The following is a 138,723-nucleotide window of genomic DNA, read 5'->3' on the forward strand; positions in this document are numbered from 1 at the left end:
AGGAGAATAGTCAAAATTGACCATAATTGGTAAAAATTAGTTTAATTTGTTGATCGCACTGTTTCCATTGTCATGTTTGTTCCCATGAAGTATTTTTTTCTATAAAATCTCAATAGTAAATAAATCAAAAATTGTAACTATTTATATAAATTATATTAAATTATAAAAATATAAAAAAATTCAGGATTATACACATAATTAGGTGGGATTATTATTTATTATTATTTCATGTGAGTAACAGAGTAACAATCAGATAAACAGATATAAGACATAAATAAATACAGTTGATTCCGTTTAATGTGGGCATGTTGGGACCAACCCTGTTTGCCCACATTAAGCGGTTGCCCATAAAAACCGAAATTGATTAAAAAAAAAAAAAAAAATTATAATATCAAAATCCCTTTCTGCATGAATTTTTATTTTTCCTGATAAAAATGTACTTATTGTAAAAAACACCAGGAGGATGGGAAAAATATTTAAAAAATATTCAAGTGAAACTACCCTTAAAAGTTGATTAAGGATTAATTTTTGGCATACAATTAGGTTATGATATATATTTGAATATTTCAATAAGTATTATACTTAAAATCTATACTTATTTTTAAAATATTCTGGACAAAAAGTACTACAAGATAGATTTTTTTTTACCAAAGATCGGTAGTATTAGTATGAAATTGTTATTGTTGAACCATAAAGTGGGTAGTTTTTCACTTTGTACAACAATAATATTTTCAGTCTTTTATTTTTCATCTGAAGTTCACAATTTTACTGCTAGGTAGATGTAACTGGCCGTATATGCAGTAATGTTGTAATTTTATTTTCAACAATAGAAACTACAAAAAACTAATTTGTACCATTTTTGGTACAATATGCAGAAAAGGGTTTTAAAATTTAAATTGTACCTTTTTATTACTTTCGGTAAACACAATCTCATAGATATGACGAAATCTGATTAAATTAGTCGTTTTTAAAATACATATGTGTATATTCTAACACTATGAAAAAATAAAAATTGCCCACATAAACCGAATCGAGTGCCCATATTACACTGCTTTTTTTAACCTTGTTAATATACATTTATATTGGGACCAAACCATTTTAACCATATTAAGCGGATGCCCATATTAACCGGTACCCACATTAAGCGGAATCCACTGTATATGAAAATAACTTGTTTTTTTTTATCTTAATTGCAATTCTATAGTTGTTCTTTTACTATGTTTGTTTTATGCTAGTAATAATGAATGAATGGTTCACTAAAATGAAAACAAAAATACAATAGAGGAAGAATTATTTGAAAATACTTTTGTAATTAATTAAAAATCATTTTTACTATACAAATTTTCAATAAAAAAAAAAAATAAAGTAAAAAATACTTAATTTTATGTTTTGTAATATGATTATTCAAGATTTAAGTTGATATGTCATTGTTATCATAAAATAACTAGATAAATTAACTAAAATTTTGATTGAAATAAATATTTTGTATTTTTAGTTGAACAAAATAATAAAAATTTTATACATAGAATTACATAATGAAACATCAATGGGACATTTAAGACATATAAAATTACAAGTTCTAATTTAAAAAATTGTTTCCAAATGTTTGTATTTATTGATAAGTTGTATGAAACATATCTTTCCTATAGTTTTGATAAATACATTGTTCCTGATTTTTTGTAAGACATGACACATGAACAATGAGTTTTACAATATTTATGCTTCAAAGGGTGCTAATGATGTTTTTCATCACTACTATTGAAAGTAATTCAATATTAATAATTAATTCAAAAGTTCTATTTATCTATTAGATAGCCTTTACATTCCAAAGCCTTGTACTTCATTTTTCAAACTATAATGTTAATTATAACTGATAGAAAAATCAAATGATAAGACAAAAATATATTTCATACAAAATAATTAAATAACAATTGGGCTATTACAGAACAGATTTTGACTCATAAATCTTTAAACATCTTACTTAACATTTTAATGACTTAGACTTGTTATAGTGATTTACTTTAGGATTCTCGCTTTTAAATTTGTTTAGAACTGTTATAAAATAAGTTATTATTATCATTATAATTTGAAAAATGAAGTACAAGGCTTTGGAATGTAAAGGCTTTCTAATAAATAGATAAATAGAACTTTTGAATTGATGCATATTATGTGGTTATATAGATTAGGGGTCGCAAACTTCTTTCAACAAGTGAGTTACATTCGTAACTTTAAAACACTAGTGGTTGACATATACCTATTTATTTATTTGCATTTTTTTTATACAAGAACATATAATATATAAGATTATGTATCTTGTATTGTTGTATACTATTTTTTAGATTGGCAATCCTTCTTAAGTCCCGATTTCAATTTGTAAAAGTTTTTTAATAATATTGGTTTAGTAGTCAATTGTATTTTTATAAAAAAAATTGGGGACAAATTTTGTTTTGATGATTTTTCGATTGAGCAATTGAGATTTGTGAAAAAGTAGGAATGGTTGCGGCGTTATTTTATAATAACATATTATTTAATATATTATATTATATAAACAAAATTATTAATTAACTAAACAAAATTCATTTTTTTGAAAAAAATCTTAATATTAAGACATTTTTTAGCATTCATATTATTTTTAAATGGTAGCTGAATGCCAAACTATAACTATAACCTGGTAGGTTAAACTTTATAGTAATTAGTTGTAACTTGCAAGTGTTAAGTCAACATTAATGTATCTTAATAAAAGTTAAGTTCATTCAAAGTTACTATAATTTATTATCAATAAAAATGTTATATCTCATCAAATATTGGAATAATGGTTTGTCTTTAAAAAAAAAAATTGTTATTAGGTCTATCATCTATGCCCTATGGTGTAAATCCTGGTTGTAGTTTTGTAGGCATAGACCTTCATCTAAAACCGTGGTGTAAACATTGGCAGTGTCACAAATGGCGGCCGTACTTCAGTGATAATGTCGAGTCAGCTAATTCAGCCATGTTCACTATCTTAGTAAGCTCTTGGTTCAGCTAGTTTTTTGTTTAAAAGACCATAGTCCATAGACAATATACATAGGTATTATTTAACAAATAAAAAAAATTTGGGAAGAAAAAATTTCGGGGAGGGTTGAAATCCTAGAACCTTACCCCTGCGTACGCCACCGTCAGTTTAGACGAGAATCTTAATGAGCCCTTAAAGTAGTATTACACTATTACCACCTATTGAAATCTAAAATTATTTTTTTTTTTCATAACATTCTACTATACAATTGTTGTCAGATAGATTGATGCAGTGGCGACGGCGCGATAATCAAAATCCAGGGGTTTTCCGTACTTGAGTGTTATAACCGAAAATATAACAATAAATCAACAATTACACAAAACATTTTAAACTCATTTTACGGTATTAATTTCAAATCAAATATTTTGGTAATATTCTTTTATTTTAAAACAAAAAATAGAAATTGTATTAATTTATAATAATAATTAATAATAACATCTATACACCGCGACCAGTTTGGGCTTCACCTTCTAAAAAGCGCCGCCGCCGCCATATCAATCTATCTAACAATAACTTTACAATTAGTGAATCTATATAATATATTTTCAGTATTTTCACATAAAACACGATATACTTTTTGGAGGGGGAGAGGCATTACAATATTTTGGGAGGGGTATAAATCCCCCAAGCTCCTTATTTCCGCCTATTATCGGATAAGTTAATATTCTATAGTCTACTTAGAAACATAGTAGGAATCAGTGTAAGGTCACAAGTTACAACTATTACTATACAGCATTTTAATATTATCCCTCAAAATCCTAAAAACATATTATTAAAAAACAGTAATTAAAAAATCAATAATATGGGAAAGTCGATCTCAAATTGACTTAATAAAAAATTCATATCTGTTTTCAGAATTCTTATTGCTTTATTATACCACGCCCAGTTACAATCTCTCGTTGGGCTGATTATAGAAGGGAAGTAATTGGGATAAGTACCCTGCTATATCCACCCTATCCACGTACAAATAATGGGCGGTAGACGGGGAATACTCCACCACAACAGCTATCGCAATAACAGAATATATGAACGAAGAAATAGCCACCATTGCCCAGGTTAGGTTGCCCAAGACTACCCGGAGGATAGAACCCTATTACTACTCCCGATTGTAGTTAGAAATACAACAGGTGTAATTTTCGGCCCACTTTATATAATATTTATCTTGTCTATAAGACTATAGCAAAATAAAATTAAATATATTACTATATATTGTTTGGTCACTGGCTGTCAGACTTAATGCCGGTAAACCACGGACTAAGATTATGAAAAAATAGATAATATTTACATCCATTTTGTTATGAGTAAACAGCTGAAGTTCCAAATTGATAATACTGTCAGAAATCACTATACCTGAAATACAACCATGTGGTTACAGTACAATAGAGAAATCGTACGCGCAATGCGCAGCCGTGAAAGTAATATCATATAGTGTCTATAGACTATAATTTATAGTAATCAATAGTATGTATTTGATTTCGTAATATTCTTTGGTGCGTTTGTTGTTGTTGACTTTTGACAAGGAGGATGGAAAAGTATTAACCATGTGGTGGGTGGTTACGGGAGGCCGGCTACGAAATATGCGTCCTTTTCTTTCGTTGCGAATCCAATCAAATTAGTAAACAGCAAAATTCATGTAACGCCATCTAGTTGGTAAAATATTACTATTTGTTTTTTATATTTTAAAATTAAAATTTAGGTAATTAAGGAAAACACTTTTAATTTATTTCATATCCTATAAAAATTGTAATTGTATATCGTAAATGTGTTTTATGAATATTTATTTGTACTTCCACAGGTAGCGCTAGATCTGTCTTCGATGCACGTAAATCGTCCCACCAACCCCTCCCCATGGCAATAGACACTCGACGCTGGGGCTGGGCTCGATTCGAGTAATAAATTACTCGTTTCAATGTTAATTCAAATCCACTTCATCTTAGTCTGTATTTTTGACTAATGGCTGCTTAATATTATTGTTGAACTTGTTTATTATTTGTTATCACTTGGTATTTATTTTATATTTAAATCGATTGTTGTCTATTGAGTATTTGAGTGTTGATATTCTCCGGTAACAGTGTACATGACGACGACGATAATAATATTGTTATATAATATTTTATTAATTGACACCTGTTAACATTTTAAATATTAGACAGACGCTGGCAGTAGTTTCTTTTCGTAGTTTGGTGGCCGCTGTCAACATGTCCGATCCTAATGATAACAGGTGAGTATTATTTTATTTATCTCTAGTCATAAGTCCAAGATTAATTTTTTCTGTCGTATTTGTGTTTAATGTTTGTGTGACAATTTTTGTCAACTTAGCACCATTAATGGTCTAAACTGTGGTCTTGTGTATTTTTCTCAGAGCGAGATTTACTCTTATATTGAAGTTTATTTTAGGGGCTATAGCGTTCAAAAGATTGCTTTTTCGTTTAATATTAAATAGTAAATATTTCACTTATGTTTCTGACTAAATAAAGAGTAAAAAAAATATCATCTTTTTTTTATCTCTTGTGAATCATGATGATAGAAATAATCGTAAATACTTGATCACTTAAAAAAATTTCCATAAATTTTTAAAAATTCTGTTCTTAACTCCATGTATCCACCTTATTAATTCAGCTGTTACAATTTACGTAAACAATAATTTTGTAATTTAAACTTTGGATTCTAAAAATTATAATTTTATTCCTTATAAAAAAAAATATGATTTTACATTTATTTATCTATTCATTTTAGCAACAATGGCTATAAGCTATCTGATTTTTTGTTATTTTTTTTTTTTTGTTATGGTAAGTACTTAGAACACATTTTCTCCTATGTAGGACCAGTGGCATATACAAGAGGGGTGTTTGGGGGATATGACACCCTCCTTGAGCCGTATCATGTATTACATATATATTACAATATTCAATATATAATATACATTATTATAATATTACATACATATTCAAAACACTAACAATAAAAATGGACCATAATATGCCGACATAATGTATACATATTAATTAATTAAAATAAAAGTTATAGTTTGTACGCAGGGTTGGGCAGTATCAAAGATACAATTGTGTCTTGTATCGAGATACATAATATTTAAGTATCATGTTTCGTGATACATTTTTTAGAAGTATCTTGTATCTTTTTTTGTCAAAAAATACAAGATACTATTGTAAAAATTTGTACTGAATAGTACCAAGAAATTTGAATTCTATGAAAACTATTTATAAAATATAATACAAATCTGTATTCATCTGCTTCTGTTGAGTGTTTATTTTCATTTGATAGTTTTGTGCACTCACTCAGTAGATCTAATCTATCAAACAAAATGTTTGATAAATAAATTTTTCTTAAAGGAAATCAAGATTTTATTTATAAAAATAACATTTAATTTAAAAACTAACCATAAGACTATAACCAATTAAATTTACATATTCATTTTTAACTATAAGTCCATAACCAATTAAACACATGTATATGATTACATATTAAGTAAAATTTAAGTTGTAATTTTTATGTAATTTATTAATTTTGGTCTATTTATATACATAATACATATAGTGATTTATTAGTCATATAATTTTATAATGTGTATTGACTTATGGTATTATTTAATATTTATACTTTATTGTATCTATATGCTATAGGCTATAATGCTAAACTACTATAGTGTATGGACAGTATAGTGTATTGTGTATATTGTATAGATCCTTTACATTTAATAGTTAATAAAATTAAATTGGAAATATAAAAGTATCATGTATCAAAACATAAAGATACATGTATTTTGTATCTAGATACAGTAAATGCACGTATCATGATACTTTTTTTTAGTGTCTTGCCCAACTCTGTTTGTACGTATTATATATAATATTTAATGTTTATAATTAACACCCCCCCCCTTAAGACAATCCTAGCTATGCCACTGTGTAGGACATAATATGGCTTCGTCAGTAAGAACTCATGGGTCAACCATCCGAGAGCTAGCAACGCTAAATGTTGTTTGACCACAGCATTATTCAGTTACTACTGACAATCACTATACCACATCATGATTATTAACATTTATTATTTAGGAATATTATCAAATCATTTACTGTTTGAATAGTTTTATTTAAATGTTGATACTGTTTTGTTGTATAATGAGATTATAGAATACACTGATTTTTATTATGAAATAAATAAAGGATAATTTTGACTCATTCCAATTCATTTTGATCCATCAATGAGATCTTAAACCTAAATTAGGGATTTGTTGAAGTTACATCAATTTAAAGTTTAATAAATCCATTATTATAAAATCAATGGTGGAACATTTAAGAACTGTAAGCATTGAGCATCTGCGGGTCTAGAACTGTTTTGAAATACTGGTCAAGTGTGATTGTCCAAGAAGTAACTCAAAAAAAGTTGTCCTTTCCTACGCCCCATAAAAAAAAATGTTTTTAAGTATGAGCCAAAATGTCAAACCGTAAACATATCTCTCTATGTTAATTGGTATCAATATTTATAAAAGCATAATTTGTTGACCTCATTATTAACATAATCTAATAAACTATAAGATTTTCAATCTCTGTTTTAATTAATGCTAAAAATATAATTTTGTTATAAAAACATTTTTTCAATTGCCTAACAAAAATTAATTGGTAATTGTATTGAATTTAATTCAAATCTTCATTCTAGAATAAACTTACAAGAAAATGAATTTCACCCAAGTCCTATTCCAGCTGTAGAAAATAGTGGTATTTGTAAGTATAAAATATATTTATTCTGATATTATTTTAACATACAATTATTTACTTTATGCATTTAATTTTTTTTTAAATATAAAATAATTCATATTTATAATTACATTTAGCCTCAGCACTTCAAAGTCCACAAGTACCATATCAGGTAATTTAACTTTCATTTTGTATGATTAAAAATAGTAAAAAAATTAAAAAATTATAAATTATAATGTTACAAGCTCAAAATGTTTCTAAAATTTATTAAACATCCAGCTTCTTTTAGAAATGCTTTATTATTATGATGAAAAGTAACTAATAGGTAAAAAAAATTATATTGGTATTTCTGTTTATTTAGCGGTAGTTTAATATTTTTAAATTATTACTATGCTCTTGTGCCGTTTTAAGATGATGATCAATCACGAAAAAAATAGTTTATCCAACGTGCCATTCTTCATAGTCAGCCAATTTAAGCTATATTGAAGTTGATGAGCTCTACTAAATCGTCTATCACTAAGTTATTTTCTTAAGACAGCACAAGTATATTCAAACAGACTGAAGTAAAAGCCAAAAGTAGTCAAAGTGAAAATGTTTATAATTTTATTTTGATACCTTAGTATAAAATTCTAATTTATTTTTTTATTTGCAATTTAGTCGATGTTATTCAAAAAATGTCGATGTGTAAATAAACAAAAATATGGAGTTTTACAAATTTTTTATTTTATTACAAAATTTTAAGTTTACACTTATCCACTTTTTGCGACACTTGATGTTTTGGTATTAAATTATCTAAACATATTCTAAAATCCTATATTCCGTGCCATTATTTTCTGTGATTTTACATGTGTTTCAAGTTTCAACCTCTCATAAATTAATCATTTATTATTTTTATCCTCTATATAATACTTCTTTCTATCACAAACTAACATATATTAGTTTATGCTTCTTATTAATAATATGGTTACTGTGTAAAATGTTAATGCCTTAATGGTTTTTATTTAACAGCATTCACAATATATGCTAAATAACTCCAATTATTGGTGTCATGTGCTTTATTTATTCAGTGTAATGTAACTTGATCTACACTATAATTAAATTAGAAGTGTTATGATTCTATAAGTTTAACTTCCTATGTACAAGTCATATTTCAATATTTAAATTATTCAGTTTCTAAGACTAGCAAGAAATTTTTTGGTAGAGCTACAAGTTTATATTTACTAGTATCATATATTGCGAACGTATTAATTTAAAAAATTACATTTGGCCTAACATGTTAATGTATTTTAATTAATTGAGCAGCCATATATTATGTTTAATCTAATAAATAATCAACATAATGACATTGTATAATACTATAATTTATTGTGTATTGTTTAGTATTTGGGAAATGAACTTCAAAATATTACTGGATGCATAAATTATAAATCAGGTGTTATTATTAATACAGTACCACTTCTTTTTATAAAATTAAATTTGATGCCTGGAGAAATTGCGCCAATTATTGCTAATTCCTTGGATATTAAATATATATTACATTATGTCGTGACTAGTAATCGTCCATTTGGAATTTGCCACAAAATGTAAACTATATCATATAATAAGTTATACTTATTAACTTATACATAATAATATAACAACAATATCTGTTTCAGTAACGAAAATATGTGTACATATGGTACACTAGTTGCCATTTGTGACCATTCTAAAGTCATGGAAGCTACTACACCAGAAACATATGAAATTAAAGTTAAGGGTTTACAGCTATTTCAACTTTTACATGTCAAATCATTTCCTGATAGGTAACTGATAATTGTTAATTATTTAAAAAATATTTAGTTGTGTAAGTTATATAGTATGTTTTTGGACCACAGTTGAAAGTACTACAAACTATTTATATGTAGAGATATGTATTTTAATGGAGATTTAAATACAGTAAAATCTCAATAAGACGGAATCACTTGGGACCATGCAATTATTCCGTGTTAACAGGGTTTCTGTTTTGACGGGTTCAAAAAAATAAAATTTGAAAAAAGCACCAAAGAAATTTTCTGTATTATCAGGGTTTCCGTTTCACCAAAGTTCCTTCTTATCGAGGTATTACTGTAGTATAAATGTATAATACGTAGATATCAAAATAAATATTATTTACTTAATTTATTTATTCAAATTATATTACCTTTTAATAGTAATCAATACAGTTACCCAAAAATTATTTTTTCTTTTAGTTAAAGAATATTGTTAGTGGATACATCTAAGTTGAAAATATTACATTTGAAAAACATTTAGACTGAAATTAATAAAAAAAAAAAAAAAAAAATAGCTTCTTGGGATTATTCTGTTTTAGTTATTTAATAATATATTAAAAAAATGAATTGATTTGTTTACTTTAATATATCTATACTTTGGTTCAAAGAAAAATAAATAAAGGGACAGGGACAAAAACTATAAACAAGTAAAACAACAACATAACATAACTATAAATCAATTGAGAAGTGCGAAGTAGCTTATTTTTATTTGGATTAGATATTAATTTAATTATTTAGTGTATTGAAATTTCAATTTTTTTTTTTTTTTAGTGATAATGAAACACTTGCTTTGGCTCGAATCAAATTTGTACAAAATATTACAATAAAACAACATCCGTACAATGAACTGTGTTTACGTCCAAGGAAATATAATTTAAGTCCTGCTGAAATGTAATAAATTTACACACTATTGAATAAAATATGAATTATGCCAAATTAACATATTAATATTTAGTATGCATTTGTATTTGTTAGGTTCCGTAAGAAAGGCATGTGGCAAAGTCAGTGGCCAGCTTGGGTTTATAAGCAATTTGATGTTGATGAATTAGTATCTCGCATTATCAAAAAAGTTAAATTATTGTGTAAGGCTAAATTATTGAATAATTTATTAATATGATAAAATCTATTTATACAGGGTGATTCTTTTATCATAAAACACTCATTATTTCAAAAAGTATTCATGTTTTTGAAAACATTTTTTACATAGTTTCAAGTTGTTAAAAAAATAACGTTTTTATTAACAAATTATATTTTTAAATATTTTTTATTCTTATATTTTTTTTAAGTTTTTACTTTTTTGAACGACAACATAGAGTTTTAATTTCATATACCAAAGCAGAAAAATTTTCTGAGTATTTTTTTACATCAAAATCAAATTTAGGCGAGTAGTTTATGAGTTATAACTTATAAGTATTTAAAGTTTAGATGTGCGGAATGGAGTGGTTACCCCGCAAAATGTTTGTCCACTACTCCGCTTGTCTAAACTTTAAATACGTATAACACAAAAATTACTCGCCCAAAATTCGATTTTTATGTATCTGGTACATATGTTATGTAACTGATATTTAAATTTTTTAATGTTTTATATTTTAAAGATAAAGGTATAACATTTTCAAATGTTCCAAGTATATTTTCATTCCAAGTGACAAAACTTGGTTTATTCACTCAAGAAGAAGTAAATGAATTGCTTGGTATTGAGTCAACAAACCTACGACTTCAATATGAACTACAGTATTTAAAAAAAAATGTAAGAAATGGTAGGTATTAAAGTAATTACAATGGCTTATTAATCTTTTTTATTCTAGCAATTTATGCAAAAATTTAAGTGCGCTAGATTTAGATGTGATTTTCCAATTTCCAATATGAGTCAATTGCTTTTAATATCTCTTAGTGGACTAGTGGATAGTTATTGTGACTCTTGGGGAGTAATTAATGGTCTAGTTACAGTTACTGACCTAGAAGATGGTTACAACGCAGTAATGGTTCAAAATATATCATCTGATATCTGGTTATTTGGGTATAATAAATGCATTATTTTTTTGTTATTAGTCATTACTCATTATTGTAATAATTGATTTTTATAGGTTTACAAGTTCTGCAATTTTTTGTCCAAACTGTGTAAATTATATAGGTTGGAAATTTGTGAATATTGATAAATCATCATTATTGCCAAAACTTTTTTATGGATTATCTGTACATGCCGTAACATCTATGGATACCTACATATTGCCTCTAGCTTCTCTAAATGATGAAATGTCACTCGAAGAAAACAGTGATAGAGAAATAATATTCGAGTCCGTCAGTGATGGAGGCATTTTAGTAAGATTTTAAGACATTTTTAAAATTTTCTTTACAAGTACCAAGTATGTAACCGAACCATAAAGATATATATTTGCTGCTATGCATACATATAAATACACAATTCAGCTATGCTTAGTATAGAAGAGTATAATTTAAATAGGTACATTTTTAAATAATCTGATCATTTATTAAATCTTAAATAGTTTTAAACTATTATTAAATTAACAAAATAGCACATTATATTATTATATATTAATAAAAAGAAAAATATGGGAAATTAATAAAATTACAGTTTTTTTTCTATGAATAACATTATTAATCTTTTAAACGTTTTTATTGCCTTAATCAATGTAATTTTTAACTACCTATTCTTGTATCAAAATATTTCTTTTAAAAATTAGTGAATTATACTTATAATTGATGAAATTATTCATATTTACCACAATTCATACTATACCAAAAAATATAAAATTTTAACATCAATTATGTTTTTACAATAACATATTAACATAATAAATGATGCTTAATTATATTAGTTTATTACACAATAAACAAACTATAACTAGATATTCTCGTATATTTAGAATATTGTATTTAACATATTTTATGTAAGTAACTAAATTATTATTGAGTTCATAATTATTATTTAAAATATCTGATTTAAGTACCTACATAATAATGATAATACATATAATACCGACAGACCATTGTCGTTGCTAGAATTTCGAAAAGAGGGCCATTAACAATAAAAAAACTCGTGTACAATTAAACGATGGTTAACGCTACAAATTAGTAATTACTTAATATACTACTTAAGCGTTTCTTAAAATTTTGTACAAACGTCTTAGATATAATAAAAATATTGCGAGCCCCTTTGAGGACGCTAAACCTGCACGTGTTGTCTCTGTCTTACAAATGTAAAACATAGCAAAAACTGTTTTGCGCGGGAAAGAACAGAAAAGGCTAGGTATATGTAGAAATAACTAAGAAACGAATTTTTCACCACGTAAAAAGGATAACTTTGACTGTGAAATATCGTTTTTATTTTTTAGATATTATAACTAAAAAAAAGTAAATAATAGATTTTGAAACAATAAGAATTTTTTAAGTCATAGCGCTCATAAGTGATATTAAAAAAAAATATATAAACGATATTTCACAGATAATGTTCTTAACTACATTATATATCAATTTGGATTCACTACAGCCCGAGTGGTTTTATCCCGCGCAAAACAGCTGTTGCTATATTTTACGTGTGTAAGACGGAGACAACACAAGCTTCCTTTTAATAAAAATGTTTTTATTGTTTCAATTTCATATCCAAATATTTATATTTTAATGATATGAAATAGAATAAATAAATAAAATGGGTTCAATGTGATGGATGGAGTTGTTTTTTCGATACTAAACTTATAGTACGAATTAATAAAAAATATAAATTAATTAATATATTAATTAGTTAGATTCTTAAACTGATTTTACTTGTAGGTAATCGATTTCTATATTTATTTTTAGCATAGATAATATGAGTAAAAAATCCAATTCATAGCAGTACGTTGAATATAATATATTATGAGGTAACGTTTAGTGATGACAGTATATCTTTTATGGGTATTGTTAATTTATTTATATATTATACTCATTATAGGTGCCGCACGCAAATATCTCGTGTCACCACCGCCATTCGCAACCTTAGAGTACCATCCGGAAACCACCACCTCTGTCCGCCAACACAATATAATGTAAATAATAATTATTATTACTAGCTATATTACTGGCCTTCTACACATTTTTCAATGGATGACAACCTGCAAGTACCTGCTCCACTCAGTTTTATCTTTCTCTTTTCTACCGCCCACGTGAAAACACTTTGGACTTCCACAGTTCCACCACATAAACTGACTTCAATTTCAATCATAATGAAGTAGCGCACCACCTAAAATCTTTCTTCTGGCAATGTCCAGTGGGAAGAATGATGATGCTCGGTGCTATTAAACACTGACGGGTGCCTGGTCCCTTAGTTCAGGCCCGGATTTATAGAATAATGGGCCCCATTAAGGCACCCAAAATGCAACTCAATAAATAACCTAAAATATTTTTAAATTGTTTAGAATCTAGCGGTTCCCAACCTTTTTAGTTTCGCGGACCACTAATTTTGTAAAAAAATATTTGAGGCCCACCCATAGCCTACATATACGTTTTCATAAAGTTATAATATATAATATATAGGTACATGTATATATAATATTATAATATATATTATATACATATATACATGTATATATAGTTATTAGGAATAAAACATTTTAAAAATTTAAAAAAAAAAACTTAATTCAACATTATCACAAGATAAACAATTTAATGTGATTTTTGACATTGCTTGTTCTTCACGAGAAAGTCAATATCTGGATTAAAACTTGTTAGTTTTAGTCTTAAATCAATTTCAACATTCAGTTTATTCCTATATTTATTTTTTAAATAAATTAAAGTAGAAAAAGCACGTTCACATAGATAAGTTGTCGAAAAGCCCATCAAGTTTCTCAGTGCAATTTTAGCGATTGCTGGATAGTCTTTCCGAACATTTAACCAGAATGGCAATAATTGTGTACTTTTAAAATACGATTTTAAAGTCTGATCACATGACATTTCAATCAATGAATCTTCTTCACTTGCAGATATTTTCAATTTTTTCAAGTAATCTTCTTCAAAGGGATTTCTGATCCATTGGATTTCCTCTTCAATTTTAGGGAAGTAGTTTCTAAAAACAGTGTAAAAATGATTTCAATTATGCCTATTAAAAAATATTAATTTGTAATTAAGAAAAATAAATAATTAAAAATAACCTGAGGTTGGAAGCTAAAGATTTGAGGTGATTTGTATAGTTGTAGCTGTTGCTTTATCAATTTTAACTTCGTTAGTTTCAAGAAAATCATGTAGGACTGGAAATGCATCGAAGGAATCTTGTTCTACTTTTAGAGCCCATCGTTGAAGCTTGATTATCATTGCATCAACTTTGTCTTGCACAAAAAACTTATGAATGTCTTTGCCTTGCAGAGTTAAATTAAGAACGTTGAGGGCACCAAAAATATCCGCCAAATACGCCAATCGTTTCAACCAGTTTTCATCGGTCACCAATTCTAAGTAGGAACTTGCAAGTTTTCGATCATAGTCCCCTTCCATAAGGAAAACCCTAAGTTCATCACGGAGCTCAAACAATCTTGATAACACTTTACCTCTTGACAGCCAACGAACTTCACAGTGAAGTAGAAGCTGTTTGTGTTCACTTCCCATTTCATCACACAAAACACCAAACAGTCTGGAGTTTTTAAGCCTTGCTTTAATAAAGTTAACGATTTTAACTGCACCATCAAGAGTTTTTTTGAGACACTCGTCCAAACCTTTAACTGCAAGAGCCTCTCTATGTATGCTACAATGTGCCCATTGAACTAAAGGAGCAACTGACCTAACTCTGGCAATTAATCCAGTATGAATTCCAGACATAGCACGTGCCCCATCAGTTGTCAAACCTACACACTTTGACCAATCTACTTCGTTTTCTTTTATAAATCTATCAACAGATTTAAAAATCTCTTCGCTAGTTGTTTTTGTCGACAAAGACTGACAAAACAGCATTTCTTCTTCAATATTACCATTAAACTCAAAACGAACAAAAGCTAATAAATTAGCTTCGCCAGCAACGTCTGTGCTTTCATCCAGTTGCAGCGAAAAATACTCACTTTGTTTTAAAACAGTAATCATAGCTATTTTCACATTTTCCGACATTTCATCAATTCTTCTTTTCACAGTCGTATTTGATAACGGAATTTCATTAATTTTTTTGGTACAATTTTCATCAAACAAAACATTACTTATTATTTTTGCTGCGGGAATAATAAGTTCTTCTCCCACGGTGTGAGCTGACCCCTTCTTTGCGATTAATAATGAAAGCTCATAAGAAACTTGGGTACTTGTTATGTTTTGTTTTGAAGATTTTTCTATGACTGATTTAGTCATAGAAAGATTTTTTTTCTTGATTTGAAAAAAATCGAGAGATTTTCCTACACATTCAGGATGTTTAGTTGATAGATGCCTTTCAAGTTTTGAAAATTTCATACATTCGTTGGATAGCGTTTCAAAACAAATCACACACTGCGGCATAGGCTCCTCCTCAGTACCAAAAAATACGAACCCGATTTTTAAAAAGTCAGGGTTATACTTACGAAAATATATTTTAGTTTTCTTTCTTATATTCAAACTTGACACATCAACAATCTCACTACTAGTTCCACTACTACTAGTTCCTTCATCAGTTGACAGCTTCGTCTTACGACAAGACCCAGTTCGAAACCAAGTATCCATATTTACGTGTAGCGTAATTAATAATATGTATTATGACACTATGTAATACGAGTACTATGTAGTAACTCAAAACAGACACAACGACGCATAAACACACAACCACTGTTACTGCCACAAATAACTAGTTTACCAATTTACGAAATCGAAAGACCTATTAAGTTTATCGCAACCCGCACGCCGTGTACGTTAAATACGATAAAAATGACAAATAACAAGAACCTATTAATAATCAACGAACTATATAAGATAAAACTAATTTCAAACATTCGATATCGTATCGTTAATTGTACATTTACTATACAGTATAGTAGTATACAGTATACACTATGACTATACACTATAGTTAAAATTGATTAAATATTATTATGATCAGAAATATAACAAAAAATATATAATAATATTATTTTAAATATATAAAATATTTATTATTATACCTATGGCTCACGGCCCAGTACCATGCTGCTCGCGGCCCACAAGTGGGCCGCGGCCCATGGGTTGGGAACCGCTACTTTAGATGTTATATAGATGAAAAACATTTAAAATCAATAGTTGTAATTATTACACATAATATAATATTTAAAACGACCATAAGTTTTCTTTTCTATATTCAACCAAAATAGTTATTAAATAATTTATACATTATGAATAATTCACATTATTATAAGTACTCTTATTTAAAACATTTTTTTCTTGATTTGTCACTAGCAAAAGTTAGCATAGTTTCTTGAAAATCAATTGATGGTAACAAATCATGTTCCGAAGATAAAATTATAAATGATTTTAAGGATTTTTGAGTCTGACTAGTTCTAAACTTATTTTTTATGCGTGCCAACTTTGAAAATGCCCGTTCAGCAGAACAATTTGCGACAGAAATTGTTAAGTATAATCGAATTGCAATTAAAATATTAGGAAATACATCTTTTATTTTTGTTTCTTAAAACCATTCTAATATTTTATGCACATTCGAAGCATCAAATGGTGGCTTACTGAGATCCCAATATTCTCTAAATTGAACCAACTCATTTTTTATAGAAGGTTCTACGTCATCTTTATACATAGAAATAAAATTGTCCAAGCTTAAGTTAATATCATTATTTGGCTGAATATTTAACTTAATGATAAATAAAAAATGCTGAGATACATAGTTATATGCGGTTATCCTTTTATCTAATTCTGTTACAAATTTATCTACAATCATTATATGTGTTTCTACTCTAAATTTGTCAATACCTTTTAACTGAGTTGAATTTTGAGATCCACTTGTACACTTTGTTTTAATTTGTCTTTCATTATCTTCATTTTTAAAATGCTTTTTTAATTTTAAACTTAGTTTTGTACTTTGATTTTCATAAGTGTCATACAAATCTCTTAGACTAGCCACATAATTTTTCAAAGATATAAGAAGGTTAACTGATTTTAATGGATCAATCATCTTGCTCTGAAGTTCAACAGATGTTTTATTGCACCGTTCTAATATATCATTCCATAAAATAGCCAAATATCCGGTTTTTTTTTTTTTTTAATATAGATTTTAATAAAATTTTTGCATCTCGTCTAGTATCACCATTTTCTTTTCAGTATTACTATCGCAAATTAATTCCAATATATTAATAATGGTATTATAATTTTTTATCAAAGCATTACAAGCATCTAAGTGACTAGACCATCGTGTATTACTTAACGACTTTAATACACTTAGTTGATTTTTACTATTTTTTTCTAATTTTTCTGTTAAAATTGTCCAACGATGTGTAGAGCCACTAAAAAAATTGTATAACATTTGAACAAATCCAAAAAAACTCACCGTTTCGATGCAACAATCTACACTATGCACACCAACTAAATTTAATGAGTGAGCAGTACGTGGAATATAGACGGCTAAATTATTTTTATTTTTCACATAACTTTGTAAACCTTGTTACTTGCCGCTCATATTAGCAGCATTGTCATAAGACTGGCCCCTACAATCTTCAATATTTAGTCCGACATTCTTTAAGTAATTTTCTAATATAAAATATAATGACTGACCTTTATGATTATCAAATGGACATAATTCAACTAGTCGTTCGTTGACACTAGTTGGTGTACAATATCTTAGAACTATGGCCATTTGATCAGTTTTGGATAAATCAGGTGTGGAGTCCATTATGATTGAAAAATACTTGGCTTCTTTTATTTGTGTTATAATAAGATTAGCAAGATCTGTATTCATTTGAGTAATTAGTTCATTGCAAATAGTTTTTGAAAGGTATGATGGATGTCCACTTCCTTTGTTACCATGCATTTCAATATGATTTCTTAAAAAAGGATCATATTCTGAAATAAGTTCTAAAATACCTAAATAATTACCATTATTATTGACATCGAAGACTTCTTTATCGCCTCTAAATGGTAAGCCTCTTGACGAAAGAAACTTGATTACAGAAATTACACGTTTCAATACTTCTTGCCAATATTCAGTTTCCACAGAGATTTGTCTACACATTTCTTTATTAATTGAAATAGTTGAGTTTACTCTTAATAACCATTTTGTAGTGGCATTTCTGTGATCTAAACTATTTTCGTGTTGAGTGATTCTTTCACTTTTTTCCACTTATCAAATCCACTGCAGACAAATGGATTATCTTTTGATCGACTACTTCCAAACAATTTGCACATGAAACAGAAAATACTTCCTTGACTGGGAGAATATAGCATCCATTGCCGATGACATTTTTCACCATTAGACAGTGTTCGTACAAACATTCCATTGGTTAGATGTCTTGTGTGATTTTTATCTGTAAATTAAATATGTTTTCTATTTAAACAGTATATTTTAATTAGGTGTTATTTGTATACTGAAGTTACATTATAATTTACCATCACAACGGGCAGATTGCTTAAAATTATTATTTTTATTTTGGAAGAATTCTGGTCTTTTATCTACACAAAATTGTAGGAATTTATTATGAACTTCACTTGGCCAGTAATATGGATCAATATATGAAGATGAATTTACATTATAATCATTTATATTCAATTCAACACTTTCAGGAGTAGTATCACATTTTTCAGACATTTGTAATTCTGCCTCATTTGCAACAGTTGAATCAATTTTATCATTATTAACTGAAAATGTTTAACCAATGAATAGTACACTTATATATATATATAGGTAAAACAAATGGACTAGAAAATCAACACTGTACTATATGTGATATTTCTATAATATTATACATAAAATATATATTATATAATATATAAATATAATACAATAGATATTGCTTAAAATTATAACTTACCAGAAGTAGAATCACATTTTTCAGAAATTTGTAATTCTGCCTCATTTGCAACAGCTGAATCAATTTTATCATTATTAACTGAAAATGTTTAACCAATGAATAGTACACTTATATATATATTAAATAGGTAAAAAAAATGGACTAGAAAATCAACACTGTACTATATTATACATATATAATTAGTATAATTAATATTATATTATATGTTGCTTAAAAATTTAAATTATAACTTACTTGGTAATAAATCGCAATTATTACTATTAAAATATCCAGTAATCTCTGGCAATGCAGCAGTCAATTCATTTTTTTTTTTTTTAGTTTCCTTTTTTGATATCCACTCATGTATTTTTTTTTCATTCATTGTGAAATAGGTAATACAAATTAAAAGAAATGAAATAAATAATTACTCGACGAGTACTATCGTTTGAAAGAACAGATAACAAATACACAACAAAAATACAACAGTCAACCTAACCAATAATCACGATTTAAAATAATAACACAATAAGTATTATTAGTTATCAATTTATCATGCATTATTCTGTCAGAGACAGAGTAATCACTATAGGGGCATTTACCATACACGCTATAAATAAGGCTCAACAGTCTATAAATAGATTATATACAATAATAACTCGTATTCATAATAAATTAATAACAAAACTATTGATATTTCTTATCAAACTCAACTATCGAAAATAGAAATACACACTATAATATCTGTAATTTCTTTATTCTGTAGTAATAGTGAAATGCTGTACATACCACAAAAACATACTTAATTATTTAATTTTATACGATATAATTTTTTTTAATAACTTAATTATTTGTGACAATGATATTTAGAATTCTTAATTTTTTCCTTGGGGCCCCATAACGTTGTGGGCCCTGGGGACGCGCCCCCTCTGCCCCCCCCTTAGTTCGGGCCTGCCTTAGTTAGTATATATATATATTTGTATCTGTCAACCATGTACATATTATTTTCATTATTGTTATTAAGACACTAAGTATCTGGCTGGTACAAAACAATTTGTTATATTATGAATATTATTATCATGTTTCCGGTTATTGTTCCAAGATGCTGTATGTGCATGTACATGTTATATTTATTATTTAATTATATAGAATAATGCTAGTATTATGTTTATAGTTTTTTAAGCCAACTGACATGAGACGATTTTTTGTCTCGTCGACAGTATTATTCTTTTAGATTCTGAACGGAGTGATGAATGTATTGATTTTACAATAATGTGTGTTTTTATTTATTAATTTTTAATTTAATTTTTATTTTTGTGTCTGTTATCAGTCATCAAGTTTTGGAGTAGTAATAGTGCTTTGATTTTTGACTTCAGCCCCTTTTTAAAAAGGAAAACGATGTAGTTGATACTTTGAAGGGGGGAGTCAAAAGTAAAAAAATTTCAAATTTTATGAGCGTATGAAATTTAATTTTTTAATGGAATCGCGTAAAATATAGATACATTACAAATTAAATATATAGGTAATAATATATTCTATACTAAATACTAAATAATAATTATCCTAGACTGACAAATCATCTCCGTTCAGAATTGTTTTTTGTATACAATGATACCTGTCATTGCATTCAAATTTAACACATCCATTATATAGTATAGAGGTACCCCTCTTGAAATAAACACTGGTCATTATTTAATACTTTTTTTTTATAAAAACAATACCAATCAACTATTTTGATTATTAGCATATGACATGGATTTCATTCCATCATATAAGTTGTGGTTTTGACTGTTTTGAGTCCATCCAAATTCCAAAACGTAATAAGGTAGGTAAGGTTTTACAATTTACGAAAATTCCACATTATAATACATTAAGAGGACGTTATACCCTCATGTGTTGTCTTTGTCTTACTAATGTAGATCATAGTACATTTTTATTCAGCAGAACACATTTTGTGATTTTAGCTTTAATAATTTAATATTAGAATAAATTTACCTATTATTAAATTTAAAGGTAAGAATATTATTATCTAGGGAATTTCATAGGTTTTTATTGATATCTTAATTTTTTCTAAGTGAGTTATGGTTATGTAAAATATTAAAACTTTGAAATGCTCGTAAAAATTAAAATACCAATAAAAACCTGAGATGCCCTAGATAACATTATTATCTTTAAGTTTGATAATAGGTAAATTGACTCTAATATTAAAGCTAACATCACAAAATGTGTTCTGCTGAATGAAAATTTGCTAGGATCTACATTTGTAAGACAGAGACATCACTACATGCGGGTATAACGTCTTCTTAATACTTATATTATGGAAATTAATTATTTCTACTTTAGTCAGAATTTTCCAAAAAAGTAATTTTAATTTTAAAGTTTTATTTTGTGTGATAAGGTTAATTATTGACCAACTACAAAAATAGTAGGTGTTTGTTACGAGAAAATATTTCATTAAACTCTTTCTATTTTTCGTGAATTAATTTTTATAATAATGTAAATAACAAGTTCTAACTTTCCAAAACTTCGAAAATTCTCATTTTAGACTTCGAATAAAGCGATGAATATATTGATTTTACGATGTTGGTATATTATAATAGATATTTAAAATTATGATTTACTTGACAAATGAATATAAAAAGGTTCCTTCTTTAAGTTGTTCATTTACCTATAAATTAAATAATCTCGAAATTATTGGTTACAATATTTTATTTATAATCGTTTATTCGTTTAAAATTCAAACTCTTACAAAATCATTACAATTTACAAAAGTAGTTTATAGTTAAACATTTATAAAATTTTTAAAATTCTACCTAAAATAACAAAAATGATAACATGATTTATTTTACGTTTATTCATAAAAATAATGAAAAAGCTTAGTGTCATTCTATAAATATTTTTTAAGTGAAGTTTTAAATTTGTATGAAATTGGATACATTTATTTTAGTAAATATTATATAAACGTAAAATAATGATGACTTATCATTTTATCAAATGATTTTAGTTTTTTTGTCGTTATTCAAAAAGTACCTATAAATCATAGCAACTTCAAACATTTTAATATTTTAAAATATTTGAACAATTTTTAAGCTATTTATAGACATTTTAAATTTTAAAATTTTTTAGTTTTTCATTTTAAAGTGTTATTGATAAACAAATTTATGCTCGGTTAAATCAACAGAAATTGTAATACAATATTCCACATAATATTTTCTTATTGTATTTTAAAAACATTAAAAACAGTTCGAGTTTACATACATGGTACCTATCTATGTATTAGATACCTAATACCTAAACTATTATTCAGTTATTATAATTTTAGGATATGCAAATTGCAAATGTGTAATTAATGCAATGTTTTTTGAAAAAATTAGTTCAACTTACCGTGTTATTATTAATAAAAAAAGGTCAACAAGCAATATAAATATAATATAAAATATTCTATACGCTAACAGGCTATCTAAGCTCAAAATTGTTTTTCGCATACCTATACAATGATATTAGCATATAATAATATAATATACCATTGATATAAAATTTTATAATATTTTACAGAAAGATAATATTAAATTTCGAGTTATATAAGTTGAAATAATATGGTATAAATATATACATAATAACTAAATACAATATTTTTGGAAAAAATATATCAACTTAATTATCTAACGTAATAGGCACAAAAAATGTAATAAATTACCTTAATATAATAGCTATACAAAAATAATATCATGAAGTATTATAGGTACTACTTGATGATAAGTTAGGCTAGGTTAGGTATAAGCTGACTGACCGCTACTGCTCAGAATTGTTTTTCGTATGTATACAATGATAATGATACTTATATCGTTGAATTTAAATTTTAAATTAACCCAGCTACCATAGGCACCCTACTTGCCCACTTGCCTACCTTTTTTAAAGTTGTATAAAATATAATGACATGATAAATGTTATCTTAATAAACTGATACCTAACTATAAAAAGTTGCTGGTAGAGAAAAACCTATAGGTATTAACCATAGTTATAACTTATAACTTATAAGCCTTATTATAGGCTTGATTCTTATGCCATATGCTCATACATAATATACTGAACCTCTACAACTCATTTTAAACTGAATGGGTCGTTCGTTTCCAATCGTAGACCTATAAAGAATACCTACTTTTTTCTTTTTTACATCGTAGAAATTTTGAGGTAGACTGTAGTCGCTGACTTCGTAATATAGAAATAAGTAGGTACTACAGTACTAAATAATAGGTATTACAGTTTACTCCCGATTATCCGTGGAATAGGGTGACAGGACATCCACGGATAAACGAATTCCGCGGATAATCCGCAAAATTAAATTTTATAATAAAAACTAAATTGGAAATTGAAATTGAAAATTATTATTACATATGTATTATTAAAAAAGATACACATGTATGTACAATGAATGTATGTATGTACATGTATAATGAAAAATTAATAAAAATTATAAATTATTTATGTGCAAAAAAATCAGTCACAAGTTGTTGTTTCTTTGTTTGAAAACTTCTTTTTAACTTGTGATTGAAGTTCTTTTAATAACATTTTGTCATACAGAGTTGTATCGTCTTGACAACCCAATTAAACCTATAATGATTTATAATGGAAAGATACAATACGTATATATTTTTTTGTATATATATATGTATGTAGACGATTCCGTCACGGATAATCGAGAGTAAACTGTTTATTTTTATTATGGTTGACTTGATTGTCTTGATTATTATGGAAATTAGACAATAGATCTATTCGCAGTTTACTCACTTACTCATTAGGAAAAGGTGACAACTGATAAGACTTTAATAATTACTATATTTTATTATTATTAATACCTAGGTAAAATTATTTTATAATTTAATATTATTATTAATATTATTTTGTTTGTTATCATTATCAATTTATCATACACACATTGATAAGACTAGTGTCAATAGATGATAACAGCGGCATGTAGTCAGTACCAAAGCTAAAGAATTAACCTATAGTACCTACTGGTGAATGGTGATTACTGATTAGTGAGTACTTACTATTGTAGTATAGTACTACTTACTAGTTTGATTTCAAATTTTCTCGTTTACTCGTTTTCAGTCTTCAACATTTAAAATTTCAAACACGTTTTTAAGCATTTCCATCTACCAGTGTGGATGAGTATAGTATGTATCTCAAACCTCAATAATTGTGTTGCACTTCGATTTTATATTATATGAGATGAACAAATTGGTAACACTAACACACTTACTACTTTTATTATAATTTAAAAGATAATTGGCTGTCATATAGTATGCGGTCTACCGGTGAATTTACGAGTTTAGTATGCGGTCTACCGGTGATTTACAAATATACTATGCAGTCTACCGCAAATAAATAAATTAAAAATTATATCATAATATTAAAGTATAATTATTGTAGCAGTAATAGTAAAAAATTAATAATTAAAAATTAGTTTGTCAAAAAAATTCATCCAGTCACATACGGTGTTGGACGATCTCCCAGTTAATGTCATAATTGTTTTATTGGATAAACCTTGAGTCCAGTAGAACACCAGTTCTAACTGTTGACTGAGGCTTAGTCCACTATTTAGACGACCATTTTTGTCAATAAAAGTCAAAAAAGCATTATCTTTCCTATAATAGTATACACAATTATGATTAAATAAGCCAAATGAATAAAAGAAAATAATTTTCTTAGGTACCTTAAGCTTTGTGTTGTTTGACATCCCTTTCTCTTACAACGTAAAATTCTCCTTTTCTTACCTCTCTCCTTGCGTAGGTATAAATTCATACCACTTCCACACTTAATACATTTGGCATTTTCATTATTTGCCACAAGAGTTTTTCTAATTAAAATATTTGTGGTTGATTCGTCACTATTAATAATTGAATAAAAATCTTTTGCCAACATATTGAATGTGTAAAATATAAATTGTGTCGCGCAATAAATGACGTACTGAGCTATTGAGCCCATACTTTTACAAAATGTCGAAGTATTGTTATCTGTGTATAAGGCAATAAAGATAAAGTGTTGACCGAAGAAATCTATTAAAAATAAACTTAAGCCTATGTAAAAACTGCAGGTAGACCGCATCCTACAGTGGCCGGTAGAACGCGTTTGCCGGTAGACCGCATACTATATGACAGCCAGATAATTTTTACCTGTTTATACAAGCTTTTATTTTAATTTTAAAAAGTTTTCTGCATTATACAATTGTTGGCCAACAATTTAATGTAAGCAATTCAACATATTAAGTATTTAATATTATAATAGGTATGAAAATGTAGATAATATTTTAGTGATAGATACATTTTGCTCTACATAACCTGAATATTGCGATTGTATCATGTCAAATTATATTTCGCACATGCTGATTACTGGTATTTGGTTCTAAGTCAGTAACAAAAATAATCTAGTTATGAAATAATATAGGTACAATTAATGATATAACTTATTTGTATTAAGCAGGATAAAAGATATCTACTCATTATTATTAGGATAATCTAGATTATCTTAAAATAAACGTCTAAGAAAGTTATCTGAAAATAAGAACAGATTATAGTTAAATGTAGTACCGATATCTATAATTTCTAAGTTAATATTTTATTTCTTTCTGTTCGTCATTTGTCCCATATTTAATGTAAGCACATTTTAGTATATTTTACATCAAGTAATAAATAAACAAATGCCTATGTATATTGTTTTCATGTATATTGATTATAAATTATTAAAATTTAAAATTTAAATATAATTTTCTATTAAAAACTATTTAAACATTATTAGATATTTTTAATTCTGTGCATCAATGACATTCATAATATCTAAATAAGTATCTAACTGACATAACTAATACATTAAATGTTTACTATATTTTATTATTTGTATATAAATATGAATAATAATGATATAATTAATGAATTATGATAAATGAATCTTCACAGTATCAAACTACTTATTATTAATGTTATAATTTTATTGGAATAATACATTTACTACGAATTTATTTTTTCCAATAAAATCAAAAACATGATGGTTTAAAACTGTTGTGTATTGTAATATCTTTTTGTTACATAACGGATGAAATTGTCATAGTCATCTATGGATTTTTTTTTGTTGCAAATCTTAAAATAACATAAGTTTGTTTTATCTGTAAAAGTGAATTATGCATTATAGTACAAAACAATAAATACATAGTATACTTATAAAGTCATAAATATATATAATACAGGTGTGTCATTTAAGTTTTTAGTTGTTGATGTCACTATGTTTACATGCCATTTATAGATATAGATTTTAATATTATGTTTACCTTGTACATAAAATAACAACTAGGATTTTTATAATTAACTATTTAATTGGAAACAATATATTTTTGTGATTTCTTTCACACAACTTAGTGATTGGGATTTTTTGTTAATTTCTCATGGTTGTAATTTGTATGCAATTTTATTATTATTTGATATTTATAATATATTGTTGTTATACATTGTGACTTAGTAGTTGGTCAAAATATATATTAATGCTTTTGTTTTAGTTTTGGTATGCTGAAGAAGGTATTTTACAAAAAAAAAAAATAGGCGTAAATGCACACCCTGCTTACTCAAATGATGCACCTGATACTATATATAGATATAGTATATTGAAATATTCATAATAAGGTTTATGACTTACGGTTTTTCTTACCACTTTTCTTGTTAAAATGTTCAATACTTTTCATATTTTGAAGATTTTCAAATGTTGATTGCTGTAAATCCTCATTTTTTAATTCATTCTCTGTGAATTTGTCAAAATATTTGCCATTTATTGATGTCAATGACAATGGTTGTATTATTTTCTCTATTTTCTCATTATCTTTGATGTTTGTATGTTGATTATTTATATCCTATTTATATAATAACTCAACAAATGAATAAAAAGTAGCAGGTATAATTATTGGTTTATTTTAATTTCATTACTTAATATTACCTCTAAAAACTGTTTAAATAATGAAATCATATTTTCATTTGACAATTTTGAATCGTCACCAAGCTCCAATCCAGTTGAACCAATTGCAGTAGTTATCAATATTTGCAAGACTATTAATTTCCACCAATTTGTTGCCATATTTTTATCGTCTGTAAATATACAATTGTTATAACTTAAAAGTATTATTAATTTGCCATTCTTAATTATATATATGGCTGTCATGTAGTATGCAGTCTACCAGCGATTTACAAATATAATTTATGGTTTACTGCTAATGAATAAATAAAAATTGAAAATTAAAGTACTTATAGGTTATAACTTATAAGTAATAGGTAATGTTTATTAATTGTGTCTAAATTGTTTTCAAGAATTTAAATATTGTATTGTTTTATGTTAAATCGTGTTGCAACTGATCAAAACACACATTATTCCATAAAACCTTCAGCCATATCTTTCAAAAGACAAAAATGCAACTTTCTTTTCTCTACTCCTCTCCTGGCTTACGTACAAATTCATATAATTTCCACACTTATAACATTAGGCATTTTCATTGTTTGCCAAAACATTTTTATTAAATAAAAAATTTGTGGTTGATTCATCACTACTTATAATTAAATAAAAATCTTCAGTATAGAGCATTTTCCGGTAGATCGTATACTATATGACAGTCATATATATCATATATATATATACAATATACATTGGTACAATTATAGTTATATTTATAATAATTTGTATCTTGTATTCAAATAATATTAAATATTGTTATAATTTATACCTAAGTTACTTATTGCAATAAATAATATAATACTTAGATGTGTATATGACAGTTAAAATAAATGATAATTATAATCCATTTTAACCTTGCCTATATATATATTAATTAAATCAAATTAAATTAACTTGATGAAAGAGAATAATTAAATGTATAATTCTTCACCTTTATAATTGTATTAGGAATATAAATTAAATGTACAGTGTAAAATAAATACTAAATCATATATTTTTTAACAGATATAATAATTGTAGAGCGAATAATATTGTTGACTGTTAAAATTTCTGAATTATTTTTAGAAACAATATAAATATGATTATGATTATTTATTTTATAAAATATCAACTTTTATATGTATTATTAACATTTGTATAATATTATTTGATTTTTTTTAAAAGTATTTGATAGGTAGTATGCATTTATAATTGTATAATAAAAGGTATTTAAAGTAAAGGGTATTATTTCATTTTCATAGAGTATTACTATTAACACACACACATATAATATATATATATATAGATAGTAATATGTTTATGTTGTTTTAAGATGTTTTTATAGTTAATGGCAAATTTAAATAAAATAGATAGCAAAAACTTTATCTTTAATCTTGTTTTCATTATTGTAGTTTTTCAGTTTATGTTTTTTTTATAGCTTTAATGTTCTTTCAAATGATATTAATAGACAATAATATTAAATACAAATGTGCATATTCACAAAAACAATAATTATATACAATTATTGCAGATATTTATTATTTTTTTTAATATTAATAAGTTAATCATAGTGCCTACATTTTAGTTAAAAATTTCGTTATATCTATGTGGCTATTCATAATTCATAGCATAATATTAATCAACGCGAATAGTTTATTTGTTTTTTTAGTGATTTATTAACTACTTATTTTTTCCTTACTATAGTTTTAATCTTATTCACTCAAGTACTTTTATTTTTTTCCATTGTGAGTATAATCAAATGGTAGAAATATACTTAAATTAAATTAAGTTAATAGTTTTATATATTTAATGCTTTAAAATGTTAGATGTAATTTATATTTAAATTAGTGCTTGAGTGAAGTTTGTGGAAGGATAGTAAAATGTTGTCTTCTAATTTTTCTTAATAAGTTATTCAGCATTTAAGTCTTTAATAACAAAAATGTTGTGTCTTATACTATTCAAGATTATGATTTCTGATTAAAATATGAAAGAATTTTTGATTTAAAATATATAATATATAATATTTAGATCAATATTTACTACTAAGTGAAGATAATTGTGGTTTGTTTGTTATTTTTAATGATAAAGAAAGCTTTTTTTTAAAATATTTTATTAGTTTTTTGATTTAATTAAGCATAAGAAAATACTGTGTAAAATTAATAAAATGTTTAATGTGCCCAAAATGCTTAATATTTCTTTATAAAAGTGATATAATTGAAAAAATTGTTTATCAGTATTTTGTTTTACCTAATTCAAAAAATTATTTAAAATTATTCATACATAAATATATTTAAATTTTTTAATATAAATAATGTAAAGTATATGTATATTTTAATTTAAACACTTTTGAGATTTTGAAAAGATTGTGTATGTTTCATCTTTATTGTTTATAATTTAAAGTTTTATTTCTATGATCTATATCTGTAGGAATTTGAAGTTAACTATATTAAAATTACAAATAAAAACTCAAAAATGATTTTGTTTTTAAAGAAATACATTAATTTTCGAATATCAAAAAATTTATCTTTTCTTAGGATTAGAATCTGATTTTTGAATATTTAATGTAGCATTGAGTTTACAGATATAAAGTTAAAAATTCAACTCAAAATTAGAAATAAATAACAATATTAAATATATTACATATTCTAAAACATTCTCATTTTAAATGTATTTTTTAATAATTATACTCTAACAATTATTCTAACGTAACTTAAATTATCTGTGTACCTAGAAAATTTGGTAGAGTACTCAACTATATATTGTTGTATATATATATTCTATATATTGCCTAAATAATATACATTGCTGGCAATATAATTGTTTGAAAGTTTTTTTATTCAAACTACTTAGAGAAGATATTGACACATTGTTGGTATAGAAGTGTTGCATGTTCTATCATTCTATTTGCTTCTGTTTTGGTTAATAGTTTTTAATATGAAACTGTGCTTATATAAAATAAATTCCAAATACCAATTTATTAAAAATTACAAAAAAAAGCGAGATATAATTTAAATTTTGTTAAGCATTTTGAATTGAAAAACATTGTATGATTATTTAATTATATTTTCCTCCTGTTCGATCTTTTTTATTCTAATCCTACTATCTATCAAAAATTACAGGATATTAATTCAGAGTTTATTGTTTTTTCATTATGTCACAACGGAAATTGATAAAAATTAAATTTCCTTAAATTTCTTCACTAAGTAGTCACTAGTCACCTATATTGTGAATGATTTTCAAAAAAATTTTTTTTGGTCATAACACTCATAACATTTGTAGGTTAACAAAAATGCAAATAGAAATAACGAATTTCGTTTGAAATTTAAAAAAAATAGCATATGTAACTTGGTTGTTATATAATGAAAGATTTTATTGAAATATTTAATGAGTTTTAACTTAATTAAGTTAAGCTTGGCCATTAATTATATATAAATTTAGTATTAACTTAATGTCTTAATGTTTGTTTTATTCAAAGGATAGTTTTTCTAATTATTTAACAAGAAGTGTCTATTGTATTTCTGTTTAATTTTTTAACATCTTTGTTTTCGCGTAATTTATAATATTTAGGGATTTATAAAAAAATCCAATTTCTAGGGATATTCAAACATTTTAAACTGATACTTTTTTTGATTCTGAAAAGATTTACGAATGTACTTTTTAGTGTTACAATGATTGTTTGTGTTTTTTTGTATGACGTCATCTTTAGGAACAGTAAAATGCGTCAATCTTAAATTTTCAATTTTTAGGGTAGTTTTTACTAGCAAATATGATCTAGTTGGTATTTCGGGAATCAGTAGACGGGAAAAACTAAATAAATAAATTGTTTACTAAAAAACAGGAATTTACGCAAAACGAAGTCTCAACAAAATGGTTTAGTAATCAGTTTTACTTATTTTGTTTTAATTAAAAAATTATTAGTGGTAAGAACATAAAAACTTCAGTTTTTAATAAAACGTTTATCTACTTATATTGTTATTTTCTATTCACAACTAAATTTTTAACATCTTACTATCTAATTACAATTATTAACATCGTACATTAGTATACCGAGGGTTGGTATCGATTTATAAGTTAATAATATCATAACCATTTCGGTCTTATACTATAGGATATAAATAAATTATATTATAATAACTATTATTTGTTTGGATAATAGAACTATAAAATATAAATTGTTTATAGTTTTACTTAAATGAATAGGATTACTTAACGTAACGAATGTATTTTATTAAAATACATTATTTTAGTCCTTTAAACGATTGTTTTTTTTTACAGCAATTAAAATAAAATCGGTTTATTTTGGACTTATAAAATTGGCTAAACCTCCAAAATTTATCAAAAAACACAAGAAAAATAATTTTTAGTAATAGGAGAGTTCTTTTTTTAATAGTAAAAAAAAATGATGTGTACATTATTTAATGAATAATAAAAAAATCGAAGTACTTATGTATGGATATGTGTATAACTGAGTATAAAAATTAAGTAATGAAGTTTTATAATTTTTTGTACCTAATTTCTGTTCTTTTTTTCATTTAAGTTTTTTTTATATAATATTTTAATAGAATTGGTTTTTGAATAAAACTTATCGAATTTATTCAATGTTCCGTCAATCAATTTGTCTAAAGGTATAACATTACTTATTCTCAAAATTGGATACACGAAAATGTTAGAATAGAAGTGTAGAAAACAAATTATTCGAGAAGCGATGGATAATCACTTATCGTCATGCTGTTGTTCGAAATTCGAATGAAACGTGGTCCCAATTCTGTGCTGGCGCCAAATAACCAATTATTTTTTCACCGGATTCTACATAAAATGCAAAGCAGCTTCATTGGTACATGTTTTCCATTTAAAAAAATTGCAATTGTAAACTGACATTTACAGTTTGAAACAAGGACTTTGCCTAGTTTATACTCTTTCTATTTTCCACATGAGTGGCATATAATTTTTATTTAAAAAGTATTAGTTGAATTGCCTTAGTGTAAAAAACAATTCGTGAGTTTAAATTGAAATCCTTATTTGTTCAGATATAAAACATTTTTATGATTCAAAAGATTTTAGCAAATGACAGTATGCTAAGTAAATATATAAGATAATGCATTATCATAACTTATATAATATTAAGTATATTTAAGTCTTAGAACTAAAAGAAGTACGGAATTATTTTTGTTAATAGCAAATATTATTAGAAAGCATTTAAAGTTCATCAAAATCTCGATAATTGCAAATTATTCTGTAGTTTTTACTGCATAAATATCTTCTGTAAAAATTTTCTGTTTGTGCTCAAGAATTGAAACTTTAATACAAGATTCTTGGGTTTTATACTTATTTAAAAAATATTTTGACTTTTAAAGATATAAAGCATGAGAAATATTCGATTCTTTTTGTAAAATGTCGATAAAAGTTATTCCTTTTGTCAAAAATCTTAAAATGTTAATATAAGATTTTAGATAAAGATATATTTGTACAATATATATATATTTTTATATGTATTTAAAGTTCTAAGTTTTTACAAAATTCATTAAATTCACAAGAATTTACAAACTACTAGTATTTTGTAGTAAAAAATTTATAAAATCTTTTATTTTTATAGCCAACGTATAAACATTTAATACAATGTTCTTCATAAATATTTTATATTGAAACTAAAAATTTTTAAAAATATATAAATACAGTTATATTTTATAGATATTTAAACAAAATTACGTATTTCAATGATGAATCACAATGTTAATTATTTGGTTATAAATCAAAAACATTACGAATTCAACTGTATGTAATGACATTTTTTATTTTATTATTATCTATTTATGAACCTAATTTTACTGTTATACGGTTTTACAGAAAAATAATATAAACATTCGAGTTATACAAGTTGATATAATATGGTGCACATATATATATTATTATAATAATATAAAAATGAATAATAGTTATATTAAAAAATATATCATGAAGTAATTGGTACTTGGTGATTTAGGCTCTCCATTCAAAATCGTTTTTCGTGTACAATGATATTATATCATTGATTTCAAATTTAGCATATCTATAATAGTGATCTACACGATATCTAATGTACAGCAGGGCGGTATCCACTTGTCTACTTTTTTTTTTTAATTATTTAGAAAAATACTGGGAATTCGTTAATTTTGACTCTAGGTCCCAATTAGATTACATTTTTTACCCAGAACACCTCTCTCAAAGTTTAAAGACAAAAACTAGTTTTTTGGTTCTAAATGTATGATAATAAACCCAAATAATTGTATTGTATTATTGTGAAACCAATAGCACTTTCCTCGCACCAATAAGAATTTTAAATCTGTTTTCGTAATTTGAATGTTATTTTTACATAATGCGATACAACTTTATTTTAGTATAAAATTCTTCCAACAGAACGTTAGATAAGTTTAACCTGGATATTCTTTGATATTTTAATTTTGTAGGTACCATAGGCGAATATTTGGTCACATCCGTGGGGGGGGGGGCGTAAATAGACATTTTTAGGTGCTTCAACCTATTAACTAGTGGCTACTACTACTTTATTCTAGCTGCGGAAATAAGTATACATAGGTAATAGAAACATAAAAAAATAAAAAATTGAATAGCTACTTAATTTTTTTTATTTTAATTGTATAAAATAAATCTATTGCTTTGTGCAAATATATTAATAATTGTAACGGTACCAATATAGATTTTAATTATATTTTTCAGTGTACAAAGTTAAAGTGTTGTTAAACATTTCTTGCAGCATAGATGTTCGAACCCAAGTTTTTATTTGACGTATGGCTGAAAAACTCCTTTCACAAGTGAAGAAACTTATAGGTATTATTAAAGTAACTTGAAATCTGCAGCTTGCTTATTTATAGTTTATAGATACCATAAACAATTTCTAGAATATTCGTGACTATAAAATATAATATATACCTATAAAATATGATTTTCTACAATAACGAAAGATCGTGAATATTCCAGACCATTCTCGTATCAGTCGTATCCCAACAAAATAAAATAAAAATTATAAATATCGAATATTGAAATACACAATTTTTTACTTTGACGTGTGGTTTGATTACGTTACGTTATGTCTGTGGGGCTTAAGCCCCCTCAAATCCCCCCGCCAATATCCATCTATAGTAGGTACTATAAAATATAAAATAAATACATCATATAAACGCTTAGGTTTTTTATTTTAGCTTTTAAAGATTAAAAGACTTGTGGGGAAAACTTAACAGTCAATATTAACTGAAATTCCTAATTTTAGAATAATGAACACAAATTTCACTTGATTTTGTTTTTGTTGAAAAAATATATCAATACCCACTGTGCTAAGTCATGTTAATTTTTAGAATAATTTTTAGAAAAAAAGGTACGCAGTACTGACCATCAATTTGTTTTTCTTATGTTTTATTTATAATTTTAGGTATGCTGTATAGTGTACATTTGTTATAGTGTCTACTGTTTATTGAATTAAAATTTGAATTGTTTATTTTAGTATAACTATCAAATTAAGAGCTTTATAGAAATAAGTAATATTTTGCTTTAAATAACTAATTGATTAAATTGAGAATAAACTAAAAAATTATTATTATTATTATTAAAAATATCAACATTCATATAATTTGGACGGGTTTTAACCATTTGTGATGGAAGAAAGGGACGAGTCCCTAGGTACCATTGGACCTACCACCCACCTATATTCAGTTGAATAACATTATCCAATTATTCATTTAAAACAATTGTGATGTTTTAATAAGTTATTAGATGAAATGATAATAACCTACCCCGATATTCAACAACAGAACATAAAAATCAAATAGGTATAATATATAATATCTAATATCCGGGATTATAAAATTGATATTGGTTAGATTGAGTATGCATTTTAGTTTGTGTTAGATTGAAATATATTAAAGAATATCCACTAATTGATCAGATATATGTATATGTTGTGTATGTTATCGTACACAAGTAAATTTGTCATTCGTATAAAACCAACACTGTTTATTTTTGAAAATATTTCAGCTTAAAAATGGGATATAAAATATTATATTATATATTTATCGTTAATTTGAAATATTTATGTTTAATTTTTAAATCAATACGATATTATAAATATCTTGCAATTTAATTTTAAAATTAAATAGTATTTCAATTAATTCTAGTACAGGCATATTTAACAATTTTAGATTATTATTGTTCATTGTTCCATTAGTTCAATTGAAGAAAGTTTTACTATTATAATCAATCTGCTATGTGCGTCTATCGTATGTATACTTAATAATAATTATATGATATTTTAAGATACGTTCCAATTAATAATATCAAAAGTATTTAGATAACTACCGATTTATGGCATTAATATTAATATAATTATGTCAAATATATAATTATTTATTGTTCCTATAATTATAGTTATATTATTAAACTATTTATGCATCCATAATTTTATAAAATAAAATTTTTGAAATAGACTCAGTGAACTTAAACAAATGTACCATTATAAAATGTATGCAGTATGTATCAATTATTCGTATTATTACAGTAAACCTTCTTTGTATTTTTCGTATAGTCGTATACTTTTTTATGATTCAAAATTCGTGTTAGTGAAACTTAATTTATATAAAAATACTATAGTTTAATATATTTAACCACCAATTCACATAATTGTAAGTAATCCGTTGAATGTTTTTTTTATAAGTTATTCGAATTGGATGGTGTATATAGTATATAATATGTATTAGTATATACTGTGTAATGTGTATATTATATTTGAAATATTTACATATTTTTAATGTAGGTAATTATGATTTTTTAGAAATAAAGTTTGACAATTTTTTTAACAAACTATATAAATAGAAAAACATCATAATAAAATTGTTAAAAAAAATTAAAATCAAGCCATTTTTTGGTGCAAGTTTTTGGTAAGATATGATATAAATATATTATGTAAATGAATAATTAAAATTGAAAATGATATTATACCCTATTTTATTGTTTTCAGCAATCGTATTCTGGAGACGATTATACATCGAGAATTAGTTAACTATAAACAGTTCAAAATAATATATTTATATTTTGGTTTTCAAAACAATATATACAATTTTCAGATAATTTTCTTTATCTCAATTGAAAAGTACTAATAAAATCCACTTACATTAAAATTTTTTTTAAAAACTTTTATGTATTCCAGTGAAAACTTAAAATTGTATGCTTATTACTCGACATTATAAAATATTTGTTTTAAATATTACTTAACATTAGATACCATTTGTTTATGATTTATGAATGGTTTTATTTGTATTATAAAATGAAAAACTGATAATCAATTAGGTAATAAATAAGTAATATAAATATAATGTTAAAAATGTGATGAACAAAATTATTTATTTTTTAAAATTTAGATAGGTGGATAGGTAAAAAACGCATATCGTACTGTACAGATCTTTATTTGCGTCTTAAAATTAAAATACATGTAGGTATACCAATACGATAGAGTCGGGCTTATTAATTATTATGCATTATATTATATTTACCTTATTGTATATCTGTCGGAATTGATTGACTTGGTTGCTCTCGTCACTGGATAGTGTTGTTGAGATATATTCTATCACTTGTATAATTTTTTATAATGTATGTATAGTATTAGAAAAGAGGAGCGAAAGAAAAATGGGGAGAAAATGTAATCGCTAAAAACGGGTTCCTGTAACGTGATTCTGACATTAAGCAGTTATAACGATGACATTTATTACAACCGTTGGCCGGTGTATAATATATTACGATAGTATATTAAATTAGTGTAAAATATGGGGAGGGTTGGACGGTCAAAGTCAAAATGTCCGCTGGAAATGCAGCCGCTCAAGCTTTTATAACACGGCAGCCGTGGCTCGTCGTACCGTTAAAAACGGCTGTCACGCTGTGGCGCGGCGGTGGCAACGCCGGCTAGCGCGAAAAGTCGTTTCTATTCCCACCGGACGTCTCTCGATTCACGACTCTCATCCCGGTTATTACCGCCTACCTGTTGCCGAAAAACTATATTATATTATTATTCGCATCCCCTGGTAAATAGGTTTTCCATTAAAAGGCGCGAGACGACGGTGATATTGATATAATATTAATTAATAGTTACAGACAGCCGTCGTAATTAAAAACACCGAATTTCTCTTAAACAGCGAACTCTTAAACATATGCATGTAGTCGATTATATATCATGTTTACTTTAGTTTAGGCATTTTTCACAACAACAAAAACGATGATGAAACGAAACATGTATAAGATGACCTAACACCGACTGATTAAAATATCCTGTGACCTATGTAAGAATCATACAATGCAAGAATGGAATCTGTGTAGTGTGTGTAGATACAAATATAATATGAATGATTTATAATTTTAACTATAAATGAATATAAATCAGATATTGTTTCTGCCATTTCTGGTACATATTTAATCTTTTTTTTCGATTTATTTGAATACTAATTTAAAATGTATGTGAAATATGCACCTAAAATGTAAACATAACTAAATATGCATTAACACGTGAAAATGAGTTTATGCAAGTATAGTTACTACATAGATTCCTGGTAGGTTTGAAAATGGTAGAAACAAATTTCTACATCATTAAACTATGTTTTGAATGAATATTAGAAAACATACAAACTCCTATTATAAGTTCCTACTCTTAAATTAATGACGTATGTTGTTAACGCCGTGGCGTTGGTGTTCAATTATTATAGGTACACAATATGCGTAATACCCCCAGCGCGTGAACGGTGGTATTAGTGGTAGTTTGTTGTGATGTGTGGTTAGGTAAGGGGTTGGTGGGTGCTCTACGACGCAAGACTATATGGCTGTGCTGCCGCATCAAAGAACGTATAGTTTAAAGTTTGCAAGACAGCATATTATATATATTATTATATACCTATACACTGTAGGTAGGTATATAATACATAAATATAATATATATTATATACGTTTATAATTACTCTGAAAATACGCATATATCGACGGATTAGCAATTTGCTACATGTATAGATATTATATAAGTCACGAATATATGAAATTATTTAGGGATAATGTGCTTGGTTTATAGTCAGAAATTCATTTTATGTTCAGAACGCCAAATATCTTTTTTTATTATGTAGGTATATTAATATTAATTTATATTTTTACAATGTTTGAAAGGTGTAAAAACATGTTTGTACATTTGAAACCAAAAATAATTGAATTCGTATCTTTAAATTGTTTTGAAGAGTATATTTTGAGACTTGCGACTCGCGGATGTATGCATTTGTTTGATTGTAGCAAAATGACGGAGAAGATAGTTTCATCTAATTTATTTTGGCTTGGTATGTTTAAATTAGCGTTGCTTTGGCAAGAGAGATAAAATTATTTAATTAATTTAAAAACTATATACCATACAGATACAATTGTTTCTTACATATAACTATTAACTACCAATGTGCAACTATAATTATTGTCTTAGTGTATTTGGTATTAATAATATAAGAGTACTTGCAAGATATACCTTAGTACAATAATATAGGTATAATTATAGTATAATATTAAAACCATACCATCTGTCTGACATCGAGGGAGGGGAGATATTCTATGTCAATTTTATTACTTGTAATCTGCGCCAAAATATAAAAATGTATTTTGTGCCACATCTAAAAATTAATTTTGGTAATTTGCACCACGACAGAAGACGAAACGGAATATGTAATCTGCATGCGCCTGTTTTTAGCTTCAATTGTTAGAATATTGATATGTGTTTTTTAATAAACGGAATTGTATTTAATTAATACTTTTTTTTTAAATAATTTTTAATAATTTTCTGGAAATATAACTATTAAAATTAACTTGATTGATTAATGATTAAAAATATAGGTAATATATTAATCTGTAAAAACAATTGTTTAGTTTTTTAAGTTACGAAAATTACAATTTGAATAAGGTACAATATGTCGCAGATTACATAATGCGTTTTTATTGAGTTTTTTGTAGCGCAAACTACAACATTAAAACGTTGCGAAAATAACCAAAATTATTTTTAGATGTGGCACAATTTACATATATTTTTGTGGAGGGGGGTTTGTTTTTAGCCCAAATTACCCAAATTACGCCCGACATTGACCGTGATCTAAAAACTTATTATTTTTGTTTCACCACAAAATATATTGAACATACATTTAAAACGTTTTATTTTTTGGATTATGTATTGAAAAACTTGATAATGATAATGTTTGTATATTTTTAGTCGTTAAATTGCATAAAAAAAATTACAAATAATTTTAAAATGTACGACAAACCTTGCGACGTTGATTTTTTTGTTAAAATAAATTTTATTTTGTTATAACTTATAATGATATTCCTATATAATATATATATATATATATATACATTTATGTATTGAAATTTAATAATATTTTTTATATTTGCGAAATCAATAATATTTTATTAAGGACTATCTTTAATTTAAATTAAAAATCATTATCTATGATAACATTATTAACTATTATAGGCATATTTTTTTATTTATACACAATGGAAGTTCAAATATGGACAACATTTTATAATTTATATATTTTAACAATTTATAACAATTCTAATTATATTTTTTATAATTCAAAAACATTTGTGAGGACATAACTTTTACCTATATTATTTTTTACAATACGCGATAACGGATTTAAAATTTAAATGCTCTAAAAAAACAATAAAAATGCCTTAAAAAATACGAGTATTTACACTCATAAAATTATTTTTAACATTGAAAAAATTTGTTTTTTAATTGCATTTATGTATGTATTTACCTAAGTATCTACATGTGTCGGCACTGTCAGCAATAATTTCGTTTGACAACTCGTCATATTGTAACAAATGACAACCGTCATCGGTAAAAACATAACAAATAATAAAAATAGAAATACGACCAGGCAAAATAAATAATTTTTAATTTTATTCTTTTAGAATGAATTTTAACTAAATTATTATCAAATTTTATTCATTCTTATATAAAAATGACTTAAAAACTTAAAAATATCAAAAAATGCTCTAATAAGTAATAAAATATTAAAAATGCAAAAAAATGTATAATAAAAATTACATTTAAAAATTCCTCGATGTCGAAATGAACTTTTTGAAAGTAATACAATTTGCATTCAAATTCATTCCCTACCAATAATATTTTCAAACGTTATAATAATAATAATAATATAAGGCGGTCTAAATATTGATACTACCTATTATAATAACTAAATACTAAATATATAAATAAATGCAATGTTTTCACGAAAAAAACTAAATCAATCTACCGTAACACTAGGTACTATAATAGCTATATAGTATATACTTTAATAGCAATATCATGAAAGATACTTAGTGAAATATTAGCTGATTGCTCAGAATCGCTTTTTTGTACAATAAGATATCAATGAATTCAAATTCAACACATCCATTACAGCCCGCAGGTGACTCATTTGACATCAGGATTCTACTGTTGTACAGCAGAACGGTACCTACTTTTCTACCTTTCTTTTTTATTAAATATTGCTAATTAATAATTGTATGTAATAAATTTGATAAAATATTTTAAACGTATGTTCAAATGTTTTTGTGCATATTTAAATTAGTAAAACGATATTATTGGATGTTATTTGTTAATGTATTGCTCAATTATAAATAGTTTAATTACACAAGAATTGAGGCTGTCGGTGCTAGTTCAAATACAGGAAAAATCTTGGATATGAATTATATGATGTAATAACTTTATATGTATGTATTATAAGACTCAACGTTGACGTATGATTTTTAATACTTGGGAAATAATAAACATTATTTTAGTAAAAAAAAAATGTGTAGAGGAAAATAGCCCTGCCTGTGTTGTGACTAGTGAATATATAGCCAAGGAGAAATATTCGACTTTATGGCACTGAACGTTAATAACGGTATGTGAAATTCGAATAGCCTTTAATAATTGCGAATAGCCTGCGGGAGATTTTCTGCTAGAGGAAAGATGTCAATAGTAAATAATTTTCAAGAAAGTAAATTGTATATAATTATGTAATTATGATTAGTGATTACAATTTGATTTAAAAAAGTATTTTGGCTCTAAAATATTAATATAATCTTCTCCGACAAAATATAATCATTTGATTTTCAAAGTATAATATGATGTTTTTAAATATTATTTCTTACACAATTTAAAAATAATAAACTTTTATTTGCGATAAAGTAATTAAAACATTGTTATACAAATAATAATGATTCGCACGTTCATAATTAATAATTATCCTAACATTCATGATATACACAATGGCATTTTAAATATAATAATAATAATAAATAAAACTTTATCAAATATAAATGTTACCTACTTCTTTAAAAATATATTTTTGCAATTTTACCTACCCACATTATATAGGTATATAATTTTATTATATTTTGTATGAATAATGTTGCATAGATGAGTTATAACATAAATCATTCAATTTACGTGTTAGCCGGAAATATTGAATTGAAATTTCCCTGAAGATTTGTTTTCATAAGATAAATATAAATAATAATATATACGTGATAAATAATAATAAATGTATCTGTACATGTGTATTATAATGAAATGTTTATTTTTAATTTTTTTTATATAATATTATATAATTTAATAGATTTAATACCTAATTAGTTTTTAGTTGGATCATTTTGTTATTTATGTGAAAAAATATACATTCTATACCATATTTACAATAGTATAGGTACTATAATTAAGGTGTATAATACAAATATTTTGTTAAAACATTATTGTAATGTTATTATGAAATTTGTAAATTGAATTAATCGATTTAAAGTGAATGAAATAATATAACAAAATGATGGTAATTTACGCATAATGTACGTCGAGTGGTTAGGCTTGTGACTGTTTTGATTGGTCACTTTGTTATTATTTGCAATCAATTATTTTTACCACATTCTAAAATCGGTCCCAGGTGTTGTTGTTTTAGAAATTATTTATTTGTTTAATAATTAATGGGAATTTCGTATGGAATTACAAAAATTATTTAACTTATAAGTGCAAATTACGTACGTATTTATTTTTAATATTTGTCTTTAATTATTTTATACTACAATGTAATATTACAGTATTACTTTTATTTAATTACAATTAATTTGTTTATTGATAAATATTCTAATAAACATATGTTATAACTTATAAGTAACTAAAATGTTCAGGAATATCTTTCTACTTTGATACTTTTTACATATTTATTAGATTTTTTTTACCACGTAGAATATATTTTTTTAAATTTATTATTTCTTAATGATATTATTTTGTTTGAGCCGTTATTATGATGATATAATATAATAGTTTTAAATCTTAGCAATAATTTATTATTGAATTAAATACATTTTTGTGAAAAGTTAAAAAATGTTATATATTCATTATAAATATTTGAACCGTTTCATTGAAATGTTTAATAGTGTTTAATAACATTTCAAAAAATTTCGAAAATATAGTTTGTGGTTAAATTTATGACAAACCACGTGTATTGAAGAAAAAGCTGTAATTTTCAATTGATCAGTATGGTAAATAGAACATCATTAAAATGAAGTGGTCTAATAGTTTTTGATAAAATTACGGAATATACTGAAAAATAGAGCAATTTCATTAACGACAAACACGTGTATTGAATGAAAACGGTATTTGTTTATTTTGTTGTATTGTTAAAAATGACTACGTGAAGACTTAATACTGTTAAAATACTCTGGCGGTTTTTTCGTTATAACTATAATGTGAAGTGAGACAAGTGTTCGTCTCCGTATCTCGTCTGGATTTTTTTTTATTGGATTTTTATTTTCAAACCTAAACGATGAAATCTCTTTGGTGACTGCTTAACTAATTTAATTTCGTTGAACGGTGCAACCGATATTATATATAGGTTAACTTTATTTCCTTACATTAGCATCGTTATTTTCTTTTTACATTTTCAAGTGCTCAAATTAAATTATTCTTATTCAATACCTATATTTATTTTATAGTTTGACAATATGGAAGGAATGTCCGATGACAAACTTTTCGTTGCCGAAAAATCTAAGAGCAACAGGGCAAAATGTAAGAAGTGTAAAGAAGTTTTAAATCAAGGAACGTTGAGGATTGCCAAAGTTATGGCAAATCCATTTGGTGATGGAAAAATGATGGCTTGGCATCATCCACAGTGTTTAGTAACTGTATTTTCTAAGCAGAGAGCATCTACGGCGAAAATTACTTGTGTGGACGATATTGGTGGATGGGATGGACTGTCTATGGAACACCAAAACGAAATATTTACGACGTTCCCTGATAGTAGGATATGAAAATAATTAATTTTAAATATACGTATTAGCAACTACAGATTGAAATGTGGGTATGAGTATTTTTTTATATTTCAGTTCCTAAGGAGAAACTTAAAACACACGATGACGACGAACCTGGCAAAAAAGACACACAAAAAAAAAATAAATCGAAAACAAAACCTGCGCCGTCGCTGCCACAAACGCAAGATTATTATTTTAAAGACTTTCGAAAACTGTGTTTGAGTCTCTCGCAGGAAAATAGTCATCTTCAAAAAACGTCGATTTTTAAAGAATTTATTCACAGTATTTTATCTAAAGGTATGTTCTATAAATTATTATTTATGTGTTTATGTTGTGATGTTTGTTTAAATAATATAAGTATTCATTATTAATTTTGGCTGTTGTATATTTTTGTCCTTATTAGTTTGTTTATCTTAAAAAGTTGTTATATGCACTTAAAAGTTTGTCATGTTTTTTTGTATTCGGGGAACTAATAAAGAGAAAATGAGTTAGTAGCTCATTACTTACTTGTAAAAAATTAAAAAATATTAAAAATAATATTATTTGATCTTGTATGCTTAATTAGAATTTCGGATATTATAAATTGAAATTTTATATTTTGTTAAATGATTTGTTTTACTGTTAATTAAAATGTACTTTGGAGTTAATATAATATCCACGATATAATTTTATCAATACGTGTACTTATATATTTTTTTAAATTTTAATAAATTATTTGTGGTGTTTGTACAGAACAGTCAAATGAAACCCATGCAGAAAGTATATTTTTATGGTGTAAAATGTTGTTACCCAATTCAGAAAAAAGAATTTACAATCTACATTCAAAACAACTTATTAAATTATTCAGTCAAGTAAAAATAATTATTTTATTTTATTCATTAATATTTCATAAATACATAATTATTAAATTGATTACACTTTATTTTTTTTATAAAAATTAATTTCTACATTGTGCCTATAATATATTTAATGAACAGCAATACGATAATACCTATCGTAACAACACATAGTATGTGTAATTATTTTTATTAACTTTTGTATTATATTTTAATTGTTAAAAGTTGTTCAAACAAAATGTAAACTTAATGCTAGAAGATTTGGAGAAGGGGGATGTTGCTGAAACTATAAGAATATTTTTTGAAAAAAGTAACAATGTTGATGTGAAACCAGCATCAAAATCAACTTTAACATTAGCTAAAGTAAATAGTTTTCTCGATAAATTATCAATGGAAACTACTGAAATTGCACAAATGGCGCTTTTTAAATCAATCGCAACGTTGTAAGTTAAGCTACATTTCTTTATCAATACTAGAAATAACTTAAATTTTAGATTAAATATAATTTATTTTACAGATGTACTGGGAATGATTTGAAAATGATAATTCGACTGGTTATGCATGATCTCAGAATTAATTGTGGACCAAAATTTATGTAAGTTATTATAATATGATATGATTCTATTTGATGCATAAAAATTACATATGCATAATGCATATGATACATCTAAAAAACCTACTGTATTTTACATTTCCGTATATGCATATGAATTATAAATATAAGTTACAGTATAAAACAAATGCAAAATCTTCGTAGACAGGGATTGACGGACTGGCTACTAAGTATAGGTATTTGTATTTTTAGGGTGACATAATATGTAAATTCCTTTTGGAAAATCTGTTTATTAATAGGTAATTGGGTTTAAACTAAGTACAAAAATAGTGTATAATTTATAGACAGTATGGCTTAGATATTATGTTCATTGTTCACCTATATAGTCACCGCTATTAATCATCATCACATAATAATAAATTGAACAACTAATCTTAAGAGGATGTCAGCGCACTGTTTTATTTTCTCTCTCTGGCCCATGTGCAACAAAAACAAAACGCATTTACGCAGAATCATTTATTTTTATATTTTTGAGTAATCTTAGAGTAATATCACCCATTACAAAAACAATAGAAAATAATATTTTTGAGGGTATGACATATCGATTTGTCTAAATATTGTTTCAAAACAATTTAAATATATATTTAAACATCATTTGAATTTACAACATTTGTTTTTATTTTGAAAGTCGTATACAAAATCAAATAACAATAAAATAAAAATATGATATGTCATTCTTTCAAAAATATTATCCTTTATAAGTTTTGTAATAGGTGATTTTACTCTAAGTTTACTCTAAAATCGTAAAAAAAACGATTTTAGGTGAAAGCATTTTATCTATGTTGCGCGTGGGTCTTAGAGAGACATATATTGCGCTGACATCCTCTTAATATTTATTATAATTATAAGTTATAACAAATTTTTAAGTTTGTTTTTTTAAAACGAAGAAATGTTTATGGACAGTTCTTTGCCTTAAAGAGCATTTTAAATGATCTTAATACATAATTAATTAAGAGAAGTGTTCATATCTGAATATAATATGGTTATTTCACTTTAAAAATGTTAAATATACAGTATTTATTTTAATAATTCTCCGAGATTATTTTAACAGTGAACACTCTTTAATTCGTAAAGTTTTATTCGAGTTATTACAAATTAGCATATTTTCGAAAAAAGTAATATTTTTACTTAATTTTTTTTTTACCGTATAATATATTTATTTTTTCAATAATGGTATACATTTTTATTTTATAAATAAATTAATCTGGAGCAAAATATTTTTCTGAAAATTTCGCTGGAAATCGAATTTTTAATGAGTACCTAGTTAATATGTTTTAACATATTTACTTATGCAATATAGATAAATAATAAGTTAATAATTATTTAAAGTTAATAGATGCGTTGTAGACCATCATTAAACGGGGCTATCATATTATACTTTGCTCATCTAAACTTTAAAAACTTTAATTAATTAACTATATTCGTTGAATTCGTTCTAATTTTTATTATATTTATCTAATTGCATTAGTTCTTATTAAACGCTTATAAAAAAAATATTCTAACTGTATTTACAATATTTTTTAATTTTTAACTGAAGAACTTTTATTATATTACATTTTCGAGTATTTTGTTCTATAGAGAAAAATGTTTTATTGACATTTATAGAAAATAGCAAAAACAATTAAAAATGTATTTATCTATAAATAGCTCAAAAATAGTCAATATATATAAAAAATTATAAACTATATGAGTAACTCTAATAGTCTAATATAAACTTTTAGTGAAAATTTAAGTTACAACATAAAATACAAATGGTTTTATTAAATACTGTTTTTGCGTGAATTTCTCGTTTTTCCTTAATTTTTTGTTTGTTTTCCTCAATTTGAATCTTACCTTTTTAAAATATAAATTAGATCTAATAATTTTCCATCAATAACCACTCTCAAGACTCAAAGTTAAAGATTTAAAAATTTTCAATTCTTTATCGTGTATACAAAAAAAAAGGTAGGTAAGTGAGTACGTTCTACTGCATATGAGTCGGTGTCGACTGTGTCACTATTATTGGTGTGTTAAATTTGAATTCAATAATACATCATTGTATACTAAAAACAATTCTGAGCGGAAACGTTTTATCAGCTTATATAACTTAAATCACCTAGTAATAATGTTTTATTGATATACCTAGCTATTAAAGCCATTTATTTTACTTATAGTAAAAGGTTATAATATTATAGATTGATATAATTTTTTCCGAAAATATTACATTTATTATTTTAATGTAACATTAATTTATATAACACACAACTTAATAACATCTTTCTATAAATACTGTAAAATATAAAAATTAGATTTATAGTATCCATTATGGCATCATAAATAGATAATATTTTAAAATAAATCAAAATCCTATTAAATTCCTAAAAATATAAAATATATGAGTTTGAGTTTCCATGAATATTGTTTTTAAATTACAACAAAATAATTGACATATCGTTATTTATCATTTAAATAAGTAATTCCGTCCAAATTGGAACTTAAAATGTCTATAAAAAATAATTGTTCATAATATATTGTTTAGATTGTATAGTTCTAATATGAACTTCTTAGAAGAATCTTGTATTAAATTTTCTAAACAGATCAAAAAGAATTTTTTTTTATGAATTTTTAACTCTAAATAGATTGTAATTTTTGTGATTCTGTAACTACAGATACATAATATAATAATTATTTATATATATTAACTAAATAAAAACGTAACATAATCAATGATCCATGTAAATTACTTACTTCACGTCATATTTTTAATAATAAAAAATAAATGCATCTAACTTGTTCGTCCCGTACAAAATTAATATTTGTATCGTTATTCATTGAAATCATAGGCGTAGAGTGATACAATATATTAGTTGGTGGGGGAGGGGGAGGGTGAAACCCTACTATACATTTTTAACGTACCATTTTGTGGTGGGCTCACAAAACTAATAATTTTAGTATTATTATCATGAGTCATAAGTTCAATATAATATAAGAACAATTAACCTGAACGAAATAGACAACAAATAATTCTGAGAGGGTAATATGCACACAGCAAACTGGTTTGCTAAGTCCCCCCCCACAGTGCCTCATAGATAAATGAGTTAAACAATTTCAAAATTGTATCGTATAATAAAAAAGATAATATAAATATTTGGTGAAAATTTAAATTATTTACCATTGTTATTTTTTTTGAAATTTAATAAAATATCAAAAATTGTTTGAGGAGAAATAATTAGTTTATGGGTGAATATCAATCGTAAATATTTGAACTTGAAATGCTCATAAAAAATTAATTTGTCTCCAGCAGAATTTTTTTCACATACCTATTGGTTGAACAACTAATAAAAAATTTTGTATTTTTAAATCTTAGGTACAAAAACTAAAATTTTTATAAATTTTTAACTACAAAATAATTACTAATTTTCTCGGTTTTTATAAAAGTTGTCAAAATTCTAACTGTAAATGTTTTTAAAAAGATATTGTGACCATAGGCGCCAAGTACATGGGTGCTCGGGTGCTTGAGCACCCATTGAAAATATTTATAGGTATAGGTAGTGAGAGGGAAAAAGCCCCTCACGATTACTTGACATTGGTATGAGCACCCAATAGATTTTTGAAAACCTGGCGCCTATGATTGTGACTATGGAATTTTGATATTTTTTAATTGAAAAATAAAACAACGTATGAGGTTTTGTATTTAATATTCGAGTATTTCTATCTAACAAATAATTTTAGTCGAAATTTATAAAAAAAAAAATGAAAATTCTTTATGCTTCTATAAATAGCTCAAAAATAAGTAGTCAAAATAAAATTTATTGTAAATAGAAAATATTGAGTATTTCTAAGTTTGACTTCTCTAAAGTACAAACTAGATCCAATTTGATATCCAAAATCACCCCTTGTTGAAAATGGAAGCATTTTATCGACATCGTATCGTGTATTATTAATAATACAATAATACACACACAAAAAAAAAATAATAATAAAATCAATACATTTATCACTTCACTCAGAATCTAAAATTAAATTTACAATAAGAGTTGAACGACAGTTGCTATCATTGCATCACGCCCGTTTGTCAAATTAAGATGAATAAAAACCACTGTTATTTTACCACGATAAAAATACTAAATAACATTTTCGTTGCGCAATAGGTAACTTTTATATAATTTAATTCCTATGTATGAACCCTCTCATAAACGACTTAGATTTTTCAATTTTTGTGTTCCACAAGTTATACTATTATTGTACCCAGGGCTGGCCTTAGATTTTTCCGCCCTAGGTTAATTTACGTTGCCCTATTCAAAAGTTAATATTTTGGAGAGGAGGGGGTTATATGAAATATGGTCATTCATTTTTATCGTTAAACTCTTGTTTTTATTTAAAAAAAAATGTTTTGAAGGACCTCGATTTTCTTTATAAAATTAAAATAAATGTTTTGAAATAGCACAAGTCATATTTTTAACCGACGTTATAGATTCATTGTCGTTATCATACATCAACAACAAATATTTATTTATACGTTGAAAAAATATTATTTAACTTCAAAATTAAAAATATATTAAATTAAATTAATTTTTCGAACCTTGTGCAAAATCAGTCAATACATTTTTAATGTTTTCTTCATCACTTCTTTTTCAATATAAATTGTAGCAAGGAAGACCTAAAAAAGTAATAGTTGTTAATTATTTTTATTTTAGAAAAACTTCTTTTATCTGATGCAACTAATACAGGTATCATTAAAATAATTCGAAGTACTACAGTTACTTTTTGTACACAATTTTTATTATTTATAATAATTTGTAATACTTCCAAAGGGGTATTATTGGGTTTAATAACCCGGATATTGCTACTAATTCATCTGTAATTTATATTGCATCAATATATTTTGTTTACTAAGATCTTTATTTAACATGAAATATTATTTTGGTTTTTTTTTGTATTTGTTAAGTAATGAACACACATTTCTGTATACTAGATAATTAAATAATTAAATCAATTTGGCTTATTCGAAATTTGCCGCCCCTAAACTAGTGCCCTGAGTTAAGTCCTTAACATTGTGATCTTTAAGTAACGAATTTATGAATTAGTTAATTATTAATTATTCTTTGAAAATTTGACCTTTGTTTTAATACACTGCAATTAATACAGTCTTATAATATATATCAATATATATTATATTATAACAAATAAGTAAATAACAATATTTATTATGTTATATACTCCAGTTTCCATTCTTGATTCAATTTTACTCTTTCTTCACAAGTAAACTCAATAATGGGCTACCTAGTTTAATATCTATAAAAAATAACAATCCAACAAGTCAAAAATGGTGAAATATTATAAACATAAACATATGGCCTAGGTAACATATAACCTAACAATAGCATTTACTTTTCTAATGTCGATTGTAATTCAATAGGAACGCGGATTAAAGTCGTTTATCATCAATGTCAGACAGGTTAAACATAAGTAATTTATAGGTACATCGGTTCTGCCATGATACTACCCATGTTATCGATAATAATTTTTGTTTTTTTTTGCTTTTATTAAAACGATAGATCATAATATATAGATCTTATCTTAACCTAATATATTTATATACATACGATAAACGATATTACAAGAATAATACATGAATAAGTCATTTTGCGTTTTAATTTGCAATAAAAGGTCTATTTTTACGTATTCCTCTGGAGCGAATCTATCATTTTTAACGATAAAAAGTCATATTATTGAGGGTCTATTTTTTAAAGTTATAAGTTTGTAATATTGTTTTAAAATTGATGCATATATTATATGTTATGTACGTGACTTAGTTGGACATAATTTGTATTATTATTCCAGTTAATTGATTATTATTGGTTTATCGCAACTTTATAAGTAGATAGTGATGAACCGTGTTTTAGGTAGAAGTGTGGGGTGGATCAAATTTCCGGCAACGGCAAAAAATATTTAATTAAAATTAGTTTAAAAAATGTATAAAGTTTAAACTTACAAGTTACTGTTGCAGTACAAATATTTTTATATAATTTTATCTTGAGGATGTTATGACTAGGGTTCGAACTTTAATCCTGTAAATATGTAATGACATGGATGCAATTAAAGGAAATAAATGTGATGCGAATAAAAATGTAAAATATGAATTTATTATTATTATTTATTTTTGAATTTGCATATTTTTATATTAAAAATTATATTAAGTTTATTTTAAATTATTTACCACAATAATGAACCCGCGACTCACCTAGGATAATTTTATATAATGCATTTCTAAAGTGGCCATTGATATTATTTGGGTTATCGATTAGGCGGTTATCAATATTAATATAATTTTCTATAGATGCTTACTATCACATCTACTAGTTATTTTAATTTTTAATATTACAATAAATACCTACTATGTATTATAAAACATAAGTATAGCTATAGCTTTATAGAATTTGAATTGTAGATGTTATTGGTCATGAATAAAATTCAAAACGCGAATACAAGATTAAAATCTTAAAAACCATGTTTTATTTTTAATTTACGAAGTTTTTAATATGATGCATTAAGGCATATTACTATTAAAATTTGTATTTATCTTCAAAATAAATAAATATTATGAATTATGCATTAAGAAATCTTATATCCTCTTAAAATTAAAAATCTATAAATACAAAATAATATTATGCACTAATCAATGTTCTGGACTTCTGGTATCAGGAAAAAAACATTGAGAAAATTGAAATACCTCTTTTCTTCTGTTTATTTTCTTCCGTGAATAAAATAAGCGTTTAATATTAATATTTAAAAGAGTAGTATACATATGTCTGAAGTCGCTTAAATTCTTAAGTTAATAAAGTTAAACTACTATAATAAATCTATAGTAGATAAATATTGTAGAAATGTGTTTGAATATATTTACCAAAACATTAGAGCTTAGACTACTTAGGTTTTAAAGCATACTTATTCTTCATAAATGTCACAATTTAAAACTTGGTAAAATAAAATTTAAATACTTAAATTATACATAGCTATAAAAAATAATTATTCTATCATTATACTTATACATAGTTGAATAAAGAACTTGTTTATAGAAATTTGTATGACTGTATATTATGTTTTGTTTGGGATAGCCAAGATGAATTTATAAACCATTTATTGTTTTCTGTCTTTTCTAGACTTTTAATATTAGTTTTTGATCTCATTGCTTAATAGTTATACAAATATACAATCAAAATATTTTTGTTATTAAAAGTCAATTCAGTTTAGTTTTTTTTTGATTTGTTTATATTCGACAATATTTTATTATAACACAAACAGAATTACAGCAACAAATGAACACTATAAAAAGTATAAATAAATAATAATAATAGCTCATTAAAATATACGAAGTATATATTCTTTATAAATAGGTATACACTATACATAACTTTTAGGTACATTTTTTTTTAGATTTATGCTAATTGTATATACATGTATTGTATTTTCAGTTTAGGGGCACTTCATTCAGATGCATATGAAGCATACCAAACATCACATGATTTAAAATCTGTTGTACAAAATGCATGTTCATGTGATTTATCTAAGGTAGCTAGTAATGGAAAAATGAACATTAAATTATCTTTGTTAACACCGATTTTGCCAATGTTGGTAAGTTGTTTTCCATTTAACTTAAAACTTTTATTTTTTATATATTTCATTGTTTTAGGCTGAACCATGCAAAAATTTGGATGATTTTTTTAAAAAGTGTCCTAATGGTGTATACTCAGAAATTAAATATGATGGTGAACGTGTTCAACTGCATAAAAGTGAAAAAGAATTTAAATTTTTTTCAAGAAGTCTAAAACCAGTCTTGGGACATAAAGTAATTATCATCAACTTTTACTCATATATATTGTATACCTACATATTAAAAACCGTTATTTATTACCTATATAGACATAATTTATATTCAAATATTGATAATTTTAAATTTTAATTTCAGGTTGATATATTTAAACAGTATATTCCTAAAGCTTTTCAGCATGGAAAAGAGATTATTTTAGATTGTGAAGTATTAATGTATGATCATAAAACTAATAAACCTTTACCATTTGGTACCTTAGGAATTCATAAGGTATTTTAAATTTTTAACTCTTATAACAAAGCTTTTATAAGTTTATCTAATATAGTTCATTTTTTTTTTCATAGAAAAGTAAATTTGAAGAAGCTAATCCTTGTCTGTTTGTTTTTGACTGCATGTATTACAATGGTGAATCATTGTTAGACAGGTAAGGATAATAAATATTAATTTATATGAAATTAATGTTTACAGTTAATTATTTTCTCTTTTAACAATTCATTATGCAATTAATCTTTTTCTGATACCTTGATACCTATGCTTATTTGAAATTCATTCACAACGAGTAAACATTTTTACAAAGAAAATTAATGTTAACTTTAAACAAAACAATTGTTAGTCTTTATTAATGTTTTGTTTTAAATTATTAAATAAATAAATTATAATAATTTGATTGATCATAAAAAGAACTTTAAATATTGCATGTTTATAATTTGTATAATTTGTATTTTAACATTTCTTGTATTCAAAGTATTACTTAAAATACTTTTAAATTTGTGGCTTTTAATTAAACCAAAAGCGGTTTATAAGTTAATTTAATTAGAGTATGAATATGTTAATCATTATTTATCTTAGTATACATTTTCTGTGATTTTTTTGTGCTCAAAATGTAACTTATTGCCTTTTTCATATTATTTTTGTACATTCTGAGGTTTACCCAGGGTTTAGTCATTTAGTTTCTTTTCCACCATAATTATCTGTAACATTTATACAGATAAACTATATATTATAAATAGTTACAGTCTTACAGAATCATATAAAGTATATGTTATAGAGCTGTAGCTTTAATATTTTTTAGTCAAATTCAAGTTTATAAATATAAAAATTGTTGTATTTTTATGGAAAAAAGCTGACAATAAATATTAATATATACGATTATAGTAGGTATACATATAATTAAACATGCATCATACATAATTATGAATATACTCAATTAATGTTATTGTTAAGGCTGGGATTTGTCTGTAAATACATATTTTTACTAAAATATGATAAATTAAGTATTGCAAATGATAAATTCATTTCACGTGATTTGAAATAAAATAAAACATATTTTATTGTACATGTTTTTACATATTTTGTAAATTTTGACAATTTCGGTGGTTTAGTTGTACTTAGTATTATACATTTATACTTTAATAATAGTACTCGTATAAATTGTAAGTGTATAGTGTATATAGGAAATAAGTATATGAAAGTATTAGTTAAATATTAATAACTTGAATATAGTATCTTATTTGTTTCTGATCGATAACTATACATTAATGATCTTAGATTATACTTTATATTCAACAATTATTAGACAAAATATATTTACGAATTTTCAACAGTGTCAGTACCTTTTGTTCGTGTGGTTGTGAAAATATCTTTATATTTTTTAAATTAAATTTATTAGAAATTAAAAACATTTAATTGTATATTAGGTATTCAAAAACTATTTAGAATTTTATTTTAATTTTACACGTTAACATAATTAAATTTTTTTATTTTATACTACATATTAATCACAGCCCTAGTTATCGTTATCAGTGAAACAGAATTATCCTATTTAGTCATCAAAATTTGTGCCTCATTGTTGTGACCATCAGCGCTGTGACGTAATAAGTACATATGTTTGCAATTATATTATTTTGAGTTTAAACTAAGGCTATTGTCCATTATCAAAATATTAGGGAAAAATATTGCTATCTATATCTGTAAAAGAAAGAATCCAGGTTAGGTTAAACTATGTGTTCAGTGTCAGTTAAGTTACTGCAATATGATTTTATAATAATGAATACACAAAAGAATTATAGTAATATTTGATTATATGATATGAAATGGTGGGAGGAGAAGGAGGTCGGTCTACAATACTAAGAATGTAATTGTATAATCTATTGGAACAAATTAATGGATTTCAGATCAATTGTAGAAAGAAAAAAAATTTTGATGCAGAATATGACTCCCATCAAAGGACATATCATGTTTTCAGAAGTTAAAGAGTTGCACGTCAGTATAACATTTTAAAATGCACAATAGTGTAAAATAATAATCTACAATTTATTGAAATTTATTTTAGAATACTAAAGAACTTAAGTTAATGGTAGAATACGTATTGCAACAAGGTCTAGAGGGATTAGTATTAAAGGACCTAACAGTAAGTTAATTGATTATTTAAATTTAAATATAAATTATTTTAGTTAAACTCCAATTTTTTTCCTTTTAATTTGGCATAAACATTAAATTTTCAAACATTCAAGTATAAGTATATAGTATATATTATATTTAAAAAAAATTAAAGATGCCACAATGGTATGTGAATCAATGATAAATCATTATATTTAAAACATTTTTCTTTTATAAATAATTCACAGTATATTAAAAATGTTTAAACTCAATTATCTGTCTCCGTATTTTTGATAAATTTAATTGAACAATTACATAGATAGTATTGCCCAACTCTTAAATTTCATTGAGAAATTAATAAGATTTTTTTTTAATATTATATTTAATGAATTTTCAATGTTTTCTGCATTAGTTTATTTATTTTCTATTAAAATTTAAAAATACATATTAATATTTAAAGATATTTAAATACAAACACAAATTGCTAATAACTTGAAAAATATTTTATTAGTGTTGGTTAAAATCCTATTTTTATCAAATTAATTTTACTTTGCTTAATTTTTTACTTTAGTACTTAAGAATTTTTAAAGGGACAATATTCATGATTTCTAAACCCTAATAATTAAAAGATAAATAATCTATTAAACTTGTCAAAATTAAGATTAATTAACATATAATCAAAACAATATCTAAGTATTTTGTTTAAAAATTAAAATTTATAAAAGCTATATCATAATTAACTTATTAATATATGTTCATTGTATATATATATTTTATTAATTTATTTTAATTTAAGGGAACTTATGAGCCTGGAAAACGACATTGGAAAAAAATTAAAAAAGACTACTTATTTGATGGATCAATGGCCGATTCTGCAGATCTTGTAGTTCTTGGTGCTTGGTTTGGTACTGGAAATAAAGGTATTATATTAAGACTCAGAGTTTAAATTGAATCATTGAAACTTATGCTATATTGAATAAATAGGTGGTATGATGTCCATATTTTTAATGGGTTGCTATAATGAAACTAAAAAGAAATGGTGTACGGTGACAAAAGTACATGGTGGTCACGATGATAAAACACTAGAAAGATTACAAGTAAAATATAATTATATTTAAATTTTAAACATTTCTCCAATAATTTCACTAGAATAGTCATTTTGAAATAGTATTGTTTGTTGTTATTCATTTGACACTTTGTAAAGGTTACCAATATAATTTATTATTATTTATTATCAAAAATATAATATTAATTATACTTGAAATATAAGACAATAATAATGTTGATATTGATTATTGTATTAATTTGTATGGGTTTTTATAGAGATGTGGAATTTACTGGTTAATATTTTCTACAAAAGAGTACCTACATTACATATTGTATAATAAATTTACATAATTCGATAATCTTATATATTTTTAGATGTAGTGAAATAATAGATACCCTCTATTCAGAAGTAGTAAATTTTTTAAATTCATAAATGATAAATGTGTAAAAGTAAAAAATATGTGCTAGGTTATATTATTATTTAATATTTTAATATCATAACAATACTTATTTAAATATGAATATATAAAAAAAGGAATACTTACATACATAAATATGTTATATATTAAAATATGTGTCCACTATTTGGAGTTTTTCCCATTGAAAAGTAGTGAAAATATTTCCAATTCCTGTATAAACATCTGCTATTGGAAGGTATCCGTTAGGGTTAGTGGGAAATTTTACTCTTTATTTTATTTCCTTCACATTTTTAAATAAAATATAATGTATGTTCATTTCCTATTCCTTTTAAAACATTTATTAAATTAATGTTTTTTTTTAAATTTTTAACACCTTTCCCTAATACTTAAACCAAACAAATATATTGTAAATAAATAGTTTGTATAGCCTTATTATAGACTAAATAATATATAAGTATTTAAATAAAAGTTATTACTCTAGTAGTCTAGTTCAAATATATAAAATAGCAGTTCACTTAATTTTGATAACAAACAACATTTATTTTTACCCACATCTCTATTTAAATATTATGGTAAAGTGTATCAATTATATTTTTGTTATATTGTGGTTTATGAATGATATATGATTTTATATCTTTAAATATATTTAAAATTAACTATTTTAGGATGAATTAAAAATGATCAAAATTAGTAAAGATCCTGAAAAAGTTCCAGAGTGGTTAAAATGTAATAGAACTATGATTCCTGATTTTGTAGCTGAAGATCCTAAAGTATGTATTACACAAATTTTGAAAATTAAAATATTATATCAATTTTAATAAAATGTTTCGATTATTTAAACTAATTTTAAGCTATTTACAGGTACTTTAAATATTTGAATTTCTTTAATTTGTTATTTTTATAAATATTGATAAAAGTTTTTATAGAAAGCTTAAAAATGTAATATAAATTGGAGAATCTAATTTGTTTGTTTTTACAGCAATCAAAAAATATTGAAATAAATGCATTTTTTTGTTGAATGAAAATTTATCATTTTTTTAAAAAATTAATAGCTTAATATTTTTTAGTTTTCGACATTATGTTACCTATGATTTTATTTCCATACACAATGATATTTTCAAAAGATTTAATACTAATTTTAAACTATCTATATCATAAACATATTTGTACTATTCTACTGTATGTTACGGTATTATGTATCAATATTAACTTTAAGTTAATAACAATAATAATGATTTATTATTTCAATATACATTATGATTTATAATAATAATTTTTTGTTATATTATATAATATGCAAAGTTTTCTGCAAAATTAAATTTAACCCACCAAGTAACACACTTGGAATAATATAAATTAATTATAAAATATCCTTAAAAGTTGAGATGACACACCATCTCCAATGATACTCGTTTTTCGTATGAAATGATATTGAGTTCAAATCCTAGGTACTTAATAATTAATGACGTTTTATCATTTGGTCTTTAGAGGTTTTTTGATTCTTAATTTTAAAGTTAATTAGTAATTACAATTTGTGGGAATCAAAATTGTCCCTTCTGGTTATTTATTCTATCTGACAGTTATAAAAACTGAATTACATTTTTCAGAAAATACATTGGGATTTCAGTATTTGCATAATTATTAATCGTTTTATTCTTAAAATTGTAGGTACATAATAATATATATACAGAGTGAATAAAATGATTCGTCCAATTTCAAATACTTAAGTATTTTTAGTTTTTTGGTTTAAAGTGACGATGCATTAAATTGAAAAATAATATTTAAAATGTATTTAATAGTACCTATAAAGTTAAAATATTCTATGTGGCTTCCCTTGGTCCATAAGCAACATCTAATTGAAATTCAAATTCATTCCATGCATATCTTTTGTAATTAACTGTTAATAATTTAGTTTGTTGTTAATGATGATAATGGTGTTACATACACAGTATCTTTAACATATATTTAAAAGAAGTAATGACATGGGCACATGGTGTAAGTTTAGATTGAAATAGGAAGCTAGATACCAACATTTTGAATTACTGTGTGTATTATAATACATATTTAAGGGGCCATTACACCTACATTTTTTTCTTTGTCCATCTTCCACATAATATAGGGACAAATATATTCCGTAATTTTACGATCACAACTCTCCAGTTAAGTTTAGAACAAAGGCACCTATTATATATTTTATAAACGAGAATATTTCCTGTGCTTTGATCGGATTGATTTTTAATATTTACATTTTTTATAATATAAACATGTTTTAATTTAAAACAATTTCTATTATTTTTAACCATTAATAGGTTATTTAAAAATGTAAATATTAAAAATCTATTCGGTCAATGCGCAGGAAATATTCTTCTTTATAAACTATAATATAATGGATTCCTTTGCCCTAAACTGAATTAGAGAGTCGTAATCGTGGAAATACGTAATGTCTTTGTTCCTATATTATGTGGGAGATAGACAGAGAAAACAAATGTTGGTGACGATGGCGTAGCGGCTTTTTAATAGTATAAAAATATAATATTTTATTTCATATTTTTTAAAGACTATATTATTTGTAGAAAATGCCAGTTTGGGAAATTTCTGGAGCAGAATTCTCTCAAGCTGAAGTGCACACTGCTAATGGTATATCAATTAGATTCCCTAGAGTGACTAAAATTAGAAATGAAAAAGATTGGAAAACTGCTACATCATTGAGTGAATTGCAAGTAAGTCGAGATATTATTAAAATATAGGTACCTTTTATAATTAAACTAATTTTAGTTACCTAATTTAATTCATTTTTTTTTTAATAATAAACAATTTATTTTTAGAAATTATATGAAACATCCAAAGAAACTGATAATTTAGATATTTTTTCGTACCTAAATCCAGAAAAGTGTACTAGTTCTGATAATAAATCACAGGCATCACCGGAGAAACGAAAAAAAAAAATGAAGGTTAATACAGCAAATCACTTCTTTTTAATTAAATCAAATATAGTATTTGTCACTTATTTTATATATAAACAATTTTTAATATTTTTAAATAGATCCTTGTAGGTTAGAAAAGCTTTAATTTAGTATAATTTGCACTATAGTTTTATTATTATATAAATATAAACGTATATAGAATTATAATATACTTAATATAGTCAGATTACATATTGTATGATGACTATAACGTAAACTTTTAAATTTTTCAGCTTGTCTATAACTGCTAGGAAATAACAATATATTAAAGTTTTAATTACGCATTATATTATAGTTTATTATGTAAACAAAACTAAAAAAACTCGTGTAGTACGAAATAACACAAATTTTATTTTTATTTCTAAAACAAAATAATAGATTTTTTTTCATTCTAGAGAATTTCAGAAGTTTCTCCGTTAAAAATAAATACTGAAACTCCTTCCAAAAGAGCTAAACTTTCTGATGGACCACTGCGGGTAAGATATCTCGTTTGTTTATATTTTATCACCATATTATTTTGTGTACCTAATAGGTATGTACTAAAAAACGTTTAGGTAAAATAAAATAAAATAATTGAAATCAAAATAATTTAACCATGTCTTATACTAAGTTTACGTTTGTATTTTATTATTTTTAGCGTTTACCTGACTTATTTACTGGGATCCGTGTTGTTGTGCCAGATTCGATTTCTAAAAATACGTTTTTACGATATTTTATTGCGTATCCTTTTTAAACCGTTACCTACTTATACATGTTACATTCATCTCGTACGCAGGTTTACAATAACGATTACATACCTTTGATATGTAAGAAGTAGATGCATTATAATATACGTGGTTGTTTTTTGTCTTTATACAGCATATTAGTATCCAGAAGCCGGAACTATAAAAATACTATAATACTTGTATATCGATCACAGTATTTACATTTAGTAAGTAAAGTTATAAATAGTCACTTTTATAATTGTATTCACCCCGAATAAACGTTCTCAAAACGCGTTTCTGTACATAACAATCCAATTGAGTTACGAGCGTGAATAAAATTAATTATTTTTTTTTTTATTTAAACAATTGTGTCTATTTTTGTTTTTAATACTTAAAATTATTAATAAACAATTGTAGTTCCAATGAAGAACTACTCCCAAGATTAGTGAATTTATCATTTCAATTTAAAAAAACCAGTTTGAATAAATAATATAATATATGTAAATTTATAATAATAATTATTATTTATATATATATATATATATATATTATATTATACAATATTCATTACAGATGTACACAATATAAGCTTCAGTTTTCTAAATACAGCTGAAACTTTCTATATAATGATATTTTTTTATAAAACAATTATATTTTCTTTAAAGAAATGTTTCTATTAGCTAACGAAAAAACAATTCTATTTAATGAAATGATTTTGAATTATTATTTTACAAGTTTAATAAATTTTAAATTACATATTTTAATTTATACAGTAGGTACTCGTCAATCCAGCATACGAGAGAGTATGTACATATTATACATACCGTGTGTCCGTATTCCGTATCATAGGTACTTTGTTAAATTGTAATTTCTATTAACTCCCTTATACAACTAATAACATAATATTATCAATAGTATTTATTTATTACTAAAAAATATTACTATTATCATATAAATCATTATTTTACTCTATAATTATATATACTGTATATTACAAATAATCGTGTAAATTGTGTACAGTAAATATGAGTTTTTGAGTGAAGACAACATTTTTTTTCAGAAAACCTTAAAGTTTGTTAAATAGAGCTTTGACTGTATTTTAAATATTTATTTTCATATTACTATACAGTATACGAGTACATTACAAACCCTTTAGTACTAAGATCTCCGCCGTTGTGCGTTTATTTGTGTATCAATGATAGATTCTACTAAATATTTTATATCGTTTTGTAGGAAAACTTAAAAACAATTTTATTGTTTTATTTAGTATTTCATTTAATTGATATAATATATAATTATTTAAAACGAGAAATTTGACAAAATGTATTATATTATACACTTATAAGTTATAACTATTCGATTGGAATTTATAGTATTGATTTTATATAGTACAATGAGATTATTTACTGTATATACTATGGATACATCATATACAAATTCATATACTCTATAGTTCAATAATAGTTTTATTATTATTGATTGATGTTTGTATTTTAATGTTTCAAACATATATTACTAACACATAATAGTACATAATAAGTAGTTCATTATTATTATTTTAGATATTTTTAATTGAAAAAAAAAGTAATCACTACTTTGTTTGAATTAAATTTTTCTTAATACAACGTTTAGCTATGGAGGTACACATTTAAATACAACACACGAATTATTAGCTACACATGTAATAGTTCCAAAAAAAGAACACAATGGATCAATCAAAGTAAGTGACAAGTATTAATACAAAATCAGTTTTAAAATGCATGCATTACTAATACTGAGATGTTTTTAAGTATTAAAAATAGAAAATTTTAATTTAAGAGGTTTAAAAAACATAGGAAAAATTGTTATGTACAATTATAACGTATAAATTAAAAAAATAATTCATTTGCTTAGGTATACGGTTTTTGGTAAATTAAGAGCTATTGCCAGACGTCAGTACTCATTTATATATTTTAATTTGCTTAATATATATTACAAATAGTATGTCCGTGAATGCAAGTTTATGTTACGGTTTTATATATCTCTATTAAAAGGATAACTAGTAACAAAATCATTAAGCACGTATTTTATGTCGATATTCTAAATTACAAAAATAAAATTTCCATTTTACAAATGCTAACAGACTACAGATCTATGAACAAATAATCTTTTTAATCTTGATAAATTTAAATTTAAGCCAAGGTGTTGCTGCAGTGCATAACTCGGGTAGTTTTACAGAAATTTTATTTTTCATTTTAAACGGTGATAATTTATCTATCAAACTGAGTAGAAATAGTTAAAGTGTTTTTGTACATCGAATTCAAGTATAGGTATTTTATAAAGCTGTTCGTTAGTTTCGTATACCTACTTGTAGGCTGCACTTTCAGTATCTACTCTTATTTCAAAAACTTAAATTGTTCAAGAAATTCAATTATAACAATATTTAATTCATATTAAATGGTGTGCAGAGGAACTTTGGTGAATTTAAATATTTCCTTCGAATAGGCATAATGTTAACCCGATAGTTTGTTAGTTATAAAAATCGGAAGAATACCATCGCCCTGCAAAACACAATAGACCTATCTGTTGGCGCCGCGTCCGATCCTACTTTTGGAAATTCGCGGTTATCGGACACGACTCGCGAGGTGTTGGAAACGGGAAAATGTTATCCGGTATATATATATTATAATAGCACTTCAATATACGAGTGCATATAACACCACCAAAAATGTATATTAAATAAATAGAATATAATAATAATAATCAATGCAAACGGCTTAACAGTCTAATAAAGGTGGGCGCCCATGAAATAATAATAAAATAAATAATTTGTGTATATGACGATTACAATAAATCAAACAGTACAATTAATGAAAATACAAAAAAATAGGTTAACGATACCGACACCGCTCGAGCTCTGCCTAGTGGTCCGGAACGCTGGAACAATGATGATGATATTGAGATGCACGCGTCACACCAGGTGACGAAAAACACCGTGTTAGATTCTGTGGCGACAACACACAGAAGAGCTCGTCTAAACACGTTGTTTTCTCGGACAGCACGTTACACGACGCACACGAATGTAATATAATAATTAATTTTGGTGTATGAATACCAGCACAGCAACGCAACTATGCGTGATTTTATGGCAACAACGCACAAAAAATAAAAACCTCGTCGACCACGTGGCCGAACAAGACGCGAAAAAGGCACAACTGCGGTGACGATACGCGATGCCACGACCGGCAAAAAAGGTATATCGACCGTTGCGGTCGACCGCTGGAAAAGAACGCGTATAAGTTCGCAAAATGCCACAACGGCTTAAAATATGTATGCAAACGCATTTACCACACACGCGGTTTGGCCGCACAACCCGGCACAAGGCGGCGAACAGACGCGACGATGCGTCAGGCCCGAACGCCAGGAAAAAAGTGTAATATCTAATATAAAGGCTGGCCGATGGCGGCACAGCTTATATAAAATTAGCACTCACGGCTTCGGTACGATGGCGAACTTCGAAGAGGGAGGGGGGAAATTGATAAGTCGCGATAATGCGCTTTAGTAGATCCGCGTTCGAACATCCTCCCCTCGTGAGGCTTTGCATCACTTGCGTTGACGAGAGAACCGGATCGGAAGTCCAATGAAGATGGAAGTACGACGTCAATAGCTGCCGGTCTCATAACCTGTTACAAATTGTAGTGCCAATGGCTCACATTATTTTTTTTTTTTTATAAGGAGAGAAAAAATCATTAAACACATATATAATAGAAAAAAAAAAAAAAAAACAATCCAATGAACAGAATATGATTCAGGTAATAAATAATTGTAAAAATACAAAAAAAAATATATTAAGGACGTATGTCCGTACAACAAAATAAAATTCGCAAAGGCACTATAAAAAATAATTAATAATTTTGTAAAAGTGAAATAAACATAATTTATAAATTTATAATTAAACAATCATTTTACTAGTCGTAAGACGATATCAAAATAATGTACACAATTATGGACACAAAACAATAGTGCCGCTTGAACAAAATAATATAAATTACAAAATAATAATAATAATACCGATCAAATTATATTTCGGCTTTATACATGAGGACTCCCCCCGTTCCAACACCCAACCAGTAGCGATATGTCTATACATAGTTAAATAACGTGCAATACAATAAAATAATTAACAGGTGGTTGGGTTGGTGAGCCAGACGCGTCGTGTCAAGGAGCACAGTGCTTATAGGTGACACAAAAGGACGCGACAATGATAGTAAATCATTTTCAAATTATTGGTGGGTAATAATGCCACCATGGACATATTACATCACTCCTTACCTTTCGACGGACAATTATTAGCCGCAATTCGTACATATGTAACGGGTCTGCCCCCTGTCCCGATGACGATGCGGAACGCATCGTGGTACTGACACACGGATTGGTGGAGCACAACAATCGGTGCAATCGGTGACCGAAGTGCTGTGAGACGCAAGAGATCGACGTTACGTAAATGGTACGTTCGCGCTTAGACCGGGCTAAGCGCCGCGGTCGACCGCCTCCGTCAAAAACTATATACGGAAACAAATTACTTGGAGGTAATATATACGATACCCAAGCTTCGCAAATGACAACAAGGACCGACGGGTCACAGTTATGTCGACCACGAGTGGCACTCTTACGACGCCTATGAACCACAGTATGCAACATGTGGTCAATATTACAAGTACGCGTAGACAATTGGTTGGTCATATCAACAATACGCGTGATACACGACGACAGAAATTTGGGTAAATCACATAAGGATAGCGACGGAGATGAGTCGTCCCATTCCAACGGATCGCCGTTCGCTCCATGTGTGTTACACCAGTATAAGAGGAGTCGGGCTGGAATAATCGGCATTATGCCACGCAACGCCCTATCGACGTTCGATGATTTAATATACTGTCCAAAGAAACCGGTCATTAACAATGTGCGGATCTGATACCCGCGATTGAACATATATTTTTTAAACGATTTGTGAAGGCCTATTACCCAAACCACGATACTTGTCACGTCTGCCCATTGACGTAATGACGACGGCGATCCCATCACGTATTGAAGACGGCGACGCGCAGGTAAATAATATATCGATAACGACGGATACGCATCGCGATAGCGTTCCGGATTTTGTACGCACATTGTAGGCCTACGGAATACCACGGGGTGGAGTGGGAACACAGGCGGCGGCGGCGGCGCGACTACGCGCTTTAACACGGCCGAACCTTTAACAAAGTTCAATGACCACTTATGAGCTCCATTGGCAGCGCGGACTGCACAGATAATATCGGGGGGGAGGAGCGGCCCGTTTCTAAACAAATCATAAATACACGGCCTTACGAAATTCGGCGATCTCATTACAGGCCCGAGCGTAAAAACCAACTTGGCCAATGGTGACCTGAACGTCAACAAATTACAATCTAACATATCATAATCACGATTCAACAATGGTGTGGCGGTTGGGCGGGACACGACTGAATTTATATCGGACGCAGACGGACGGGTCGGTAACACTTCCGAAAAATGTCCACTCGGAAAACTAATACATTGGCTGCGGACAGTCTTCGACGTTCGCGGAATTGACTCAAAGGTCGTCGGATGTGCTTTAATAATACGCTCCGTGCCCATATGACATATTTGTGTCCAAACGGTTTTGGACATGTCGACAAGTTTGCGCATGGTAGAATGTAAGTCTAACGAATACTCGTCCGCCCTGTTAAGCTCAAACAAACAGTTTAATACGACCAGATCAAAAGACTTGAACTCGTGCCACAAAGAGTCTAGGTCAGCCACGTAAAAGGAGTACAGGGAGACTAAGCTATTGTCGGTAACGACACGTAATGCCACATCATGTGTGCTTCGAATTTGCGCAATCACAGTCGCGCGCTTTATAGTATTCAATTTTAATAATCTTGTAAAACGACGGAGACGCTCTTCATCTTCGGCCATGGTAGCGGACCCCACCCTACGCTACTATGGAAGACTACAACCGAATGAATTCTTACGAATTAAATCACAACACGGTATAAACAACCGGAGTGAACGGACAATACCCAAAATGTTATATAAAATATTTCACAGCGACCGGCGCGAATAATAAATAATAATAATGATATATCGGCGATATCACTTCAACGACAGGCGCAAATTACGTAGTATACCTACGACGTTAGTGCAATTGATATATCGGAGATATCAATGTCGCAACCGACACGACTAATTAAGTGTAGTTTAGATATATCGACGATATCAAAACTGACGGCTATCGCGTATACGCATTAACTTATTGAATATATCGACGATATCCAGGTGATGCGTAGAATTACCTCTAACGTTAATCTACAGTACAGCTGATAGCAAACACCACGACCAACGCGCGGTTAACTTAATGTTAATAAACGCCTATATCAGCCATATACTACTATCTGCACTATGCGCGCATCACACATTAACTTAATTTAATTTAACAGTACCTAAATAGTACTAATAATAATAACCACCCACGGGGAAGGCCGGTCAACTAATACACACGTATAGACAATAAATGTCAACGTCCGGGGAACACCCAAGCACTGTACTTAGCACCAAAATACCAAGGCAAAACACGAACCAACACACCGCTACCGAACCCCCCACTGAGGTCGGAACCACGCTCTGCTACCAAATGTTGGCGCCGCGTCCGATCCTACTTTTGGAAATTCGCGGTTATCGGACACGACTCGCGAGGTGTTGGAAACGGGAAAATGTTATCCGGTATATATATATTATAATAGCACTTCAATATACGAGTGCATATAACACCACCAAAAATGTATATTAAATAAATAGAATATAATAATAATAATCAATGCAAACGGCTTAACAGTCTAATAAAGGTGGGCGCCCATGAAATAATAATAAAATAAATAATTTGTGTATATGACGATTACAATAAATCAAACAGTACAATTAATGAAAATACAAAAAAATAGGTTAACGATACCGACACCGCTCGAGCTCTGCCTAGTGGTCCGGAACGCTGGAACAATGATGATGATATTGAGATGCACGCGTCACACCAGGTGACGAAAAACACCGTGTTAGATTCTGTGGCGACAACACACAGAAGAGCTCGTCTAAACACGTTGTTTTCTCGGACAGCACGTTACACGACGCACACGAATGTAATATAATAATTAATTTTGGTGTATGAATACCAGCACAGCAACGCAACTATGCGTGATTTTATGGCAACAACGCACAAAAAATAAAAACCTCGTCGACCACGTGGCCGAACAAGACGCGAAAAAGGCACAACTGCGGTGACGATACGCGATGCCACGACCGGCAAAAAAGGTATATCGACCGTTGCGGTCGACCGCTGGAAAAGAACGCGTATAAGTTCGCAAAATGCCACAACGGCTTAAAATATGTATGCAAACGCATTTACCACACACGCGGTTTGGCCGCACAACCCGGCACAAGGCGGCGAACAGACGCGACGATGCGTCAGGCCCGAACGCCAGGAAAAAAGTGTAATATCTAATATAAAGGCTGGCCGATGGCGGCACAGCTTATATAAAATTAGCACTCACGGCTTCGGTACGATGGCGAACTTCGAAGAGGGAGGGGGGAAATTGATAAGTCGCGATAATGCGCTTTAGTAGATCCGCGTTCGAACACTATCCATTCATTGGAATAATTGATAAAAGTAACTGAATGAATTCCAATCACGATTATCATTGCAAACTACCTTACAGAAAGTTAATTGTTCAACAAATCGCCCGTCATCCCTAATAAAATGGTAGTGCTACCAAAACTGCATTATAATATTGAATATATATTTATACTTTAAAAAACCGCCTTTGATATACTCTGCCGTAGAGGAGGCAGTTGCATAATTTGTACACACATTATGTACCAAACAAATAATTTTATTATTTATGAGAATAATACCTATTATATTGTAAGAAAACTCAACACATTGCGCCCGGTCGTATTAAAACGAATAATTTCGCGTTTGTTAAACAGAAACCGATGGCGGTGGATGAAGAGAAGAAGAGTTCGGGAACCATCGCCGTTTCCGCACAATGGTTTTGGGACAGCATACGAAACGGAAAACTATTACCCACAGAAAACTATCAATGATAAATCGTATATTAAAATTTTGTGTATTATTGTTTTTTTATTATTACTGTTTCGTTTACCAAAATTGTGTCGGATTTTCGGCCAGTATACTATTATTACACCGTTGTTGACCACTCGAGGGTAATATACGTCTATTATTTTATTATATAGTTATAACTTATTATATACACACCAGCAGTACGAGCTAATACCTGTATCGACAGTCATGGCATATTTGTAAAATAATTACGCGATGTATATACACATTAAAATGCCAAATTTACACAGACCAACAACGTGCAACAATCGAAATAATTGGAAAAACAATTTGTAAGCCATATATATTTGAACCCTATATCAATTGCAGACGACAGTACGCACGGTATAATAATAATAATATATTCGTTTTCGTGAATACATTGTCGTGCCCGTTGATTATACGTAAATACGTAATAACATTGATTAACTAGGGTTTCCTAATGTCACGAAATTTTTAAATTTTTAAAAGTTTTTGCAGTTGTTTGTTTTAACATTAATATATCGTATGTCTAATGATGAAAAAAAATACGCGTAACGTAGTTATGCAACGTTTTTTAAACGAAGCGAAATATTCCCAATAAATATTCGAAAATTTCTATGTTAAACATTTACAAACACAAAACTATAATTTGTACTTTTCCTATCATAGACCGTTACTTAAAATGACTTGTTGATATAGATAAATACATTTTAAAATTAAAAGGGTAAAAGGATAACACTATATATATAGTATATACATTTATAGTGTATTATAAATAATGTATACATTATACATACTTCCTTTTCGTTATAAACACGCGAGGAGTAGGAATTGCTTTTGTATTACTTCCATCATCGACCCCACATCGTTTATGTTGTAATAATAATAAAATTACTGAAGCTCTTTGATCACTCTCGGGATTGACCACGTTGATTTACAAGAAAAATTCTTACTACATGCGAAGTGCTGTGCCGACAAACGATAAAATTTTTTAGTTTTTACAATGGCCTATATTATCTCAGCCTACTCCGCAATTTTCAGCCTTCGTGTTAGTTTGGTGACGTTTATAGGTGTACTGTATAATATACAGCATGTCTCAAAGGTCCCGTTTAACCCTTAATATTCTCGTGGCAAATCAATATATTTAAGTGCGGTATTTATTGTGGTAAAAAGTTAGAAAATCTTAATTGAAAAGTGTATAGGTATACTAAGTATAGGTATATTTTAGTTTCAAAAATTTCAAAAAATAATTTTTATGCAGTTTAGTTTTTTTTTTTTAATTTTGAAGATAGACATTGTTCAAATAATATTTTTAATGTTATTTAAAAAATAAAATATTAAATTTGAGTAAAAATTGACCAAATCACATAAATATTTCATTGATTTACAAACTTCATTAAAAATTCATCATCGGTGCACGGAGCCATGGAATACATAATAGAATAAGAAAATTGTCCTTAGAATGAAAAATATACGTTCATAGAATGTTACAAAAAATAAAATAAAGTCATACAAAATGAAATTTGTTCAATAGTTTCATTGAAGAAAGGCATTTATTTATGAATATTGTGAATGGGTGCTACATAGAATGTGCTAGGATCCAATATTTGTAGTTATTAGTTAAATTAATTTTTACCAATGGATCTACTTTTATAAGAAATTTATGATTATATAGTGTACATCCGTGTTCTAATCGAGATTGATTTGTGCTCTGCTAAAATACAACTAGCATTTTTATGAAATCAAAAACTGTTTTAAAAAATATGTCTAATTAAATGGTTATCTTGAATATTTAAAAAGCTAAAGTGAATATTTATTTTTTTATTTTTCTTAAAAAATATATGTAGACATGTATGTCATTTAATTATAATTTTCTTAGTAATTACTATTTATTACTAATTATGTTACTGTAAAATTGCACAATCTAATCTATTGATTTGCTGTGTGGAGATACTTAAACTGATATGAAAATTTTGGGTATACTATAGATAGATACTAAAACTTGTACACGTGTTTGAGAATCCCGTGTTCATTATAATCACCAATTTGCATATATAGCTAGGTACACATATTTAACATATTACTATGGTGACTAAATTGCAATACGACACCGTTGAAAACGGCGATTAAATATAAAAAAAAAAATTTATAAATAATACTATACTCACTTGTACATTTTTATTACTTAATTTATAATCGTCACAGCGAGAGGTGTCATAATATATTTTTTACACCATAAATTACATATTAGATGTTTTTTGAAGGATTGTGAGAATAAAACACAATTTGAAATAGCCGCAAATCGTGATTATATAATACACTTATAGTTCTCGTCCACAGACATATAATTGATATATATATATATCATAGCCTAGGATTGCCCTAGGAAAGAAAGTTCGCACGAGTGACATATGCAGTTATTATAGAACTCATGCTCATTTCATTTTTTATTTGCTTTAAACTTTTAAACTTCAGTATAAAACACTTGAAAAACAAATTGGTCCTAAGCAATTCATAATTAAAAATAGATGAACAAATTTTGTATTTTATGTACGTTCAAATTCAAGATCAGTAATTTTTATTCTATTTTCTGTATTTAAAAAAAAAAAAAATTTTACTGTTTTTATAAAATATTTTGAAAAACCTACATTCATGGGGATCCATTAGTTTAACGAAACCAGGTTCTGTGAAAAATATTACCCCGTGGCTACAATGGTAGTATTTACTTAAATAAATAATAATGATTTGCATGCTTGCATAGTTGCATATACCTACTAACGATGTATGTATATACATTATATATTATATATGTATATAACATATATGAATATGTGTATATATATCTGGTAGACTGTAGAGTATCTAATATGTGACAGACAAACACACACACACACACACACACAATTCAACCAGCAGGCGGACCACAATCGGAATTCCAGACGAGTAAATTTGTTTTCTACGTGCTAACGACATGATAAGTGGGTCACCCGTACGGTGAGCAGGTCAAGTTGAAGGTACTGGTTCAGTGTGGCGCGATCCAAGATCAAGAGATCTTGATCGTGAGCCGTCGCCGAGGTCGTGTGACGTATATGCGGCGGCGGCAGCAACGGTCTCCATCAACAAGTGTCTACTAAACTTGCGGCGACATGACGTACTGGCGCATTTATGTACTGTGCGCCCTGGGGCAACATTTTCTTGGCGCCCGCTCCCCCTTCACGAGTGATCGGCATTACAAACTTACATCTATGATTAATCCTTATTTAATACGCATATAACATTGAATATATTTTGTAGAAAGTGTATAATAATGTATAAAATATAATTCTAATATTTATATAAAAACTATTGAATATAGGAAGTGAAATAAAATATTCTTAGAAATAAAGGCTACGATACACCACTAAGAATTACTTTTTAGGTAGATACGTTCTGGTATATAATTGAATTCAAATAGGAACACAGGCAATGGCGGCTGACGAGGTACACTCAAAATTTCCTATACAGCCGAGCAAGTGCTCTTATTTTTTTAATGTTATTTTTAGGTTGCATTTAATGAAAAATGGAATTGCTGTAATACCACGCTATACTTACATATATCATGTATGTACGAAGAAGTGTGTAACCCGTATATAGGAACAATACATTTCTTTTTGTCAGAGATAACAGATAAGATTTATATTTTATCACACAAGCCATGTTGTGCAAAAAAGTAATGAACATAACAATATGTTATATGCCGTTAAATTTGACTTATTTATTTACATAAATTGATAATATACAGAATGCTTTTTGTTTATATATAGTTCCGGTGTATAGGAATCATGTATCTGAACAAAATAATAATTGGAAAATAACTACTACTTATATAAACAAGAGATTATAGTCATAAGTCATTATATGAAACGTATTTTATTACATATTGTGTGTATTATTATACAGTTATATTAATAACTGTGTTTCTAAATAAAAATGAATCAGATGTTCATACATTTTTTTTTATAATAGGTATACTTAAACATATTTACTAAAAAGCTATTCAATGGCTGGTAAGTAAATTTAAATCGTGTACCTACGTCACACATTAGTAAAAAACGTATACGGTATGTTGCATACCTATTGGACTTGCTCCAAAAATAAATAAATAGGTACCTACATCAACAATATATTTAATTTAGTGTTTGTTGCTATGGGAAGGGGAGTTGATCAATAAGTTGTCCCGCCAAAAAATATTTACATAACCGCTATACCATTGATATATTTAATTTTTCTCGCTCTAAAATTGGGCCCCGGGGCATTTGCCCATCACAGTCACCTAGGTCCCGAGGATTAGAAGAGGGGATACTTCTAAATATATCACTTACGATAGGCCCACATGCCTTAGGTAATAAAAAATATGCCTAGAATTAAAAACACAAATCATAATTCATTATTAATTATTATAATTTATTGTGTTCACGAGTATTTGATTTTAAAATTTTTGAAAATATTTATGTGCCATATTTCTACTAATTATCTATAATAATATAATCTATAACAAATGGCATCCATTTAAATAAGCAAAACAATATTCGATTCTCGTGAACAAAAATAAATTCATGTGTGAGTTATGGAAATTTATACGAGTTGAAATAAATAAGCTATAACATCATTATCATCTTCCTAGTCTCAAGAATTATTATATAGATTCTTAGATAACTTTTATTGAAAATGGTCTAGTACAGATTTTTGAGTCTACAGAGGAAAAACGAAGAAACATTATCATTAATTTCTATTTACACGGAGATATAATAATGACATAGTATCTGACATAATATATCATATATTGATAAGCAATGGGTATACGCGCTATTTTATGTGCGATGCGAGTAATTTCAGTATGCTATATGTAATAGGTATAATATATAGGTAAACTTACTATTATGCGGTTACACTTTCTAATTTTGTTATTGATTTTTTTTTTCTATACAACAATTGAATAATTCAGAAGAGCAAATTACCGAAACTATTGTGCTGGTAAATATATCCATTAATGTTAAAATTTTATTTTGCGCGGATTTTGAATACTATTTTCAGCAAGGCTTCAATTACAAAATCAATTTTATATAACGACAAAAAAGTTGAAAAAAACTCTACGAGAGATCACAAATAATATTAAAATTGAAATTTTTATATAATGATATTCAAAGTTATATTAAAATTGAAATTGAATAAGAAATCAGAAAAACTAATATCGATAAGCGAAATTGAAAACGAAAAATGTCAATTCGATTTCAAAGCTACTTCACCATTTTGACAAAACACAGTAGTGGGGTGGTCTCCAAAATTGTAGGTACGTCACAATAATAGTACCGTCACCGTCGATGTAAATACGCTAAAAATAAATTCAATTGGTAATACTATACACACATTGCAGTACATAAAAATACATAATACGATTATTCACTTGACGACTCTCTTTACTTATAAGTTATAGCAGTTATCATATAGGTAAAATAATATTACTACATATATCAAAAATTCTATACATTTCCAAATTAAAATTTAATCAGCAATTATTTACAAAGCACAATGTGTGAGAAAAGATTAGGCGGACTTGGAATTCTATCTATTAAAAAACAATCGAGTACACCAGTTAAATTTATCGACAATTATTGATAATTTTACAGACAAATGGCACGCAAACAAAATTTTTATTAAACAATATTGTTAGAGTGCTGTGTACGGTGTACCCGTGTAAAATTTATTTTAAACGTATATTTAGTTTTAACTTCAATGAAAATATATGGTAGGTAGGTAAATTAATTTATACATGATGATTTTATTTTTTTAGAATATAAATAATATGAAAGACATACATACTTATGTATAGTTATATATAGGTGATACTGGATAAGCCAATTCGTGTACCCAACTGTGTATTCCTAGGGATTTTCAATGATTGAACTATCATGATGGCAATACCTACTTTGGTTTTTAGATGTGATACACTAATACACCTATTATATCTACATCAGGAAACGACGTGGAACCGTTTGCGAATTTGTTGCCGCGAGAAATGATTGAGATCCGTCTGCGAGATAATCATCGGCGCTACGCGCAAACATACAATTAGGCATGTCACGCGCGTCGCGCGTACAATATTACCTATATAATCTATACTATATGGTTATCAACATATCAACAATACCTGCTTAGACATTTCTATTATACAGTGTGATTCACCAAGCATGTTCATCCCCATTTTTTTCTTTTATAATATTTTATATTACCTAAATAAATTGATTTATTTAAATTCTCATTTTTGCAGTGTTTAAGTATACCTACCTACCTTATTTTTAAATACATATATATTTTTATAACACTATTCAACATTAGATGTCCTATGACAACACCGCAACTACTTTTTTTCAAACGAGAATCTCCATTTTTTTCTGTAAACTATTGAGTAGACAATTTTTTTGAAAAATTTAGTTTTTGGATTATTTATTATTGTGTTTATATTATACATTCAGAAGATAATATAGGGTACATGATAATTCGAAAATTATAGTACCTAATCAACATTCAAAATTTTATATTTTGTAAACATTTTTCGAGTATAGCACACTAGTACCTCTATTCATTAAATCCAATATATACCTATTTAAATTCTGATTTAGATACAAAAAAAAAGTATCTGCTTAATAATTCACAGTAAAAAGGTTGTTTCACATTTGAAAAAAGAACTTTAGATCAGAACAAGGCATTTCTTAAATATTTAGAATATCTATGTATTTGAAAACAATATAGTCTTCGGGAAGTTGTACACTTACAATATAACCAGAAATTAGAATTTAAACGAATAAATGCAGATGAGCATGATTGGTTGATCACCCTGTATGCTGTCGTCGTCGTCCTCGTGTCTAAGTGTATATACTATATTATATCGATACAATGAAGCCGCCGAACCTAATTCGACAAAACGAAATTATCGATAACAGCTAAATAGAGGTACGCGCGCGAACTTTCATTTACAAAATATACGTACGCACGATATTGGTCGTCGTTGTCGGCGGTGGCCATCGACGTATTAAATCAAAATAGTATTTGCCAACCACTGTGACCGCACGGCTACAGCAGCAGTATGTATAATAATAAAGATATATTATGTTATTATAAATCGATGCAGTCGTTGACAGACAGGCCAAATACACTAAATACAGAGTGATTCACTTAGTTTGGTCACTCCGATTTGTCCATTATAATAACGAATTTATTAAAATTTTGATTTTAAGAATTTTTAAATAAGTACCTATTATAATGAAAGACCAAAATATATTTTCAAACACTGAGGATTGTCCCACTGAGTCGATAAAGTCTTATCTTTTCTACAAATGAGAATCAGTATTATGGAGATATATTTTTTTTAAATTGTAGGTGTATTTAAATCAAAATTCGAACTAGTAGTTTTTGAATTATTAAACTTTGTACAATACGGGTTATAAAATAATATGAAGATATGGGTGCTATGATGATGGTAAAAACTGTCCGAATATAATATGTATACTAGACTAAAAAAATTACATTTATTTTATATTTTTGATAAACCTATTATTATATTAAGGACTATTAACCTTAGAATGTATAAATAGTTTATAGTGGCTCAAAAACTATATTTATATAATTTTAACTTAGAAATGCAAAATCGCTTTTAAAAAAAATCTGTTTAACTACTTGCAAAGTAAAAAATAGGTAAGGTTCATTAAAAAAATAAGAAGTTTACTTTGCTACAGGAACTTTTAACGGTATAAAAAAATTCAAGCATTTTAAAATACGGTTGAGAAAAGTAGTATAGTACTTATTTAAAAATTTAGAAAAATAAGAATTTGAATAAATGCATTATTGAATGGGAAAATTATGGAGATAATCATTATTATTGTGTATATAGTAAATTATTCAGTGATGGGGAAGTTTTTTTTGTTGGTAATTAAATTATACTACGAATTACCTTCCAAAATTATAATTAAATTACCTATCCTTAAATTACTTTTTATTATTGGTCAAGTAACATTATTTACTTTTAAATTAAAAAAATAACTTTATATGTACCAACTAAAGTTAATTTCATATTTTATTTTTATAAATATCACTGAAGCTTTTTCAATATACATACATTAACAAAGTAACAACAATCAACCATATGAAATTATATGATATGTTTACTTAAAAACCAAAAAAGACAATAATTGTTTAACACGTCATTATTTTTAATTTTTTTTTATTTATTTTAAATAACAATAAGTTTTCCATTTACTAATTTAAATGTTTTACTTATTTACTACTTTTTTTGTCAGAAAATCGTGTTTGTATATTATATATCTATACATAATATATTTTCAATTGGACGTATTAAAACAAAAAAAGGTAACGAATAATTTTGTAATTTTACTACAAACAAATAACATAAATTCTTTAACAAAAATTTTTCCCACAACAACTTATAACTTGAGCTAGGTTACTTCCCAATACTGAAATCACCCTGTATAGTGTTTATATATATGTACGTGTGTGTACGTCGAAATCGACACGCACATCCTGGTCGATTCGATCGCACTACGCGCACACCACATAACATTATATAGGTAGACACACACGCGAGCGTTCGCGTTTAAATATCAATCGTTAAACCTCTAACAAGCCGTCAGTTGTCTTCCGTCTCCCGACCGTTCCGTCTCGCGCGCGTATTTAGGTATTATACCTACAACACTCGTCGCACGCACGGACCGTTGTCGCCGCCGCCAACACTCGCGTAATAACCACCCGATACACGATAATATTATATATTATAATAAAAAATATCATTACAATATCATACGATACAGCAGTAAGTAAATATATAACATCAGCGCAGTTCACCGCCCGCCGCAGTGATGCTGCACGGCCGTGCCGGACCTCCCCGCGCCGCCCTGCAAAGACGACGGTAGAGCCGTGCCGAAGACGACTCGTTTGCGTAACATAAAGGTACCTCCATACACATAATAATTGCATGTTGGGACGACGACGGCGACAATCCTATATAATAATATGTGGCGGCTACTGTTGACGGGAACGCTGCTGCAGTTGACCGGAACAGTCGTCCAGTGCAGGAACATCAATCTGATATTGCCCAGCGTTCCGGACGTCCTACACCCCCCGGTGCCGTCCTCCCAAGGTCCGTTTTTTATATTATTTTTATTATTATTTGTGTTCATATTATGGTGTAGGTACTTTTTTGTATAAAAATTATATTGTATCCCGGCGGCCAAACGGCTACCGACGAAAATCTCGATTCCGTTGTTCTGTGTTTACGGGTACTCCAAACTGCAATTTATTATTTATTTTAAATTTATACCTATTTTATATATTTAATTTATTCCGTCCGCAATAGCCGATCGCCATAAGCGATAACATTCAATATTTTAAGTTTGTGCTACACTAATCAGATCTACAAAATTATATATATTGTAATTTTCCGACATACTCGCGGTACATGTCGAAATAAATACTTAAATTGTTTGAAGTTTGATAACCGAAAAGTACCCATAATTATTATACTTTCGTGTGCTGTGCACTGTACGAGCCGTTTGCGATGCTAACCTAATGAAAATAGAATAAGTACACATTGCATTTATTATTTCACTAACAACCCCTCAACTGCTGAGTACTCTAACGTGGAGGAGGCTATATTACCACGAGTACACGACAGTGAACGATCACTATTAGTTTTTTTGTTTAGGTTTTCACTTTTTAATATAGAGGACAACATTAATTCAGGATTGTTAATTTAGTAGGTATAAAATATAAATATAATTCATCTATCATAAAATTTAAAGATATTAGGTATAGGATAATTATTAGGATATAATATATTATCATAGGTTTTTTTGATATTACAATTTTGGAATGAGTCATGAACATTTAGAAATTGAAAAATTTTACATACAAATCATTCGCTTAAAAATTAAAATATTGTATTAAACAAACATACATATTATGGTATTCGAACCTCTAAACGTTTTTCTTAATCCCAATTCACTCTAAAATTAAAGCTAACAACATAAATTTGGTAACGCTGATCTACGTTATATGTAGCTACATTATGACTTATTAAGATTGTAAGACAAAGAATAAAGTATTATATGGGTGTGAGTATGTGACGTCCTTTCAAAATTCTGTTAATCAAATTATTGTTGTTCAAATTATGTTTTTACCTAAATTAAAGTATGTTAACAAGAAATTGATAGATCTTTCGTAGGATTTAATTTTTAGCTTAAAAGTAATCAAGAAATTTAAAAATATTTGTCCAATTTAAGAATTTAAGTTGTAGGTTAAATTTGTGGAAGTAATGCATTTAAAATATATATACCTAAATATAATTATAACATAATATATATATGTATATTGTACCTATGTATAAAGTATAACCTGTATTACGGACCTGAATATTTTGTTGATAATATCACTATTAACTTATTATAAATATTATAATTATTATAACGTGTGTGTATTTTATTTTTATGAATCCAACGTTTTTAGGGAAATGAGGTTTCGCGTTTTTCGCATATCATTCTAAAAACTGTTAGATAGTTTTTATTATATTTTATAGGTATTGCCTTTTTACAGTTTTGTCGACTTTCCCTAAAACTCTTCCCACCAAAGAAATGTTCGTACTAAATACATGATATCATTTTTAACTAGTGGACAAGGTACAAAAAAAGCCGTCAAGTAGGTAACCGTTCTGTTGTACAGTAGGTGTCGAGTGTACTTCGTCGCCATTGAGTAGGTAGGTCACTGTAACGAATATCTTCAATTTCAATTCAATAATAACTAATAAATCATGTTGTATACGATCAAGTCTGTTTCGGAGACGTTCTAACTTTTTGGTTACAATTTTAACAAATGTTCGTATTTTTTATTTTCCGATTGTTTTAAAAAGTTGAGAAATTTCTGTTTAAAATAACGATCTATTTTTTTTTATCAGAAACCTCTATCGAGTCTGTCGAAGTTGATTATTGGAGCATATTTCTACTAGAAAAAGTGTTTTCACATTTCACACCAACAATGTAAAATCAATACATTCGTTCGTTGTTCCACTCAAGAACCAGTATAAAATATATAGAAATGTACGCAAATATTGCGTGTATTTAGGTTCACCGATGATTTATATTGTGTCGTCAACATGTTATTGTTTAGGTATGTTTTTGGCGTAACACTTTTTTTCCGTTTATTCCGAATAAATTATGGAGAAAAAAAGCGTTTGAACGCGAATCCGAAGAATGTAAGCCGGTCGATTGCGTTTTATAACTATAGTACGATTCATTAGAATGTGTGTCTAATGAAGTTACGAATCGCGATTATTTGTGTAATATATGGTTATTATTATAATTTATATTTTATATTGAACTCGGAGAAAGTGCATTTAGCAAATTATAACAAGAATTGTGCGGCACAAGTCGAGGGAAAGGTGGTTTCGAGGACGTACGTGTGTATTTATATGCATCTACATGTAGTATATAAGTCTGCAAATTTTTGAAATATGCCAAAAGTGTATAATCTATAATATATGCATAATATATATGTCGCACTACCTTAGTTGTATAGTAGCTGTGTAGTGACGTGTTTGCCGCGGTACGAAATTGTATCTCGATAGAACTCGCGCGTATCTACATCAACAACGTATATATTATTATTTATTATTATATGGACCGTGTGTACCTACACTTAACACTATACCCAAAAAATAATATAATAACTATTTTAAATATTTATACATTTAGGAAAGTTTTTGCAGAGGGAAAATCACCTTTAAATTAATTTAATTATTCCCCTACCCTATGATCTGCAGTTCTAAAATTTTAAAAATAATTAAGAACTTTTCTTTTTATTCAATTTGTCTACCTATTATTGTCACTACGGACTTTTTTTTTTTTGTTCTTAAGAGAATTTAATTTTCACTTTTACCTTTTACGTATATCACAATAGTGAAAAAAAAATTGAAATTTCAAATTTTACTTTTGATTTTTGCAATAAAATAATGTTTTGAATTGTTACATACCTAGTTAGTGCTTAAATATTAAATTTTTAACCACGTTTTTGTGATGTACGATGTGAAACTTGTAACAATTTTAATACATTCAAGCACCTATGCGTGTATATTTACTTAAAAAATAACACTTTTAGTTCGGACTATCATATTTTTAAGCAATTATTCTGTATTCATGAGCAAGTAAGAGGCTTGGATCAGTTGAATCAATTAATAAAAACTTACAATGTTGGCTTAAAAAAAATAATATTATGTAGGTACATACAAAAATCTATAAATAGATTTGTACAGAAAAACCTGGTTAACGCGTATTTAAGTACAAGAACAATTATATTTAAAACAAAATAATTATACTAATAATAAAACACTATGACTAAATACGACTTATTTTTCAAAATAAATAATTATTTTGAAATCAAATACAAATCCTAGACTTAATAATGTACGCGTAATGCATTTGATTAAGCGTTTTTGTAAATAATGCAATTTAAATTGTCAAAACAAAACATTTATGAAGGTATAGGTTAGGTTAACATTTTTATTAGTATTCGTCCCTTTGTCGTGGTATATGGTATATCTTATGGAAATTAAATTCCATAAAAACAAAAGCAATTCGGACCCAATTGAAATATATACATCGTATAGTTAAAAAAAATTCTGCAGAGTACTTGCTCTTCTATACTGTTCCTCACTATTGTATCCATAGGAAAAGCAAATCTGAGCGAAACCGATATACGGTGTCATTCTCTATTTCTAAGGATAATACATTTTAATAATTTCGGTGATTTGTTATTCAATTAAGTGTTCAACACTAGGAAAATTGAACCAACTTTTGCCAAAACATCGCATAATATATATAGGTATTACCTATATAATAATATCAGTATGGTAACCATTTCATGTACCTATTTCTTTTGATGATCTACATAACTAAACGTTCTTCATAATATATTATGTTATAATACGAAACTTACAGTCAACCCCACAACAACGAATAATGACAAAAAGTATCGCAAGCATTGCCCTAAAGAAAGTCAACTGACCGCGTTGCAAAAATGGTTAGGAATGTGATTATTGGAGATATATAATAAATACGCTGTCGAATGCATTAATATATAGCGTAGTTGTGTAAACGAGATCTGACAATTTGCAATTTATTACACTTTATAATTTATAAAATACCTACCATGTTTTAGTTTTTAAGCGTAGGTCAATAAAGTAATATCATAATAACTGCCGGTGTACAAGTAAGGTTGAAGATAATATGCCAAGTAGCAGTTTACCTACCCAGTGGTGTATTTAAGATCTTAGCCCCTTGGATATGGAGAATAAAATTGTTGGTGGCCTACTTTATTTAATACTATTTCAATAATAAATGTAATAAATTATAGTAAAATTGCATATATACAATATATGAATTATATTTATATATATGGTTCCACAGTAACAAAGCATATTATATAGTATTAATAAATAATATTAACTTGACAAATTAAAAATATATACCAAATGTATTATTATTTGTTGTTTTAAGTAATGTATACGTAATAGATATACGTAAATATCAATAACATATAGGATCGTTTTAAAAAAAAAATTCTTTGGGAGATCCCCGTAAATATGCTTCTGCTTTTGCAGTATACGTACAGTGACTGTTCGTCTGTTTGATGTATATCGTAAAGGTCTATAGGGGAGCGGGTCGGAAAATGTGAGTAGATAATTATGTTATCATTCATAGTTTTATCCCAATAAATGATGAATGAACAAATTCTTCGATTAGCACAAAATAATAAAATATTACCCTACTGCCTACCATAATGAAATTAAAAAAGAAAACTTAAAATATACACTGTTTAAAATATGATTATCAAATTTTAGATTAGGAGAATAATGTATTTGATTTAACAACTATGTAGGTATGTATGTGTTTTTTTCTCTCTATCATCACCTTTCGGAGAAATAAAAATGATGCTTGTTGAAATATCATTTTCACGTATAAAATAATTATTTCTTATCAATTGATAGAGGTACTTGAAATTTTCACCAAATGTTTATGTTATTATTTTTTTACTAAAGATGTCAAATTTTAAAATTTGAATTCTCGAGACATTTTTGAAATGCATATAATTAATTTTCAATTTAAAAACAACCTTATTAGCTCATTAATATTATACATGTATAATATTTTTAAATTTAATTTAAAAATATAATTTATTGATTTGATTTTATTCAAATCAAAAATATCACGTCAAATATCAATCGTAAATTCACAAAATATGTGAAAATAAACAATTATTAAAATATTTTTCCAAAATGGAAATGTCTTATTAACACCACGTCACCACAATTCCCTACATATAATAATAACAGTAATCTAAAAAATATAATAAAGATACATACACAGTTTTTTTTTATTCATAGTCATCTAATATAAAATTTTAGTGCAAAATTTGATATTTGAACGAAAAATAACCATTTTAGTTATTTTGTTGTAACTTAAAAAATATTATTCGTGGGTAATTGAAACTTTTAACGAATATTATTATAATTTAAATACACAGTGATATATCAAATGTAAAGATTTCGGTAAAAATTAATCTTACCTACCGCCGTTTAGCATTATATAGCAATACAAACCATCTTAATTTAAAATCGTATTTTGAACAAAATTATTTATAGGTAGGTATCATAGAATTCAAATTTAACATAAATAATAATATCTTACTCCTCAATAATTAGGTACACTCAATATCTGCTGTACAACAGCGTGGTTGCCTTATTCACCCTTTTTATTCATATGAATTATATTATAAACCGACATGGCTATATGTATATTGTATATATAATGTATTGTATTTACTATAAAGTCAATAGTCATATATTATATGACCATTGACCAAGGTTCACTACAAATCTACTGCAAACATTTAACAAATTTATAGACAAATAGCAAATGTATCAAATTTCATGTACGTCAAGATTTTCATATTTGATTTGAATAATGTCTGGGTGAAAAATTAGAAACTTCAACCAACGGCATAATTTTAAGATAATGATGGTGGACAAATTCCATTGTAGGACATTTTTCATAAAAAAATCACAACGTGCAATATTTTGAGAAACTAATTATGTTGTTTAAAATGTTAGTACATAGTTTGTTGTTAGTGTTGCTACTTATAGCAATATAATTTGGTCCCGGTGGCAAAAGACACAAGTACCACGCTAATTCCAGCACTAATTATAAAGTTCTTCGTTATTAGTTTGTAGCATATATATCTATTTAGTTTATTATTTATATGTTTACGTCCTATATTATGTATGTAAAGATCTTTGAGTTGTTTTGTACATTAAACTAATTTTATGTCTCAAGTGTATTATCGGATTTTTAAAATATTAATATTTCAATTTATACATACACCACCTACCTTATATTTTTATGTTAGATATATGAAAAAAAATGTATCGATATAGTTTTTTTTCATTATTATAAAATATATAAATAATGTTAGTTCTCAATGTTCTCATCATATTCATTATTCTATTTGATCTTACTTACTATAAAGACTAGTGCGATTTTTTTAATTAATCGAATATTTTAATCAATTATTTTTAAAGAATAATAAATAATCGAATAACCGATTATTCGATTAACCGATTATAATCGAACATTTTACTAATATTCAATTATTGTCGGAAAAATAATAATCACGCAGTCCTAAATTAAAGACGATGTTAAAACAGTGAGAATTAATTCAGTCTTTAATTATGACGTACCTACATTATGAAAATACATTATGTATTTTGATATTGTATAATACTTTAAATTATAATATTATAAATAATTAAGAAAATTAAAAATAATTAATATTTACTATGCAGTATATACCTATAACGTAGTATTATGATTTTGGATACCTATTTTCGACTAAAATTAATTTATTGAACAAAATATTCAAGACTTAAGTACATTATAGTTCTTCACGGGTCATTGTAAATTTCACCGATTTATAGGTAGTCGAATTTTGGGTTGAATTTAAAACATGTAAATTCCACCGGCACGAATTTTTAACCTGAAATATTTACTATTCTCATTTGTTGTAAATAATAGTAATTTTTCATTTTTTTTTTAACTCAAAATAATTCACATTTTAGATGGTTTAACAAATTGTTGAAGCATATATTTTCATCAATAGATTTTGATTCTTTATAAATTTCAACATTGTGTCTTTGATGTTTTACTAACTATTTAACTGAATACAATTGAGGCAACAATTTTGAAAAATTCGTTAATAGAATTTCATAAATATGTAATGGTTTCATCTTCGCATTAATTTAATTTTTTATACTTTCAAGTCTATAGGATTGGGAGAATAACAATGTAAATTTATAAAAACATTTGAATTTTTGAATCACACTTGTCAATACGGATACAATAAACTCCGTGTTTGTCGTTAGTTTAAAATAAAATAGCTTTTTTTTTTATAAAAAATTATTTATATTTACTAACATTTATCTATGGATGCTAGGTACAATATAAATATTCACATTAAAATAAAAAACAGTGGCGGATCCAGGATTTAATTTTTTTTTTTGGGGGGGGGGGAGGGGGTATAATCCAAAACGCAAATCTTAAATTAAATTTTTTCAGTAATTAACAAATACATACAAATAGACAATAATTTTAAATGTGTATTTTTTTATTAATCAAAGATTATATTTAAATTATAATAATATTGTAAAAAATTTATAAAGATAAAGATAATTGTAATTTCCTAGGATTAGATTTTGAAAATATATCTAATACTTTTTCAGGTTTTACATCAATTTGTTTATGGATATTAAGCAAATAGCTAACCCGTTTAAACGGTTACGATACGAATTACAACGACGACCATAAAATTACTAACATTTTAAATACCATTATAAGATATGGATTAAATCTTTATTATAATCGTGTGAAAAATAAATTAAGATAAGATAGTGATGGTTGGTGGGAAAGTTATACGGCAAAAATAGGCGGTGTGTGTCCGAATCGCCTTTATACCCGCATATTAAAAGTAATGTGTTTGGTAAAATTTCTTATACCTATAATGTGTTTGAGCGAAACAATATAAAAGATAAAATTGTAAAATAAAAATAAAAAATTTACACTATTGAATTAATAAAACCTAACTTATGGCAATGGGGGGGGGGCGAAGCCCTCCGGGCCCCCCTTAAATCCGACACTGAATCGTTACTGCGAAAATATGACGTATAAAATGTTAACACACCTACACACCAATATAAAAGTCCATCACTTACCTATATTGAACAATCGATAAACATTAAACAATGTATGTACCGAGTACCGACTACAATATATTTACATAGTACATACGGACTACAGCTAAAAAAAAATACTAGATAAAGTAATCGAAAATCTAACATTTACTTGTATACTACCTCAGCTAATATCATTTGTAATACGTTAAGTATGTTTTTCAATTTCGATTTGGTATTATCTGAATTTTATTTTACTTAAATCAAAAAAACCACTCGGCCACTAAACATTTTGACTAAATTAATAAAATATTCGACTACCTATGTTTATCGATTAAAAAATAATTCAATGACATTTTGTTGATCATTAACCGATTTTTAACCTTCGATCAAATGACTCGCGCTGGTTCGTATATCGTATGCGTATCCGTGTATTTTAAATTAATATAAATTTATTATGATAACCTAAACGCCCTAAACCTATAAGTTAGTACTTATATGATTTTCAACTTTTCAAGTTAGAATTATAATACAAAAAAAATTGGATAAAACAAAATGTTATATATAAGTATCTAGATTATTTATCTCGGGGCCATGTTTGTGCGTTGTGGTGAGATCAGAAAGGGACTTGACCCTCCCCTTCACTAATGGATATGCCACTGAATGACATAATCCAATACCTATAAGCATGGGCCGCCCATAGGGGTTTCAAAAAAAATAAAAAAATTGAATGATATTGAAAATATTTAATTTTGCATAATTACCTATCTATATTATATATTTATATCTATTATAATACTTATTTTACATATTTTTCTAATCGTGGCCACTAGCCTTGTAGCCGTTGAAAAAAACTAATTTAAAAATAATTTGAAAAAATATTTCTATGTATTTAAGGGGATTGGAAGCGGTGGTTTTCTGTCTTTGTCTTACACACGTGGAATATAGAAAAATAGTTATACGCGCCTGACAAAAATTAAGGTACTTCTAGTTGTTCGATTTAAAATATGTAAAAATGATAGAATTGGTATACAAGTTTACTTTGCATCGGTCGAAGCATATTTTTAATATATTTAATAATAAAAATTGACAAATTTATAAAATTTAAAATATTTATTCTCATCAAAATATTTATTTTGAATAATAAAACATTGAAGTGCTTCGACCGATGCAGAGTAAACTTGTATTTGTATACCAATTAAAACATCTTTACATATTTTAAATCAAACAACTAGAAGTACCTTAATTTTTGTCAGACGTATATCTATGTTCCACGTGTGTTTAACAAAGACAGAAAGTCACCGCTTCCAATCCCCTTCACTTAAATAATTTAAGCATTATTTAGAAATCAGCGTATACTATGCACGATGCACCCCTCTGACAAAATTCCTAGCGGCGCCTATGCCTATAGGCTATAACGATTCAATATAGAATTACGATATTATGTAAAATAGTATAATACCTTACGTAAACGTGTTTTCAAAATTATTATTTACAGCCGGATACATAAAAGGGGATGTGGATGATCTCCTGTCCGTGGAAGACATCGATCCAGAGGTCAGACCAGGCTTGTTTCAAGGCGACATGGCTATGAATAACGAGGTAAGCACACTCCATTATTGTCGGTCAGGTCCACTTCAGTCTCGAATGCAGTTTTTCTGGATCTTATTACGTTTAATGTTTATGCACCTTGTACTTGAATTTATAGATTTTTGATTATTGGCGGGTCGGCCTGCGATGGGACATTTTCCCGGAGAAACTTTGGCTTAACCGCACCGTGCCATATTTGATAAGTCCACTTTATGGTATGCATGCTATTATTTCAATAATCAAATTATTTTTATATAATATAATATAATATATAATTATGTTTGAAAGTTATATCAAACCGACGTGTGGTTGGTATGATTACGTGATCAATCGACACTATTTTTATCTTTATATCAGAATAATATTCTTTTGTTTTTCTGTTTCAGAAACCGAACACCGAATTCTGATATACCAAGCCATTAGGACAATCAATTTTATGACTTGCGTTAAATTTGTACCATGGACCGGCAAAGAAAAGGATTATTTACTGATATGGCCAGTGAAATATCCTTCTGGGTGATTATATATAATATATAATACGTTATACAAAGTAGTATGCGAGCTGTTCTACGAATAATAATATAATATACCTTCCTTATATCTAATCATTTAAAGTAACTCACATAAACGGAATGGCGATCGATAAAGCTTGACAAATTAGTTGAAATTACCAACAGTCAGGTTAACACAGCGAAAATTAACGCCGTTTTTATAATTTTAAATTTGTTTACCTATATATTTTTTTAAATTTATTTTTCGGGTTTATGGAGTTTTACTCTCTTTACTTCTTTATACTTTACACTGAATATATTTACGTATGACGGCGAGTCATACTTTCACACACATTTTATCGTATATAAATATATAATAAATGTAATACATACTAACTGTATGATTCGACTTGGATCGTAAAAAACCAACAAATATGAAATACTATGCTATATATATATATATATATATATGCATATAGGTTAAAAGGTATACCTTAGTTTTTGTGTACGTATATCTCAGTTCGCTGGCAAGTCGACGTTAACGCAATAACTCATTCGGGAACTAATTTCACATTTTAGTTACCAGTTGGTATATTTTTGAATGTGGTTAAAACTATATTCTCTTTTAAAGAAATACTTTAAAATTACTCTCTTTTTTTGTTATCAATAAAAACAATATCTGAATTTTTTTTAAAAATTGGTCGAGTAGTGTTTCAGTACTACCTATATAAATTAAAACTCTACAAACATAGATACCTTTGTATATAATTATGTATATATTATTTATATAGATCTCTTTTATTTTTGTATCCAACGGCAACTCTATATTATATTAACAAAACATATTTAATTTTCATGAATCAGCTCCCGAGACTCTGAGGATTATGTATGTCAAATTTGGGGCTAATTGGTTTTATAGTTTCCAATAATACCAAATACTTATAAATGCACAATCAATTTAAGTTTAAAACACCTTATATCCCCATTGTGTCCGTCAGTTAGTAAGGCAGTAAATAAGGCAGTAGGTAGATAGTTACGAATTCGATTGTTTGTATTAAGGCATTAAATTATTAAATTATGATTGTTGATTTTAAGATGGGTAATTATAATTATACTCTTAAAGTATCTACATATTATAATAAAAGGTCCCACAGACATATGTATATTAAGGACCGTGGTTTGAACGATCAACAAGAAAAATATTGAACGTTTGACATCACTACATATCTACATCGGAACAAAATGTCACTGTATTTTTTTTTAATAGAAAGTGTATAATATACTATTTGTTTGTCTTTTATTCTACAATAAGTTGAGAAACTGAAAATTGAAGGGATTGAGCTTTTTTAACTTTTTTATACTTTGTATATAAGTGTATAGGTAGATACTAAAATTATTAAATTATTGACTTATAACTAAGTTTATTATGTTAAAACATTATACAAATAATAAATAAAATAAAGTAAAAAAATTGTACTAGGTAATCATAAAATAATAATTTAAAGATATAATCTACTAAAATATTAAAATTTATTTTAAAAAAACCCGATTTTTGTTCAATTAACATGGATATTTTAACATTACAGATGTTGGTCGTACGTGGGCCGTTACGGGGGACCGCAAGTTGTGTCTTTGCAGCCACCAGACGACACTGGAGCCAATTGCTTAGGTACCGACGGACGACCTATTCATGAATTATTACACGCTTTAGGCGTTTTTCACGAACAATCCAGATCGGACCGCGATAAATTTGTTAAGATAAATTTTGAAAACGTTATACCACGTACGTAGTTAAAAAGTATTATTAATTTGGTAACGTTGGACCCCTATAGGTACATGATAATGTAATTATTGTTTTAGAATATCGTTCTAATTTTGATAAACAAAGTTTGAAAAACACCACATATCAGTTTGAATATGATTACGACAGTGTCATGCACTATGGCAAAAACTTTTTCAGGTAAGTTGATACATCACTTTAAATGTTAGTGTCTATAGCTAAGTTGCATAGACAATTTATTTGTTTATATGATTAGCTTGCTATTAAATATTTATTTATTTATTCAATGTTTAGCGACTGTTAGTAGATCCGACATAATATGTATATTATAAATTATATACAAGTATAAATACGATATAGGTAATTTTATTTCGATCTTGGAAATCGCAACCTATGTTTACCTACTACTTATTTATAGAGAATAAACAAGATAGTACTGAGTTTATAATGAAAATCGTCTATATTTGTTAAGTTTAAGATTTTAGATTGTTATAAATTTGGTATAAATTTTACAAAACATTTTTTTTTTTTGTTAATTTAGCATTATTAAATCTTAAAAAAATATTATAGGTCACGCAAATTCATTTACGATTTATAACAACTATGCAAAACTAACAAGTTCTGAGCCTTAGTAATTATTAATCATGAAATTTATAAAATATTTAAATATAGACTATGGCCAAATCTGCAATTTATTATTCACTAAATACTTAGAAGTTATCAAACTATTCAAGAATTATGTTTAATTAATTTGCTAATAAAATATTAAATTTAGAAGTAGGTATCATCAAGTAGTATACTAACTTACCATCTTCATTAAAAAGTTATTTTACGAATTTTTTTTTAACACAGAAAAAACCAAAATTGTTATACTAAAACAATATTTTTAAATTATAAATTACAATGATCAAATATTGTTCTTAGTAATATATAATATTAAATATATAGATTGAAAAATTCTAATACATAGATAGGGTACTTAATAATAATATTTTTAAAACTTATATTGTGTTCGGTAACACAATTACAGAAAAATGCTAACAACATTATAATTTATAATAGTAATTTTTTTGACTATATTTTTTTATAGTATTAATTTTAAGGGGGGACCACTATTACTAGTTGAATTATTATTTTTACATATAATTTAATCAAATACATCAAAAGTAATAACACAATTTTTTTTCTGCAGTATTGGCAAAGGAAAGCAAACCATTGTACCGAAGTTTGAAGGCAAAACAATCGGTCAAAGAAAAATGATGAGCAAGACAGACTGCTTGAAAATAAACGATTTGTATGGATGTCTAGGGACTCCACCAAATTACAACTATAAATACTATACATTATGTAATTATATGGGTCTTTAAGTCTTTAATTGGCAATTGTATTTAGAAACCAAACAAATAAACGTTAAAAAAATCAGATATTTGGTAATTTATTTCCAAACTATATTTCTAAAAAAAGGTAATCAAAGTACTTTAAAGCTATTAACTAAAAATTGTTGACTAAAGATTGAAGTAACTTAAGGGTTTGTTCATAAAGGGTTAGATGTAACGCAGTTGTAAACCCAGCTTTTATCAATGATGGAGACAGCCCTTTAAAAAGACCATTAAAAGATTCTTCTTTAATTGTCACATAGATACAATCCAATAATCCATTGCACATAAATTTCTAAAAAAAAGATTGATATACAATTGAACGAGTATTAATTGTAGTGCAAAATGTACTCTTTGTAAAAACATAGTGTTAGATGACTATACAAAATATAGGGGCAGTGAAATTGCCACATGTAAGTATAAGAGTGCATGATAAAATAATAAAATACAAATAGTTTACCTTGCCAAAATCTTCCCTAGAATGAACAAAATCTTGTAATTGTAGCCGTTTTTTTATTACGTCTAGTGGGTACACAATTGTTTTTGCTGATACACCCGCTAAAAATCCAGAACTAAATTGTTTAACAGTATTTATGCGGTCGTCATGAACAGCTATTTGGAAAATAAATTAAGTTAAAAACATACATTGTTTATAATTAACACCATAAGTATTGATAAAATTACATACGAGTATTAGTACTAGTATTAGTAGAAGACAACTTTGAAAATGTGTTATAAAACATGAACAAGAATCCGCCTTGTAATGCATTTTGCATTATAGTAGGAAAAAATCCTCTGTAGTATGCAGATACACCTTCCATCCTAAACATAGATATGGCCACACTTCTCATATTTGCATAGACCTACAACAATATATTAAATATATTATTTGTTTCATAATTGTTTCCTTCTTTAAAAAACATATTATTTGTATAGTCCTGCATTATATAGTGAACAGGCTACATGAAAGCATGGTCAAAATCATAATATGTTAAGCTAAACACACATTTCTTTAATAATATATATTTAAGAGATTGAACATTTTTTTAAAATTATCATTAAATCTAATTTTTTGTTTAAGAAATCTTATCTTTTAGTAATACAGAGTGTGGAAAAACATCCTTAGTTTCTGTATGGCAATAAAACAATTATTCAAAATCATAGAATGGTGGTAATTGATGTCTATGTAAGACGGGAAATTTAAGTTATGATTGGTTTTAGTTATAAACATATCGTGAATAAACCAGCAACTTGTGTTTGCTGTGGAAACTTATTAAATTCAATGTTTCAGGGGTGCTTGATTTCCATTAAAAACGATATTCCATGGTCTGTGCACTTTATAGATTTAATATCATGCAACTATTTTCTTTGGGGTTCCCAAGGAATCTGGAAGCTTTGAAGAAAGCAATTATTACAGTCTATTCATTGAATATATCAAAAAAATGATTGAGAAAGTTGTACAAAACTTTTAATCTTGCTTGGAGCATTGTATCGCCAATAGAGGGCAGCAATTGATCAACATTTTATTTAAAATTACATAAATTAAAGTTTCCAATATTACACATTAAATACCTATGTAAAAAAAAAAAAATTGATCACTAAATTGTTCTTTTTTTATTTGCCTTCAAAATTAGGAAGGGCATTTTTCTACACCCTATATAATATTACCTGATTAGATTTTTGAGCAACTAGTCGAGTGCGCACAACATCGAATGGATATGACATCAAAGTAGCAGCAGAGGCGGATGTAACCCCACAGAGAAAATGCACACTAGAGGTTTGATTTAATTCTTTTTCTGTTGTTGATAGTAATGCCAGAGTTTTTTGAAAGACTAGAAACTAAAACCATTGATTAAATATACTATGTACAATGAACTATAATTGAATAGGTACAATAGATATAACTTTTGGTAATATTATATTATACTTATAATCAACTATAATACATGTAACAAATTACAAATTCATGATTTAAAAAAATAGATTACACAATTATTTAAGTATAATAAATGGATAACATTTTACTTTGTGTTAAATTAAATAATAAATAATAATCATATTCAAATTTAATTAAATCTAAAGTTTTTACCATGAATTATAGTTATATTTTATATTTTTTAAAACAGTTTTTAAGTTTACATTTTTTCAAATGTATTAATTTTGTGTACAACAAAATTATCTAGTGATAAAATATGGTATGAAGATATAGGTCATGGAATTCTTTTGTAGTTTTGATTTTGTGAGAATAAATACTTAAAAATTAAATTAAAAATGGTATGTTGTAAAATTATACATTTAAAAATAATCTTTATGAGTATTGACATAAAAAATAAATAAATAAAAATAAAATTATAAAAAAATATTTATTGTTATTTAAGAATTTTAAATAATAATATTAAAACTGTTTTTGTTACATGCATAATTTTAAAATTTAAGTATATTAATTCTAGTATCTATTACTTAGTATTTATTGTATATTATAGTGAATATAAACAATCATTGCAAAGATTGAACTTTATACATGAAAAAAATTAATAATTACTTGTGTTAATCCATAAGTAGTTGATAGGAACTGTCCAGGTAAAAGACCTTTCCATAATGCCTTAAAACCTTCTTCTTTGTATATAAGACTAATTGATTGGTGAATAGATTTGTACTTAGAGTTATTGGAATTTGTTGATAATGGCTCAACTTGCAACTAAAAAATAAAATGTACAAATTATAAAACTAAAAATTATCAAAACAAAACTTGATCATGATTAAAGTCAAACTATGACTAAAATATACTCATATATTTATTAGATAAGTACTCTTAACTTAAAATAATTATTGTTAGTTAATTCTTTATTTTTCATAAGACTCTAGGAATCTTATATAATATAATAATTAAAGATACTCAGAGAAACAACTTAATTTACCTGAAATCGTATTTTGAGTACATCAAATGGTTGACAAGCCAAACGAGTAAAAGCTCCACTGCACGCACCAGCCGTGCTATGTAATAACCATGTTTTATCTTTTTCAGTATTGCTATTATTTAACGACATCAATGAAATCCTTTAGTTCACAGCTAAAAGTAATAATTTTTAAAACATGTATATTATTAAAAAACAATGAGTAAAATATTATAAAAAGTACATGTACATAAATTATAATGAAATTGTACTCTTTTGCTTTAATATTTAGTATATTCCCAAGTGGCAATTAAATACAAATCGGTAATATGAAGTAAAGCAAACACATAAAAATGAGGGCAGTGAGATTTGACAATGGTTTCGGTATTTCAGTAGGTCTGAGTAATGGGCATGTTCTTTAAGACCAGAAAATATTTAAGTGCCATTTCTGCCAATAAGATATATGGACAGATCATCGTCGAGCATTGACTAGTCCATTATGATAACTAAATAACTAGGTGCTTATCCGATTCACAAAGCTCAAACCTCTGAAACGCACATAACGTGCAATCTACTGCTATTTGGAAAAACATATCAAACAACGATCATGTGGTTGCCACAACATGAATGCAGTAATTTTTTTTATCGACAATCATGTTTTCAAGACAAAACGTACGGAGATACACGGCGACGGCCGAAGACGATCAACAACAATAATTGCAGGGCGATGGATATATGTTTGTCAAACCACCACCGAATACGAGTGGACGCATATCGTGCAGAGATGACATAAGTCACGGTCGGAATAATATGATAATTAATAATAAAGAAATAGAAAAAAATTCTCAGCAGCTTACGATTAACAGGACACGGCCTTTTGTGGATCGATCGCATATTCTCATTGATAGTACGACCTCCGACGAATGATAAGGAAACATCCTTATCAGATAATTCATATAGATGACTGTAAAAATAGCGCCATAGTGGTGCTCCGAAATAAAATACTATATTAACATAATATTTATTATCTATGTTGTAAATTTGCCACTTATCACTTCTGATATAGCAATAATCATAGCGTTATGCTATTATGTTATTGTGCACATATTTATTATTTTGTAGAGTAGTCACATACTCACATTAGTCTTGTAGACTGTAGAGTGGAACATCATTTGTTAGGGACCTAACAAAGTAACAATAGTAATAACTAATAAACATTTATTTTACATAATATACATAATATTAATTTAAGAAATTCACTTTCAAGATGGAAAATTAAAAATAATCATTATTTTTGTTATTTTATTATTAAATATTAATTAATTAATTATAAGTCAGAAATATTAATAAGAATTTATTAAATTATTTAATTTAAAGCATTTGTTATGCATATTATTTGACTAGGTAGGTATCTAATTTCAAAAATTATTATTAATAATATTAAATAACTATAATATACTCTATATAGCCAATACAATCATTAATTATTTTGCTCATATCAAAAAAGATAATCATAAATGAAAATTAAATGAAAGCTATTAATGTAATTCCATAAAAAAAATGATACAATAATTATATAAATGCAAAACAATAAATTATTACTTACTGATACTGATTGATGTATCAATACAATATGAAATAAAGTTGTACTTTATCATCAATAATATCTACCGAGTACAGGTAGGATCACAAAAAATCTCATCGGTTTTTAGTTATATTAATTATTAATTTATTTTTAATATTTTTAAATACATAGTTAATATAATAACAATGTAAGAAGAACATTATAATACATTTTTAGCTTTTTGACCAAACGAAAATATTTTTATTGATATATATAGAAAAAAATGTAAATTAACTCCAAAGAGTCAAAATATTTTGAAAATCATACTTAGCGGTTAAGCCCATTGTCCATATACTGTGTAGTACTGGTTATGTGTAGATACTTTTTATAGTTAATCAATAGAACAAACTACAAAAATAACAAATAATATATTATTATTTCTCTATAGGTTCTTTTTTAATATTATACACATACACTCGCATCATACATGATATATTTCTAAGTATATCATATTATTATCCATTGACAATACAAAAGCCAAATATAAGTTTAAAAGTAATGTATTATATAATCATATAACAACTACTTTCTAGATATTTGGTGAATATAATATGTATGTATTAAATATAATAATTTTATTACTTTTTATATAAAATGTCTTGGTCATTAGTTGGTGTAATTTATTTTTAACGGCATAATAAAATAATTTTAAAATTAAAAGCAAAATTTTATCAATATTACTGCTTCTATAGCCATTTAGTCATTTAGGTATCTATGACTACTGCCTATCAACAATTGTATTTACATTATTATTTATCATAAACTATTAAAATTATATTATACTATAAATAATAAAAAGTTATAAGCTATTTAATATTATGGATTCTCCCTTGAATATAGAATTAAACAGAGTAATGCAAATTGTATTAGAAACAATTAGAATCAATCGATCGACAACAGTGGACGTATTATTAGATGCTTTAAAATTAAATTACCCAAACGTAAACACCATTCACTTGCGATACAAACTCAATAAAGTAATTCGTGAGCTGAAAAATGAAAACGTAATTCATGAAATCAAAAAGCATAAAATAGACTTTGGTCAAAATGTTCATTGTTGGACTCAAAATATGTTTTTGATTGATTTGAATATAATTCAGTGCCTGAAAGTACTTGATAAACTTTTAAGTGAAATGTAGGTTTATTAATAAATATTTTTAATGGATTGAAGATAAATTTTTGATGGTAATAATTTTAAAATACATATAAAAAAATAATAACTTATAAGTAATATTATAATATAATAATTTAATTCATATTTAATAAGTAGGTAGGTAGTAGGTACCAAATATAGGTTACATTATAAGAGATAATGCGATACAACAATAAGAAGATAGAGAGCCGGAGATGATCGAAAATTTAGTAAGTAACAGGTATTTTTATAGGTTCTAATATCCTACCAAGTTTAAAACTAATCAAGAGGCTTTAAATTATTATGTGATTTTTAATCCAACTAAAAATATATATCTAAAAAACATGGTGAGCTTAATAAATAAGTATTTCTTATTTCTAAAACAAAAATTTGAATCAAATGCCTTTTCATTTTTCCTTTATTCCTACTTGACATTATAATATAATACATAAAATTTAAATATTCTAGAAAAAACCTGCAAAACTATTGAAGTTTAAACATCTAAAAATGAATATAAGAATGTAAAGAAAGGGAAAAAATATCACACAATTGGTAAACAATTTCAGTCTTTCACTAAAATTGAATTAGTTATTATTTTACCTTTAATAATGTACTCTTGAGGTCATTAGGATCCGAATTCATTGTATGTAATGCAATCAAAAGCTCAGCTGGTCTGACTAGAGGATTTGAGTTTGAATAGTTTTAAATGTTTTAATGCCCAAAATTATATGTATACTAAATTACCTTTAGTTAAAGAAACATAATTAATTGTATTAAACATTAATCAATTAATTCATTTTGGTAACTAAATACATTTGTAAGCCTCTTTTACAACATTTGGATTTAATTTTATTAGTTGAGGTAAAGCATTCAAAATATATTTCTTATCCAAACCAGATATTATTGGTAAGTACCTATTGGTACCTATTGGTAAAAAATGTTTTTCAACTAACTGATTTTCATATAATTTTTTAACTCTTTATACTAACTCTGTTGATGGAAATCCTAAAATAATACATAAAACATTTATTCAATATATATTTGTAATATATTTTAATTATATTTAATATCTAAAAGTTTAATTATTATTATTTAATATTAAGTTATTCTTTTGGATTTGTATATTTTTTTAGTATGGTGCTGCACTATATTTAAAAACCAGTATTTACAGATAATCAGCATTATAAACACATATTAAAATATATTTTGTATTATGTTTATGTATCAAATAAATACAATTATTTGATAGGTAATTTAAATATATGTATATGTATAATTAAATTTATTTATTCATAAATTATTAAAAAAAAAACATTATATATACCAAAAGAAAAGTCTGAATAGAGCATACCTTAAAATTTTTAAGCAGCTTCTGGAAGATTGATGATTCATGCCATTCATGGTGTTCTACTAGTTAGCCAAATTAAGAAAATACATATTAGAATACTCTGACTAATAAAATATTACCAAGATCAAAGAGAAACTTTTGTATACCTATCTAATTATATTAGGTAATAGAAACCTATATATATTTAATACTGATTATTTAACAAGTTTCAGATTATAATCATCAATATTACCTATATTATAATATTATACATTTATACATTTACTAGTATTATTATATTTTTATGTAGGTACAGTAAGTATTCTTATTAATTTATTATAATAATTTGAAAGTTAAATGTATATATATATGACACTAATATATTATTATGTAACAATAACGCATATTTATTACATTTATGTACAGACACAGAGACACGAGTATAAATAATAATACTACACGTCTACACATTTATTTTTATTAATTTAATTTAATTTAATGTATATATGATACTGAGCCGGACTGAGAAAACATTTACTGTAGAAATACATAAAGGTACTAAATATTAAAAATAGGTTTTAAATTGGTTAATTTTTAATAAACTATACAATATATTGTTAATTGCTATGAAAATTTATACAATGATAGTGTCAAATTAAATTTGAAACAAAAAATCTAAAAAGAGATTTGTTTTAAAAAAATTATTATTATAGGATACAAGAAGACTAAGATATTGAAAAAGTCGGTTAGTGATGGAGCAAATATTTAAGTTACACATTAAACAATTTTGACATAAAATTATTGCCAAAATGATTTTTAGTAAATTGTTTTTACTCTCGGTAGTCGGTTAGTCGGTATCGAAAACGTGCTAATTATTTGAATAAATGAACAGTAGCACCTAGAATAGATTACTTGATAACATTTTGTTTATTTTTTACTATTTATTCATTTTTGTAAAAGTATTAGGTAGGTAGTTCAAAGATAATTTTATTTATTTTTTTATAAAATTAAATTACAAATAATAATTGTTTATCCAGTAGTATTTTTAATTAAGTTAAAACTATTTAATAACTATTAAATTATTATATTATATTATAGTATTTAATACCTAACTATTTTATTATATTATTTTAAATGAAAAGGACGCCAAATATATTGACCTTATAAATAATCGCGATTTTTCTATAGTTTTTATCATTTTATGTCTTATAGATAGGTAGGTACATTAAACTTTATAATATTATCAAATATATAATAACTTATTCTGTGGAATTACTATGGCGTTAGTACATAAATTTGAGAAGAAATATATAGCAATTTTTACTGCGTCAAGCTCTCTCTCTCTCTCTATCTATCTCGTAGGTATGTCATGTAGCGTATTCTTAATACTTACACAAAGTCATATATTGTGTACAATAATTAATAACGATACGTGACTTGAAACTATGAGATCTGTGAATAAAAATGTTTGTAAGTAGGTACGGTACTTGAACGAAAAATACGAACTTATTGCTTTTTGCTAAGATCGTATGGTCTTAACCTGGCAGCACGCGGAACAAGGGTCTTCGAAAGCTATACCTATAGAATTTAAAAGCTTTTAGTTAGTCAAATTTTTACAAGTCAATATAATTTTTAATTGTAAAATATTTATTGAATAATGAGACAGATAAGAATACCTGGTATATGTGACACACGTTACATCATACATGAAGATTGATGAGTAATGTATACAAAACGATTCGTGATACATATTTAAAAAAAAAATTTATCGTTGTCCCTGGTAGTGCCAGATAAGAGTTGTTCGTGGGTCGGATGCGACCATTGAGCCTTAGGTTTTTTAGACTTTGGAAACCCCTACTGTAGAGCACTCAAGGTTAAATGAATCACTAATGCCGAATTTACAAAATGCTTATGTATATAATATTCTTTTATAATAATGTAGGTAGAGTTATATAAACCATTATCCGGACTAAGAAATGTAGTAATTCCAATAACTGTGACGTCGATCGCCAACAATATAGTGTCAATGAATAGAAAGACTATATATATATATATATATATATTATGTGATATATGATATATGTGTACAGTCCGTGTTATGTATACCGGAGTCGGCATTAAGAATTAAAATCCCAAATAAGCCATCTGGCTCAGTGGGGGGTTGTTACATTTAAAACGTGAACCTATGTCCTATGTATGTGTGCCTCTATTATATTCAGAATTGAACGCTGAAATAAGTAAAATAAAATAACGAAAAAAAATAACAAATCAAAAAAACATTGTATGATAATTCTTACGAAGTGTAGGCATACCCGTATGGCCGTATACCGTAGCTAAAAAAAACCCATTATACATATATATGTATTTGACATTTGTAGGTACACTTGAATGTGGATTTCGATATGATTATTTGTACGGACAAAACAATAATCTCGAGGCCAACTTATTATTCAAACGTGACAAAAGAGACATAAATATTATATAATAATATAGTTACTAGTGTATACTGTGTAGTATAAACTATATATTATTATTATAATATAGACTTACCCTAGTTACACTTAATTAAGAAATTATATTTGTATTAATATAATATTCCACCACAAATTATCGTATTTTTAATCGTCAAAATATTTGGTAGGTACTAAATTAATATTTTGATAAAATATACTATAATACTATATAGGTACCAGTGTTTCCCAACTTCTTTTACTCGCAGAACCTTTGCAGGAGCTTGAACGTTTTATGGAACCCCCATATAATTGTTGGAGCTATTCTATGTTAGAATCATAATTCAAATCAAGAATATTATTAATTTATTTATATTTTCCCAAATTTCTCACGGAACCCTTGGCACCGGCTGACAGAACCCTTAGGTTCCACGGAACACCAGTTGAGAAACACTGCTATATACTATTATATTATATTATATTATGCGGAATTTATGAAATTGTCAATATCATGAAATCAGCAACACTGTTGCCGAATACGCGAAATCGGCAATTTGGCTACCAAATTTACGAAATCGTCAAATTTTGGTCGCTGATTTCATATGAGCTAGCCAGACTTTTATCTACCGATTGCATGAATTCGGCAGGTAACAGTCGTAAAACATTATTATGACACACAATTACAAATAATAGTGGCATATAAATAAACAATAATTGCACGCGTCCTGATTGGCATTACCACACCGTTATCTGTATTACCTATGATACGTACAAGCATTTTATCTTGGTTACTGAGGCCTTTTTATTGCTTTGACAAAATAATGTACTAACCAAGGTGGAATATACCTATCTACCTTGGTACTAACCACAAACATTACCTACGTCATGTTTAACGTCCAGTCTTTCGATTCATCCGGTGAACCAGTTAATGAGTAGACAGTGTTGTGTGGAGTACGAACGGTTGACGGTTCTATAATAAGTGCGCTTCCGTTGCGATATGAGTATTTACTATTGTGATTATTCTCGAGTAACTATTGACTCTAAATGGACAGTAGAAATAAATGCCGATAACAATCTTACCGCGTACTTGCGGTCTGTTATAACGTGACGTATAAGTGTCACTAACAGGGTGCCGTGAAGGAAAACAGCGTTATACATCGCTCATGCACACTTACGCATATAGTCGCGCGTGGTCCTCGCGTAATATTGTGTATACGCCGTCGCCCGATATTCGCAGTGTTCGCGTGTGCCACCCACACCCTAGATGTGATCGTCTCGCATCCCAAGCTGCTGTCGCTTTACCAGCTTGGAGGACCGGGGCCAATAGCCGCAGCATTATTTTGCAATCGTAGACCATCGTGTATCCACCGAAACCGTGGTCATTGGTAACTTGTTATTTTGTACCTTGTTCTCTGTTATAAGATCCCTCTATACGGGCGGAGCACTGCTATAGGTCTTATGGCATAAATCTAGTTTAGGGGCCAAGCGATTTTTTAAATTTTTTTTTATCGAAACTCATGTATCTCATCGAGTTAAGAACGATGGTGCAATCCGAATTTGTCGCTCTCACTTAGTTTCGAAGTTATGGCCGTCCAAAGTTTTCGATTTTACGTTTATATACGCATGTGCGAAACACTACTATAATGACGCGCGGAGGACAATTTTTGTTATTTTTTTGTACTTACGTATTCGGTACACCTTTTATTTTTTTGAAACTTATGTAGTTATGTAGTATGTACCCTGTGACCTATTTGAGGTGGTATTGCATAGCAAGTCGGGGGATATTTTCGATTTGCGGAGCGCAGCGACGGCGCCGAGGAGCGTAGCGACGAGTGCCGATACACGCGTAATCACTGCAACTTTGAATTGCCATATGGCAATATGGCAATTATTTATATACTACATATTTATTATAAATAATATCAATTAAAATTTGAATAATACGTAAATAAGATAAAAATTATTAAGTGTTTATAACATATACGTAGAAAAACCCATGTATTAATCGGGATACGTAGATAAAAGTTAGGTCAATAAATAAATAATTTATAAATTAATAAACAATAATTATTGTCGTACAAACTGCGCATACGCACCTGCTGAAAGGTTAAAGGTAGGTAATTGAAAAAATAATCGAAAAAGAAATTTGTCATAACTGTCAATAAAGTCACGTTATACTGTAATTTTAAAGCTTACAGAATGTCTGATCTTAATTTTATTGATATCTTTGAGTTGTTTGAATACAAAACCAATGGACCAGTTTCACAAACTGTGATTCAAAAATTACAGTCATGGAACTTGATAGCAACTGACAATTCATTGAAGTGCGACCAGGGACATAATTTAATATTATGTGCCAATTTGGAAGCAACGGATGGGTTTCAGTGGCGATGTCGAAAATCGTATATTAATAAAAATAAAAAAAGGTGTACCGAATAAGTAAGTACAAAAAAATAACAAAAATTGTCCTCCGCGCGTCATTATAGTAGTGTTGCGCGCATGCGTATAAATGTAAAATTGAAAACTTTGGACGAATATAACTTCGAAACTAAATGAGAGCGACAAATTCGGATTGCACCATCGTTTTTAACTCGATGAGATACATGAGTTTCGATAAAAAAAATTGAAAAACGAGCTTGGCCCCTAAACTAGATTTGTTCCGGTCTTATTATTATATATTTTAAAAATATTATTTTTGTTTATTTCGGGCGCCCATTCGTTAATTTTTGTCATTTATTGTATTTATCATTCTGCTTATTTTTTATTATAATTATGTGCGCCGAGGGCTTTAAATTGATTATAATATTATTGTTATATACACATATACCGAGGTTAACACCTCGCGAGTCGTGTCCGATAACCGCGAATTTCCAAAAGTAGGATCTGACTCGGCGCCAACAACATTCTTGTACACGTAAAGATGGTGCCGTAATATGTATCCTAGAGTCTTTAAGGTTGTTAATAGGAAGTAATACAATACGCTATCCATCAGATTACGGTGGTACATACAACGTACCTGTGGCTTTATGATTTGTTAATCGATATCAGGGTATAATCTCTTTTTTCATAGTTATTTATTGCCTTTTTCTAAATCTAATTTTTATATTCGCGGGGCATACAAAGATAAACAAATTTACAAAAAAAAAAAGATATTTAATTTGTCTGAAAAATGCAAAAGTTCGAGAAAATGCGAAAAGTTGTCGCGATCGACCGGTTGGTCACCCCTGTCGTAGACATAATTAGGGTTCTAGTGAACAAATCAACTAACCGTTGAATAGTGAAGTAGTAGTCATGGTGAAATAAAATAAAGATAAAGAATATTTTCCAAGGTAATATGTTACCTATTTATGTGTATTGTATAGTGTTTATACAATATACATGTTATATTTATTTTATTAAAACCTATATGTTTTCAATTAATTATAAATAATTTTGTAATTGGCGTTTAAAAAATATTTATTCAATAATTTTCATGTGATTTTGTCAACCATCACCGTTGCGTCGGCGTTTCCCAGAAATTATATTCTGACGCCATCACTGATCACAGACCTACAATGTATTGCTGTTATATTATAGCAGGGGTGGTGAACTTTTTTGGGGTCAACTGGGTCAAGTGCTAAATTATCCTAATCAAGTTTTTAAAAAATGTTCAAGTGCCTAAAAGAAATTAAATTTTCTAAGGATAAAAATAAAGTTACTGATTTATTATATATTATTCTATTAAGCAATTAGCACACTTTATTTTTGCAATAACGTATCTTGCGTATATTACTACGTATCCCCAGTTTGAATTGTATTAAATAATGTACGTAATAAGGTTGTCAGATTTAAAAATCACTAAACCAGGACATCATATTAAATAACTTTTTATTTTATTTGCTCTTATGTAGTTATATGGAAATAAGAATATCCTTTTTGTATTTAAAACGTTACTAGACAATTCAATCTTTTTATTAACATTCTACTATTGTTATTACTTTTTATTAGTTATTAATAATTATTAACTACTACAAATTGATGGTTTTCAATTTAATACAGTTTTATAATTATTTATTTATACATAACATTCATTATAAATTAAAGCAAAATACATTTTACACACCATTAGTAACAGGTTTTTTTATTCATACTAAAACCTTACCACCGGTTAAGCGTTATTCATAAGTGAAAACATTTATTCTACTGGAGCAGTAATCTTGCTCATGGTAAAAAGATAAGGCCGTATCAGAGAGGGGGGCGGTCCATGGGGTCCGGACCCTCCTCCTGAAATTTTTAAAAGTAGAAATATTTTAGTGGTGAATATAGTTTATTGACTAAACATTTTCAACATTATATTTAAAAAAAATATTGGAACCCCCCTGAAATTTTTCAGTTACGGCCTTGAAAAGATGAACTTAAGTTTTTTATGAAAAGGATTTTCTTAAAATAGCGGGGTTAACAATACTCAAACTCCGTTAATCCAGGATACCGCTTATGCATTTTTAATTGGTACTTTTAGTGGCCGTATATATTATAACACCCAACAACGCATAGGTATGTTATGTACATTTGAAATAATAGTAGCTAAATTACCCGGTTAAATTATTATCATGATTACCAGAACTTACCTAATTAGGAATAAAACATGAATACTAATTTCCATATCTGATATCATAAAGAAAAGTTATTAAAAAGGAGTAGATTTTTAACACATCGTTAATAAATAAACCGTCATTTGCACTGATATATTTTAAAAGAAAATTAGTTGGTCACTATTATAATAGGCATTCGAGACAATGTTCCATTTCCGGCTGAAATCTTTGTACAAAACTTTTCAATTTACTTATTTTTCTCAACTACCAAAACAAAATGAGTATAGTGTCCGTAGATTAAATGCAAAAATCTGAAAAGTTACGTATTTAATAAAAAGTTTTTCTTAACAAATCGCCATACACAGTATTAACACTGTATTGGCTTTATGGGAAGGTATCATTTCCAGCTGAGTCCCTTTTTCTTTTTAAATTTTTTTCGCATCCAAAAACGCCAATTCAGGTGTAGTATCCTATATTAAATGAAAAACTGTGAATAATTTCATTTTTTATAATACGGATTTTCGTAGAATTACGTTAAAAACAGTTTTTACGCTGTATTCGTTCAAAAAAGATACAGTGTATGTGTTTTTTTAAAGAACTTTTGTGGTCCATCATATCGCACGTGACATAACTTCTGTTGTGAATTTAAACATCTACATTTCTGGAACCTTTATTACACATTTACATCATTATCGTGATTAAAAGCAATAACTTAGGAACATTACATGAATGCTAATTCTCATGTTTGATATGTAAAATTATACGGTAAATCTATAAGGGAGGCTTAGATCAATAAAAAATCCTATTTAAATAAATCGTCAACTGCATTGTTATATTGAAAAATTGAATTCCTTTGGAACTCGTGTAGTTGGTTTTCTGACAACATACCATTTCGGACTTGGATCCTGGTAGAAGATTTTTCGTGATATTGTGAAATTAACAGTTTTAACATCGTATAGGCTTTATGGGAAGGTATCATTTCCGGCTGAGATCCTGGTAGAAGATTTTTCTTTAAATTGCGAAGTATACACTTATAACACCGTATTGCATTTATGGGAAGGTAGCATTTCCGGCTGAGATCCTGGTAGAAGATTTTTCTTTTTAAATCTTTTTCGTATCTAATAACGCCAATTCAGGTGTAGTATCCTATATTAAATGAAAAACTGTGAATAATTTCAGTTTTTATAATACGGATTTTCGTAGAATTACGTTAAAAACAGTTTTTACACTGTATTCGTTCAAAGAAGATACGGTGTATGTGTTTTTTTAAAGAACTTTTGTGGTCCATCATATCGCACGTGACATAACTTCTGTTGTGAATTTAAACATCTACATTTCTGGAACCTTTATTACACATTTACATCATTATCGTGATTAAAAGCAATAACTTAGGAACATTACATGAATGCTAATTCTCATGTTTGATATGTAAAATTATACGGTAAATCTATAAGGGAGGCTTAGATCAATAAAAAATCCTATTTAAATAAATCGTCAACTGCATTGTTATATTGAAAAATTGAATTCCTTTGGAACTCGTGTAGTTGGTTTTCTGACAACATACCATTTCGGACTTGGATCCTGGTAGAAGATTTTTCGTGATATTGTGAAATTAACAGTTTTAACATCGTATAGGCTTTATGGGAAGGTATCATTTCCGGCTGAGATCCTGGTAGAAGATTTTTCTTTAAATTTCGATGTATACACTAATAATACCGTATTGCATTTATGGGAAGGTAGCATTTCCGGCTGAGATCCTGGTAGAAGATTTTTCTTTTTAAATCTTTTTCGTATCTAATAACGCCAATTCAGGTGTAGTATCCTATATTAAATGAAAAACTGTGAATAATTTCAGTTTTTATAATACGGATTTTCGTAGAATTACGTTAAAAACAGTTTTTACACTGTATTCGTTCAAAGAAGATACGGTGTATGTGTTTTTTTAAAGTACTATTGTGGTTCATCATGTCACATTGAAAATAGCTTCTGTTGAGTGGTTAAACATCTATATTCCTGGTACCTTTATTACACATTTACATCATTATCGTGATTAATTGCAATAACTTAGGAACATTACATGAATGCTAATTCTCATGTTTAATATGTAAAATAATACGGTAAATCTATAAGAGAGGCTTAGATCAATAATAAATCCTAATTAAATAAATCGTCAACTGCATTGTTATATTGAAAAATTGAATTCCTTTGGAACTCGTGTAGTTGGTTTTCTAACAACATACCATTTCGGCCTTGGATCCTGGTAGATGATTTTTCATGATATTGTGAAATTAACAATTTTAAGTGTTTTAACACTGTATTGCCTTTATGGGACGGTAGCATTTCCGGCTGAGATCCTTGTAGTATATATTTCTTTTTAAATGTTTTTCTTGTTGACGATTATGCCGATAACTTACTTAAAACTTTGAAATTATTACGGAATAAGATTTATACCTATCCGATTTTATCTCAACGATTACAGTCGTTGTTGTGGTGTTGTAATGAATATTATTATACCTAAATTTTATTGTTTTTTCATTATTTTTTGGAAATGCCGAAAATTAATACGTCGGTTAGTGCTCGTCTACATCTACTGTAGTAATTATAATTTTTTTTATTTAATTTTTAAGGACATTTTTTGTCATTTTTATGTCATATTTTGAGTTATTTATAAGCTTTGATAAAATGTATATAGAATTTTTTAGTAAAATACAGTACAATTTAAAAAAAATATATTTTTATTAGTTTAAACAGAATATATTTATAATTTTCTGGGTCATTTTTTAATGTTTTTAAGTTCATCAACTTCCGAGTCCTAATCATTGTGTATAGTTATCTCATACATATTTTATAATTTTTAGTATTTTACCTAATACTTATTGATAAAATATGCTATTTACCTATGTATTTCATAATTATTAAAATTTAAATGTTTATTGTTATTCAGGATTTTTTATATTTGATTACATAACTTACATAAAACTCAATAGAATTTTCAAACCTAGAATTCCTATTTTATAGAAAAGAAACATATACCTTAGGTACCTTTAATAATATATTTTTTCCCAAAACTTTAATAAATCTAATTAAATTAAATTAAACAGGAATTTGTTTGTCAATGACGTCCTTGTAACCTACCATACTGCCAAGGCTGGGCATTAACAAATTAATAGTCAATATGAAGTAAAAACGTTAATTTAATTATATTAACTTAAATCATTATATTATTTATTATATTATATTAATTTTTTTTAATTAACTCTTAGCTTTAATAAGTTACTTTAAAAAAAAAAAATAACGATTTAACTTTAAATTAATTTTATTCAAAAGTATCTAAATTATGTTAATTTATGTCCGAAAAATAAACCAAAATTTTCATATTTATTTTAGAAAAGTAGATTTTTTGATAGCTAGTTGGTACTTTGATTTATCATTTTACATTTCCCCAATAATTTTATAGAGCGTAAAGAAAAACTATTGAATGAACAATGTTGTGTCTGTAATATGTATTTTTTTTCAAATTAAAAAATTTTAACTTTAAACTAAGATAAGTCACTTTTTTCAAAGATAACTTTTAACTTAATGAGTTAACGAAAAAAATAAGCGTAACTTTTAACTTAACTTAACTTTATTATTTTAAAATAACACTTAAAAACGTCTTGACAATGTAATAAAAATCATTTAAAAACATTTTTGTTTCTTGAAAAACGTTTTAAAAACATATTAAATATATTAATTAACTGTATGGGAATATAGGTATAGTATCCGTAAAATAAATGAAACAATTTGAGAACTTAAATTTTTTATGAAAAGGATTTTCTTAACATAACGGTATTGACAGTATTGGTACTCTATCTATTCACGAAGGATACTAGGTACATATGTGTTTTTTTTAAGTCCATTTGGTGGCTGAAAAGATGGCGCGCTAAAAAGTTTATGTTACATCGATAATCCTGGTAGCCAAATTAAATTTTTAAATCATTATCATGATTAACAGCACTTACTTAGGAGTTAGGAATATAACATGTATGCTAATTTATATATCCAATACCTACATAGAATCATATCGAAAAGCTATTAAGGAGACATAGATCATTAAAACATAACTAATCAATAAATCGTTATTTGCACTGGTATATTGTATAATTAAAATAGATAGGCACTAGTATGATCGGCCTTCCGGCAAAGTACCTAGCTACTATTTTGGTTGAAGTCCTAGTTTCTTTTCTAAGTTCCCTTTCTCACCTACCAACACCAATATAAGTATAGTATCTGTAGAATAAATGAAACAATCTGAAAACTTAGGTTTTTTATGAAAAGAATTTTCTTAACAAACAATATTAACAGTATTAGTACTCTACCTATTCACGAAGGATACCGTGTAAGCATTATTTTTAAAGTATTTTTTTTAATAATGCACTGCTATGTATGTCTATATTACATTTATAATCCTGGTAGCTCACTTAAATTCTTTTATCATTCTCATAATTAACATCACTTACTCAGGAATGTTATACACTTATGTTAGATAATCTGAACAGCCAACAAATAGAATCATATTGAAAAGTTATTAAATAATTGTAATTTTATTAGTGGCCTTAAACCTATCGTAATCATTTTCTTCTTGAAGGTCACCTGGTTAATGAGTAGTGAAATATAGGGTGTGCCGATTGGGATTCCTTACATTTTTTTATAATTTTTTTTTATATTGTATACTTTGACTAATTTTTTTTTTTTGAGCACAATTTTTTTAAAACTTTATTGCCATTATTTTTTTAATTACCATTTGAAAACATTAAGCCTTTTAAGAAAATAATTTTATTTTTACTATTGTTGTTTCAACAGAACTGATCCAATTGTATCTTTTAACATCATAACACGTAAGGTTCTATATACAACTTAGTTTAAAAATTGAAATTAATTGTAGGATCCAGTTTATTGGTAATCTGCTTTCTTCGACATGTATTAAATACTTGTACATATTATTTTATGTCTAGTATTTAAAATAAAAACATTTGTTTAACATGCAACCTTTGAATCGTTTAAAGAATAAAACTCATGAGTGTTATTTCTTATTCCTAACTATTAGTATTTTTTAATCATTGAACCTTTAAGTAAATATTGAAATGTATTTTTGAACTTAAATTAATTTTAAAAATATTAGGTAATGAACCACTAGTATACACCACTTGAATCCAGTTTCAGACTGTCAGCTTAAATTAAAAGCTTACAATCAATACTATTTAGCAGTTTATTGAATTTCTGAAATCAGCTTTTATGAACTATAGAAAATTAAAAAATATTATATAATATATAGAAATAATAATCCTGTTTTAGTTACACAAATTAACTAAATTTTAAACAATAAAACTATTAAAATTTTAACTACCATTTTTACTCGCATAAATCAGTATTTATCAATTATAATTTAATAGATATAATTATAAATAAAAATATTCTTTTAAATATGGGTTCTAAGCAGTAAATTATAACCCAAATCACTCACTAATCAAACAAGGTTGAAGACCATTTCTGTCACAAGTACATATAATTTTTACGAAACAAGCGCGGACCTATACATTTTAACAGGTAAGTAATAATAATATAAAATAAATCAGAACCAATTAATAGTGGATACAAATATTTATTACATATCAATATTAATAAAATCAAATGATTTTAGCAGTTTTACAACATATATATATGTGTATTATATAGTATAATTACATACAGTTATAGAGCATATTACAATAATTTCTAAAATTAATAATTGTTATTACTATTCTTAAACATAGTTAATTTTATAATAAATTATGAGATCACTAGTGCAGTTATAGGCAAGTTAAGAGCAATGGGAATCATATAGTGTATAGTTTTGAAGTTAATAGTAGTAGTAATATAAACTGTATAAAAATAAGGTGTTATTATAAATTTTGATTGTCGCTATAATTCTAATGGAGTGTAATTATAAATTTACTTGCAACGGTTCTGTTTGTAAATTGTAATACTATATGATAATCATCTGACAAATAAACATATAACAGCAAAATTAAAATTTAAAAAATCACTAAAAACAGAACAGTTACATGTATAGGTAGACTTCATAAAGTAACATTACATTTGGTACATATTTTTATTGGAAGTAAATTAAAACTAAAATATAGTTGTTAAAATAAAAATAATACCAATGTAAATACTTTTTAACAATAATACTTTTTTTTTTTATAAATTAAAACATGCTATATAAATAAATATATATATTTTTTAATCAACTACACTAGGTTTTTCCTTTCAGAATAATATAATTTTTAATAATGACTAATCTAAACATTGATCATTAATACACATTCGATTTATCGATTAAGTAGATATGATTTCAACATAAGGAGTATTTTTATTTTTTTTTATCAAACTCTTTAATTTAATTATTAGTTTATCTATTAATTAATAATCATATTACAATAACATACTTTTATGCTTCATTTTTTTGCTTTGTGGTTTTATCAAAGTCAATACTACAATGAAATATTTAATTAGTATTTTTTTTTTTTTTTGCAAAATATAATTTATTAAATGACGTTATAATCAGAATCAAATGATTATTAATAACAGCATCACTATCAACATTTTTTTTATATATATATATAAGCTATATCAGAATATTTAGCGTGAACAAGAATATTTCATATACCTTTTAATATACAGAGGAACCCTGATATTTATTTTTCATGAAATAATTCTTTGTTAGTATTTATAGTAAGTAATATTAATATTAAATTTTTAAAAAAAAATTGATAGGAATAAAACAATTTTTAAACATTATTTATCTTGTAGTATATTATGATATTTCATGTTTCTATAATAATTATATAATAAAACTTTTGAAACCGAGTTAAATTATTTATTTAAATTAATTGTTGTTTAAAAAAAAAGTCTATGTATGATAGGTATAAGTTGCTTCTTAGTATTATGTTATTTTTAATACTGATTAGGTGAAAATTAATCACTGAATTTTCTATTGTAATGAAAACTTAATTAATTCAACAAAATTTAAAAAATGTATGTTAAATTATTAGGGTATATGATAAAACTGAATTCAGAATATTAATCAATTATTGAATATTTGATATTTTTAGTGACAAATCCCATACAATTTAATAATATTGTGTTAAGCATTACAGATTTTATTTCTAAAACAAATAACCATTTCACTAACTAAATGTTAAACTTCCTGTTTACTCTTGATTTTAATGTTTAAATTGTAGTTTTTCATTTAAATTAAATTTTTTAGTTATTATATTAATGCACATTTCCCCTAAAAATATAAAATTAATTAAAAATGCAACATTTTTAGGAAAAAAAAATTGTCACAGCCATACTTTTTTCCCGACAATTTCTTAATTATATTTTACTAATTTTATGTTCAATACTCTTAGTGTAAATAACTTAATTATGTGATGCACGAGCACCATTCATATAACCAATCCATCTTTTGGCTGTAGTTTGTATAACTGTTGCATTGTCCAGCGTTGACAATAACAATAGTTGGTTGATATGTGTAGCGTGGTAATCCCATCGAGCAATATTTGGCGCTATATCAAGTGTTACATGTCTGAGATCATATGCTGATCTTGAACCCATGTCAAATAATGGCAACAGATTTTTTAATGATGTCATACCTTGTTTCCATAATGAATAAGCTTCTTGTGAAACCTAAAATTATAGTATTTTATAAAATATAGAATATAGAATTATAAAGAGTAGACATTTTTAATTACCTTCGAACCATTAGGAGCCAATGAAAATAAATCATATAATCCAATCAATGAATACATAAAACCATTTAAAATAAATATTGGTGGAACTGTAGGATATTCATCATACCAAGGGTGTAAATCCATAAATTTAGACAAAACACCACCATTTTTGCTTGCAATTTTAAATGGTTTTAAAGCGGTGTGAGCTGTATTTAAGTACACTTCATTGCCACCAGAATGGTGAAATGCCCTAGAGAGCAATGATATTGCTTGACCCTGACCCATAGCAGATAACCTATAGAGTAATATGTAAGTATCAATAATACAATAATATTTATTATTTTAATTATTGTAAAATGTTAAAAATTTACAAACTAAATTTTCTTTAATATTGAAATTAATATTACAGAATATATAAGAGAGAAATGACAGATGTAAGCAATTTTCTTCTGATCGAAAAAAAAAATTACAATTATATTTACTTTTATATTGAAAATATTTTAATAAAAATAGAAATAAAATACACATTCTGTTAATTTTGTTTAAGGCTGAAACTGAAAAAAATATTTGGAAGGGGTTCAACATTTTTTTTTTTAAATAAATGCTGAAAAATTATAGTCAATATACTATATTCACCACCAATATATTTTTACTTTTAAAAATTACGGGGAGGGGGTCTGGATCCCTGAATCCTCCTAACCAGTTACGGCCTTGTTTCTGTTATACGCTATATAAATTAATTTTATAATTAGCAATACATTGTTAGTATACTTACCATCCTGGCTTTAATGGTTTTATAACAGGAGATATTTTACGAGTAACAGGATTAATCCAACCACCAGACTCTTTATCTTGATGTTTATTGAACCAATGTGCAGCAGCATAAAATTGACTAATATGATCACTAGAACTAAGTGTCAGGTTGTCCAAGAATCCAACACCATATAGTTTAAAATCACACAACTAAATATAATCATAATTGATAATTCAATAAATGACTAGCATTAAATTATAATTATACACAAAAATATTTTGATTATAATGAAGGGAAACTATAGTACCTTATATTTTGAACGAAACATTTTTGTTGTTGTTTTTTTTAATACATGTAAACCCTTTTGTAAGTCAATTAATATATTTCTTGTCAATTTTTTCCAACCAAACTCTCTACCACAATTCATTCCATGATAAATATTATGACCCTAATAAAGAAAAAATAGCTATAAATAATTAGTGTATAAAAGCATAATTATAAATATGTTTTTACTAATTTAATTAGTAATTATATAATGATATAGTAAAAACTATTTGAAAAAAAATTAAAAACCGCATAAAAATAACATTAACAATAGTAAATAAAATATAATAATTATTTTTCAATAATAATTATAAATTATTATATTTTATTATTATATAAATTAGAATATTTTGTAAGGAATTATTTCAATATCACATAATATTTAGAGGACATCGTACACACAAAAATAAAATAGCTATTTATTATTATTTTTTAATATTATAAAGCGAATTTGATCATTTTATTTCTTTATTCCTAGTTTTAAAGTAAGATAAAACAAATAAGCTTTATCATATGATTTTCAAAAATAATTTTAAAACTTCCCCCAAGAAATTATTGAAAATACGCCACTGAATGAGTATACCTCATTTTAAAATGAAAATATTAATACAAACCTAAGAGTTGCCCTAAATAATGTTCTTACCTTTAGGTTTGATAATAGGTCAATTGACTTTAATATGAAAGCTAAAAGCATAAAATGAATTCTGCTGAACGCAAATATGCTATGTTTTACCTTAGTTAGAGATCGTAAACAACACGAGGGTACAGTATCCTCTTAACAAGAATAAATTTTATTTCATAAATGTAAAATAATTCATTTTACCTTTGCAAATATAAATGTTTTAGAACATATATAATGCAGATTCCATACTTCGTTTTGTTCCTTTAAATCTTTTATAGTGATAACAATACTACTACTTGTTGATAAAGATAAAGCTACATCAAAACTAATGAAAAATTCCTCTTTGCTGTCAATTTTCAATGAAATTGGTTTATCTAAATAAAATAATTTTATAATAAAATGATTAATTTTTAATAATCTAACAAGAGTCACCAACTAGCCAATTTTGGACATATTTAATAAAATATAATGATGAATAAATATATTTTCTGATATTGTGGGTCCAGTATTTCCAACATTTTTGTTGTTTAGTTTTAATGTGCGATGCCACTGAATTATTGTAATTGCTTACAACTCTATTAAAACTTTTTTAAAAATAAATTTTTTAAAACATAATTAATAACAACCTTAACATTCTTTATGATTTAATAAAAATTAATTGCACAAACTTAATTCCAAATATAATTGAGTTAATATTTTAAAGCTATAGTATTTGATACAATAATAATAAAATTGTGTTTGTTATTAATTTTAAAATATTAAAAAAGTGTTGTCAAACATGTTTTGGACCATGGAAAGTTTGGTAAATCAAAACAGACCTCCATAAAAATTAGTTGGTGACCCATGGTCTAGAAATATATTAAGTTGTCATGTTATAATGTAGATAAATATGTATTAAATTTACCAGTACTGAAAAAATCAATAACATTACTATTGACTTGTGCATTAAATGCTATTTGTATTTTTGAAGTTTCAGGAATATTCCACAAAGGATTTAACTGACCATCTTCTAAAACCCTTATTTTTGGTGATGGTAGAGTAAGATTTTTACTATAGTGAGATAACCCAAATTGAGCTATTTGTGTTGGATAATAATAACCATGAGGATTCCACTGAGTTGATACTGGCACTCCTAAGATTATTAAATATAAATTATTTTTTTTCAATTTTAACTACGTAAATATTTTATGATTTATTAATATATAATATATATATAATTATAACTTGAAACTTGCCTTCAGAAGCACTAACACATTTCACGCGATCTCTTTCTTCAACTTTATAATTTTGGAAATTAGTAAACACACCCCGAGAGTCATATTTTCCATTTTGATGATATATTTTGGAATAACTATGTGACCAAAGAAACTTTTTTTTATTTTCATCAGTTTCAATAATTTTTCCATAAACCTAAACAAATTAAAGAATTAACTTTGTTTGTGATAGCAATTTCAAAGCCGTTAAACATAAATGTGTTACGCATGTAACTTTCAATTAGTATATACTACTATAATAACATTAATAACATTAATAGGTAAATTGTAAATAATATATTCATGCAGATTCCAGACATTAATACCAAAAAAGTACAAACCTCAAAATAAATTTTTAGAAATGAAAATGGAATATAAACTGTGCTATTTTTTAAAAGGCAATCCACATGAATGTTATTTCCATTAATGAGACAGTCTATTGGCTTTATATTTTGGACTAATGGCTGAAAATAAAAATGCAAGTACAATATGTAGTATGATTTATTTATGTAAATTAAATAGGATTTAATTAATTTATAAAATTGAAATATTGCAGTATATTACAATTTACAATCATAATTGAGATTGTCATTTTTGTCATTAAAGAATGTATTTTAGAAAGAAGTATGATAAGGGCATTTTATATAAGCCTTATTTTTCTCTTTGCTTTTATAGTTCTTATCTGCACTACCTTATCACAATTTATTTATACAACAAGTACTATAATATAAATTATACATTAATTGATTAAAACTAAATTTATATTTATTTTTTTAAATTAATATAGTAACAAAATGTATAATACTGTTTAATTTTCAATAATATTTTGAATTGAAAAAATAAATGATTTTAGTATACTGAGTTTCATACTTTTTTTATTTGAATGCCATTCAAGAAACAAAATACTTTGAAAATTATATCAAGTAGAGAAAAGTATAATATAAATACTTGTTGAAGATTTAAAGTTAGCCGTTTTTGAATTATAAAAAAATAAAGAAATTTATTTTTGTCAAAAACTGGTTCAGCTAAGAATTCTTCTTTTTCCTATTTGTTTGTTTTTCCTGATAAGTTTTCGAAATATTAAGAATTTATAAGTAAGACCTTTTTAAGGTGTAAACTAAATCCAATTTGCAATCAGAAAGCACACTCAAAGTATTTTATTATGTATCAATATATAATACGTGTACTCAACGTTTTTCAACACATATTATTTTAAAATTAATACATTCATCACACTGCTCAGAATTTAAAATTAATTGTGACATTGATTAAAAGGAAATAACAAATATTTTTAATATACTTGACATTGTTTACATAATTAGTAGTATTTTATTTAATAAATATTAGAATAATTTGTTACTTACTTCATAATTAGGTTTGATATTCTTTGAAAATGTATCAAATGTTTGATTTGAGCAATTGGACCATAATGACACTGTGCATATTATAATAAACGTAGAAAGAACTAAAAAGAGGGTTCTTATATTTAATCTCATACTGGTTTAATAGTCATTTGAATAATTGAATGATGAATAACTGCAAAAAAAAATAAATAATAAAATAAAACAACATTCTAGTACACTTATTATTTTTAAAATACTGTATTATAGTCCTTATTTTATAGATAAGTGTGTTATTTATAATTTAATGACTATTTTACTATTAATTATTTTATAAATGATTATCATATCAAATAAAATTATTATCTAAGTAGGTAGGTATACAAATTAAATGAGATATAAAAAAAAATAATTACATATTCATTAAAAAATTATGATAAAAGTATGTTATTTTTTAGGTACTGACAGTATTATATTTTATACCTAATTGAATTATTTAATTATCTTATTATACCAAGAATAATTAACTGATAATCGAATACTATTAAAATGACAACATATGCAATCTGAATTGGTTATAAATAAATAGTTAAGTAGATACTTACAGCATACACTTAAAACTATTAAAAAATAAACATATTGGTATTTTCTGTATCATAATAGTTAATCCGAAGAAAGAAAAAACTAAAAGTGTATTAATGTTAAGCCATTAGCTTATAAAAAATATTAATTCTTGATTAATTCTAAATTATGATAGTAGTCTATTAGCATTGGTGAGATACCACTTTTGTTATTCATATTAAGTAGGTTATGCAATATTTAGCCAAAATATAACTATTTCCAGTTGGAATAATGAGTGTTTGAAGTCTACTTAAATACCCAAAATTAATGAGTCTTATAATGACAATTCTACATAAACTATGAGTGATATTATAATACTCTGATTATAGGCATTTATTTGGCCCTATCACTGTAGTCAAACAAGATATGAGTAGACCAATGTGGAAAAATACTACAGTATAATAATTGTGCAAATTTATCGCCTACTAAGCCCATTGTACCTGTATTATTGATGCTTTACAATATCCGGATGGGTGGAATGTGACGGCGGTCCAATCATTTTAGACGATCGTCGACAGAAGACAATGATAATTATTATTTCTGCGACAACTGTCTCACGACGAAATTCTGTCCATCATGACAGCAGTAGTCTGATCGTTTGGTATCGAGATTGTCGGGGCGCACAATCATTAACAAAAAAAAAGAAAATTCTCGACAGTCGACAGTTTTAGCCTACTTACTGCTAATGAATAACTGTTAGCTTTTATTATGTATCGCGTCGGCCGAGCGGACCAACAACTACGGTTGTCTTATTAATATTATTTCGGCGGACCGATCATAACTGAAAATCGCAACGGTGAACGAAGATTATTGTTGTTACTTGTTATTATGTGTAATAATATGAATAACATTATTTCATGTCGGCGCACTCGTAACTCGTAAGTGATAACTGATAACGAGACTGGATTTTGATAACAACCGAAACAGCGCGTGCGAAATAATAATAATAATAATAATATAATTCCTAGTGTCGTCTAGCTCCGTAATTTCCGTCGAAGCGCTAGAGTTGTACGTTCGGCATTCGCGCCTTGACAAAAATGGTCACCCACACGTGTAGATAATAAAAAATAATAATCTAAGTAAATATCGTCGTCCACGGGGGGGGGGGGGGGGGCTACGAAGCGTGGTTCGATCTTCGTCCCAGAGCCCCGCAGATTTCGTCTTTGACCGCGTTTTTCGGCCCCACCTACGTTTTCCCGTCGTCGCGGTGGCTTTGCGGGTACACGCCGCGCGACGTGTGTAAAACCGACCTTCGACGGCCAATCACTTTGGGAACTACTCGTGCGATGCGTTTTGCCGTTGGATTTATTTAAATAATAGCGTTTAAATCGTTTTATAGTTACCCGATCGGAGAAAAAAATATACATGTGTCCATACGGTATATACTGTTATTACAATATTACGACGTTTGCTCGTTTGTGTGTGATAATGAATAGTATACCTAATGATATCTTAAACGTTTTTAATTGTAGACGAAATTCGTAAAAATACATGAAAAGAAATTACCTATATGTGTTTCGTAGTTTCGTTATTTGCGAATCATACGATTCGTTTGTGTATAAAACGACGTCTAACGCGGAATTCTTAGCGGCTCCGAAACGGCTTAACTGCCCGAGGTTCGGGTTTAATTCGGCTTCGATTTACAACTCAAATTGTAGTCGATAGGTATCAGGCTTTAGGCGTAGGTTCACATGATTAGGCAGGCAGGTTCGAACACCACTCCGGTGGATATAGCGTTATATATCTATGGTTTTTAAATAAATTATAGAGTAAATAAACTAACGCAGGTACCTATTACATTGTGTTTAAAATACTACTTAAAAATTAAAAAGTGATGTTATTTTTATTAAATTTAATTTATAATGTTTATAAAAAAAACTTTATTTATGTATTTTCAAATCTGTTGGTTTCAGTATGAACTATTTATGAGAAACTTTATTTTGTTTTCAATTTTCAATCCTAATAACTAGGTATACAAAATTGGGAAATGGATGTTGCTTTGCTGTACAGTAGGTTAATAATGGGTCATTATAATAAGTGTAATGGATGGCGTGACATTTAAATTCAATGAAATAAAATCATTGTATACGAAAAACAATTCTGAGCAATGTTATATCAGCCAATATATTATTATGTAGGTTTGAATGGTTTTATGGCGTTATTGTGAATAAAGTAATTAATTTTATTACGGCATTAGTACAGCAGTAGGTTAAATTCATTTTTTCCAAAAAAAAAAAAAAAAAATGTATTTGAAAATGCCATTATATGTATAAAATATAATAATATACTCTAAAAGTTTCACATGCCCGCGAATAATTTTTTAATTATAAGTTATAATTTATAACAAAATAAAATAATTAGTTATTTTGATTTAAATATGTGATTTCGACCGAGTTTGAACTTCAAATGTGCATAACAAATAATTGTCTTTGTACATATTTAGATTTTATGATTTCAATATTATGAACTACTCAATTACAACTACTTATGAAAAATCATGTATACAATTTTCAAAACTTAAAAATATAAGAAAGACAACTTTTAACTACAAAATAGTTTGTTATTTTTTGCGATTTTGATAAATGTCAAATACTCAAATTATAAACCTATAATACTTATTAAAAAAAAACATGACTTATGAGTAGGGCTATAGGGTTTCTATGCATTTGCATGTTTTTTTTCTTAAGTCCAAATTGATTGGTTGTGAGATATGTCCACGATTTGGCTTATTCTTGATTAAATAGAACAATTTTTATTTTGTATATTCTTAACATAATGTATATAATTGCATAGATATAAATTTTTGAGAACCTTGTTAATTTTAAATGGTATTTATTTAAGGAACGTCTATAATTATTGGTTTATTTGTCGAATTATCGTAAATATACTACCTATCAAATTAAAATAGACTGTTATATGTTGTCTCCGCCTTACACATGTACGATACTACGATATAGGTAAAATTCGTTTAGGTACATGCTCCAACAACATCGTGCATGTGATGTGGAAAGGAGTTTCAGCCAATATAAATCCGTCGGTCTTTCACATTTGAAAATTTAAAAAATCATAATTTAATAATAGTATGTACTATGTAATAATATTAACTAATATTAAAAAAAAATTGTTTTTGCATATTTTGGTAAATAAAATGCATATTTTACAATTTTTTACTTGATATTTGATATTTTCTCTCATCAATAGAAGGTCTAGCAACCCTACCACACATTCAATATTTTCGCGATTTCCTATTTTCCTCGCAAACCATTGCATATATAAAATTTTCTTCTCATATATAATTATGTAACTGTCCAAATTCTGATTTTTTTTTATGTATTTTTTGTTTAAAAACTCAATTTTTTAATTAATATTATTACGTTTCCAAAAATCTATCTAGATAAAATCTTCAAGGATCGAAGTAGATGCTTCCCTAAATGATTTTCCAATTAGTAAAAGTTTTTTAACTCAATTATTTAGACGGTAAGTGGAGATTTAAATGTGAAGTTTTCAAAAAAAAAAATTGGTGGAAAATTTAGTTTTATTGTTCTAGCAATTTCTCAATTTTAAAATTGAAATTCAACATTTTTTGAGTACAGAAATTTGATCTTGAGATATCACTGCATTGAATCTCGAAGATTTCAAGACGATACGACCAATAATAAAGGAGTTAGTATTTCAAGCTGGATCTCAAAACCATGTATCAGTTGTTAGAATAATGAGTTTTAGAATGACAATTTTTAGGAAATCTATGTCTTAGAATCAATCTTTATTTTTTGAAAATTTTTCTACTACACAATTAACCATTTTTTTTCTATTATATCTAGACTAAGTTTTTTTAAGGGTTGTAACTAATAAACATAAACTTTTTTCGGCTATTTATAATTTGCTACTGGACGCAAGAATAGGGACTTCTTGGAATATAAAACTTTTAGAAATATTAATTTTATTTACCTACCTACTTATCACATATGTCTATTGTCTACATATTAAACATTACTTAAGACAATAAAATAAAATAACAGTTTCATAATTTATGTAATTTATGCATAACTTATGTGTGTATTTTATGTAACTATGTACCTTATACATAAAATATTTATAGATATTAATCAAGTAAATGAAATTTTGAAGTTTTATTTATGGTTTATAAATTCTGTTGAATGTATAACTGATATTAATATGTACCTATGTATGATTTTGAAACTGCATTTAAAAAAAATATATTACAAATAATTGTTGATGAACATTAAATTAATAGCATTACACCATATTCAACATATATTGTATCATATTGTTATTGGAAATGTGTATTACTCGGTGTATTTCTATAACATTACAAATCTAATGTTATTGCCTTATTGGTATATATAGGTATATAAAAGAGTAAAAATGCACACATCTTTTGTCATATTAGCAATAATCAAAATTATTATGAGTTTTGTGTTACACAGATTCACTAGTAGCATCACAAACATACTATTTTTGGGAATTTAGGTTTTAGTTTTTAAGTGTGTGTTGGTCACTTTAATAGTTTGTCTTATGAATAAAAATATTGACAGTTAGTTGACTGAATAATATTATAAAATATATATATATATTTGGTTACATTGTTACACAATAATTTTTGTAAAGGCCCATTCCTAAGTTTCTATCAAATGTCTACTATAACTAATATACAACTTATAAACAAGAATTTCGAAATTTTTAGTTTTTAAAAACCATTTGACCTTTTAAAACGATGTTTTAAAAATCCTTATTTAAACTTTTTCGAAAAATCAAAAATAGCTCGTTACAAGGATCAATTCAATGTCTTACGACTTTCGTCCTATCACTCCTATTTCTCACGGTTTTTTTCGGAAAACAGCTCGTAAGCGAAATATCTTTAAGTTTTTGTTATACTTAAAATATTTGAAGTCAATTTTATTGACAATTTGATACTGAAGTTTTTAACCTGCATTAAATCTACCTACTATTTAATAGAAATACCTATTTTCCAATTGTTATGTGTTCATAAATGAATAGCCTTAAAATGATGTTAATGTGATATTTGTTTTTTCTCTAAAATTCACACACAGCATAAACAAAACATTTATGTAAAATCATTTGATTATAATTTTTAAATATCTTATTATACTAGAAATATCTATTACAAAAATTATAGAGATTAATATTTTTGGAAGTATTATCTATTGGTCTTATATTTTATTATATTGCTCGTAAATTTTTGTTTTATATATTATAATTGTTTTTGTAAATTTAAAAAGATATTAATTTATTTTGTAACTATATTTACTATTTAAAAATATCACCCTCAAAAATACTTTTCTCAGCTTATTTATATTTTGTTTTTGCATCTAGCCAATAATTTTGAATTATGTATGTTTATTTTTATATACCTATATTGTACTTGTTGTTATGCTTCGGCCCACGAGAGAAATGAACCGTGTTTCAATCAAAACAAGTCGAAATATATACATCTTCCATCCTTTTGACAAATTAACAAAATTGGCTAACATTGATCGCTACCTACCGTCTGTCTACATTTGAGAAACGACTTACTTCTTTCAGTGACCGAATTATAGTTTGATTTTTGTCGGTATTAGCTAATGGCTTATATGGGCAGTCATTTTAAACAAAGTACTCGTATGTTCATTTTAACTAATTTTATCTAATCAATTTTTAGGGGTATAGCACTGCTGGTAGCTAAAAGAATGGATTTTTAAGAAGTATTTTCAATTCTCAATTTTAAAGAACCTTAAAATTAAGTTATTTTTTTAAAAAAAATCCATAAATTAATTGCATTTCTTTTATATTTATTTATTTAGGCACATCAGATTTTAAATAGAAAAAGTGATTCCTAAATAACTTAGTCTAGATATGTATAAATTTAAACATTTTTTCAAAATCACAATCAAACCTCAGGAAGTATATTTAATTTACTTTTAGTAATTATGTCAACATAAATAAATTTCATTTTCCGCGGCGTATTGCCATAAGCTAAAGTTACATCTTACCAAAAGAGGTAACGGATTAAACATACTAATATTCATTTACACGGTGACACAACTCAAATGTACATATCATATGAATTGTTTAAGTATTAATCCTTAAAACATGTTTTATATCAACATTCTTATTAAGCTTATTGCTTAACCTTATTTTTATTTAAGGTAGATATTACAAAATTATTTAAAGTGACTCGATGACTGAGAAAAACAAGTTATTAAAATACTCATGAAAAACGATCAGTTACTAATTATTTGAAAAAGAAATCTGATATGCGTCATGTTCTCACTATAAAGATAAATCAAAATTTATTAGAAGTATTAAAATACTTATCTATTTAATACTTAAAAAATATTTAATTACCTATTATATTTCATGTTTGCAAAGATGCTTTTGCTTTGGAACAGCTTATGGTATATTAAAACAGTTAAATATTGGAAATTGTGTTCTCAACATCCTTACAAAGATTATTTAGCGTAGACTGCTGGGAAAGCATCAAAAATGCATAAACAAATCCAGAAAAGTTTTTTCTTAGTGATCATTTGTGAAAATTTAAATTTTGCCATCAAACAATAAACTAATTAACTAATAAACTATAATAAAATTGGTAAAAAAGAAGTTAAATACTTAAAAAATTAATTTCTTTATTACGCAATTTTGGACTAGTTATTTTATAAATTAACTTAGTATAGAAATTAAAATAATTTTTTAAATTAATATTTATTAATTTATTATTGTTTAAAATAAAATAAAAATCAACATATTATAATAATATATTATTTTAATCTTTATAAGAGAATTTATGTTATATATGTTACCGGAAATGTTGACATTTAGGAAATGATGACAATTCCTAGTAAATGTTGACAATTCCTAAAATCGGAAGGAAATGATATCATCGCCTAGTATATGTTATAATTTCCTAACGATAGTAGGCAAAGATGCCAGATTTTTTAAATTTAATCTGACTTATTTAAATATTACTTTTATCAAACAAAATTATTAATTAATCTAGTATCACCTTAATAAATAATCAATAAATAAACAAGAATTTTTTTAACATTTTAATTTATGTAATTTAAACTTTTTAAAAATTTTTTATGATTTGCAACGTAGTTACTCATTTTTATTTTCACATGGCAAACTTCCATGACATTTAGAATTACAAATTCTAGATGCCGATCTGCAAGCACACCTGTTCGTCTTGCATATTGTCTTACATTGACATCGGGTATATCCTTGTGCCCCTGAAATACTATTTACAGTAGCTGCCTCCCGAAGTGATAATGGTTTTTCTGTTTGACCTGCCGATTTTAAAACAGTACTTAGATCCAATAAATTTGCTTTGCAAGGATTTATTTCTGATCTTGTGTACATATGTTATAGAAGTCCACTTTCAGTGCCTACAATTTAAAAAAAATAATAATAAATTTTTATAACGCATGAGTTTGTATACGAAGATGATTAAATCGTTAATAAGAATATTAGTGTACTTCTTACATAGCTTGTATAAATCGTCCTTAACTTCTGTTACAACCGCTAATACATTTCTTGGTGATCCACGAGCACGATCTACATCTGGAATATTCAGACGTACTGTAGTTCCAACACACATTTGTATCGAAACAATATTTATTAATTTTTACAGTAAAATATACATTTTTAATATCATTTTATAAAAAAAATAAATTAATAAATGTCATTTTATGCATTTTTTTATATATATATTTTTAGATCATCAAATTTCGGGCCCTAATGATAACATTGCCTAATAAACTACGGAAATGATGACAATTCCTAGGCGGTGATAACATTGCCTTCCGCTTTTAGGAATTGTCAACATTTACTAGGAATTGTCGTCATTTCCTAAATTGTCAACATTTCCGGTAACATATACATAACCTTTATTTATTTTTATTTGTATTAATATTATGTTACAGTGTTACATAGATAGTTTTAACCACGGACAGACACCGATTTCAGATGGTGGGTAACAAAACGGGACAAATTTGTACCATTCACAAGACTACAAGAGTGCACTGAAGAGTTTAGGTTATGGAATTACGACTTACGAGTATAACACAATCCTTTTTATTATATAAAATAACAGGCCTTTGTGTTCCAATTTTGTGACGACACTTTACAATTTTCCAATTCTTTTTCCAAGTTCTCTACTCTTATGATTGATTTATTATTTTCAATTTCATTTAGGCTTTAAAGTTTAAATAGTTTAATTACAATAAAAACTAATGTATACCTATACAAATCGATTATTTAACACACGAGGAATAATCATTTAAATTCATATTTGAACGTAAATATTCTCAATTTATTTAATTAAAATTTGAATAAATATATAATAATTATATATGCGTGTAATAGCTTAAAAATAATCCATATGTTTTGAAATGTCATCGTGTATAATAATATATGTTAGGATTTCAAATGACCGTGAAAAATATTTTTGAGTTACAACAGACTAGGTATCTAAAATCGTTATTTTTTATTTTAAGTTAAAATCCATCAGACTTAAAAATTCTATAAAACAAATTATTTTTTTTATATTTTTTAGATTTCTTGGTTATTAACACAAATTAAATCATTAAAAAAAATTAATTGTTATTTTTGTGTATGAAAATTCATACTTCAATAAATGTTTAAAAAAGGATTACACTCCGTTTTTGTATTGTATTATATATTTCTTGTGAGAAAAATGTAGGTATACGAAGACTTGTATCTATTAAATGTTCAAACCTTTGATATAAATATTCAAACTTTTATGCGTGGCTTCGACGGTTTTTTATTTATTGCTCCTAAACTGTGTGAATGATAAACTGAAAAATAATTTCAAATATTTGTATTATTAATTATCGTTTTAAAATAACTTTTGGCTCGTATTTTAATGGCTTGAAGACAATTATAGTGACAATTAACGTGCCATTTAACAATTTTCATACGTTGTAAATAAACTTTTTCTCTATTTCAATAAATGATCGTCGATAATATAATATGTGATAGTATGTAAAATTTTATAATTTAAAAATGCATATATCTTGCTTTGAAATTGAAATATCAAAAAAAAAATTTACGTAATATTACGTATATTTTTTCATGTTATTTTATGATTATTGAACGCGGAACGTTTTTATCGCCACTGCCAGTTATATTATTTTTAAATTAACATCAAATCTATCCTAAATTTAAAATGTTCACTTTTATATTATTACACATCTGCATAATGTCTTATCAAAAGATTATTGGTGCTCTGCAGTCTGCAGCTCTGATATTGGTATAGTATAGTGAAAGTAGTCAGTAGTGTATAGACATATATAGTTGTAGGTATAGCGTAGCTGTTAAATGTATCTCGTCATTGAGTTGGTGACTGTTCTCAATGTTTAAATAAGAATCTTTCTGTAATCTGTACAATATTTTGTATAATAATAATGATATTTTCATTATTTTCATTATTTTTGTTTTTCATAAAACCTAATAATAAATCATAATAAATTCATATATATTTATATAAATTTAAAATATGTATTTAAGTATTATCTATGTATGTTAATATTATACATTTATATTAGTATCGTCTATAATATTCACTTTGCAGTATAATATGTGGTGAACAGTGATATTCGACTGACGGCCCGTCAACTGACAGTTTTCTCTTTTATGTAACACTTTATATAGGTACCTACTTATATATATATATTTAATATATACATAATAATATAATGGAGTACAGTTTGTGAGTTTGTCCCATAACCAGTGCCGTAACTGTAGTATATAATATGTATTAGAGCCATGAGGTATGTATTGTTGTGTGTGTCCTATTTATATACGCGTATCCCACTTTATTGCCCCACCATAAATGTATCTATAGTAGATATTTCAAACATAATTTCATAAGTCGGTGGACCCATTGGATACGCTTGTATATCCGGGGCCCGACGCGTGCTGTAGTATTATATTATACATACATAAACACACAGTACAATATATTGTGTACATACAATGTACTGTCACACACAGTACACACGTGACACGTGTCTAGTTTGTAATATTGTATAATAATATTTATAATATAGTTTTTACAGGAGCGTAGACGCGATGTGTATGATGCCTAATTATTAAAATTTAAAATAATAATATGATACCTAATATATCATATATTATCAGCGTCATTCATAATATTATATCGTATATTATAGTCGGCAATTACGCAAATGACAAATGTATCAACAATTAAACTATTTGGTTATATTTTAACGGTAAACACTATCATTATTTCGAAAAGAACTAACGTTATTAAAAACAATTTGTATTAATGACGTATTTATAAGGGAATAGAAGAATACGAGTGAATATGACATTATGTCACACTCAACCTTTTTTTTTCGTTGTTTTTATGCATTTTTATTATATTTAAATTCATATTTTATTTTGTAGTTGATAAAATAAAAATTGGCATTGTATACTAATAAAACTTTTTTGGATAATCATTGACGTAAATACAATTTTTCTTGTCCCATCCATTTCAAAATTTTAAATTTTTTTGTAAATATTTAGTAAGTAGGTAATTCGCATGAATTGAATTTGTAAGATCGTTTTAGAAATATTCACGTTATTATTGGTTTACATGAACAATTTAGTTTTCTATCGATGAGGCGAGAGAAACATAAAAAATTGAATTTTCATTCTAGGTCATTGCGTGCTAAATATTTGCATAAAAATGAATTTGAAATGCGTGGGGCTAGAAAAATGTATGTACATTAAATTTAAAATTAATAATATAATTTATAAATTTGCAACTATTGCAATCAATAATTTTTACTATAAATTACAAGATACTTAAATAAAAAATTAACTTTTTTATATTATGACCTAATTTGTTTTTTGATACTTAAAGTCTTGGCATATTATTTGATATCTTTCCTAAACTAAGTCCCAAATAGACCACTGATTTGTATTCATTACTAAATAACCTTTTTGAAAAATGATTGCTTAAAATTGTTAATATATTGATCGACAACATACATTTATAATTTCGTGTATTATAGATTCTGAGCGGTATTGAATAAACAATTAAGTGTAGTAGGTATAATTTTTTTTGTCTGTCATCACATTTTATGACAGTAAAAAAAGTTTTAATTTTGACGAAATTTTGGTTTTTGTAACAATTGGATTTGGTTGATACTAATATACTATAGGGGGTCAAAAGTAAAAATTTGCCAGTATTTTTTATTAACCGCGAAAAAAAATTAAGGAAAAACAAGAATTTTCACGTTAAAATAGATTTTGACATTCTTCATTCATCTTTATTTTTTTTTTTTGTAATAAAAGACTGAGTATACATTATAGAAACTTGAAAGTTTTACCATGGTATAATTTTCAAAATATTTTAACATTTGATTATAATTGTTTTCTACAAATGTCAATAAAATACTTTTCACTTAGTCAAAATACTTGAAAATTTAATACAAGGTTCCTTATAACTTATTATTATTAATTTAAATTTAAATTACAAATATGCAAGTAGGGCTCTATTGTGTAGTTTAAAAACTAAAAAAAAAAATTACTTACAATTAAAAATTAAATTTACAGTTTCAACTTGAAAGTATTATAGGCTATTTCACGTAGATAATCGAGAATAATATTCAGATCATTATAATCTGTAATAATGTAAAATTAAGGTGCTTGCGTAGTATAATATATGTTTTCCTTTACTCTTTTTAATCATTTATAATTTATGATTTATTAACCATACGGCATAGATACACACTCTAGTTTACTATCTTCTCATGTATACATGTGTATATGCATGTAAGTATGTACATATATGAAGATTTAATTATATAGCAAATTTACTTACCCTAATCCAACTGGAGTCTTACCATTTATTAGCTGAACCAAAAGGAGTAAAAATAGGTTTAATATAAATATATTTGTAATTTAATATTAATTAAAAACACACTTAATGTACTTTAAAATACTTAAAAGAATATTTTTTATTATTTTAAAATACAAAATACTACATTGAATTTATGTTACACCACTCGTTACACATGACCACTGCCGGAGGCATACGCAGGGATATTGCAGTTGTTGAGATCCAGTCGATGGTCTATGGGTAGTATGGGTACAGACATAGAGTACAAGTGAATAGCATAGATTGTTTATATTAAGGATGACATAACACTATACATAGTCACAGATGTCTATATTATAATGTGATCATTGATGTAACTATATACATACAATAATAAGATGTATGTGGTAAGATTTTAGATTCTGATGATGACACTCTTTTTAGCCATTAACTACATCTGAGTGGTCACCATTACAAATCACTGCCAATTTTTTTAATTCTATCGTGGTATTTTTTTGTTTTTGGAAGTTTATTGCCAGATAAAATACTGCTCAATTTTTAGTCAATTTATGATTCTTTCTTTCTTTAAAGTTTAAAGCTTCAATAAAATGCTATAATATACCATAGTGCAGGATGTCTTTCACTGAGGATCGACGTAAAACACGAAATTATTTTTTTATTTTTTTTTATTGTTGCTAAATCTTGTTTTATACTTTAAAAAAAGCCACTCCGAATTTTAATTTCAATTGTTGGTTGTTGATGCTGAGGGGAAATGGTCTATTTAGCCTATATCATTAAATATATTTCAGAGCGTACACTTGCCGCCTTTTAGATATGTTTTTCAGAAGAAAAACTGTAGTTAGAAGTTCAGTAGTTGGAACTTTGGGTACATTTTTAATACTTTTTAAGAACAACCGAGAAAAAACGGGAAACGACAATTTTTACAAAAAATTATATTTTGACAAAATCGATATTGTTTTTTTTGGTTTAAAAATAAATAATTGTAGATATTACTTGTATTTTTCACCTAATATTAATGTAATCATCTTTTAAACATGATGTTGTTAACAAAATATTTTACTCCTTTTTTGGTTATTTATAGGTTTTTTATATTTTTGGTTTTATTTTAATTTTTCTCGATGATTATTTGGTAAAAAAAAGCTTAAAAATAGAATGAAATATTGAAATGTTTTTCACAAGTTTTTTAAATACCATTTTAAAAATATTAACAATAGAAAGTCACAATATTTTTTTTATAAGTGTTAAAATTTGAAATTTGACAATATTCGTTAAAATTAGGAAAGTGTATAAATATTATTTTGTAGGTACTTACGTACTTATCAATTCATAATCTGCTTAATATTATTCATACCAACCTAATATGTATTTGAAAATTGTATACAAGGTTCCTTATAAGGAATATATAAGTTGTTATATTGTTGAAATTAAAAACTGATTTGAAATATAATACTTGAAACTTGTATCGTATTATTATTATATTTTATACATACAACGATATTGTCCAATTCAATGTTTTTTACTACAATTAATTTAACCTACTGTGTTACTAATAGTAAAATAAAACAGTTATATAAATATTGTATATTATAAAATACATATATAAACATTTGCTTCGTCTAAAACAACAAGATAAGTAATTTTTGACCACCACTAAATATTCTATGTGATCTAAATGGCATTTACGCACTTATTTCCGGTATGCCACTGTATAGATTAGAACTAGTTCAGATACACTACGGCCCGGACGATACAAATTTAAAATAAGGAAGTGGTATTCGACAATCGGTTTTGGTACAATTCGTAGTGTAGTAGTCGCATTTACAACGTAGTCTCATATATGCTTAGTTTCTAATTTTTAAAGCCCCGAAAATTATAAAATCGAAATCTAAAGTGTATTACTTTACTTTAAAGAGTTTTCTAACGTGTCATTTAAAACTTTAAAAGTGATGGACAAATTGTATTTTGTCCATGCTGTGAAGAGGCAGTAACAATAAATCAGCGTTTTTCAGTTACTCAGTATATAATCTACATCTAAGCACAAACAAAATAGAGATCGTAAAAATAAATTTCAACAAAATTTCTTGAAATCAGAGCCATCTACGTCTTCCAATAATTAATCAGCTTTGAACAAATTTTAGATGAAAGTACCACCCGAAAGAATTATGTTAATATAATTTATAAATACATTTTTTCAATATTAACATAAAACATAATATTTTGGATTTTTTATTACATATTTTAAGAAAAATTGGTACATATATAATATATATGTAGGTACAATGATTGTACATATATTAATTTTTTATTACAATAAAATCGTTTCCGAATTATATTTATGTAATATATATTCAAAGTTGGCCAATTTAACAATTTTTTTTTAACTCGTTATGTTAATTTATTTAAAAATAATTAAGTTAAAAGTTACTCATATAAAACAAAAGTAACTTAACTTAGTTTAAAGTTAAAATTTTCTAATTTGCAAAAATAAAAAATTCCAGAAACATAATATTGTTTTATGTTTATTAGATAGTTTTTCTTTATACTCAAGAAAATGATCAGGGAAATTATTTAAAATGATACATCAAAATATCAATTAACTATCAAAGAACCTAATTTTCCAAAATAAATTCTAAAACTTTGAATTATTCTTGCATTATTTTTTGGACGAAAATTAACTTAATTTAGATACTATTGAATAAAATTAACTTAAAGTTAAAAGTGAATTTGAAAAAAAAGTAACGAGTTAATTAACTTGACGTTTTAACTTTTAATTCATTAATGCCCATGCAGCCTTGAATAATTTATATTACATGTCAAAGCCGCATGTTATAATTCAAAAAATTAAAAACATCAAATTTGCATTACTGACTTATTTTTTTTGTATCGTCTGATTATGGACACATTCTTCAAAATATTAATTTAATTTAAATTTTAAATAATATATATACATTTTATACTATAATCTTAGTATCTGTGCCTATAACTTACAGCCACAAATTCCAAAAATAAACCGTTGATTATATAATATACTATGTACATTAAACCTTTTAAAAGTAATTAATCTTATTTTGATAAAACTTAAACATAGCTCTCTATTGACTCTATAACATGCCTAGACGCCTAGTAAGTAATGATTTAGGTAACTATCATAAATAATGTAATTAGAAATCTTTAAAATCTATCTATCAAACGTGTACTTATAATATATAAATAGATTGATACTGGGCCTCCATATCAGAGGTAGTAATGTATTATATTTCAGTTTATGCGATTAATACTTATAATAATCTTTTTTACAGGATTAATACCTTTACACATTACTTACTTCAGTACAATTGTGTTTATAATATAAACACGTTTAATTAATTGTTGTTAAAATAAGTGTTATAAATGTTATACATTTATAGTTCTAACTATATTTTTGATAATATTATAAATTATACGAGTATTTGAATAAAAATAAAAATTTTTAAAATTATTTCGCCAATATTATTACGTACATTAGGAGTCTTAAATTAAAATTTTAATAACTATACATAATTTTATTATATTTTACAATACTGAAGTGGAATTTATTTTTTCACTAAAATATAAAACAATCTTTACATTCATTAGCACATTTAGTAATTTGTATATATATATATAAATTATAAATAAACATATAATTAAAATAATTTTTGAGGAAGTTACCCAACGGTAACATCTCCGAACATGATTAATCCGATTTGTAATCTTATTCTTAGATTTAAAATTATAATTGCTGTTTTATTTATATATTTATATTATATTTCAAAATAATTTAAAAAAATATTTTTATTTACCTCTACGTGATGTCTGATTCCTTGGCGTATTATGTATCATACAAAACCAACTTACCGATGTAACCCTCATTTTTTTCATAAGTGAGATTATACTTGAATATTATTCTTGACACATAAATACATATTCTGGCAAATAACCGACAAAATTATAGTAACCTATTGTAATATTACCGTAGTATGAAATAATTTATAATTATTAGAAACTATTATTATTTATTTGAAATAAACAATAATAGTTTGTATTTTGTAATATTATAAATCATGAGTATTAAATATTAATAGTATTATTATAGTTGATTTAAAAACATCTAATACCTATATAGTGATAAAAATGTCTCTTCTAATTCTATACGTTTATTTATTTGATTTTTCTTCAAAACAATAATGGGTATTACCTTAACCAATCAATAATAATTATAAATCAAATAAATCAATTATTTGGGGAAAAATTATTTTTCAGACACAATTTTTTTTTATGTGGCGCGATTAATATATAATTTAGATTTTATTTCGTTAAATGTTTTCTAAAAGTTTTATTTACAATTGTCATATAAATTCTTGCAATTCTACCGTGAACTTACTGATTAATATTGCACATAAATATATTATTTATTTCTAACGTGTTTTATATAAAATATAGCTTAAGATATAATAAATTATTTTGGTCCAAATAACCATTCAAAAAAGAATATCACTAAGCTCATGCCAAGTCCACATATTAGTATTATAAACGCACCCTGTAATTCATCAACACTCAATTTTTTCACTTTGATGTTTCCTTTTTTCTTTATTGGACGCGATGGTACTGCATCTTGTCTCCATTTGTCATGTAATCCAGTTTCATATGCTGTGATTTGGGCTTTCGATAGTATACCTTTGTACGGATTCCCCTTCTGCATGAATATACCAATATTGTACACAATAACCACTTCTTCCACTTTATTGACTTTTTTAATTGAACCCAAAATCAAGGCCTCGAAATGGTCTTCTGGATCAAGTATGATAATATCTTTTTTTTTCAAAAGCCTTATTGCAGATGCTACCATATCGATACAAGGTGTATATTCAGTCAAGTTAAAATTTTCTTTATCCATCGAATGTGCGATTGGTATAAAAGTCGGTACACAGCATATCGTCAGTCCGGACTCCTTAACATCGTTTATGGTTCGCATTGGTGGCTCATACTTTGGTTTGTATAGGTATATCAGTTGCATTGACGTATACACAGCACTTATATGCAACATGTATATTACCCATGAAAGGAAAATCATTTTCGATGACACCGATGTGGGTTGCTGTCCACTGGCGACACTACACAATATTGCCCAAGAAATAATGAGACAATAACCACAGTCGGAAAACGCACGTCTCTCCGATGGTAAATTAATACCAGATAGCCAGAGTAGACCAGATGTCAGTAAGAACACGATAAATAGTGTTAGCCAAAAGTTGCCGGAGAACACGTTTAACATGTTTTGCCAGTATGGCAACTTCCTTGGAAGTGGAGTGTAAATTGGAAATCGAATAACTTGCCGTGCTGGTGTAGAATCAAACATTTCTGTACGTTCAGCTGTTAGAATTCCTCCGCCGATCAAAAAGTCGGCCCGATGTTTGCTTAACTCACCAAACCCACCATTCCAAGTTCCGTTTTCCAACTTGACACCCCATCGTTGATTATTTTCGACCTCGTGAAACTCCAATTTAACGTTCCCTATCCTACTCATTAACTTGACTACCTCTACATCCATGCCGTGTAACATCGTCCGAGGTGTTTGATTAGACAGCAAAGTCATCGGCGCCCAATGAAAACCAACTATGTTTACTGTACAATTGTCGAACGTATCCGGTATTATTTTTCCAAATATATTAATGACGTTCCATTGACTGTTGTTGTTATCTCCTCGAGTGCACAAATCCTCCAGTATTGGTGTGTGATACTCACCACACCTTTTCTGAAACGGATACCAGTAAAACGCTTCTATTGCATTGCCATCAATTGCTGGTATAAGCAACACCGACTTGAACATTTTTTTGGTCCAGAATCGCTGAAACACAGGTTCTAGCTTATGTTGAGATAGCTCAGTGAATTTTTCTAAGATAATAATGAAATTCACTTCTGGTCGCCAAGACGCATTCGTCACGTTAATCGTATCTAAATGATCAACTAAATCGGTTGTATTATGAGCGGCAACTAAGTACGCGTGTGGTAGAATATACAGATTTGGATTGAATAGTTCCACGTGAAATTCATTCAATAACAATGCAGGCTTATAGTTTTGGTGCATAGAAAATAAAAGTTCTGATCGAAAGTTATGGGTAACCTTTGGACTTGTCGTCACGTAAACCGTGGTTCGAATTAGATTACTTACGTTCAATAACTTAACAGCACATTGTGCTAATAGATTTGAGTCACATCTTACGTGAGGTAACAAAACTAAAACTGTGGTGAAAAGTCTGAAATATGTATTAAACATAGTTATTGGTCATGAATCGTGTTAAGACTGATTAAGAGTAATTTCATATTTTCATTACTGTCGGTGGCTCCAGGCCAAAACAATTAGTGTAATTTATTAATTATTTTCCGGACCAATGCGTTAAGTAAACATTTTGACAGCAATGAAAATATATTTTGTTAGCGTTGACAAAAGGAGACAAAAAAAAAATAATAATAATAATAAATAAATAAAAACATTATGAGTTTTTTAATAATTATTTAGTTGATGGGAATTTCATTTTTATTTTTATGAACTATAATATATACAATACACGTTCTGTAATATTATAATATGAACTATATATAACCATATAATTACTAACTTTTATACGCTACACTAAACGAAAATATGTCACTTTTAATAGGAAATAATATTTTTAATAAAAGACATTTTTTAAATTTAAGCTATTTACATATATTATTTTTTGTACATTTTTCGCCTGATAAAGCGTTTATAACTTATCAGAAGTTCCGTTTGTTTTCTATCCAAAAGCTGACATTAACTATACTAATTGAACGGAACCCATAACTTGTTAAGTAATTTTATCCATGTGGCCCGCGAACCTATACATGTTGGCCACCTCATCTATTGTATATAATGCCAACTCTTATACTAGTTATACCATAATATATTCATTCTTGTTAAGAATAATTTTAAAATGTTTTCAAAATATATATATATATACATTTTTGGTGACAATTTTGTATTTTAAATTTTAAATGGTGTTTATTATTCATTGTTTTTGTGATGTTTATGGTTCGATTTTTAACTTTGAGGATGGTTTTGGATAGCAAATTAGATTTAGTTAGTACTTAAATGGTTAAAATTAAAAATTTCCAGTATTTAGGTTAAAAATTAATTGTAATAATTATTATTTGAGTCGGTATTATATAATAGTTCCAATGATGGATAGTAAAACGGTATAATAATATTTTTTACGTGAAAAATTATATTAAAATTACATAAAGCCGGGTACAGATTTAAGATACCTACATTATCATACGATAAATTATGTTTCTGACATTACAGCCCACGATGTTTCTGATTTTCCATTAAAAGCGGAAACATAATAGTTTATTGACGTATTGTTGACGACATAATATTATGTCATAATATAACATTGTATTCTAAGTCTGCAGAACCAAGCTTAACATCATTTCATTAGAATATTTAAACTTAAAAAAATATATAAGTAACAAAAATGGAATTGAATATTTGTACTTATAGTTCCTTACTTCTCAAACTATATAAGTATTGCCTTCATGTATACATAACTTTGAAAGTATTTTTAGAATTTAAATGAAATTAATTAGATTGAGTCTGATGAATTTAATAAACTGTTTTATTTTTAAATACATTACAGTCTATAGATTTTCAATTATTATTTATTGTGCATATTAGCATATTATTGAGGATAAAAAGTGTCCTGTTCATATCAGTGGTGGGAACTCTGAGTTCTTATATATGACTGATATACTATTTTATTGCGGATTAAGCCTATTAAATAACTAAATAAATAAATAAAACATTGGTTTTGTGTATTAATAAAATTATATTATGATCAGTAAAATTTTTTACTGTGTCAACCGTTTGTAGTTGCATTATCATTAATCGTATGTTAAACAATTTTAAAAAATATTATGAGAATTTAAAAAATCAGGGAAGTGACTGCCCTCTGCTGCATAATAGGTATTGAGTGTATAACTCATTACAAAGTAGGTTTACTGCATTAAATATGTTTAATAAATGTGATAATTTTTTGTGAGCGCTTAAAGTTGAAATGTTGACAAAATTTGTAAAAATCGCGATAATTTGCAAATTATATTGTTACAAAAAACTCATAAATCATATTTTAATATTCATACGTCATACCAGAGGTTTGATACATTTCACTGTTACTAATGTTATCATTTTCGATTCTCAACAAAATTATATAAATATTTAGACAAATTTTAAGTTATTTATAGGCATTTGAGATTTTATAAATTATTTTAATTTTTGTAAGTATTTACCTGTGCATTTTTAGACTCGATCAATAAGCTCAAAATATGAATAGATATGAATTTAAACATTTTATATTATATATTCTTATAGAAATATAAAAACATAGAAAATATATACCTAGGGATAATTTTTATTTTAAGCTTTTGAAGTTAAAATTCCGAAAATATTGTACTTGTAAAAACAATTTAATACAAGGATCCTCATTAGCTTTTATCAAATGAATTCTAAAAAAAAAAATAAGTTTTTATTAACAAATATTTTTTATGTATTTACGCAGTATATATATATATATATATATATGACTATAGAACCTATTTCGGGGACGCAATTATTTTCCTACCCTATTTTAAATAATTTCCGGCCATTAACTAACATTTTTTTTCTTTCAGATTTTATGCATTATTTTTAAGCACTCGGCCAATGCCTAAATAATAGATTTAATAATTTTTTTAATCGTATAATTAAAGACGTTAAGCATTTGAAAAAAATAATGTTAAATACATATTTTAGTGCGATGCAAACGGTGTTTTTCAAAATTATTTTTTGAGAATATTATCATAAAATTCACAACCCCGTTC

General features: G+C 26.6%; 5 protein-coding genes and 1 pseudogene across 15 annotated transcripts; 2 read left to right on the forward strand and 4 right to left on the reverse strand.

Annotated features, from left to right (window-relative positions):
• Window positions 1-11,815: 11,815 nt before the first annotated feature.
• On the forward strand, window positions 11,816-68,856 carry LOC132924136 (DNA ligase 3). 6 transcript variants are annotated; one of them, XM_060988251.1, is made up of 23 exons: window positions 11,816-11,891; window positions 13,389-13,450; window positions 13,522-13,615; window positions 43,490-43,793; window positions 43,880-44,101; window positions 44,537-44,655; window positions 44,866-45,083; window positions 45,158-45,235; window positions 52,708-52,867; window positions 52,926-53,081; window positions 53,202-53,333; window positions 53,408-53,487; window positions 55,238-55,325; window positions 55,396-55,473; window positions 56,239-56,362; window positions 56,427-56,539; window positions 57,574-57,678; window positions 59,482-59,628; window positions 59,734-59,859; window positions 60,267-60,347; window positions 60,509-60,591; window positions 62,208-62,295; window positions 68,595-68,856. In XM_060988251.1, the coding sequence occupies exons 2-23, from the start codon at window positions 13,446-13,448 to the stop codon at window positions 68,709-68,711; spliced, it is 2,718 nt and encodes a 905-aa protein (XP_060844234.1). In that variant the 5' UTR covers window positions 11,816-11,891; window positions 13,389-13,445; the 3' UTR covers window positions 68,712-68,856. The 6 variants fall into 6 exon arrangements, with proteins under 6 accessions (XP_060844234.1, XP_060844239.1, XP_060844235.1 ...); XM_060988256.1 differs by lacking the exons at window positions 11,816-11,891; window positions 13,389-13,450; window positions 13,522-13,615 and adding exons at window positions 24,454-24,528; window positions 24,602-24,666; window positions 34,169-34,279; XM_060988252.1 differs by lacking the exons at window positions 11,816-11,891; window positions 13,389-13,450; window positions 13,522-13,615 and adding exons at window positions 24,454-24,528; window positions 24,602-24,733.
• LOC132924137 (uncharacterized) lies at window positions 26,310-60,819 on the reverse strand. 3 transcript variants are annotated; one of them, XM_060988259.1, is made up of 4 exons: window positions 60,669-60,819; window positions 27,470-27,618; window positions 27,176-27,386; window positions 26,310-26,651 (listed from the first exon to the last, which is right to left on the reverse strand). In XM_060988259.1, the coding sequence occupies exons 2-4, from the start codon at window positions 27,605-27,607 to the stop codon at window positions 26,539-26,541; spliced, it is 462 nt and encodes a 153-aa protein (XP_060844242.1). In that variant the 5' UTR covers window positions 27,608-27,618; window positions 60,669-60,819; the 3' UTR covers window positions 26,310-26,538. The 3 variants fall into 3 exon arrangements, with proteins under 3 accessions (XP_060844242.1, XP_060844243.1, XP_060844241.1); XM_060988260.1 differs by lacking the exon at window positions 60,669-60,819 and adding an exon at window positions 36,991-37,353 and having other exon boundaries at window positions 26,315-26,651; window positions 27,188-27,386; XM_060988258.1 differs by lacking the exon at window positions 60,669-60,819 and adding an exon at window positions 36,991-37,351 and having other exon boundaries at window positions 26,317-26,651.
• Window positions 68,857-77,339: 8,483 nt separating the features above from the next.
• On the forward strand, window positions 77,340-91,314 carry LOC132926340 (hatching enzyme 1.2-like). The gene is made up of 7 exons (XM_060990691.1): window positions 77,340-77,899; window positions 87,528-87,631; window positions 87,738-87,834; window positions 88,006-88,135; window positions 89,697-89,893; window positions 89,971-90,070; window positions 91,083-91,314. Exons 1-7 carry the CDS (start codon window positions 77,773-77,775, stop codon window positions 91,255-91,257), a joined length of 930 nt encoding a protein of 309 aa, XP_060846674.1. The 5' UTR covers window positions 77,340-77,772; the 3' UTR covers window positions 91,258-91,314.
• Window positions 91,301-95,161, reverse strand: LOC132926339 (mitochondrial thiamine pyrophosphate carrier-like). 4 transcript variants are annotated; one of them, XM_060990688.1, is made up of 7 exons: window positions 95,018-95,161; window positions 94,185-94,336; window positions 93,809-93,964; window positions 92,935-93,105; window positions 91,955-92,129; window positions 91,727-91,878; window positions 91,301-91,561 (listed from the first exon to the last, which is right to left on the reverse strand). In XM_060990688.1, the coding sequence occupies exons 2-7, from the start codon at window positions 94,311-94,313 to the stop codon at window positions 91,382-91,384; spliced, it is 963 nt and encodes a 320-aa protein (XP_060846671.1). In that variant the 5' UTR covers window positions 94,314-94,336; window positions 95,018-95,161; the 3' UTR covers window positions 91,301-91,381. The 4 variants fall into 4 exon arrangements, with proteins under 4 accessions (XP_060846671.1, XP_060846669.1, XP_060846670.1 ...); XM_060990686.1 differs by having other exon boundaries at window positions 94,837-95,054; XM_060990687.1 differs by having other exon boundaries at window positions 94,707-95,054.
• A 15,724-nt stretch (window positions 95,162-110,885) lies between these two features.
• LOC132926742 (D-glucuronyl C5-epimerase) lies at window positions 110,886-118,862 on the reverse strand. The gene is made up of 10 exons (XM_060991131.1): window positions 118,373-118,862; window positions 117,336-117,507; window positions 116,313-116,435; window positions 115,954-116,128; window positions 115,623-115,850; window positions 114,920-115,092; window positions 114,080-114,220; window positions 113,794-113,981; window positions 113,040-113,313; window positions 110,886-112,974 (listed from the first exon to the last, which is right to left on the reverse strand). The coding sequence occupies exons 2-10, from the start codon at window positions 117,465-117,467 to the stop codon at window positions 112,708-112,710; spliced, it is 1,701 nt and encodes a 566-aa protein (XP_060847114.1). The 5' UTR covers window positions 117,468-117,507; window positions 118,373-118,862; the 3' UTR covers window positions 110,886-112,707.
• A 6,187-nt stretch (window positions 118,863-125,049) lies between these two features.
• Window positions 125,050-125,550, reverse strand: LOC132925056 (uncharacterized; annotated as a pseudogene).
• Window positions 125,551-138,723: the final 13,173 nt, after the last annotated feature.

This window comes from Rhopalosiphum padi, chromosome 3 (genome assembly GCF_020882245.1).
Source record: "Rhopalosiphum padi isolate XX-2018 chromosome 3, ASM2088224v1, whole genome shotgun sequence".
Classification (NCBI taxonomy): domain Eukaryota; kingdom Metazoa; phylum Arthropoda; class Insecta; order Hemiptera; family Aphididae; genus Rhopalosiphum; species Rhopalosiphum padi.

Excerpts from the sequence above, each read along its gene's own strand:
- LOC132926340 (XM_060990691.1), top strand. The coding sequence starts at position 77,773 with ATGTGGCGGCTACTGTTGACGGGAACGCTGCTGCAGTTGACCGGAACA. Across the intron at positions 87,632-87,737 it reads ACATGGCTATGAATAACGAG|ATTTTTGATTATTGGCGGGT; the intron begins GTAAGCACACTC and ends TTGAATTTATAG. Across the intron at positions 89,894-89,970 it reads TTTTGAAAACGTTATACCAC|AATATCGTTCTAATTTTGAT; the intron begins GTACGTAGTTAA and ends TTATTGTTTTAG.
- LOC132924136 (XM_060988251.1), top strand. Across the intron at positions 13,616-43,489 it reads GTCCGCCAACACAATATAAT|TTTGACAATATGGAAGGAAT; the intron begins GTAAATAATAAT and ends TTTATTTTATAG. Across the intron at positions 53,488-55,237 it reads GGTGAATCATTGTTAGACAG|ATCAATTGTAGAAAGAAAAA; the intron begins GTAAGGATAATA and ends AATGGATTTCAG.
- LOC132926742 (XM_060991131.1), bottom strand. The coding sequence starts at position 117,467 with ATGAGATTAAATATAAGAACCCTCTTTTTAGTTCTTTCTACGTTTATT. Across the intron at positions 115,851-115,953 it reads ATGTGTTAGTGCTTCTGAAG|GAGTGCCAGTATCAACTCAG; the intron begins GCAAGTTTCAAG and ends TAATAATCTTAG. Across the intron at positions 112,975-113,039 it reads TGGCTCCTAATGGTTCGAAG|GTTTCACAAGAAGCTTATTC; the intron begins GTAATTAAAAAT and ends CTATAATTTTAG.
- LOC132924137 (XM_060988259.1), bottom strand. The coding sequence starts at position 27,607 with ATGGCAACAAATTGGTGGAAATTAATAGTCTTGCAAATATTGATAACT. Across the intron at positions 27,387-27,469 it reads TATTTAAACAGTTTTTAGAG|GATATAAATAATCAACATAC; the intron begins GTAATATTAAGT and ends TTATATAAATAG. Across the intron at positions 26,652-27,175 it reads GAAAAGTGGTAAGAAAAACC|ATAAAACAAACTTATGTTAT; the intron begins GTAAGTCATAAA and ends TCACTTTTACAG.
- LOC132926339 (XM_060990688.1), bottom strand. The coding sequence starts at position 94,313 with ATGTCGTTAAATAATAGCAATACTGAAAAAGATAAAACATGGTTATTA. Across the intron at positions 93,965-94,184 it reads TACTCAAAATACGATTTCAG|TTGCAAGTTGAGCCATTATC; the intron begins GTAAATTAAGTT and ends TTTATTTTTTAG. Across the intron at positions 92,130-92,934 it reads TTGCTCAAAAATCTAATCAG|GTCTATGCAAATATGAGAAG; the intron begins GTAATATTATAT and ends ATATTGTTGTAG.